The following is a 133,979-nucleotide window of genomic DNA, read 5'->3' on the forward strand; positions in this document are numbered from 1 at the left end:
TATCCTAAATAACGACAATAACTGGATAAACAATATCATTTAGCTCAATTCTTCAATTTCAATTTCTGATCAAATTATATTCTTTAGTAGCTGTAAGCAAGAGTTTTCTTAATTAAAATTTAAAAGGTCAAATTATTTTCATGTTGGGTAATCTTTGTAAAGCGAACACAATTATTTTACATTGTATGATTCATCAATTAAATATACATGAACGATGCCTGCTAACCTTTGACGTATTAATTACTAGAAATATTGTTAGTTGTTCCTAAATGCCTTGATTCATAGATTAATGGCTCGAATAGGATATTTTCTTAATTAATATCAAATATTATCCAAAATCTAAGAAGATACGGGTATTTATTTCTTTGGGGTAGCTACAGTACGTTTATCATCATAGTTATTATGTTTACATTTGTTAAGAAATTTATGGGGAGAAATATTGATAAAATCTATGGTAAACTATATTTAAAATATGATTTAATGCTCATGCAACCTTCTGCTTAAATATTCTATAATCGTAACCCTTAAAATATGAATACAGTAGCATTTATTTATCCGTTACTAATGAATTATAGATATTGTTAACTATATTTAAATTATTTGTTCTTACATACCAAAATCAGCTGTATTATTTTAGTTTCTCTGCAATTTTCTTATCCAGTTTAAATATTCAATACTATATAATTGTCCACCAGATTAACGCCAAACGTAATCTAAATCCATGAAATCAGCTATTTTCCTATTCATACAGGATCGGATGTTGCCAATAATTTGCACCAAGATTTTCGTAAATATTGAAATACTGTTTATAAAGATTTCCCCTCCTTATTTCATTCAGCAATCTCATTGAATAGTAAGTTAGTTTATCTGCTAAAACTTTTACCTTTTAATAACTGGTAAATTTCAAAATCTCAACATATCCAAACTTTTTAGTATTCTTAAGTTCAATAATATATTAAAAAGTTTATTTAAATATGCTAGCAAATTAATGTACTGTAGAAATTTTCGTTGATCTTATACTATTATAGATAAGACTCTATACTTTGTCAATTAATACCAGGTTTTTATGAATTAAATGTACTAACCAATGGCTGAAATAAATCACAAGGTTCGGGAGTAACCGTTTGCTAATCTAATCGCCTTATATAAATGTAAATTTGAAGTTTGAATAAATTTTTAAATCAAGTAGAATAATTTCTGGTATTATCTATCAGGATAAAAATTTACGAAATATGTCCTGATATATTTTCTATAAGCTTACTGTAAATCTTTCAGTAGAAAATATTATAATTATTAATTTTTTAATAAACTCGTAGTATTGCTATCGTGCGGCTTCGAGTCGGCACCAACACTAGTAGAATTTGAAAAGAAACTTTCAGAAAACTAATTTTGATAGTGATTCTGTACATCTTGACACTCACTAAAACATGTAAACAAAATCCAGAGCGTATATGAGTGATAATGAAAATTTTAATACATGGTATAGTTTAAGTTATATAACTGGATGTATAAATTTGAAAGATATCATCCTTAATTATCTTTATGAAATCTTAAGGTGAATAGCTGCGGCCTTTAAACGGATTGATCTTTGCTGGAAGCATTGCATACTATAAATGACTGTGTTTTAGTGCAGGAATTACTAGAATCTATTGTCGTCTTTAACACTAATTAATTTTCTCTCGTCAATTTAGTAAGTCTAATATAATTAAGATCTTAATTCATATTTTAATAATAGCTCAAACAATTGAAGTTTGCAGTTTGCAAGGGCAATGAATGATAATCATTAATTATCTAAATGGAAAATGGATTACAAAAATTACTAAGCATCAATCTTGATTCAAAATCAACTTGATGAGAAGGTTTACTCATTTAATCCTAAACTCTATCGTATTTAGTCCTTGTCTATCACTTCAAGAAGTTAATATAATAACATTCAAAATTCGAGTGATTGATTGTGACAGTGTTGTATGCTGTACTGAATTTGAGTAGAAATATCTATGTTAGAATAATTTTGTCAGAATATTTTTATTAAGTTAACTTCTAATTTGGATATGAAATACTGCGTTTAAATATAGTATTGGCTTTTTATGACAGTAGCATATATACAGTACATATACTGAAGTTAATAGTTATATTAGGGAAAGCGAATCATCTACTTACAGTTCAAATCATTGTGATTGTAACTTACTTATGATAGATTGTAAATATCGTAGAAATATCCCGTGATAGAACATATCGTAATCTAACTATTCTGTATTAGTTATCAGATATCTATGCTCATAAATACTATTCTCTGCATTGGAGAGCGGTAGCTAAAATGAATGTCTAATTCAGTGAATGATTCCAAAGTTAATCATTTTAAGTATGTCTCATGAACTATTGAGAAAGAGTATATAAACGCAATATATCGTGTAATAAATTTAATTCTAAAATTTAGTTTCCAACGTAAAATACGAGGCGTCTAAGTTTTTATGTAGTCTGCTAGTAGAGAAAAGTGTTCCTGATAGTGCAGATATCGTTCCTTGTTAGGTAGTCCAAGGAATTGACTTATTGATCGTGCTTTACGTTATCTTTTTGCACAACTGTTTTGTGACATTGAATATCAGTAACAAGGATTAATGAGAATAAGATACCCACATGCCTTCAAACTTACTGTAGTTAAGATAAGATAATACTAATAATTTACTGAAAATTTTTGACAACCGTTATTTATCATGCAGTCAGCTATCTTGACCAAAATTGAATTAATGCTATAATTATTATATCCTGTTTTCTACTTTTCGCTAAAGATTTAAACAAAGATTACAAAGCAGAAAATTGTGAGGAAACATTTATTATTAATTACATTATGTTATGATGTTGCACGTATATATTAATATTTGCAATGAAAGTGGGAGATACATTAGACGTTTAGGCTTCAAAGCTTGACTTTGCTAAAATAGATAGTATTTACTGCCATTGGGTACCGCATCCTTTCTTATAAGATCCATACATATCTGCTGTAATAGTATCTTCTTTAAGTAGCGTAAAGTATTTTAAGGTAGACGATGATAGAAGGTATAAAGGATTTTATTGAGATACAAGTTACAGGCTAACAATGATATGGTTGTTATAGATAACGTATTCGAGATAGCAGGAACGTAGGAACTGACTAACGAGTTAACGTACAAGGGTATTTATAGGTTTTAGATGGGATTGAGATAATGTCTTTATATGTATAGCATGTCGTCTATATGTGGTCATGATGTCGTACATTATGAATGTAATACAATACAGTACTTAAACGGTATATGATAAGTATTCGTATATTAGGATATTACTATACTAGGCATCTTCTATATAAGATCATAGTGTTACATCTGCCAAATCCCATTTTTATCGTAGATCAGTTGTCCGCTATAAAAAGCTGCGATATATTCTACCAGATTGTCATAATCCCGATTCCATTTGTCAGTCGTTTAGACAAACAAACAGTGTGTACTGGAAATTAAAAGGATTCCTGAAATTTTAATAATATTTATGATCTAATAAAATAGTGCATTGTGGTAATAAATCCAATCCACCATTTTAAACGAGCAGCGCAGGGGTATTTATACTACTGTTAGATGACTGTGACTATGGGTTCATTTCGATAGGTCAGTATAAGATTCTTACAGTACTTTTTACCTCAAGATTTCTTCATGTAAAACGAATAGCTCTAAGGTAGTAATTTCTGCAGAGTACTGATTATTAAAATAGTATTCGTTATATCGCTATGGGTATCCAATGGGCCTTTAAATTTTGATTTGATGTAATTCTCTGATGAAAATTGAATAAACATAGAATCTTTATAGAGTTTTCTACACAGCCATTATGACTGTTACATTTTCTTATAACGGTTGTTATCGACAGAGCAAGCTTTGCTTGCATATGCAAGTGATCCTTAGACACATTATAATGATTGGTATAGAATTGACCACTGTACTAAGGACATTGTACCGCACTGTAGATATCTTACAGTACCTGCTAATCTTAACTTGGTATGTTCATCACCGTATCTTAGTTATCATAATGTGCATTGGACCATTAACTAATCTTAATATAGCATTTCATAGCATAGCATTTCATCCGTGAATGAATTATTGAAAAGTAGTATTCTACAAGCATAGCTGTGAATATAGTAGTGCCTGGCTATTACTGGGATATATATAATGTCAAATGGTAATACTATCTGTTAATTATTAACAAATGGGTACATTATCGTAAACCGTCAGCAAAGCGACGTGACTTTGTACTAGTTTAATTTAAAATATTCTGTATAGTATAAAATAGCGGGTAGTAAATAAACGTAAAGAACTTGCGATATCAATTAATTAAATTACTTTAATAATGATCAGAAACTGTGATGGAGGGTTCGATATTTCGAAGGATTTAGGTTTAGTTGCCATTTACAATTAGTACACCAAAAGTTGTATAAAAGTTATACTTTATTTTAAGTAGTAAAGTACAGTGAGGTAGCTACAGTAGATCAGCGTGCAAGCTGTCGTGAGTAACGTGTGAAGATTAACCAGGAAACTAACGATTTCTGAGGTGGAAATCGGTGGCATTTATAGTTTTAAAGATAGAGCTCATGCCGAGAATAGGATTGTAGAATTAGATACAACATATACCATAACAGGCTACAACATAGCTGATGATTGTAGTAAACAGCGAGTACTGTAGTAACTAAATACAGTAGCCTATACATGAATGTGAAGTAAGCAGACTGTAGATATGTCTAAATATAAGAGCAGTACAACACGACTATATTTAAGAGTAGAGTATACTGTAAGTATATTCTACAGTATATTCTAAATATACTATAGAAACTATATAAACTAGACTCGTCTTTGCGATTTTTAAGCGTTTAATTTTCTTGTAGATGATTATCAAATGAGTTTAACTTGTTTGGTTATAAATAAATTTGAACAACCTTGACTTTTATAATGGTCTTGATATAAGCGTTAATACGAATGACACATATACAGTTTTGCAGTTATACAATTATAGACGGTAAAAGTATTAATAGAATTGTTTACGCTCTGACAGTTATAATTAACTTAATTATTAGCTTTAAATGCCATAGCTATACCATAAGTTTTTATATAATAAATATAGTTTTACATGAGTATTTTCTGGTATGTCTGTTGCCAATCAGTAAAGCCGCTAATACAAAACTGATATCTTCGTCGAATCTTTAATGATATATGTACATAATAAATTTGTTAAACTGTGGATATGTAATTGTTAGCAAGCATTGCTACATGTTAATAATTTGAAAGACTTCTATCATACCTTTAAGTATTAGTCGGTACTACTCACAGAAGTAGATACGGTTGGTGTTTAATATTAATTAATGGCGTTATCTTTTATTTTAATGTGTATTAGATTTAGCTCAAGACAATTACACACTTACACTAATATATTTCATAGTTCACTTATTACTTTTTCACAACGATAGAAATTAATATCTGCATAATAACAGTTCAAACCAGTGCCATCTATGAATGCATTTATACCTGCAGGAAAAAGCTAACAATTGTAGAACTAGCTATTATGAAATAAGTAAAAAATACGAAATATTCTCATTTTTTTCTCTGTTCACTTAGAAGTTGGCCTATATCTGCTTAATCTACAGTCATAAGTTATCCAGTAAAAATGTTTAGAATAAAAGGATAAAATATATCAACTCCACAAACACCCAGGAAATAGTGAGAGTATTATGTACTATATATTTCTGATTAGATGTCACTTCAATTGTAGAAACAACCTGTGTCTAACTTAGCGTTACCGATAGTTTAATGAATTTTACAATCAGCTTAAAATAATAAATTGGAGTAATTCTTTGGCTTCTTCCAACATATGGTAGTGTCGCGTTTTGATGATAGAGGAAGCTGCGCATCAAGAATAAGTGAACATCGACGATTACCACTTGATCGTTTCCACTGAATTGGTCTGGACACTGTGGATCGCAATATACATGTGCGATTTACTACACCACCTACGGTAATTAATGTAGATAAACGAATAGTGTGGGTTCCTAATTAGACACTGTCACAAAACAGCTTTGCAACAAGATAACGCAATATACGATCAATAAGTCAATTCCTTGAACCACGTATCAAGGAACGATATCTGCACTATCACAAACACTTTTGCTCTACTAGCAGACTACACAAAGACTTAAACGCCTCGTATTTTACGTTAAACACTAAGTTGGACAATTCCTCTTTATTTCACGATATACTGCATTTATATACTATTCCTCAATAGTTCATGAGTCATAGTTAATACAATTAACATTAGAATCATTTACTGAATTAGATATTAATTTTAGCTACTGCTCCCTTAATGCAGACAACAGTATTTACGAACATAGACATATAATGACTAATACAGAATAGTCAGATTATGATATGTCCTATCACGGAACATTTCCATGATAATTTACAGTCTACCATAAGTAAATTACAATCACAATGATTCGAACTGTAAGCAGATGATTTGCATTCCCTATTATAACTATTAATTTCAGTATGTGTATAAGTGTCACTGTCATAAAAAGTCAGTGCTATATTAAAATACAGTATATCCAAATTAGAAGTTAACTAAATAAGGATAGTCTAATAGAATTATCCTAACATTGATATTTCTACTGTAATACAGTATATAACACTGTAACAGACACCGATTGCCTAAAGGATAGCAAATTATGTGATAGGCAATACTTAATAGGAATATCTTTAACTTATAGATCATTTGCATCCGAGAACGAATATGGATCGATATGCCATTGACGAAAAAAATTAACTAGAAGTCGTAGGTATTATCAATTACTATTAAGTACCTGAATCTTAATCTATTTATGAGGAATTATAGCTATATTTATCGATGTATTGGATAAATTACTGATTCTATACTTAATCTGATACGTTAATAAAAAGGTTTTATACATTTTCATCCGAAAGTAAGAAGACATTTAACCATATAAAAAAACCTTAGTTTTGAAATAAATTATATCATTTTCTTATTTACAATAATTAGTGAGCTAATGGCTCATAAATTATCTAAATTCGTCTCATAATTCCAATATATAATTTTGCTCATGATAGAGCAGTAATAAAAGTAAGAACACTTCGGAATGCTTAGCTCGATGTATTATTTATAATCTATTATATAGTATTATTTTGATAAATTCGCTAAGAATATTATATTCGATTAACCTACACAATTATTTTATTTCATAACAATAACCTATATCATAACTGCTGTAACAATACTTTCATTAATTTCATTATGATATTATAAGCTAAATTGTCAAACATTCTTTCTAGCAAAGATAAATTCATTATTGAGATTATTCATGTTTTATTCAATAATAAACTACCTTTCAATTAATGCCCATATTGTCTACTGCATACGGAATGCATGTTATCGAATTTACAGCTTAGATAACACTAACCCATTATATCATAACATATCTATTATTGAACTTAAAAAGTGGTGATAATATCGCAGTCCTATAATATTCTTTAATACCCGAGATAAAGATGTCATTAACTAACCATATGTTTTCAAATGTAAATACTCTAACCTATTGGCTACTTTTAAATTACATCATTCACTATCTTAGGTAAGCAGTACGGTAATAATATTGCACTGGATATCAAGCCGAAAATTTCATCATCTGTGTTTTAGTCACAATAATACATACAACTCATAATTCTCTACATCTGATCTCACGTTTGCGATTAAGTTAGAAAATAATATTCGATAACTTTAACTCCTTCTTCGACATTAAATTGGTTACTATTATAATAGAGAAAATCGGTTATGCTAATGGCTGAGTCCAACTCAAAATTTAGTTCCTTTCTAATATTAATAATAGTGCTAGCTATCCAGTTTGTCTCTATCAACAGCCAAAGCAATATAACGGTCACTTCTAATCCTCATCGTAGAAGGCAGAATCAAATCAGGAAAGTGAATCGCCCAAACTCCAACAACATCACAATTAATGTTCATTTGGTCAATCCACCGGCTACACAAGGACCAACTCGACCTAACAACCCATGTACAAGTAATATTGCTCGAAGTTCTTGCGATCAATGTATTCATCGTAGTAGCCAATGTTATTGGTGCAATTATGATAATACATGTCGTAATTTGCCATCAGGCCAAAGCCAACCATTTCGGGGGGATTGTGGTAATGATGCCTGGCATACTGATCAATGCATCATCACAGGAAATGTCTTACCTATCGTCATACCTGTAACAGCTGGTGTTATAGCGATAGCTGGAACCTCTTTACTTTGTTGTATGTGTTGTAGATATCGATCCAAGCGCCACGTTGATCGTCAACTGAGAGAAATTCGTCAAAAACAAGAATCAGAACGAAAAAAGAAGAAAGATAAAGATAAAACAGTCGAACGTGCATTTAAACTGGAAGTAGTCAGACAGAAATACACAAGTAAAAATAGCAGCAATACTACAGCGTATTCATGGGAAAATACATCTAACAATCATTCAAAGCTTTTTTCCTTTAATCCATTTAAGTACAGACGTTTAGATGATGCAAATAGTAATACTATCACTGCCGTTTAAATTAATAGGTAATACTATATCGCGACGTAGATAATTATTTCAAAAATTTCAATTACGTACAAGATATGAGAGCATTCAATGCCTCAACCATTCAACTGTAGCTTGATCCAGATTTAAATAAAGCTCAGCACCTAGATGTAGAATAAAGAGTTTATTTCTAAAAGATTTACAGAAGCAACCACCTCATTTCTTTTTCTAAACTTTTTAAGCAGCGATCTTATTTTAATTTTTACGTTTAAATGCAGTTATAGTCATTCTCCTATTTGTGCCTAAAAGCAATTAATTACTTTGCATACTTGATTATATTTCATGAATTAATTCTGGATATTACTGGTACTTTAATTAAAAGGCAGTAAAAGGACTAAAAATCTAATTGTTAATGTTATATCGTCTGGTAAACCATTGCATCACGCAATATTGGGTAGTAATGCTATGCGATACAGTTTATAAACATTCATATCAGTTATATACAGTGATTACTTCACAAATTGCTCCTTTTAAAATATAATATGTCACGATAAAACTAATTGCAACAAAGTTAGCGAAAGAGCTAATTTTTTTGTCGAGTTACATTCGCATATTGTAAATATGAGGTGGCTAGCTAAGTGTGTAAACACCTGTAAGTAATTTCGCATTTCCGTTTATAATATAAGATTTCGTTACTCTATAGAAATCGCCAAGAAATTAATAGTACTTTGAATATAATGTGCCAATCTGCATTTTTCAATAACTAAGCCATTTCTCTTCCTTTTATATAATTTGATCTAGAAGTTGCTATATTACCATGCTGCAATGCTTTCTAGTGATTGTCTACTAAGGCTGTTATGACCGCTACACGATAGCTTGCTGGGTATTTTAATTAATATGAATTATATATCACTATTTCATTATCAAATTGTAAAGCCTTTTTGCGTGCTATATAGTACAGCATAATTTCAATATTTTAATCTTGCGTAAACTTACGAGGAGGAAGAGACAATATAAATTGAGAGCACTACTCAAATTGACGAACTCATACAAAAATGGTCCTTTTTTGCCTGGCTTAGACCAATTTTATAGTAGGGTACAGTATTAATACTCGAAATAGAAATTCTGTCAGAAAATAAAAGGAGTCTACTCTCGCTGAGGTAGTGTTCAAATTCGTAATAAGAGTTGATATTATTAAACTGAATTTCTTATCGAGTCAAGTATACTCTGGATTTCTTTCTATGATTCTTGATTTTATTCCTGTGTATAATCTTCGTATACTGCGAAGATTGTATGAATTTCTGTTGAAATGAACGATTTATCGTTAAGCGCTGTAAGAATTGAAAATTTTCGATACGACTAATACATTTACACTGTTATTAATAAAAATTGCAATGAAAATTAGTCAAGACCCTTGTTATCTCGATATTTAAGGAATACAGCATTAGCATTAATCACCATGATACTTACAAAGTAGTTTATTAGTGGTATTTGGAGTTTTTTTAGCAAAATCTATTTGAAATTATATTTTCAGGGCTACTGTTAGCAATTAAAATTACGCTTACAAGCTATTACATTATGCTATCTTTATTAATAGTGTAGAGTTTCTAAACATTATTTGCCATGTATGAGAATCAGAACACGTCATATTGTCAAATTCACAAATTTCAATATTTAAGTACTACATTATAAAAAGTTTGAACTGAATTAGCTACAATATACTGTAAATGTTTTGTAATAAAAGTATCAAATAATAATAAGTGCATTAAACATGCAATTTCAACTAGCAAAATATATTATTACAGTAAATATAGATCGCCTTTAGAAATGCAACTGTAAAAACAACTCGTGAAATAATTCCATGAAGACGTACACCTCATGAAAAGTAACAGGCATGACATCATTTTAGATAGGTATCTATTTTTAGTTGTTGGAAAGTTCATAATGACATAAGGTTAGATGTATTATGTGTTATTTGATGAACACTATAGTAAGTAATTGCTCTTAATTGAATCAGTTCTAAGTGATAATTGATTCAAGCTAAAGAAAGACGGTAGCAAGCAACATTGAAATATCTTAAATTAATCAGACATATCGTAGTTATTGGACCTGCAACATTTTAAGTACATTTGCATTCCATATCGTTGTCTGTCACAGCTCAGTAGTTGGAATAAGAAAAGCACAAGCTAACTTGAGACGCAAAGTCAAGTTTTGAACTAAAGTTGTTAACAAAAATTATCTTTATTTTAAGAGAAACTATAGTGATATAGAAAATGTCTATAGGTAAATATGTTGATATTGCTATCTCTTTCTCTTAATTTAGTGTTCATCAACCTAGTAAATATGTAAATAGATTTTCTTACATTATGCAACTTATTTTAAGACTCTTACCGGCCAATTACATCAAGAATTAAATACAATTTATCATGTCTATTGCAAGCTCGAAATAGAACTATTGTCACCTACAATAGCAATTGTATTACTTTGAATTCAACTAGTAAAGCGTACTGTATGAATACAAAATCTACCCAATTCACTTTGAACGGAACTCTAGGCAGAAAAGCAAACGTGAAATTATGGCATGCATTTTTCGTAATTAGATAGGGCGCACTGATTGTTGTTAGACGGCTTTTCATTATAGGATTTTGGTTTATTAAAGAAACAATACAATACGTTGAAATAAATAACCGATCGCTGTAAGTGTATTTATTTAAGTTCTTCCTTTCTTATTGCTTTGTGTTCTTTATGTTCTTTGCATTAAATATAATTTAATCATAAAGAGAAGCTAGAGAAGATAATGTAATACTAAATAACATCTATTCTTTTAATTTTACAAGAAAGATAATAAAAATAGTCACATGATGAATCGCATTCCAATCAGAATGATGAAACACATGCAATCTAATTGCATTAAGTCACTATGTCTTATATTGCTCCTAATTGCCTGAATCCTATCATTTACGAATCATCAAACTAGCGTGGAAGACCTACGGAACTGAACTTCATATGGCGGGACTTCGTGATATTATTCTGATTTTGGGAATATTTCTTCCCGCAATTTTAGCTAGCAATGAAGTCCATAATATTTTGGAAATCCTGAGAGTAAGAAGAATAAATATACTTGATCAATTTTATTTTTAAAATCTAATATTTTTCAGGTAGAATAATCATTTACTTATAGATTACTACGATCTATCTGCTTAGTTTCAGTAGATATATTCAACACGTATTCCAATTTATTAAATCCAAACACTTGTCAAATTTTAGTGTTTAATTGTTTGGTGATCAAGTAATTAGCCACATAATTCGCTGGTTATCTGTATTTGCTCCTAAACATAACATAATGAGTTCATGTTCATTAACCATCGTACCTCCTTTTCTAATTATGAAACTGATTGTGTTATCTCCTACCTAATCGATGGATTAAGGTATCAATTTAGTACATGTTCGCTGATTTATATCAACTAAATTACAGTTAAACATGCGGTTAAATTAGAATGTAATAATCTTATTAGTTCAAATCAGTAGGAAGTGAATCTATTCGTACACAAAGCTAGCATGCCATTTGATAAAACTTACATTTTAAAGTTTGGAATTAAGACAGAATCTAGCTACAAAAATAGCATGTATTTTAATTGTTCCTTTTTAGACAAGTTCGTTTCATAAAACTAAGCTCTGATGGAGTAGTGATCCATGCAATTGAACTCAGTTCATCATAAATTATTATACATAATCCTGACAAAAAATCTATCAAGTCTCACTGTTAGTTACCAACCTTTAATGCCGCATATACCTGTGTAATAGCTCAGGAAATATGCCCTAAGCCTGGAACATACTATTAATATCGCACCTTATAAATCCATTATGAGAGCTAAGGAAATACTGATGTGAGAAAATTTCTGATAGCTGTCTTAACAACTATCGGATTTTCATACCGACATCGAAGATTTAACACTAATTTCGGAAACACTATACTAAAATTACTAATCAAAAGTAACAATATTAAAAAGTTACCTTAATGTTAACAAGTTCATTTCTTGATTATTAATATCTAGACTCATATTTATTTAATTATCTGTTGCACAAATAATAATTAGTGCTAACATAGATACAATCATAAATGTTTTGATCTAATTTAACATTTTGTGTTTGCTAGTCTGAAAATCGTGCGCATCGTCGTAGTAAAAGAGCCGCTATGGTGAATGCCTTTTCATTAGGTCCACTAAATTTCTGTGGTGATGTTCTGGCAAGTGCTAAGTCAATATGCGGTATAAATTATAAAACCCCAGGAATGATAGCGAAATTTTCTAACCTATTAGCCAATGATGTACAAACATTCACTAATACTGCACTTAACCTGGCACCAGCATCACAAATAAAGACTTCATGTAGGGCAGACATTAAAAATTTCTATTGCCGATTATTTTTTCCTTCCTGTAACGCGGCTTCTGAGTTGATATCCTACAATCTTCCAAACTGTACTACGTACGGATTATCTTGTCCTAAAAAAGTCTATGATCGAGCCCATGCTTTAAATCTTTGCAAAGTTGTTCCTAATGGTTCATTCAGAACTGATGTATGTGTTAAGCCGTCGACTGAAGGTACTACGATATGTCCTAAACCACCCTCTAAGCTCTTAGTTCCTCAATGGTTAAAACATGAAGATAGACTTAATGATCGTTCTGCTCAAGGCATTACCTCGGCACTTAAATTTTATAACGCCTCCACCAGTTGCACAAAAAGGATGCAACAATTTGTATGCGGATCTCAACTATTTTGCTCACCAGACAAAACACAACTATTGACCACTGCTACTCAAAGGACATGCATGAACGCATTGAAATGGTAAGTTCTATCGCTCTATGAAATAGTTAATGAGATCAATACACTTCTCGTACTTTAAATAGATTATTTTAAATAGAGCATTTCTTAAAATTTAACAGTACCGTTAAATAAATGCCATGTAGTCTCCATGCCAACAACTAGCGTGCTGCTAATATTCAATTATGGAATTAACATGAGCAACTTACTCTAATGATGATGGTTTACTTTCTTTTGAAAATTTCATTAGTTTGCCTGTGAAAGCCAAATTAGCATTGGACAAATTCTTCGATTGCAGTCTTCTTCCACATGAAAATACATCAACTCCAATCCGTGTTCCTAATGATGCTGCCTTAATATCAGGAACAAGTCAATTATGTTACAGGCTGTCAACTATCTGGGTCCTTGTAACATACCTCTTTCTCAGATTTCTGTAATACTGTACTATTTTTGTATCATCTGTTAGCTAACTCATAATGCTAATGATTATAATATAGTACGGTAGCAGACAGATAATATTCTTAAAACTATGCACATCAATGTAACTGTTTGTTACAGTGTTAAATACTGTATTACAGTAGAAATAACTATGTTAGGATAATTCTGTTAGACTATCCTTATTTAGTTAACTTCTAATTTGGATATACTGTATTTTAATATAGCACTGACTTTTTATGACAGTGACACTTATACACATACTGAAATTATAATAGTTATAATAGGGAATGCAAATCATCTGCTTACAGTTCGAATCATTGTGATTGTAATTTACTTATGATAGACTGTAAATTATCATGGAAATGTTCCGTGATAGGACATATCGTAATCTGACTATTCTGTATTAGTCATTATATGTCTATGTTCGTAAATACTGTTGTCTGCATTAAGGGAGCAGTAGCTAAAATTAATATCTAATTCAGTAAATGATTCTAATGTTAATTGTATTAACTATGACTCATGAACTATTGAGGAATAGTATATAAATGCAGTATATCGTGAAATAAAGGAGAATTGTCCAACTTAGTGTTTAACGTAAAATACGAGGCGTTTAAGTCTTTGTGTAATCTGCTAGTAGAGCAAAAGTGTTTGTGATAGTGCAGATATCGTTCCTTGATACGTGGTTCAAGGAATTGACTTATTGATCGTATATTGCGTTATCTTGTTGCAAAGCTGTTTTGTGACACTGTTGTTAGCAAATTTTCATAGACTTATAGTATAGACTTATAGTTGATAAATACGTATGAAATGATAGAATTCTTTACTATATTTGTTTGTGCTTATCCTTAAAATTATTTTACTAAGTGCGAAGCACTACCACTAGATTATTTCAGTAATCTGCAATTCAATAAAATATTTCAACTACGAGTATATAGCCCTCTACTATATGACAATTAGTTTTTTAAAGTATCTAATACAAATTATAGGTTTTTAGGCAATCACATTACGGTATAGCTAGATAACAAAATCAACAATCATTTACCCCAAGTGAGTCAAGTTTGCTATTTACCAAATATAATAACTAAAACACTCTGCTGCATCTTACCTCAAATTATTTGGAAATAGTGTAAAATTACTAATAAGGTTATCAGACTTTAGCCGGAATCTTATAATGTATTATCAACACACAGTTGGACAGGCGGAGTTGACTAAGTGTTAAAGCACAGTATAACTTTGTTAATTTTTATTTGAGGGCAGAAAACTTGCCTACACTCCATTATTTTTATAAGATATACAGTAATTCATAATTCGAGCCATTGTGATAAAGTGATCTTCAACAATAAATCAAGAACTACAGTTTGTTGTAAATTTCACGATATTACATAAGTTAGGTTCATCTCACCTCTACCAAGGACTATCTGACTATCTGAATTATTACAGCAAAATTCAGGGTTTATATATACAATTTGTTACAGAATTCTTTTTCAGCTACACAATCATACAGTAACTCGCCAATTAAGACGCAAAAACACTTGATACAATGTTATACCCTAGCGTACAACTTAAACTATTCTCGTACAATCTTGGATGGTAATCTAAGCTATATTGGGCGCTGCACTACAGCTGCACTGGTTTGAGAGGGCATCCAAAAAAATATGATAAGAGCTACGATATCTAGTAAACCTTATTGACGAGCACAAGTTAGCCTTGTTATTGAAGAGGATCTGCAATCATTTCTTTCGTGATAATAGGTACTTGTACAATCAAACATCTAAAGTACAAGCGCGATTTATTTAGGGACTGAATTACAACTTCATTATAATGTCGATGTCATGGTCCTTAACTTTTCTACCCATCATCTACTGTACATCTACGCTTTTTTACTGATGGCTAGTACCAAAACAAAACTTTACTCCGTCTTAAATTGCATATGATTACCGTTCAATCGATAATATCTGTTGATAGATTGTTGTATATGTATATAATATATAAATATATAAAGATTGACGTTCTCGTTCGAAAATCTAGAACGTGTTCAAGGCACTTTTTTACTCTCAAGTGCAGTATCTACAATATCTCTGTTGGCGCAGTGGTTAGAAGATACTTTAAAAATATCTAAGTTAAGGATACTAAGTATTACTGGAGTGAAAACCCTTCAATTATAATTATCCTATCGTCAGTTCAAGAATAAGCTCGATTTCATTTCAGCTTTTTATGATTGCAGCCTAGGCTGTATTACAGCATAATAATAGCCAAGGGATTTCGAAACATCAGCGCATGTTCATTAGTGGAGCATTTAATAATAATTCATTGCTCCCTCTCTCAAGTTCTTGGTAAACTCATATCGATATTAGGACGACAAAGATACCCTTAACTTCCAAATGTAATGTATACGAACATAACCATATGGAGAATCGGTCATTTTGTAGGCTATCTCAGCTCATCCCTACCAGAATACTACTGGATCATTTTTAGCGGTAATTAGCACATTATTATGGTAACATTTGAAGTAAATTCATGATCATCACGTGAATTTGTTTGACATATGTCAAATATTGTAAAACAATTGTTCTCAGCATCATTTGAATATTAGTGCTATTGTGAAATAAAAGTCACGAGTAATGCACGATCATCTAGAGTGCTGGAAATATGTGATTGATGAAAAGCAAAGTGCTTACAGCATAAGAAGTATGCATAGTATGGTATATTACTATAGATATATCTGGCTAGCTATATTAGACTGGAGGTAAGGTTAAAAAATGATATCATTCTAGTTACAGTACTTAACCCTAATTATATTAATTAATTCGATGCCAAATTTTTGTATTGATATAGTGGTACTGTACGCCGGTGAGATATTGTTATGTTTTGAAGTATTTTACTTCGGATAGTAGGATTACATACGCATTATACCCTATAATAAGAATACAGTAACAAGGATACTGGTACTAGAGTTATTCATTATAATAATTGTAATTATCAACGTGCCGATAGTATTAATTGGAGATACACGGTAGTACTGTAGCCATAACGTATTAATAACCGTGTATTAACGTAACGGTCACCAGAAACCGACGATTTCGACTTGATTATTACCAAGATCAGAAGCATTCTCGATGGCTACTATTTCTCACAAATTTGTACTTTTTCTCACCGCTATCGCTAGTACATGTCTAGTATTGGGTAATGAGTCTGCCGACTTTCGTCATTTCAAAGAGGTAATTTATGGATAGAATAATAAAAAAAGAGCTAATTAGGTCTCCAATTATGTCTTTACTTGGTTTGTATTAATTCAATCATATAGTTTCTCGCCAAAAACAAGGTAGCAAACACGCTTAGTAAAACAAACCAAAATACGTAGTGTATAGTTTATCGACTTGAGACCATTCAGAAAAACTTCTAAACATCTAATTAATTACTCATCAAAAGTAATTTTTAGATCATCAGGAGTTTTAAAGATCACTTTGCTACAAAATTTGGTTATTATGCCAAGACTACTCGTCATTTAATATCTTTATAAAGTTTCATATTAAAGTTCAATTGAATTAATCATAACAATTTTCTATTTATATTCATTTTAACATTACTTTCTATTATATCTTATATTCAATATCCTAAAAAACAGAGAGAATCAGCTACAATATTAATTTAAAAACATATTCTATCTATATTTTACAGGAAATGTCCTTGAAAGAAAGATACAAAAGAGCATCACGTATGGTCACTGCTTATTCACTGGGAACGCTTGATGCTTGCCAAGATATCGGTTCCGCAGGTGTTTATTGTGGTTATACTTATAAAATTCCCGCCGTTATCGCTCGTTTTGCAGGACAGTTAGCAAAGGATGAAAAGATTATAATTAGCGCACTCACAAATAATCCAAAATTGCCTGTGAATCAACAGTGTAAAACAGATATTAAAAACTTTCTTTGCAATGCGTTTTATCCTGTATGTAATTCAGCGAATAAAACTGTAACCTACAACTTGCGCGATTGTGCTAAAACTGGTTTAACATGTCCCAAATCTATCTACGATGCCTTCCACAGAACGTCTTGCAAAAACATCCCTTCAGGGACATATGCTTCCAATAAGTGTGTAAAACCATTGACAACAGATACAAAAGTTTGTCGAAAACCGAATGCTAACGCTAAGGTACCACAATGGCTAATTCATGAAGATCAACTGAATGATAATTCAGCGCAAAACCTCCAGAAATCATTAAAGAAACAAAATGCTTCAGCATCGTGTATACAGAAAATGACCCAGTTTATTTGTGGAGTACAACCGTTTTGTTCAACGGATGAAAAGTATATCTTAACCACTGGCTATCAACAACAATGTTATGATGCGCTACATTGGTAAGAAGTATTCTAATTCACTAAATTTCTGTAGTACTTTAATTGAATTCCACTACGCCATTAGTTTGTTATGGTAAAGTAGGTATATGGGATTAAAATGGGTTACAATTTATATAGCCTACATACTTATACAATCTGATTCTCCTAATCTATAGGCCGTAGATAACCTGTTAGTATGTAAGATACAGTGAATAAAATGATCGCAAATATAGCTTGACATGTAAGCTAATTTACTTTAATTCTTTCAAATATAGCTTGCCTCCTAAAGCACAACTATCCTTGAAGAAATTAATTGACTGCACCCTTTTACCTAACGCAACAACAGCAAAGCGATTCCAAATACCTTTTGATTCAGCAATAGTATCAGGAGCGTATACCTTTTCTTATAATGCTGTGATACTTTGGTCATTAGTTGCATCGCTTGTCCTTCATTTGTTAAATTAACCAAGCTACTGTATAAATGGCAGTATATACTTAAACTATAGCAGTTTAAGGGTGCACAAAGTTAACGACAGTGTCTGCCCATCGAGAATGTATATTATATTTTTCGCTGGAAAAGTGTCACTATTACGTAGGCATTTAAACTTAAAGTTTTTCTAGTAAACTTAATTACACTATCTGTATACTTGCACGTTTTTAATACTATTTAAAAGTAGATTAGATATAAAGTATTACCATAGCCAAAGTTCTATTATAACATAAAAAACTGTATTATTTTATAGTCATCGTTTATTGTTATAAGAAATTGGAAGGAATAAGGAATGAAATCGTTTGCCACTCAGGGTGACAAAGAGAAATCTCTTTGATTTCATGAGGTGGATATTTTAGCCAAAAGAGCTTCTTAATCTCATTAATAAAGTTTTTCGATAGGGGCTACTCTGGATAAATGTTATTGTGTCTCGCTGAAGTCAATTGTAACATGTTTGTTGTTCTGTCAACTAGAAAAATAATAAACTTAGCAGATATAAACAATAACTTTGGAAAAGCTTGTGCTGCACTTTAATTAGAGTGATACCGGTATATTAGAAGAAAGAATCCTTTACTGCGGATTCTATATTTACAGTGCAACAGGAAGTATACAATAACGCGATATTTCTTTAAAATGTCTTGATAAAGGACATTTTTAGGAATAGTTGGCTTAATATAAAAGAATTTTTAAATATTAAACTTAAATTTAAAGTAATGAGTGACACCTTAATTAAGTAAACCAATTCAAGGTAAGAGTATAACCTAGTGTGGAATTTATGAATCGCATTACCTTTTAGTAAAGCATCAAATTAGCTCGATGTGAATATTATTAGTGCTCATAGTCCTTGCTCATCTCCAAGTATATTCTGTTCGAGTGTAAAACTATCAGCTCACTGACTAAAAATATTATACTTAGCCTGATAAATTAATCAATAAGTCTCATAGAATTTTAATCCTCGTGATGGCGTGGGAAAGAAATTTATCTGCTATTTGTAAACGCAAATACCGTTGTTATAATAACTTTTGCAGTTTGATATGATGCTGATTTAACTTAGCATCGGTTAACGGTATGAGCGTCATTTAGAATATGTCGCAAATTGATATACTAAACTAGTTCGCAATAATTGACGGTATCTTATGTCTTTACTATATCAACTGGAACTACACACATCCTGTATACAAAACCAAAAATTTCATAATGGATTGCATGAAAGACTGTATCATAAGGCTTTTACCTCGGAATGCTTGAATGACTGAATCACTTTCAAGTAAATTCACATTGAAAGTGGCCCTATAATTTGTTCCTATAGTAGCAGCTATCAACTAACATCATCAACAATAATTGTTTCTAATGGCTTTATTTACAAGTATTGATACTTTACTGCTACACATTCAGCCTTTAGCATAACTTGCACATTGAAAATTCCAGTAGTAATTTCATTGCGGAACAGGATAATATTTCGATCAGAAATGGCCTATATAAATAGTCTTTATAAAGCTGTGGATAATCACTGACCAAAGATATCTTATAAACTGTATTATTTGTACTTCAATATTGAAACTATTGTAAATAGAACTCAAAGAAGCTGCCCTAAGTAACTTTTTCAGGGGATACTTATAATCTCTATTTTACCAGAATCTATCAATAACACATGTTCATGCTCAATATTACCGTTCCTACATTCAAGATGAAGTATCTATTTCAAGGTCAATATCACATAGCACATTATATTGTAAACTTTCTAAGTAACCGCTTAAAGCAGCACTTAATATGCCGTATCACCATATCATCTTATAAATTGCCAGTCATAGAATGATTTAATTTTATTGCTGGCAAAGTTTGGCCAAAGCGTGAAAGCAGGATTAGCATTCGATTTTTTACTGGTTGTAACTTCTGTGAAACGATAATCATATTTCTCTTACCTTTGTCGTTGTTAATTTATTTATTTCTAGAAATAAGTATAAAATAACGTTACAATTTTACATAACAATTAACAATTATTACTACGTTAAGTAAAGCAAGTAAAAAGCGGTTGCATACCGTAAACATGTGCACTGGCTATTTCCGCATCCATGAATAATTGTAATTATTTGCTTTTAAATCGATAAACAGACAGCACTGATGCAAATAAAATGAATAGAAAATTTATAATCAGCTATACATGTAAACAAGTCTTTCACCGTATAATCGAGTTTATGGATGTAATGATGTTATGAAGCAAGGGATAGCAGCCGCCTTCTATATAAGATTGCAACTTGTACAATTTCTGATATAGGCATGTATGCTCACATTAGAATCCAATTACATAGATTTCAGAATTTGGATTATACCGTATTGACTCCAATATTCAGCACTAAAACGTTTTATACCATATAAATCCTTTCAGTAGTCTAAAAAAAATACTGTACATTTGCAATCACTCTTATAGCACTTCAGTAGCTTTATTGTACATGGTACCTTTTAAGATAGAAATTTTGTAATCAGTCAAAGTGATATTGTTGACGTATTTACCACTGTAATTTGCCTATCACTTTTCTGCGCTTTTTCTCATGCATAAATTCCTCCTTTAGATGGCCGATAATAGAGCGGATTGTTCCTGGCTTTTATGTAAAGGAGAAACATTTTATACCTAGATGCTACGACTGTCAATTTTACAAAAATGTATAGAACTTAACTTGATATCATCCCTTGCGGGGCATAAAATTCTGCTCACTTTCAGCAAGATGCAATATCCTATCGACTTAGGGTTTTATGCTTGTTTATTTTTTCTCAGTATTAGAAATTTAATGTTTACCTTACGATTGTAAACTATAAGATAATGGTAATCTTGAAAAGGACTGCACTCGTGTCTTGTCACTGTTGAAAAGTCATGTATTTCCTAAAATCCATAGACTGCTACAGCACTAATTTTAAAATTTGAATAAGTCGCTGAGCTCAAAAAACGAGGTAAACCATAACAAATTCAGTAATTATCATAGGTAAAGCTGTTCCTATACATGATCGGCTATAACTGAACAATATACTGTAGTTTATAGCTGAAACTTGCATGATGCTTTGATGGTAAGCTCCTAATCGTGATAGCATACCATGTAAACGTTGAATGCATAGAAAATGAAACGTTTACTATAGTTAAATTGGTAATACCCTAATGTACTACTGTATATGACAGCATAGATAAATTAAACAATCTAGAAATGATATTTCCTTATGTTACTTATGTTACGTTCGTAACATAAGTTACTATGTTTTAATGAGAACGTAGGAATGTGCAGTTCTATACTTAGCGATTAATACGCAATGGAGTATCGTATTGTAGTATGTTATGATGGTGTGGAACACAGTTGAGAAGTCCGTTCGATTAATTTTACCTACGCATTTTAGATTTTTTACGAGGTCTACAAACAAGTATACAGCATGTTTACTCGATCACTATTTATTCTTTATCCACAAATACCTTAAAAGTATATTATTCTTAGGTTTCTTAAATCAAATCACGGATCTCTCGCTCCAAAAGATATAAAATAATTACCGTATCTATCATATTGTTTTTGAAACCTTAAAGCTCTATTTAACTTCATATATACTCGTGAGTATGGATAAGTCAGATATGTACGTAATAAAGTTTGGTGCACTGTACATGACTAGATGCTTACGATGTGCAGTATCAATTTTGTAACCGATATTCATCAATTTTCTACTGTATAGCGTAATCCTAAGTAGAATACAGTCTTCTTTAACATATATCAAATCAAATTTAAAAGAGTCTATAAAGATACTAGCATCTACTCTCCTAGGAATATTAAATTCATTACTAGTATAAAAGAATTAACAATAAGCACTACTGTAGATGCAATAATGCTTATTATAGTATCTGCCCATTCGGCTTCATGTAAACGAAGCACACGCGTAATAGTCTTGATGATTTATTTACTAGATTCATTATAGATTCCATGTGCAACTAGCATTCAATGCAGGTTACACTAACGGCATAGCTTATCTTAATGTTATTAGGATTGCAGTCTCCATTCCTATAAAGACTGCTACGCATACTGTTGTGAGCTTACTGTTGCACAACTTTCGTTAAGTTAAGCGAAGCTAAACTTAATTACTGAAAGCAGCGCAGCACTGGATCTCTTTTTTTACTAGATATTTGCCACTTTTTCCATAATATAAGTGTGACAATCCAAGTTAATACGGTACACTCTATAATTTTCTCGAAAAGGGATATCCAATCCAGTATCTTTCCACAACCGTCTCACTTTTCGTTGACTTGCTAGACACACAGATCGTAATACCTCGTATACTTTCTTTGCATTAACGGTTCAAGAGAGGGTGGGACTGTAGGAGGGACTAGTGGATCCACAGATCGTAATACTTTGCATACTTGTTTACCGACAATGAGTAGAATGTTTCAGTATATGGTACTACCAGCATACAGTATACAGTACAGTACTGTATTAATACTATTATACAGTCGAAGAGCCAGATGTCACTTATCATCGTACGATAGCTTTATAGCTTTAAAGTATTTGCATAACTTCATGCATATGCGAATGTAGATATATATTTACATAAATTCCTGTATAAGCAAGGTTATTAATCAATTAGTAGCATATTTCAGTGTGTGGTACTACCAGCATAGAGTCTACTTATGCGAAAACATCTAGCAGATATACAGTAAAATAGCCAGATGTTACTTATCATCCTACGATACCTTTAATCCAACCACTTTCAGGTCTATTCCCGAGGCGGTTGATTAATTAGTTAATTAATTCATTGATTACCAACCGTAATTAGCGTTTTGTGCACGCAGATTGCAGAATCGCTTGCTGCTTATGGGGGCGTAATACCACCTGATAGCGTATAATACTGTGTAGCACAGTATGGTACCGTAAGTTGTACTCGTAACGATACGCAATCGTCATTTACGTCATCATCATATCACGAGTTGATGCTATAATTAATTAACTACAACTACGTTCAACTTGGCATTTAGCATAATCAAAGATTGGAGTTATAACTAACTACCCATTTATTAACGAAAATTTTCCTCCAATATCAACTAACTTGATACATAGCTGTTCCTGCTATTAGTGAAATTAAGCCAACGGACATAAATTGCAAGCAAGCAGTTCTTCAAGCCATCAGAGTTATTTATTTCTTTAACATCAACATCGCCGGATTGAAGAATAGGAGAAAATGCGATTAATACTTAGTCAATTCTATGCCTTCATCGCTATTTTAACCATTTTACGTAATATTAAGGTATAGTAAGGGTTAGCTAAATCACATTGATGGCCTTTTATTAATCAATTACTAGCTTACTGTGCAAGATTAAGTGATGACAACTTTAGATCAAGAATAGCATCATCTCATGTTGGAAGATGATGATAATACTGTAGCATGAAAATCTGGCACGATTTTAAAGTTCGTTATTCTAATCGTTTTATATCTAGGTCACTGCTTCATCTTCCTTTGAAAAATCAACATCTGGTTTAGTTTCCATTAATGCATATCCTTTTGGATCGATCGCGTCTTGCAAGCAGATTCCTCAAGCAGCTGTTAATTACTGTGGGCTTAATTATAAAACGGCGGCGAGTTCTGCCAATCTCGCTCCAGAATTAACCTTAGTTATATACCATATTCTGATGGTTATTACTAATCTTCCTAATATTCAAGCGTCGGATCAATGTGTTCAAAATGTTAAACATTTGTACTGTGGTTTAGTATTTCCGCGCTGCGATGCCAGTAAAAGTCAAATTACGTTTAATACAACCAACTGTTATGAGGCTACTGGAGCATGTTCATCGGTAGTTAACAGTGTTATTCGACGAATTAAACTATGTCAGTTTGCTCCACATGGCAATTTTGAATTGGACACCTGCGTGAAACCTCCTACTATCAGCTATCTTCACTGCCCTAGTAATCCAAATCTTGTTACTGTACCTAAATATCTAATACTGAATCGAATTTTAGTCGATGTAGCCACAACATATGATGTGGATCTCCTCAGGGATAAAGGAGCTACAGAGCAATGTATTCAAAATTATGTTAATTTATTATGTCAATCGATACCATTCTGCTCCCCAGATAAGAAATCATTAATGACAACAGTGACCAAAGAAATGTGCTATAATGCTGTAAACTGGTAAGTCTTTCATAGATTACTTTTTGATTCCACTGGTAAAGTTCCTGCTTATTCCTTTTCATCCGTATTGATTTTAATTCACTACGTATATACTTAGTTTTAAAGCTTGACAATTTTATTTTAAAATATCTCAATCAATTGCTAAGAAATTAACGATAGTTCTTAATAGTGACAAAATGTTGATAAGTATTTCACTTAGCTGACTTATTATATTTAGTTTATACACTTACACTATTTCAGCTTATCATTCTTAAAATAAAGTACTTTTATCTATATTAATTTTCACTGAAGAATTTCAATTTTTTATTAGCCTTCCAAAAAGTCTACAAACAGACCTCAAGAGCTTTTTCAAATGTAATCAATACCCGAATGCTTCCAGTCATCATATCCACATTTCTCACGATTATACATTCGTAGGAAGAGCTCAATTTCTACATTTGAATATAAATGCCTTGTTACTCCTTGCAATAACTTTACTGTGTTTCCATACCATTCTTCTGGAGTGATTAAGTTTATTGGAATGCTTAATATTGAATAGTCTACTATAGCTAGCTTAGAAATAGAACATTTGAAAGTCAAAATAACTATTAATTTATTCACGATTTTTTCCGATGAAACATTCGGCAACATTTAGGTTAAATAAATACGAAATCGGTTGCAACTTGATTGCCGAAGGCATCGACAATTTAAACAACTTTTAACTATCCAGATTAATTAACTTTTCGGATTGTAGTCTTTTACAGGATAATAGACTTTGAATTCATTCAAAACTGAGAACCAGTATGGTAATGTACAGCAACTTTTATCGAAAATACCGTAAATTGAATTTTAAGGTAGTACTTTTTGAGTCTTTAAGTTGATAATTCTTCGTCATGTATGATTATAAGCTGTATCACTGTGGGCTTAACAATTTAATTACTGTTACAACTATAACAATATTGCCAATTAGGTTACGACACAAAAGTGTTAATATGCTTAAACTTGTAAATTTTGTGATTTAGTAGCTTAATTTCACGTTTGTACATAGTTTATTTTGGTAGCTGTAATATGAGCATATAATATTTCTAATATCTAAAACTACCATCAGTTTTTTAAATTGTCAGATGTAACATCGAGTAATTTTGTACAAAGCTTGTTTTCATTTAACAATTAACTGTTTTTTATAAAGAGTCATCGTTTTCTATACAAAGCTAATAATTTGTAAAGATGCATCCTGTAATTGTACTTCCAATGAAAGATCATCAAGGTGAATGTCGTCATGACTATAAATTCAAACCTTACTGAAATAAATTTATTAGATATATAAATTGTTAAAATTTAAGTTCGCTTCTTATTTATTCTGAGACTGCAAACAAATTTATAATTACACCATTTAGAGCTGATATCTAAAATACCGTTATATCATTGTAAATGCATAAGCACACTGGAAACTACAATTTTAGACAAATTAACTACATTCCGTTTACTAATTTTCTAATATCAAGAGTCAACTATTAAAAATGATACCGGTAAAGTTTCTAGCGAAAAACATTTTATCTTATTCAAGCAGGTATTATTAAGTCCATATTAACCAAAAAAACTAATTGCTATATAAGCTACATCTATATATGTATTTAATACCAACTTTATACGTAAAGCCGGCTTCATTTCATTACTTTACGGCGACGGGAGTTTGTACTAATATATAATTAAACGTGTGCAGGCTAAGGCTAATCATCAGAACTATAATTTGCTTTAACTCCAAAAGAGAAGGTACTTCAACGGCAATTGTACTTACTGCAAGTTACTAGAAATACTTAACTAATCGCAATATGTGCTGAACACCGAGACTAAATAAATGTAAATATTCAAAACTTATACGGTAACACATAATTTAAAATGATTTTAAGGTCATAGTATCGTAGCAGAATATGAATGTTAAATATTGCCCGTATTATTTACTCTCAATCTCGTACCGACTAAAATTCTAAAAAAGACAGTAAAAATTACTGAAAATTTAAATTATGTCTTTATTGATGTACTGTATCTCTCCAGTTTGTCAATACGTAAATATAATATTACAGCGAATGAAATCTTAAACATTCAGATACAATTCGGTTATTGCTACAGTCATAAATAATTTATTCAATTACAGGCTTCAGGACATGATTAACTCGTGATTTCAGACTGCTCTTTGTAAAGAAATTTTTTTTCTATGAAATAGCAGCTATAGAGCACTTGTACCATATGATACATGCCAGTCACGATGTTTAAAAATATACTTAACCTATGACCTACAGTATATCTATTTTAGATAGCAATAGTAGCCAACTAAGCATGAAATTAGCTTTCATGAAGCAAATCTAGTCAAATGAATAAGATAATAAATATTGTTACTTGTAGTAAAGGAACTACTTCAAAATATGATGATATCATTATATTGCAGATGTCAATCATGTAGAGCTGATTTATTTTGCATTATAAAAACATCCATACTAGATTGCAAAGCACACATAATCTATTACCAATCTTAACATTTGACATGTTACAGTTGAAATCATTACATGCTAACAAACCTTAGCAAAGTTCTGTTAATACTATATAATCAATGATGATTTATACGACGCCATCGCATAGATGAATAATGTCCCAGCAACACCATTAAGGCATTTATGTTAGTGTAATAATCGGGTAGCTGCCAAAATTAAATTAACTTTTAGTACATTGTCGTTTTCTCGCATAATAAGTAGGCTACCTCATTATCATTTTAATATAATGACAGAAGAAAAGAACGTTACCCGCAATTGTACATCCGCCTACTTATCTAAGTAAAAATTACTTTCAATAACAAATAGTTCATGAATAAGGGTGCCGTAGTGCACAATGAAAAATGAATAAGGGTGCCATAGTGCATAATGAGATAACATATAAGCCTTCAGAGAAAAAATATATCTTTCAAATATTTCAGTTGGGGTACAACTTCAATTACGGAGATTAACATTATACTTTAAAAACCACAGAGTCCGAGTTCGATTTCTCTAATTATAACCATTGTTAGAAAAGATTAAAATGAAGTTTCAACTGCTTTGGATCACGATAATAATGGCTTTCTCGTCCTTAATCCAGGTATCGAAGACAAACTATTCCTTATACTGCTTTGAAAGGTTATACTTATATGTTTAGAAAGATTTCAAGGAGAGTTTTTTCGCTGTTTATATGATAGTACATTGGACTATTTAAATGATAGAATACGGTAGGTTTTGTATCAGTCTCGAAAGCAATCTAATTTTATAGTTTTGGCTTTCAATTTGTAGTAATTCGTCTAACGATTTTTCACATTTTCAGTAATAAATCCAAATGTCGAGGGTTAATGGTCAATTGTAATTTATTGCTACCATCTATGGGTCATAAAGTCTTTGATCTCATATTGACCTGTAGACTTTCAAATTTAATTTTTATGGTCTATGATAGTCCTGACACAAATTTGTTATACAAGCAAGTATTTTATTTAAAATTGAAGTCAAGTGTAGAACAAAATGCACGCTTGTTAGTTCATTTTAAGTACAAATTCAATAGAGATTACTAAAATCTTGTAACAAGATGTTGCTTGAACACACATAGTACTCATATATTTATAGTATCAAATCACTTTATACTATTGCAGTTTCTATCTTTCTATTTATTACTTGTCGTTACAAAACAGCTTTACAACAAGATAACTTAATGAACGATCAACCAGTCGATTCCCTGAACGACGTATCAGGGAGCAGTATCTACTCTATTAGAAACTATTTTCCTATACTAGTAGACTACAAAAAGACTTAGACGCCTCGTATCTTACGTTAAACACTAATCATAAGAAGTAACTATATTATACGATTTATCGCATTTATATACTCTTTTACAATAGCAAAGACATCCTAGTTAGTAATATTAATGTTGAAACCTGATAATGAATCAAAAGCTAATTGTATCTACTGCTACTTAATGAAGACAATAGCATTTACGAACATAGACATCGAATGGCTGATACAAAATTGTCAGATTATAATATGTCCTATCACGGAACATTTCTACGATAATCTACTATCTACCATAAGTAAATTACAATCACAGTGATTTGAATTGTAAGAAGATTATTCTCGATTCCCTAATTAAATTACTAATTTCAGTAGGCTGTATATATCATCATAAAAGCTGGTACTATATTTAAATATCACATATCTAAATTAGAAACTCTTCACATAAGGGTAAATTAACAAAATTATCCTAACATAGATGTTTGTATTATAATCTCGATATTACAGAGTACAGCACTGTAACACTTGCATATTTCATAATGTTTATAAATGTTACTGATGAAATTGAACACCGAGCAATCGCTAGCTAAATGCTATCCAAACTAAGATTGGCTAAAAATATGTGCGTTTACTAATTTCTTACGTTTTCTTTGTCGTAAAACATCAACTGGGTGGGTCATCGACCCTATTCTTGCAATAATTTGCATGTAACTATAATTTTCGAGTTATTCATATGTGTTTCGGCATTACACAAGGTTAATTTTATGTATGTGTTAAGGTCAATCCTTAACATATGCATTCATAGAATAGTTGTGATCGTAATGACTTTAATCTTCATCTGTTATTCTAGCTGACTGATTTTGTGTCATCTTTAATAAACTGATATTTTTTGTTGATTAATTTAGGATGTTAATACTTTATCACCGACTAAGAGGGGAAAAAGATCAACTGTTAAAGCTTACTCATATAATTCATTGACCTCCTGCGCCAATATTGGTAATATTGCTACATATTGTGGTGTGAATTATCCAGTCCCTAATGTTATTAAAACCGACGCCACTCGACTTGTAGTCGCAGCCAAGGCTTTAGTGAATTACATTAAAAATGGACCACAATTCAATGCTCCTGCTGCTTGTGTCAATGATATCAAAAACACATATTGCAGTATCCTTTTCCCACGTTGCGATTCTAAACGCAATGAAGTTAGCTTCAATACTAGCAATTGCATCAACTCTTATAATAATTGTCCCGACAGTGTGAAAAAAATCCTTCCGTCTTACATAAACTGCGACGTAATACCAAAAGGAGCATTCTACCTGAATGATTGCATTAAACCTCCTTCGTTCAATCTAAAAAACTGCCCTAACCCTCCAAGCAATGTTTTAATACCGAGATATTTAACTATGGATCCCCTCCTAGTAGATACCTCTATACCAAATTTACGATCATTTATGCAGACTCAAGGCAACAATAAGCTATGTATCCAAAGTTTTGTTGATTTCCTTTGCGCTGATATTCCATTCTGTTCGCAAGATAGAACTATGTTGTTAACCACAGCTACCACCGGAAAATGTCAATCCTCATTTTCATGGTAAGTAGAGTTGTAATAGCTTAATTATCAATTTGTAGTTAAGGTCCAATTTACTGAATTATCAATGCTTTGCCCGTATCAAAACGCTATCATAAATAGTTATAGTAAAAGGATAAACAATAAAGTTAATCTTTTATTTTACCGTGTGTTTTGTACCTTTAGAGCAAGAGCATATCCTTTAATTGCTAATGCAAAATATGTATAGTAAAATATGTATAGATATAGTCCACCATGTACAAGTAATTATAAGAATGTTGGGCACGGTACTAATTTGATATTATATCTCTTAGTTTACAGCCAATCACACAAGCTGCTATGAAATATAATTTGCAATGCAGCATCTTTCCAGATGCGAATGTCAGCAAGGCTTATAATGTGCCATCAGGCACAGCTTATACCAGCAAATCATACAATAATAGTCCAAGTCAAATCATTATAGCTACATTAATTACTACTTTTATGATTTTTGTCAATGTAGTAATCCTATCGTGATGGGTGAGTGACCTAAATTTCTATCTTTACGTTTTCCATCGCGAATACTATTCTATTTCTGAAATTTTCGGATAATACGTAACAATTATTATAGGTAAATCTTAAAATTTGCTATCTTTAAGAAAGTATGGCAGCTACTCATATTGCGAGTACTGTAATATTTGTTAGTTTGGTACTATAGTTTTGCTTTAGGTTATTAATTTCTAATACTTAAGTAGCAGATGTAGCTATCTAAGGAAGTTTACATGTTCTATTCACAAAACTGTAACCTTTAGCTATAGTAATATAAAAACGACCTGAATCTAACATATATTTCACATAAGTTATATACTAAATCAGCGTAGCTATTAGCAATACTTCATCAACCGATACCCATAGATTATTTTCTATGTCAGTTGCGAATTAAAAAAAACTCTTCTATTTCTTTAATTTTAAGTATGGTGATAATTTTGTACAGCATTTTTTTAACACTTATTACTTTAACATTATCTAAACAGAAAATTTATAATTTACTATGACTTGACCATTGACTTAAATTATCATTTGATACCATTACCAGATCATAAAAATATGCCTGTGACCTTTTAGTATTGGAGCTTGTATTTACTATTATTACAGATGATGAAATCAACATTTTAACTTCAGTTCTCATTTCTATTACATAAAATCCACTAATTTGTAATGTCAATATTACGGCCTGCAACTCTCCATTAATGCACGTAAATGTGGAAACTTTCCAATATGACTATTCAGTTTTATGTCAGTTAGTTGATTCTATTTCTAGCCCCAAAGCTCTCCGATCAACAGTTCTACATAAATTTGTGTCCTAAAAATGCAATCCTTTAGATTATTTCTGCATGAAATCTTGCTCCTTAAAATAACATCAACACTTGTTAGGCATCTACTCAAATGTTCCTATAAGCTAGCATTGGGCTATCGTATTTCTTTTACATCATTTCGAATTAACTTGATGCTTACATTGCGATGCTTTCCAATCAACAATTCTATTTTAAAATATGAGCTGGAAATCTTTAGTTCGGATTATGTTACATGGCTAAGCTTGTTGGTCTATTTACAACATTAACAATAACTAATCAAAAGCTCTTACAGAATGTTATTGCCTTGGCTGAAAACATAACTTTGCGATGACTAATTTCATTCTACAAGATGTGTATGCTTCAACTTTTTCATTACAGATGCTACCAGAATATTCCTTATTCAATATTTCGTTTGAAATATTGCAAACTAACTAAGCATTATGAAAATAGATACGTATACTAGTCTATCTACGTATATCGAAAGTCGAAAGAAAAATAACGCGTAAATCGATTAAGTTTACATAATTACTAAATTATAATTGTTAGTAAGTTGAAACTGGAATTAAATTACAAGCATGAAGTGTCGAAATCTAACAGTTCCATATATCTACTCTCAAAAGTGATGAATTTTCTTAATAGCCTGCAAAGCAAATTTCACTACCATTATCACGTTATTCAATAGCACAAAATCTAATGTGCTTTAATTAATACTAAATATCGAAAATTATATTGTGATAAAACCGATCACAAAATAACAAAATTTATAGAAAATCAGAACTTTACTAGATCTTTGTACAAGGATAAATCTACGTACAACTCTACTCTAACCGAATAAAACTACTAAAAAAGACTTCTAGATAGTACTGCTGCATAATCTAAAGTTGCCTGCTTAAATTTTTTTCGTAGCATTTGCAGCTACAATCCACATAGCAGTATCAATTATGTGCCGTAGTATCACAGTATTCCCTTACACAAAACTACTGTAATTAGCTGAAATCATTATATACCTTTTTTTACAATTATTCAGATTATTATTGGCAACAACATTTTACAACAGATCATCTAAAATTTAATAAGATAACTTCCACAGCATTGACGCCAACATTATTTCTACAGTCCAAAATACGATGAACTACCCATGACCTAATACATGAGTTACATAGCCATTTTTAACGATAGCTTTCAGTTTAGTATCAATAGTAACTCAACACCCTATCGTACATAGTCATCTGTATTCTAATGCAGAATCTTCCATTATAATTTATGGTTAAGAATTACTAAATAAGGCTTGTGATAAATACAGAAAGCTACTATACCGTATATTATACTAAACATTGCCGATAGTCTACAATACAATACTATGTTACGTTCCTCATGTAGAGTAGTGCTGTAGAATATCCCGTAATGCTTCGTGTGAGCTATATTTCATTATATGCATCGTAAACTTTTAATGCTACTTATGTGTAACATTACATATTGTGCATGCATACTGCTGATTTCTATAATTCTGAGGTTAAAGGTAATCATTATTTTGGCCATTAAATAATGCGAAAAATTCTATTACCTAGCAAAAGTTTTTGCCAGCAATCTAACAGGTTGTCACGAAACAAGTCTTCGAATATCATAAGCTAAAATTCAGCTGATAGTCATAAGACCTCAGAAGGCAATTCTATTAAGATTAACGTACTATTAAAGGTCGTAGTAGTTTATGCCTAAAACTTAGTAATAATTTGCCGCTATGTAATCACAAGACAGTTTTAATAGAACCTTTTATTCTCCCACTGCAAAGGATAATGTATAGTAGGCGGGACAACCAATAATACTTGAATAATATCAGATTACTTGAAGTTGGCATTCAGAGATAATTATTCTTAATGCTACGTTTGTTTTATTTAATTAATCATCCTCGTTTGCAATATAATTGGTGTAAAATTGGTTATCACGTCTACATCATGTGATCTATTTCCCTAATGAAGCTGAGCTAAAGAACGTTATAAATACTTGCGCTTTACTGATGACTTGCAGCAATTTTCTCTTACCAGTTTAAGCCTATTTTCATCAATTACCTCCACAACTAATCATTATGATGAGAGCTATTACTTCTTCCATATTAGCTGCCTTAATTATCGCGCAGGTAAGTTTCAATAGTGAAATAATTCATAATCAGGTCTAGCTAGTTTAGCAGAAAGAATAAAGAAAATTATTTAGAAAATGAGAATCATTTAGTTACCGAATAAAACTTCCACTTCTAACATCAAGTGTATAATAACAAAATTAAGTTAATGTATATCATATATCAATCTGATAAGGTTGCAGTACTATCGTCAGCTTCAGAGCTCGATCGCTTAACGAGGGCTGTGAACATGATTAAAGCTTATTCCGCTGGATCATTAACTACTTGTGCTGCAGTCGGTAATAATGCTCCTTTCTGTGATGTTTCTTATCCTGTACCTGAGTATGCCCAGCGCGACGCTAAAGCTCTTGATCGAGCCGCTCAAACAATCGTAAATGGGATCAAAAATAGCCCATCTGTGTCTGCTTCTCAGGCCTGCCTTCGAGATATTAAAGGTCTATATTGCAACATTATGTTTCCAAGATGTGATCGAGTGCGTAACGAAATTAGCTTTAACACTTCGAATTGCATCAATGCTGATGAAAAATGTCCTCAATCTATCCGTGATAATATTAAAAAAGGCCATTTATGTGACTATATACCCCGCGGGAAATTTTACCTCAACGATTGCATTAAACCTCCAAGTTACAGCTATAAAACATGCCCAAATGCACCTAATGCTGTTCTTATACCTAAATTTCTGGTAGCCGAACCCGTACTTCAAGATAATGGTGCGACGGCACTTAAAAAATACTTGAAATCTAAAAAAGTAAGTGATGCCTGCATTAATACAGCCATGCAGTTGGAATGTGGCGTAATACCATTTTGTTCACCTAATAAGACTTTACTCCTAACCACATTAACACAAAGCGTTTGTAAGAACTTCATAAATTGGTAAGTTTAATGGATATTTTTAATTTGTAAATTAATAAAATATAATAATAAAGGTGCAAAATATGTTTCTGTACTATAAATTATACTTGTAAGGCAAGTTTATTTCTTGCATCTAATTGTAATATATATGAAGTACGGCAGCATTAGGAATACAGCAGTTTATTTACAAGCGTCTATCTTACGTTATATAATTAAGGCAATGCAGTCATTAATCTTTCTTTCGAGTAATTTTTCGCATGTAACTGTTTGCTAAAAATGTTCATTTACTGTAATGACTGATTTCAGTTAATCATTATAGTCATTTGAATAACGTTGGATAACGATTAATTAGAGTAATTCATGCTGTAGCATCTCACGCCCTATAATTTTGGACTTTCAATATAATTATTATCCTCATTAATGATGTTAGGAATTTATTACTAATGGAAAAATGTTAAATTAAGGAGAATGATATACATGTTTCTCAGATATACTCAAATCGTGTTGTCGTATGACTAATAATTTGGAAGTACAGATTACACTAACAGAAGCATCATATAATATCTTACAATTTCAGGCTATCGATGCTATTCTCGTTCTCTCTAGTGACCATCTAGTTTCCATTATCATTTAACGTCATGACGATTCAACATTTCTCCTATTTTGCTCGTGCTCGTTTTTAATTCTTACTCACTATAGATTGCTAGTAGCGCAAAGTATCGTAGATGTTCAAGTATGTAACCCCGTATATCGCAGAATTCTATATTTCCATACGCTCATCATGGTTTCAAATGGCACACTGATGTTACTGTTCTTCGAAAAGTATAAAAAGTGTCAAGTATCTAAATGATGGATTAGTTATTGCTATTTATAGATGATACAGTAATCGGTTCTATATGATAAGATAATATTGTACTGTCATCTTTCTAAGTAAGGTTGTTGCTCTAGAAGAATATAACAGTTTTATACGCTGGATTCAGATTAACCAACATTACGATAACAAATAGCACTTCATCATAATTTGAAGCTATCCTTTTAATCTTAACTATAGTGCCGAATTGACGTAGTCTTCTAGATATTTCTGACCAAATTTACAGATAATTTAGACTGCTACTCTCCACAATGCTAGTATAGTTTAAAACTGGTATAGAAAGATAATGATTAAGCGTCTGCAGTTATCTTTATTCCAGTTCATTGTTATCAGATTCAATCTAAAGCTATTAATTTTAATTCTAGTTTAAAAGCTTTCGATATTTACTTGTTATATGAGTAGTAAAGTGTTTATTCTAATGGATAGTCATCGGTCTTTCTCTAAATATTAATTTTAATGTCAATATGTATCGCTCTTCCTCGACAGTTATTAACTTAATTTCGTTACGGTATAGAATAGAAAAGATCGACGCTGCACTCATGCATAGGCTTAGAAAGTTAGACATTTCACCATCGCAGTTTATTACATGCCGGCATGTTCATTCACATAAGAATGGAAATTTAATTTTTATCATTGCTATCACTACCAATTTGAGTGAAAGGTGTTGCTTCGATCATGCAACGTATGTATATTAGACATGAAGTCAAATTAATACTTTAAGAAATATCTAGATTCAGATCATTTCATCATTTTCCTTATTCTAAGCTAATTCGCATTCCAGTACGTCTGTGTATCAGTAATAAGTGCAGTGTAAATATAAGTTTTGACCGACCTACGGAATGAATTCGACTTATCATAGTGTAAGACAGTGTAATATTGTATTCTAAATTGAGGATATATTTAGTAATGTCCATCGTAGATATTGTGTTCAATATGTGATAGATATTCTCGTTAGCGGCTTAAGTATTAAATATAGCTAGCTTAGTAACTGTAATCCTTTTGAAGAGGAGCACTACAGAGCTCTCACTAGAGCTTCACATGAAAGGTGTAAACTATCCTGTATTTGAGATGCTAATACTGAAGTGTGTAGTAAGTAAGGTGCTAAGACTGTAAACGCGGAAAAGTATATAAGCAAATAGTTTAGTATAATAAGATAGTTCTTTATCGTTAGAGGTCCTCAGCTAATCGATTACGTTGTATCTTCGTAAACGAGGCTTTGTTCTATAAATCTTAATTTTCTAAAGTTTTGAAGATTCTTGATCTATCAACCTCACACGTAGCCTAAGATTTGAACATCATTTTTATTCATTATGCTATTAATTTAGTTTACCAGCGCAGGTGCAAGTGACTATTAAAGCATCATTGAACTGCAGTATCTACCCTAGTGAAAGTGCCGGTTCTTACGTCCTCTTACCACAGAATCAAGTTTATATTGCTGATGCTTATGCTAATCGTCCGAATACTGTCATCGTAGCATCTATTTTGGCATTAATGTTTCTTATTAACATTTTTATAACATTTTAATATAAATCTAATCGATGTAAAACCGAGTTACCTAGATAATAATCTAAGACATTTAACGATATAAGCTCAGATTTCTGATTACCCTAATCTTAATTTTGTCATGTGTTCATGGCTCTTACTTGTCAAGCGGCTTGCTTTAAGAAAATTTTGCTACCTTCAGCTAAAGCTACTTTTAATAGCATTATAACTACTGAAGTAATTGTCTTAACACCAGTGTTGAAAGCCTAGCCCAGCATGCAAGTGCTGAATCAAAATATTAGCCGATATATCCGTACTCCCTATAATAATAAACTTGCTCTTGTCAGTTTATCGGTATTCAGTTACAAAAGTTATAAAATTGAAATGTATGATTTTCGATTGTTATCATATATCGTATTTATTCTGAAGGTTTATACACATTATGTGAGACTAATAATTAGAGTATAATATTTTAAATAGTTGTCTTTACATCTTAAGACATACAACGCTTGCTCTATTGATATCTATGTAAAGGTTAAAAGATTACTTAAATTTTCAAGCGATCCAATACTACCTTAATTAAGGTTAAAAATATTATTATATGTTTCATAGTAGCTTTACTCTTTAGACGTAAAAGTAAACATATTGCATGAGAGTATAACAGTTTATGATCATAAAAAATGCAAAAAAATAAAAATCTCCATCATTTTATTACTCTTCAATATTGAAGTTAAGAATATTCATAGATGTTTAAAATGAATGATTCATTCTGTAAATCTATTATATACCTCTATGAGTTGATACAACATTGTTACTATTAAAGTACTATTAGAATTATTAAAATTATACCGTAGTCAATGAATGGCATTGTAACTATTTTGCTTAGTAATCGACCCGATATAGTCAAGTTTAAAACAGTGTGTGTGCGGAATGATTTCATCTCTCATAAATATTTTATGCTAGTACATTGTAACGAAGTCTCTTGGCATAAACGCGGTCTAGCTAGATAAAAATTTATTTAGAGTCTATGTTTTAGTAGAACTGTAACGGTAAACAATTTATACAGATCTAGAGATGCAAGAACTTACTAAGAGAAATAGCGAAGCTGCTTATATACTCTACTTGATGTAAACAAGTAGAGTATATAAGCAGCTTCGTTATTTCTCTTAGTCAATATTGCTTATTATCCACCAGGCTTTAGAATGAAAATAAAATGCTATGATTACTATAATTTTCTGCAAAACTGAGATTAGCATATTTATATCATAAAAACATAATACATTCTCATTATGATAATCTATGCTTGGCCACATCGCCATGCTAATTTTACATTGAATTTGATACTTTTCTCTTTTACAAACATTTAGAACTCTATGGCATAATTCCTTAATAATTTCTTATTGAAGCAAGAAACGATTAAAACAGTTAGAAAGGCTAATACTGATAAAAGTAAATAAAATTTTTTCCTAAAAAGTTCAATCTAGGAGTATAACGGATTCAATATTAGTAAGTCCTATCATTTATAAGCAACGGGGACTAATTGATCCTAATCTCTTTAATTTTCACTTTGGCAACATCAAGATCCTGATGATCATTCAAATTACGAATTTATGCAAGACAGATTACATTAATTAAAGTAAAGATTATTCTCTTTATATCAAGTCATCAAGAACTTTTCTGTTATTAAAATGCTCTTGCGGCAAGATCTTAAAACATGACAGTTGAATAGTTGCAATATTAATAGCTATTATTCAATGCTATAGCTCTCCTATGCAATTGGCAATGAAGGCCATCATGATCTACGCGGTAATCATGGCTGATTTTACAATTTTTATTATATCCAACTTGCTAGCCATAACAATTTAACTTTAAGCTCCCCGAGCACCTTAGCAATGTTACGGCCACAATTTATTGAAACTGGATTGCTTTTTAATTTCACAAAGTTCTCAATTACATATGTGCGATATAGCTGATGGTTTATGACCCAGATAGAGAAAAAATTTTGTTCAATAAGTATTACTCGTTGTGCTATAGTGTACAAACTCCTTGTTTTTAATGTAGAATAATAGTTGCTAGTCATAGTTTTAAATTTCCTTGTTAGAAACCTTGACCTGCAACGCAAGCTCCAAATAAATAGTATCAAAATTATTCATCCAGCCCTTGTGGATGATTGTAGGAATATAGTGGACAAAATTTTCTATGTAAGAAAGTGTATTTATTTAATATCTTTTAACAGATCTTTACTTTCATGACATTTTTGTTACAAATATTGTATTAATTTTAATCAATTTTTGTAGTATTGCAAAGCAGTAATGAAAATTAATAATAGCAAACTTAACTAAAGATTGATTGTAACGATTTAACCTACGAAACAATAGTAACCTATAGAAGAAATATTATTGACATCTAGGAAGGGAAATATTTGGATCAACAGCATCATCTGATAACTGTACTATCTTGCCATTTACTTCTACGTTTGCCATACAGCCAATGAAATTATCATTACTAGTATAGTCTATATTATTTTCTGGAACACCACCTGCAATATTTTAAAAAGTAAAGAATTAACACAAGTATTAGGTTAGTTATAACAGAGCGAAGTTATCAGTCTTAACCGATGTTTACAAATTTACATAGTATTTTCATTTCTTAAACAAATATTAGCCTAGTTTAATATAGAAGACGTTCAATATACTGTATACCTAGAATGTACAACAACTGAAATCTTTTGCTTCAGTTAACGATATGGAAAATTAATTACTTTACATTATCTATAAATATCTTAAGTTAAAATATTAGCCGGATTTCCAATCATATTTAACTAAATGGGTAAGACTTACTTAAATATTACGTATACACCTCACCTAGATAGAAATAGCTTGCGACATTCAATTCTTGTTGAAATTGAAGCGATATTGCAGATGTCTCCAAATGGTCGACATACAGAAGAGCATTTGTTAGATTTCGGTTAATGTAAACAGTATGCCATTGATTATCATCAACTCTTAAAGTTAATATTGTAGAGGAAGTCGCACCACCACCTAAATTATATCTAGAAATGGAACATGATCAAAATGCAATATCTACAATGCTACAATATTAATTGCAATTTCGAAAAATCTCCAACGTGTCGATATTAATCGTAATTTGCTAGAAAGTGGCTGTAGATTTAATTTCGACAAGAATGTATAGGCCATGCCGTAAATTAATTCTGTTAACACTGATAATGTAAATACCTGATTTTAAAATAGCCAGCTTCAACAGCTGCCGACATATAATCTGATCTCAATCGAGGATCCTACCGATTCGAACATAAAGCAGTTTAATATCGTAGCCTATATTTTAAATATGGTACCTATCGGTGAATTTTAGAAGATATCAGGGCTTACATTATCGTTTCCGAGCCAAAACAGGACTGCTGTTGATTTCCTTGTCTTGAAAGTTAAGCGCAAAGAATTTTGACGGAATGCACGTAATCTTAAAAATATACTAGATGTCACTATTTCATTTAATGCAGCACATTTCAGGTTTCAAACCCTACATACTAGATCTTTAGTTCTTCAAGATCATAAATACAGGCTGGAAACTTACAACTACGTACAGTTATACAAATTTGACAAGTAATCCTTAAAACTATTAATATAGAGCTTTATCACTGCAGCCTACACTTAAGTATCGATGAGTAATTGTTATCATAATTGAAAAATTTACCCACGATTGACATCCGATAAGTAACGAACTGCTTTTGATCCACTAAACGATACTGGTGGTTCATAGCCTATGAAAAAATTTAGTGATAAAGTATGCCACGAGATTTCATCGATCAGCTAATACTTTTGTAAATGCGTATATCTTATGCTAACCTGGACATGACTTGGTATTAACTGATTCAGTAGCCATAAGTTGCAAATTGACAACAAAACCATCAATTACGAAATTTTTTAGACAACCACGATAGTTTTCTAGATACTTATTGGATGTTGTAGTAGCTATGTTCGGTGTGCCCCCTATGAGTTAAATAGTTAATCATTTATATAAATTTTGTACTAGCACTTATTCCGATAGTTAAACTAACTATAGCAACACTATAATGTAGCTTCCTAGCGATACAATATGTCATAACACTAAGATTTCCATAGTGATCCATCATCAACACGATAATTTCGCTTAATTCTCTATTATAGATTTACCAATAAGAATATTGCCGTCTACATTGAGGACGGAAGCTCCCTCTCTTGGGTTCGATTTTTGTGATACACCATCGACAGTTAAAGTTCCTGAAGATCCATTTCGCTCAATCTTGACTTTATGCCAATAGCCATCGGTAACGATGACATCGACGACAATTTCGATTTTCCCAGAACCAACATTGAATCTGAAGAATGATGAGATAATAATTACTGCCACTAAAGGAGTAATACGAAATAGAACAGGATGAGAACTGAATCGAAGATTTATTGGGTAGATGTCTTACCTTAATTGCACTCTGTTATTAACAATGGCTACCCCAAGATAGTCTCTATTAGGGTTAGGCTGTCGGATGCGTTGCATTCGCATAAAATCAATTAATAAAATAAAACGAATATTGATAGTGAAGCTTACGTCGTGATAATATCAACTAAATCACGTTCATTACTAGCCCTCTTTGATATTACAAACGCTATGAACTTAAATTTCGTAATAGGGTAGAAACAACCATATACCGTGTGATTTACCTGAGATTGGCCTAACCATAACAGCAATCCGTTATGATATCCACGTACAAGAAATTCGTAACGGTTTGATGAAAACGAGTTTTTCCTATTGCCCGAAATCAGAAACATTATATCTTTAAAGATTTCAAATCTGCAATATTGTCTTTTGGAGTTACAGATTTGCTAATTCGTGAGAAATATCTAACACTTTAATAAATTTAAATTCTAAGGAATTTTCTAATATTAGCATATTAAATTATGAGGAAATGGGCATTCGTCCCCGAATCAACTATAAATCTAACTATGTTGCCTAACTTTTCAGTGACAGCGCTTAATAAGGTAATGTACGATGTTGGCGTAAACCAATAAGCTGGACCAAATTCGGCGTTTTCTATTATGTTCATTAAATAGTACACAAGTTAGCTACATAAAGCGTGTGAAAAGTTCTTCTACTGCTTAATGATATAGAGTAGATACTAACGTTGGCATGTATAAAGTCGCTGCCTGATTTGGATATCTCGTTGCATGTTAAGTGAAACTCCACTCAGTTTAACTTCTTTTACACAACCCTCATAGAATGAATAATACAAGTTTGATGTTTTGGCTGCTATATTTTCCACGCCGCCTGTAAAATTGTTGATACGATTTGCAATAATAAAAATAATATCAGTGTCTTACGGCAATTTCTTTAATATTATACGATCATGCAATGATTTCATTAGTCACAGAAATCATGAATCTCTCTAATTAGTAAAGAAAAGATTGAGCCAATTTAGCGAACAAGACTAGCATTAATGTAATTCCCTCAGCTACAAAAATTTTCTTAGCCATCCTATAGTCTGCTTTATCCTGAAATTATTTAAACAACAAAGTCTACCTAAATACAGATAATCTGCAGCATTGAGCTCCGTTGCTGATGGGTTTGCAAAACCAGTGATAGATCGTCCATCTACCGTTAAATTACCATATCGGCTCTGTCGGTCCACTAAAACCTTGTGCCATTTGTCATCATTAACCTGCTGCCAGCCACCAGTGAGAGTTTTTGTTCCACTTCCTAAGTTATAACTTGAATCGAAGATATTATATATGTTTAAGCTAATGTTGTATTGGTGCGAGTATTATAGTACTATTGCTGATAATAATATCAATTTCGCAGCACTTCAGAAAATCATTTCGTCATGATCTAGGTAGATCTCTATCTTACTTCAACTCCACGAATTTATTACGAATTCCGACGCTTATGAAATCGCCAGGCTTCTATATAAAAGCACAAAAATAAAAATCAGTTTTCATTCCAAGATGCGTTTAGCAGTTGTATTAACTACAATCTAAGCGTGCAATAAAGTGTCCTTTGACAACTTAATGTATATTTGCATATTGCCTATTCAAATTATTACGATACTAAATCTACTGTTTAAGAATAGAAAATGAAAGATGCATCATAGTCGTAGACGAACGCTAAATTCAAAGCAAGTTGAAGTAGAATTTTTGCATGACTTAGCCTTAGGTGTATATCGATAATTACTTGCAATGCATGATAGCTGCATACAATATAATTTTATATGGTAGAAGAAGGGAATTATAGCAATTGGATAAGAGTAATCAAGAATCCTCGCATGTTTGCTGTCGTATTCTTGTAATTTAACTGATTTTTGTAATCTTATCTATATTTTATCGTAATAAGGGATCAATGATCTACCTGATTTCCGTGCCATAAAATCAGACCATTTGAGGATAGTGTTTTAAAAGATAACTGGAATGATTGTATACTGGATACCGTCAATCTGGAAACAAGTAATCGGCGTTAGTATATTGTATGACATAGACATAATTTAAAAGCTGTTTGTAATGCATTGGCAATTTGGTAAGATAGAACTACGGAAATAAATATATGTCACTATACGACTATAATTGCTATTACCTGTTATCGACATTATTTAAATAGGGATAAGCAGATCTGCCATCAAATGCAAGGGAAGGACCTGTGACTTCAAATGCTTTGCGATAGTATAAAAAAATACGAAATCAGACATACTTCAGCAGATATGGTATCTTAAAACTTACAGCTACAAATTGAAAAAAATTTCGTCACATTCCATCGTTAGAAATAATAAGGTCTATTACCTTCGCATGTGGTGTGTTGTTGCGGAACTTTTAGGTCAGTAACAATATTGACTTTATGATGTTGTATCTGAATATTTCGAATGCAACCAACATAATTATAGCGGTAGAGATTCCAATTTTTCTTTGGAGTAGTATTTAGGCCACCTATTGACAATTTAATAATGGTAAACTGCTAAGGTATTTGAATCAAGTAATCAATTCGAGACCTTACTAATATTAGTTATGCATATTGTAGAAACATGTTCAATTATTTATATAATAATAGATTAAAATAAAATTCTTGTAGTACCTATTTTAAATTTAAGTATTTCAAGTCAACGTTAACTGGTCAAATTAAGTTCTTTAGATAAAGGATAGTATAGTATATCCGATATTGAATACAATAAATATCTACCTAAGAATAGATCGCCATCAACCGCTATTTGTGGACTTCCAGTTGATACCGTAGTCGAACGAAATTCTGTATCTACAGTTAAATTTGCCTGTCGACCGATTCGGTAAGCTTTAATAGTATGCCAGTTTCCATCGTTGATGCGGACCGTGCTGGTTATATGGTTATCTTGTGTGCCCAGGTTAAATCTAAAATAAAATAAAAGAGCATTGCCTAATGATGCAGAGATCTTGAGTTTGTATAGGATTATCTCCAACTATAAAATAGTAACTAGTCAACAGATGATATTAGTACGCAAGGAAAGAAATTTTATGGACTATTCTCTAATGACGAAAGTACTTTGTAGTAACAAATGTTAGTGTTTTAGTTAGAGGAAGTCGAGCTGATCAATACATGAATTATACGAGATACATAAATCTCGAAATACACATGGATGAAATGTTTATCGGTTTATATTCAACAGATCTATCCTTTCATAGATACTGGTACCTTAAATATCTGTTGGTGGTTACGTACTAGTAATTTATAGCCGAAAAGGCCACTAGTTTAGTGGATAGCCTCAATTTATCGTTATTATGCATAACTAAGAGAATTTTTAAAAATAGTCTTAGGGCAATCTATGGTTTTCAGATCAATTCAAGGCAGTAACTTCCGTACTAAAGTTTGGCATTATTTACGGGATTATGGCATAAGAAGCCGTTGATGTCTTTGGAATTGTGCTTTTAGTAAAATAATTTTCATTAACTGTGAATTTAATTTCTAAATATTAGCAACAAGCACAAAAATGATATTGGTTTGTTAAACACAATTTTATAGCTACTAAGATATCGTACATATTAAACTCTAAAATAAAAACTATATCCAAATCATTTTTTCTAATCTTGAATGTAGTATGGCTATCCATGTTGTCGAATTAATTACCTTAATTGGATATTTCCATTCGTAACGGCTAAAGCGATGAAAGGTCTCCGCTGATTTTGGGACTACATCGAGTCAATCGATAGTTTAATTAACCCGCATGAATTATTATAGAGCTTTACTCCCATAACAGGCAAAAGAAATGCCTACATTCGATTTTATGATATGAAATGTAGAAGTTTAATTCTTACGTAGTTCCTTGGGCCGCTCCAGAGAATAAGACCATGAAGATTGAATGTTTTAAGTTGTAATTCAATTGTGTTGAAATTAAATTCTTTTTCACTATTAGGAATAAATCAATTAAAGCCGTCACTATTATAGACACTTTGACTATTAGAAAAATTATATTATAGAATAAATAAATTAGGGTAAATCATAGTTATAGCTTTAAATATGCAGCGAATTTACTAGTTTAGGAGAGTAAAATTGATGGTACTACACTAACTCTGCCGAAATATTATTTCTTAGCGTGTAAACGTTGCCACCATCGAAGGCTACAGAGGGACCAAATACCTCTAAAAAGTAATTATACATCATTGATTTATTGAAGTATACTTGTAATATATGTACATCAGTTTACTGATATTTTTAAAAGGCGAGATGGAATTTCACGTTCAATTTACCAATATACAACTTCATTTATTGTATGCGCTAAAATAATATGATGGAGCCTATTAAAATCTGCCAAACCTATTGCTTGTGAACAATTTTCGCCAGTATAATATTGTGGGCAATTACATAAATATCCCTGAACACCAAGACTACACTGTGCACCATTTTGGCACGGCTTTCTTTGGCAATCATTACATGAACTAACGCCGGCACCATATATAGCATCTTTAACCAGTTGTTTCTCTTGTCCGTTAATAGTGACCTTCAATTGATTTTATTTCGAAAATTGAAAACGTAAGAGAAATTCATTTTCTTTAAATATTATTCAATAGATAAATTCTATTTGTAATTACCGACTCAATACAGCCTACTAAACCAGTCTTAATCTTTGTTTTGGAATTCATAGCAGCAAAATTCGGATGACCACCAAAGTAAAACGGTGCAAACAAACTTAACAAGACGAAGGAGCCCTACGAAAAAGTTATACTTGTTATGCTTATAAGGTGATCCAATAATGCTCAACGTTTAAAAATACTAAAGTATTTACTAGACCTAGTTTTTAAACTGCTAATCTCTCTGTAGCTAAGAGGCGTCAATAGCAATGTTGATTACAATAAATGTATAAAAAAATGATTCGTTCAAATAATGCATAATTGAGTTTATATTATATCATGAACATTAAACAATCTACCATTAATAGTTATCCTTTTGAAAAGTAGCTTAATTATCACGAATAGTTAACAAATAGGCTTTATTTTTTATTCACCAAATCTTAAGATTATGAAAATTTACGGAACATACATTAGTTTAATTCTTTATACAATTTAAATATTTGATAATAGCTGCATCTATTAAAAGCACTGAAATATTTTAATCTTCCGTGGTACTCAATGGTGGATGTTTACCTGATATACACTAAAAATTTACTAGTTATTTTAATTTTACTATAATTTGAAGTGCATTTAGACTCATGTATGAATAATATACAGCTCGATCAATTGATTAGAGAAACTAGCATTGCAGTTCAATCCTGTAAAGTATACTACATCTTTAGGGACTACATCAGCAGGGTCTGTTTATGTAATAAGAAATTCATAGCTCAATTTATAACGTTATGAAGATTAATTCTAGAAGCGCAGTTGCGATATAATACGCAAAAAGCTTCAAATTAGTATATAGCAATATATAGTTACCGAGGCAATTCCTCTAACTTCGGGCTGCTGGTCAATTCTCATAGTACCATAACGACCATTTCGTGTGATATTAATGTCATGACTATTATTCAGTGTAAGCGGACTAGCACTCCTAAAATTCAAATAAATCGTCTTTCTTTTCAAGTAAAACCAAGAATAAAATTCATACTAAAGATGAAACTTTCAAATTAATTTATAATCCTAAAGTAAGTTGTGTTGGAGTTCTTTTACTTTACCTAATAACTGCCGTTCCGGAACCCAAATCAAATCTAAATTCCAAATAACCTTCCACTAAGTTCAGCAATATAAAATCTCCTCTATTGTCTTCTCGTTGTGAGCCATAAAATATTAGCCCATTTGGCTTGAGAGGTTTAACTTTTAAATTAATTGTGACAGAAGATGCTGCAAAATAATCGCTTGTTTTATCCGTATATTCCAAATACGACTGGCCACCAAAGTAGGGACTAAATGGGCTAGATTGCAATACTAGGTCAAAGAGATGTCCCAAAGCAATGCATATGTATTAGTATTTGTAGAAGCTCAGAAATTTTATTAAAAACTTCATATTTAATTTAAATTTTGCTTCAATATATTTATAAACCTTGGTCGCAACGCTGTCCTATTTTCCCTAATGGACACAAGCATTTCCATGAATCAGATTTTCCAGCCTCATGAGTGCATGTTGAGTTAGCTGGACAAGGGTTAGAGGCACAAACTGAGACAGCAGAGCGACGTTCACACAGTAAACCAGCATAATCTGTTGGGCAAGCACACTGAAAATATCGATTGCCTGTAATGGTAATGAAATCCAGGGCTTTCTTTAGTTAAGAACAGTCTACAAGACGTAAATGTCAATCGATAGAATTGTTTTATAATTAATTACCACTCAGTGGACTACATCCACCCCCATTTTGACATGGGTTTGGGGAGCAAGGGTTTTTTGCAACACATCTTGTTAATTGATAATAAGATACAACATTGTCTGGCTTATTGGATGATGGAACATTTAAGTTATATTCAATATTATTAATATCTAATGATCGAATGCAACCCCCAAAGTTTTGATTCATTTGTATTCGACTTCGAAATTGGTTTGATCTGAAAACGATAAAGACTTGCATGAAGAAGTTATGATACAACATTAAAAAAATTAGTGGGATAAAAGGTTTCAGAAAAAATATAAACAGGATTAAAAATCCTGTTCAAGTTATGGTCTTATTGAAACCAATATTACCAATTAGGAGTGTTTGATTATATAATTACAAAGCGATATAAATGTCTTACGTTGATAAACCAGATGGTAAAGTGCCTAGATAAATATCAGTTAGTGAATTCAGCTCGGATAATGAACCTGGAACTTTACCCACCACCGGAGGTTCCTCATTTACTTGTATCGTAAAATCTCTCCCTGATCGTTTGACAGTTGCCCGATACCATCGATTAACTTCAACTGCTATTTTACTTGATGCAGTTCCTTTACCACTACCTAATTCGAAACTAATATAGAAGAAGGAAAGGAGCATTGACATTTACAAGTTAGTTTATTAGAGAAAACAAACATACTACTAATTTAAAGATAAATTTCCAAATTCAATTTTTTTGGTTTCTACGTAAATCGATCCTGAAATACCTTGCTTCGATATACCGCGAGCGAAGGGACAGGGCAAAATAGTCCCCATTAGATGAAACTAGATTACCTCCAATTAATATGAGACCATCAAATACTGATGGCATAAATTCGATTGTCAAATTAACTTCTCTATCCCAAGTTGACGTATTTTTAAATCGAATATAAGAACCATCATGAAATGACGGGATTGCATCTTGTTGATCTATAACAATTTATTGATACCAGGGTTATGACTAACTTAAATTTCATAATTTGATGTTAACTTGGATATTGAATAAGATTACGATATTTATTGTTACCAATATCTATGCTAACTTTATTGCTAAAAATGTTATTATTTTAGATATTTACCTTGGTGGCAGTAAGTACCGGTATAACCAAGGGGACATTGACAAGTGTAGTAGCCAAAAGTTCGGTTTAGACATTGACCATTTTGGAAACATCGGAATGTGCGGCAATCGGTTGCATCTGAGGCTGTTTATGAAAGTAGGTGAAAGTTAAATTTAGGTTAAATTTTCATATTTTATCTGCAATATCTATAGCTACTCCAGCATCCAACAAGATGCTTCATCGAAGCCATAAAGACATAGATTGAATCTTTTCTACTTTTCGTAATGTTAAGTGTAGTAGTAATTTTATGTATAAAGGAAAGGATTAATAAAATGAAAAGAACAAATTGATGAATAGCAGAATTAATGGATCAACATACCGCATTCTCCACCATAGCTTTTAATGACGGTGATATTATTTTGACAAGAATCTTGTATCATATGGCATTGCGTGTAGTAAGTCTTATTATTATTACCGCAAATGGGATTGTAATATAATGAGCACACATTCGTAGGGCATCGGCAAGTCGGATTATTATCGGTTATTCCATTACTTTCCAATCGACAGATTGAATAGTTCTCGCATGTAATATTATTGCAAGGATTAGCTGTATCTAAACAATAAATCATAATCAAGTTTAGATTACCTAAGCATTAATACTAACGTCATATACATATGTTCTACAAAGAAGGAATTGCTTACCACAATTATCTCGCGGTAAGATGTTTAGTTGGGTCCCTGTTAGGCACGACTGACGTTCTAATTGGCATGTATTTGAATAGACTTTCAAATCGCTCGCGCATACAGGCTCTGACTTGGTTAAATTATGACAATCTATACAAGAACATTGGCCCTCTTGAATTTCGTTACTACAGGTAGCACCCATGCGACAGACAATTTCTGAGCAGGTTCTGACTTTGGAATCTAGCTGATGATCTCCTGTTGGATCTAAAAATTTCAAAGATATCAAGATTTACTTCGTGTTGCTATCAAAGCCAGAACAGGCACTACTACCATAAATCGAAATTTATTAATATTAATCAATGAAATTGTTTTTCGAAAGACACTAGTTTTATCTGTCTACGCTGCATAATTAATTACAATTAGTACAGTATAATTGGCATGCAATGATTGTATACTGTAATAATGTAAGGTAGAGATGACCTACTTTGTCTAATTCTACTTTCCTTAAATCAATCCAGCATCATGCAGTAATTACTTTAAGTTACTCGAAGATACATTCTTATTTCAAGCCGTAAGAGGAACTGCTATCGTTTGGAGACTAGACAATTTTTATAAGTCAATCCTGTAAGTGTTGAATTCTTGAACCAAAACGATCATTGTATTTTACCGGATAGTAATATATAGCTAGTAACAGTGTTAAATTATAATTTATAACAATGATGATTCGAAAGGCGATAGGATGAAATTCTAAATTGAATTTTAACGATCTCTAGACTGATTCATATTTGATGTTTATAATTGGCTGTAAAGGACATTGCTACGGTAGCTTATATTTGACCTTTGATATGTATTTCGAAATAAGATTTCGATCAAATTTCTAAATTTTTTTCTACTAAGAGAGGTTTTAAGGAATAGCTGCGAAATTTATCATGCAATGATTTACAATCACGGTCTTTAATGAATAGTATGTAATATTGGTGTCCGAGTTTTAACGACAACTTTTGATTGACTTTAATGAACGTGTAGGGCCCAATCTTCATATGTAGCATGCTGCGTTAGCATACCCGTAATATACGCGCAATATACAAAATCCAATATCGTATTGTACTATATACAGCAGTAAATTTACCTTGAACGGCAGTTCGTATTAATTTTAATCGTTCCTCAGTAACATATTCGAACGATGTGGAAAGGACATATTTTTGGCTACTGCCATTAAATAATAGTATCCTGGTGTCATTAGTGTTAACATTTGAACGGCATATTCTGGTATTGCCAAAGTTATCAATAGTTATTGATAGCGGTAGAGACAAACGTGGCGGCTTAAATACTTCAATCACCTCAACATTGCTGGAATAAGTTGGCTGTTGTTGATTTCGATTGATATTGAGAACTTTGGCAGTGATAACATAGTCCGCATTGCTAATTCGTTGCTGTAACGGTGAAGGTGAACACCTTTGACTGCTGCTAGAGATTGCTATCGTAGCTAAGTAGATGAAAATAAATTCTTTAAACAGCATCTTATGCTGTTTAAGTTAATATCAATGAAGACGGTAAATGATCTTGTACTGTTTCCTGTAATGCTATTATTCCTTTAAATATTTCAAAGAATACTTTGATCTTCAGAAAATTGTTCACGTGGTCAAATCAGTAGGAGATCATGTTTATTTTATGCCATCGCAACACAAATTTTACATACTTTAACTAAAGAAAAATAATCGTGTACGCGCATAGCACCATTAGCACTCTGAATTTGCGTTCATTTCCAATACTCCTATAATTCAAATTCAGGGGTAATTCGCTTTTCTTCAAATGATTTATACAGTTTTATTCAAGTTGCAATACCTTGCTTTATTTATTACAGGTACATCAGCTTGATTCATAATAACAGATATTAGATGTTAATAATATTGATTGTCCGTAACTTGGGGTCCAGTTTTATATTACTGATTAATATCAAAATGCATCTGCTACTCAATATGATCAAGCCACCTTGTAAAACGTTGGTAAATTGTCACATTAGAACGAACCTGGTAAAAGACCTGAAATCACCCATGTTTTAGGGGCTTGATCTTATTGCTACTATTTCGTAGAGCTCCTGCATGGTACAATAAACCAATGCATTGCAACATTAATTTTATAGTTCACGCTAAATATTCTCTGCTTTACATCGCTGTAGGTGTTTATACGTCACTGCATACTGATACGCTCGTATCGTGCGGTCATTAAATATGTACTGAGAGCTAGAACTTGAGTATGCTATTTAACTGTAACTAGTTTCAATTCCTGCCACTTCGCTGTCAATTGACTGCCGTTGCATGCCTAGTATCCTATTTAGTTTTCGACTACAGCATCCATACTGCGGCAATATGTACGACTGCTGACATTGGCAGTGCAGAACTGCAGCTTACTTTCAACATTATTTAATTAGTAATTATATAATTAATTTCACTACATTCCATATTGTCGTACGAGTGTTGTCGAGAAGCTAAATATAGGAGAGTCACCTTTCTTGGCGTCTACGTTCCATGACACTAAGCATGCTATCGCAGTAGCATAGTACTGTACTGTACAGTATGCTAGGGACCTTCATTTGTAGTTTTTCGCACGCGGTCAGTAAATTATTTGGGTCAACTTTGATCCAACTATTTCACAGGCAATGCGGCTTCTATGGTTGTGGAATAGCTCCGTAAAATCTTTCTATACTCGTATGGTATGGATGCTGCAGGCTATAAAAATGTGAACAGATGAATGCTAGTTGTGTCAATCTCATCGTTTTGCATTTCTCTGCGGTGTTGCCATCGAAGTCAGCTCTGTATTCTACAGTACAAATGCATTGAAGATGTACTGTACTGAAATTCCGGTGAAACGGTATTTCTGGATACAGTACAGTACAGTATGTGATGGGGAAATGACTGGATCTACAGTATTGCACTGTACAGTACTGTACTGTACAGTACTGTACAGTACAGCCTGGTTACTAGCAGGGGCTGTACAGTGTACTGTACACTCTCAGTGTACAGTACTGTACGATAGCCATTAAAACGAAGTGGATAGTACTGTACAGTACAGAAATTCTTTCAAATCTATCAGTACCATAGAGGTTTTTACCTCCATGATTCGATATGTCAAGTCGCAACGGTCATGATCGTGAAATAGATTTGTTGATCGTTTGTTGTACTGTACATAGTCAAAGGAAAAGAGATTGCACGCGGTTAGGCTTTGTCTTTGTTACTGGACCACATAACTTTTATGCAAAGTATGGATATGGATTAGGGATCTTCTAAATCGTTTCTTTTATTTTCATAAGAGAAATCATACATTGTATCATATATTCGTATTAGTACATAATGGACGTGCCATACAGGTTTAAATTCGCCTTTTCTTTGACCTACAGTACATACTACATACTGTACTGTACTATATTGTAGCTTTAGAACTTTTCTCCGCAAGCTGACGCTGACACCTATGGCTTGAACTTCGTGATGAAAGCACGCGGTATCAAACACAGAAAAGACAATTTACTGTACAATGTTGCGACTTTTATGACGTTGAATTACGCTGCAGAAAAGCAAATTGATCTGCGTGAGTTTTTGAAGTCGGGATCATATGTAATATTGTCCTTAAATAGAGCTTTCAAATGAATTGACTGTCAATCAAAACTCATCGAAACAATAATAATTTAAAATATGGAATTAAATTCTCTTCCTTGAGTAGCGGGATATAGTTAGAAATAAGGCAGTACACACGTAGCGTGGCTTTTAAAAATTCATTGCTAATGCTATCGTAGTTGAGAGGTCCCTTCTCCTAGCACAAATGTACAGCACAGCATGGGCGTATGTTACGAGGAAGGCCACTTACAGTAGTGCAATTAGTGCTATACACTGTACGTGGTTGTGATGATACAGTAATTACAATGATAAATAAATGACACGGGTTACTAGGCGATTATCGCAATTGCTGGCACGAAATGGTATGCTTTCAATGAAAACACTGCTACTCATCGGGGCTAATAAAATTTAATTTATAACTGTTAAAGCCAAGGTTCATTTACATTTATTTATTTATTATTTTATTATTTACAGTAAACTTTATAAACCCCTTAATTAGTTTTAGAATGTTTCTATTGACGGTTTTCAATATCTATATCTACCTTATTTACTCTACAGTACAAATGGTAGTGTTCGACACATTGGCATCACTTTTTACGGTACATCATACGGTGAGGCAGTTGCGGGAAAATGAACACATGTTTCTGGTATTTCTTTGTTCTCCTTCACACACTGCACTGTACTGTACTGTGCAGTATCTCGGACACTACTAAATACTGTACTGTACAGTACATGATATTGTACACTGTACTGTACACTGTACACTGTACAGTACAGTACATGATACAGTAGCGAAACTTCTTTCTTTTATGTACTGTACAGTGTATTTATCAATCTATGATTTCAACAATGGACGTCATTTGAATTGTCACGAACGTCACGGTCTTGCGTAAAAGATTAAAGTGGAAGGGCCCGGGCTGGCTCGGCTAATGTTTGTTTCTTTCATCTGGAACGCAGTCATTCACCCGCCATTCACAGTCACAGACGACTGACAGTAAATCAATACAGCAAGGTTGGACTCTGGCCACTTCATTCGCGCTCTTGCCTCTTGTCTGCTCCTTGATCCATTCACGCACGCTCGTAATAATTGACTGCATTGTTGACAGGCGATGCTTGCATGGACTTATCTTCTTGTTGTATTGTACCCAAACGCAACGCTAGGCATCCCCTTTCTTAAAAGCTGTTGCATTGTTTCAAATTCTTTCCTCATTTGCACCCAGCAGCTGCAGCCAACAGAAAGCAAAAAACAAGAACTCGCTCGACGGTAATCATGGCGGATTCAACTGAAACACTTCGACGAGACAATACAATGGTTGCAACAGCAAAGGTTAGAAAATAGACTGGATCATTGAACGCAGTAATATCTTAAAATTATGGTCACACATCTTAACAAAAATCATCATTAACGCCTGTGTTCATAAATGACATTGCAAATGCTCACGCTTTTTTTTGTTTGCGTATAACCTAATGTATAGTATATCAATGCAGTTATTGAGTTATCGAGTTTATATATAGTTATATACAGTACTGTACAGTACTGTATGGTGAGACTAATAATACATCAATAAGCAAGCGTTCTTTATGCATATTCAGTACTTTCGTTGTAACCGTAGCAGTACTGTACTAACCTATCCTGCTTTGAGATTCTTTGTGTTTTACGATTTTATTCGACGGTACTGTAGTACAATGCTGCGTGAAAGTTAGTATAAATGCTTTGTGTATAGCAGCAAAGATGCGAATTTTGTGCTAAAGATACTTAAGTAAAGACACCGGGAATATTTTTAATTTAGTAAGTGCAAGTACTATTCAGGTTAAGCAAAAATCATCAACTGTAATCTAGGTTTTGAAGTTTATGCTCAATATACTGTATACGCATTGGATCAAAATACGTATTTACAGTAATTTAATCATTACTCAGAACGGTATATTTAACTTTTTCACTGTAATCACAAGTTATTGAGAGCATTGAATTTGGTAAAATTAACAATTTGTATTAATATTCCTAGGAAGGTAAAGAATTCCTAGGTGATCAGATCGAATTGAACGCAAAGACCCGTGGTCAGCAGAAAGACTTGGAAAGTGTTAGTCAGGATATTGATTCTCCTAGTAAATTATTGCGAAAGAGTACAATGGCTGCTACCGTTGAGGTATGACGCTGCAGTATTTTGATGATTTGATTATCGAAAAATACAATATTTGATGACACTTATACGAGAATAATCAACCGTTCTCAAAGCCTTGGTAGAAGCTATTGAACGACTGAACACTCCGTATAATTTAATGCGTACCTCGTTCATATTTCTTAAGTTGGTGAAATATTGCTTTTATCGTTTGTACTGTAGCGTACTTTTCGTACACCGTAGTACAGCACTGCTGGTGTCAATTCGGTACAGTGCATGCTATTTAATACAGTGATATAGTACACTCAGATATAAAGTTGATTGTTATAACTAAAAATAATAACGGGAGACATTCAATTCTTAAAATAAATTCTTTTCATTAGAATTTTCGTTATGCACGCAATAAAAATATCATAACATTCATGGTACGGTTACATTTGTGCATGCACACTCCATACCGTAGCATAGTTATTTATTATTTTATTTACAGCGCTGTTGTAGTTTGCTTATTCAAAAGCTCCTTAATTAAGTATATAATATACAAAATATCGTATTTTAGGAGACCGTAACTTATTTATTTTTAATCGGTTGCTAGAAGAAATTTGGAATAAATGGATATGGATAACGCTGCCGATACTTACCAATTCGTTTTTATCTGTCATCATAAACAGTTTTAGACTCCTAAATCTAGGCAGGCGCGACGTACTTAACAGTTTACAGCGCTATGCGTGTGTTGGCGTGTAAAACCAAACTTGAAGTAACAAATTCTTTTTATCTTTCTTTCGGTTCTACAATAAATTGTTAATTACACTACTGTAAATGATAGTGTAAAATATCCGGGTATAGTACTAGTAGTCCATGACAGTACCGGACCGTGCCGTACTCTACGTATAACCGTATAGTTACGCAAACAGCAATACCGTACAATGTATGCAAACTTAAAAAGAAAGCGTTTTTTTACCTCCACGAGTATTACTGTACAGTACTGTAGTTGAAAAATATTATGTAGACACTGACTTGACTTTCGAATTTGTCTTGAGTGGCTGTTAATCAATCACAAAATGAACAGAAAATCTAATTGCGAGTTGTTTTTCTTATCTCATGATAGGAAGGTGCAAAATTAATAGGTGAAGAGAGACTTAGCCGAACTAGGGCTCAGACTGCGGGTGAGACTGGTGAAGAAGATGAAAAAGAATCTACCCCTGCGCTGAAGCGGGATTCGACTATGGCAGTGACTGCTAAGGTGCAACAAAAATTGATTTCACGTTTTAAAGTCCTGTACTGTATTATACTGTACAGCTGTATGTCAAAGCTTTCAAGTTTTGATTCGATTTATTTTATTCATTATGTGTTGATGCCAAGTTTCGTCGTATATAGTCCTACTAATTATGAATGATTTACAACAATGCACCCGACTGTGCAATACCAAAGCGTTACACTACGTGTGTGTTGTTAACAATGTATTGTTGTCTTTTAACCTGTCAAAAACGCAAGTTAATAGTGCCTAAGATTCTGTTGCAATAATACTGCTCATAAACTCGTATCAGTTCTTATAAATGGAGGGTCTTGCAAAAATGAAATCGTATTACTGTACCATGCACTACAGTACTACGTATTATATAAGTGTTTATATAGTTAATGCAGCAGTTTTGTATCCTAGCGATAAGATGACCTTGACGAAATCATGTCTCGTTAGTTGCATCCGTCAAGTACTGGAATTCTAGTTCGTATAATATTGATCCTTAATCAAATTAGTAATTTGTCTGCAATGTCGTCTAAATTTCATTATTTTTATTCGTTGTACAATATGTCATATTTCAGATATGTTTTGTATTTCGCTGTGCTCAGTATCGTTTGCATGATAATCTAGTTAGCGCTGCAGCTACTGAGCACTGAATATGGTACATTCGTTGTAAGATTGCTTACTTTATTAGCTTTAAAACTGCGATGTCTTATATTAATATGGACGTAAATAAATGCAGGAAGGTAAAGAATTTCTTGAGCGAGAGAATTATACTGAGACCGAGCCTAATAATGACGAAGCGGCAAATGATGATGAGAAGGAAGAAGAAAATGGTCATTCCTTGAAAAGAAAAACGACAATGGAAGCAACAATTGCCGTAAGTACTCAGCATTTCTTAGTAGTAAACATTTGGCACACAGTAAACAAAGGATGCCATTGTTGGTCGTCTATCATACAGTACTGTACTGTACCATTCAGTACTGTATAAGTAGTAGTCTCTACTGTTTGCTCCAGTCTTGCGAGTACATTCTCGTGAATAGTGAGTGCGTGACTAGGAGCAGATCTCGTGACTATTTATTATTTTCAGTCAGTAAAAGAGTCTACAGTATGTCACGGTTTTATGTGTACTGTATGGTATTGCCATACTGTAGTGATTGACTGATTGATGATTAATTTTGTTAAGTTGATAGCGTAGTACTGTATTTATTTAAGGAAATTGTGGTCGCTATAAATATTTCTAGTTTTAATGGAGCTACAATATTCGAGCTCTACACGGGCATATTACTAGAGGAAAAATATTACAATAGTATCGTACCGTACAGTGGTAGATCTTGTTCTAATGCAAATGTTGTTAAATATTGATATATATATGTGACATTAAGAGCACATAATTGCTTACAACACTTTCAGGATGCAGAATCGTTCATGAAGCGCGCGAAGGGCAGTGAAACTGATACAATAAAGGAAGAGGAAGAAGTAAAGGCTGATAATGGAAATGATAATGGAGACGATCAAAGTTAAAAAGACCACTCTGAGCTAATTAACATGGCGTTATAAGTTGTAGTAGTAGACCTTTAGCAACGATTCCATTTGTTTTACCTTATAGCGTTCGAGCTTCGCCAGTATTGGTTAATAACTTGTCTTTAGTAACTTGTATAAACATTCAACCATAAATATTATTAACATGTAAACGGTAAACTGTATCAAAGCGCAGTATCTACATTGTTTCTAGGTTTAGAGCGCATATTAATAAATTGTTTTCGATCTCATTATGCTACAGTACATCATTCTTTTCTCGTCACAAACATAGCGACACCTTGCAAGAAATTTATAAATAAGCGTATAAATCATCGTGTAAGATTGGAGTAAACTCCACTCATTATAAATCAGTGAAATATTTTATCAACTGCAAATCTAATCAAAGTATCATCAGGTAGATTTCTCTTCAGTGAATTTACTATTTCTTTTTTCTGCCGACTGAGTAATGAGTCATAGGTATGAGTGCGTGCTTTGTGCTGAGTACTGTACAATACCAAGTAATACAGTATTATAATGATCAGAAAATCCTGTTCTTACGGAATGGCGTGCTGGTTAAGCCAGTGACCAATAACTATATTTCGAGTTATCTTGGGATTTGAGCATGTGTACTAGACCGATTTACTTAACTAGCTCCAATCCGTCTGATATTGATACTGTTGCATAGTGTTGAAGGATGAAAGGTCTGCAAAATGAGTAAAGACAGATATCGAATAAAATCCTTACGCGATACTACAAACAAAGTGTTCTAAACGTTGAGCAGTTTTCATTCACGACAACTGTTTTACACATTCAACTACTGTATATTCGTACTCATGGCAGTGGTTTCAGTTCTTCAGCGCGTACAGTATACGGTACAGTACACAGGGACAGTGTCCATGGTACTGTACTGTACACTACAGTATCGTCAAATCACTGAATGTACAGTACAGTACTGTATATTGTATACAGTATTGTGTACTGTACAGTACTGTACTGTGCTTTCTATTTAAAGTAATGTACTGTACGTGTAGACTGACCACCAAGAGACCATAGCAGTAATTTGCGGAGGACATATTTTTCAAGATGTTTTCCGCTATATCAAGGGTTAAAGGTAGGCATTTAGGAAGCTGCGTTCGCAATCATAAAGTAATGATCTAAGCATTTCATTGAATACGACGTTAACTCTGGTACTGTATTTCTTTCTTGTTTATCAGGAACTCTGCAGTTATTAAACGATGCCACACTTTCCTTTGCTCGTGGTAACATATTAAGAAATTTTTCCTCCAGCTCAATGATGTGTAATAAATGGATGCGACGTGATAAGAAGAGACGAGCCCTATTCGATAAGTTTGAAGGTGAAAGATTAAGATGGAAAACTATCGCAAAATCTGCTATTTTACCAAAGGAAATTACTAACTATGCCAAAGAAGTATTACATAACAAGTTTCCTCGGGACTCTAGCATTACCAGGATTCGCAACAGATGCAACCTTACTGGAAGACCTCGCGGACTTGTTAGACAGTACGGTATTTCGAGGATTAAGTTTCGCGAGCTTGCAGATTCTGGCAAATTAGCCGGTGTGACCAGATCGTCGTGGTGAATTCTTAATGGTCTGTCTACTGGAGGCTAAATTAGAATTTCTTACTAAATGTAAATTGTATCTATGATTGCATACTGACGATAGAACTATGAAATTATAATTGATCCAAATGACGAACACATACTATATAGTTTAGGATGGTTAAGGGTGAGCAACACATGATGTACATACAGTACAGTATGGAGTTAATATCCGACTTATTTTAGTGCTAGTTATTTATTTCGTAATGTCGTATAACACAAAGCTATTTTGAAGCATTTATTTCTGTTCTTCCGCGAGTAATTTCAGTTGCTTTATATCAAGCTGATTATTCGTTTCAGTATTTTAGATGAGCTCATGTGATGGTGAAAAACGTAGATTTACCGTTTTTTTAAATTTTTATGAATGTAATGTTACCTAGGCAAACAATATGATTGTACGATGGTGCATCTTTGCCTCTGCATTAGTTTTTGATTGTTGCTACCAAATTTTAAAAACTATTAATGTTTATAATTTGGCGGCAATTACTAATAAAAGCGCTTTTCGCCCTTTATACGTATGTTGAATTGTAATATTTTTCATACACATTATGTTCTACTAGAAATGGTCCACGATTGGACGTAGTCGTATACAGTATGTTATATTGCTGTAAGTATATCCAGTGCAAGAATTTCGTATTTGATGGAACGCAAATCCGCTATAACGTAGGTATTACGGTAATTTCCTAATACTGTTGCAGCGAAATTGACCGTTTATTCAGCTCATCATGTATTACATTCGGAAATTTTAATTTCCATAATCGACTAAAAGAAAAGTTTAATTGAAGACTACGACTATTAATCTTTCCTGCAGCAGCCTTAACAATCGTCATACTGCTTTAAATTAAAGCGAACGATTAGTGTAGACGTAGTCTATCAATTACATGCTGAATATCACTAATAACTCTATCTATATCGGAAATGCTGGTTTCACGTCCCACGCTGAGTCTTAGGGCGTTATATGCAATTTCTTTCGGTATACCGATGGAAAGAAGGATCTCGGAGGGACTAAAAATGGAAAGTCAATAACAATATTACTTTCTGCTATGATTTCATGAAAATACTAGCTCAACATGGCTAGTGCATAGGTGAATCACCCTTTTCTAATTTGAATTAAATCTCATGCTATAAATTCGCCCCTGGTATGGCGTGTTATCATATTATTATAGTAAATTACCGATCTTGCGCGTGACAGGCTGCTCCTATACTCGCTACTAAGATCTTTGCATTTGCTAGGATATCCCAACCTGGTAATGCAAAGGCGTCAAATGAGTTCATAGTTACTGCCGCTTAGCAATTTATTTAATTAAATAATAGGAGGCAACCTTTCAATTCTTTTCCGATGAACGAAACATTACAGGTATTGGGTATACGCTGGCTAGTCGGAAATTGGCCGTTAAAATGTACCATTTCGCCGAATTTTTCCTAAATTACGTTGATAAAGGAGACGTTAATATATACGTACAGTACATAAGTGCAGAAGCTACCTAACTTAGAGGAGGACTTGAATCAATATGAATCAACATTACTCATTATAAATACGTGATTGCCTTAAGCAATTAAATTAGCAAACCTTCAATCTATCTTCAAGATAGTCCCTTATTTTTGCCATATGAGTAGAGTATAATTCCACATTCTGTGCAACCAAGCTAGCGGCCTTTAAGGCAATATCAAGGGTACAGTAAATACAAAAGCGGTATTAATGGAATAAATGATTTACAAGATTTGCTAGTTGTTTCACTGGATTACCTTACCAAGGCCCGCAATCATGCCAGTATTTTCAGTTCTAAATAATAATAATGTATAGGAAACCTTAAGAGTCAGCGTTCAATGCATATTCTCAAACCTTTGTCTTTAAAAGCTTTCATTCTGCATAATGAATACCCTGATCTCATATTACGCTCTTGACCTCCGCCAAATATCATCGGATAAAGTGGAGTTTCTTTGGCATCGAGATTTTTGACATATAAAGCACCAATTCTTGGTCCATAAAACTATATAAAAATGTCACTTATATATTTTGCAATGATAGGGAATTTATGCATAGTTTTAGAAGTTCTAAGTAATAAGTATCAACTATAGATCACCTTATGCCCAACTATTGTTAAGTAATCGACTCCTAAATCCTTAACTTTTACTGGAATTTTACCTAAAGCCTAAGAAAAACGTAAACATATCATCAGCAGGTCGTAAATGAAATTGTATAAATTTACAGCTTGCAAATTTGTATGCGAAGACATTTTATTTTGTACCTGAGCTGCATCAGTATGGAAATATATTCGATTATGAAGTTCTCTCACGCAGTTCAGAGCCTTAACAGCTTTAGCTATTTCTGCTATAGGCTAATTAACCATAAAGTAGTCATTGAAATATTTGTAAATGTTGGTACATTAATAAGCGAGAATTATATGTGATCATTATAGATTTTAATTTCATCGAAATTAAATATTAACTAAAGCATTAATATTTAGGAATTACTTGGATTATTCCAGTTTCATTGTTTGCAAGCATAATTGAAATCAAACAAGTATTTGGCCTGTGAGTGAAAATTCATAATTCAATTGATTCTGGTTTTTACGGATAGTGATAATAATAAATCACGCTGCTAATGAATTCAATTGAAAGTAAGCAATCGTGTTACATTCGATTTCTGAAAATCAATAAGGCAAATCTAACGTATGAAAATGTGCATTACCTAACTAACTGAGTAATGCCATCACATTTTACAGTTCCCCCTGAAGCTTGAGTAGCATTTACAACTGTGTATTCTATGAGATCAAGAGTAGATATGCCAGTAAAATAACTAAAGAACAGCAAATTTTAATTGCATAAAGCGAATCTATGATTTCGCTCTAGAACCTTGGAGTAGTAAAAAAGTAGACGGTTATTTTGAAAAAAAGAATCTGCAATCACGCATTTCTGACTGGACTTTGTGTAAATATAGAAGAAATGATTATATATTAAATAATTAGTTAATTTCTATTGGCATTATACCGAGGATATTTTCATTTGCTAGTTTTTCCAGTACTAATTTGACAGAGTCATGTTCCATATTAGAGGTAATTATATGCGGTAGATCACCAGATTCTTTGCAAAGTCTGGAATAATGTGTAGTAACAGATCTTATAACCATGTTATTGGCCTAGAATATTGAAAAATAAATTTGCAAGATAATCACTAACATTTACTAAAAAAGAAAGCTATACGTCGATTTGCAGAAACAGTAGCTTACCTCTGTTCCGCCTGATGTAAAAAGGATATCTAATTTGATCAATATCATAATAATACATAATTTGGTTAGTAAAAATTCTGACACTCGCTTCCATTGGCAAGTTTTAATTCCTGTAACATTATTATTACATTTAATTTTGTTTATTATCCTGTACCAGATGCATCGTCCAAATTAATCATTCTTGCTACGTTAGTTCTGGCTTCGTCAATAACCTTCTTTGCTTTGATGCCTATTTATTTATTAATGAATCGTACCTTAATTATATTTCAGTAAGAATTAATTAACTCAAAGGAAAAGTCTCGTAATTTGGAGTAAGCAGTGTAGTTCTCAGCAAAGCGACGGGAGTTTGCACTAGTAACTATTATTTGATGTAGGGTGATAATTAATTATACAGTGCATGATTCACAGTACTGTATCCAGTACGACAGATCAAAGCTGTAAATTAGGAGATCAGGTCTCTCTTCAAGCTTAGCACTGAAAGTTATATTATTTTAGAGTAGGCGCTAGCACCCCATTTATGGGCAAAATTTTATATGATTACCGTAATGATGGGAACTACTTGGATTCCCCCAACAATCTTTAAGGGCATGATGAATAGCCTCTAATACCTCTGGAGCTACAGGTGTTGTTGCGTTGAAGTCAAGGTACACAGTTTGAGGATCTCCAGCAGCACTAAATGATCAACATCAAGACAAAACATTTGCATTGAAATTACAGAGTATTGTAGAGTACTGTACATATGCAGCGCTGTTAAAATAGATGCTACTCGTGCTACGTGAGGGCAAACTATAAAAATAATAAGTTGTAAAGTTTGAATGTATTAATTAAATATTAGTGAAAATCGCATCAATCATCCTAAACAAGTCAAAAATATATTTTGTGCTGTACCCTATGGCGTTCTCCATGAGCAATCCACTAATCTAGCAGAGTGTACGAGTATCTCGTTGTTTACATCGTCTGTCATTGCTGAACTACAGTACTGTACAGGCAGTCACAGAGTCCTTGTACTGTAATCATCCTTACTGTACGTACAGTACTGTACAGTACAGTACAGTACAGTACAAGGCAAGACCTCTCTGTGCACTGTACACGCCGTACTGAAGTGTGTACTGTAAGTACAATACAGACAGACATACAGACTACTAAAGTATTTTACAGTATTACCCCTTTGGTTCATACAGTACTGCTACATGCACACTGCAAACTGTGTTTGGTTCGTAGAAGTTTGCTTACGGTTCATAATAAAGCCTGCATCATTATTAACGAGCTCAGAGGGCGCGGAATATCCGCCGAAAACAGAATATGGCCTCCGTGCTTTACTTGGAGCACTACTTAGATAGTAAGGATGACTAATATATGTTCTATTGACGTATTATTAATGATGCAGTTCCTTCATGACATCGTCATTCTCTAGAGATATAAAGTGCAGCATGTAGGCTGCACATCATACACATTAGACACTCAATTTTACTGCCACTGTAAACATGATCGGTCGATATGTAGTTATTTTTACTCTGATAAAGTTTAATTTATTATTTATTAATTAACTATTATAGATGCGTGTAGATTTGACATCTCTGTTTAGGGACTTTAATGTGAAACTTCGTGATCATTTGATGATAATAGTAAAGTATATCTCTCTCGGTTGTAAGGGGTTATATTGAGTCATAAAACACCTTATTTTCGCTATTCGATGAGGCAGGAACGGTACAGTTACTGTACACCGCACTGGACAGAACGTAGCATCATGGTAGCATACTATACTCTATGAACTATAGTATTACAGTACATTATTATTTATGGGAAAATTAATTAATAGCGTAGAATGGTATCGTAGTGTGCGGTATTTATAACATTTATATCGACATTTTTCTGAACCGCCATAGTTGTTATTACGTTACAATGAGGTTACATTGATTAAAAAAGGGGGCCAGATTGATCTAAAAACCCAATATAAAGTCGTCACATCAGTAAAGTTCCATAGAATTTCTCAAAAAGGTATCTTCCAAACAGTACCTTATTTGATTGAACTATAGTATCTATCAGGCTTTACTGTCGATTTACTACACAAGTGTACACTGTATGGAGAGTCCGAGAGTCAGCAGGTCTCAGTTTATGGCAGATAGCCCAGTGCTCTGAAAATGTGCACTTTTAGTGAGTAGTAATTATATATTTTCCCTAAAATTATGATTATATGTAAATGACTGACTTTCAGGGTCTCGAATTCGCTCAGCAATCAGTGATGACATCACTGATTGCATTCTATACTAAGCACTGTACCGTATTCGTGTATTTAGTCATAGTACAGATTAATTAATTATTGTATATAATTATATATGCAATTATCTGTCCAATCAATACTGTAGTTTGGTTACTATAATTAGCTGGAACTTGAAGCAATTTAGGACCCAACCCTTTGCTACATTGCTACTTCAATAGCAGAGATTACTATCTCGATCATCGATCATAACCATCAAGCCATAAACGGATATTTTTGAGAGTGACTAGCTTTTTTTGTACTATTCGATATTGAATGCGTGATGTACTGTAAGTACAATGTACGTATACTGTATGATTAGAGAATTGTAAAATCATACTTCGTATGTGGTAGTAAAAAATACTGTGAAAATTGAGTAATCAATGTAGGTCATCCTATAATTATTATAGTAATCTTTGACGCGTTGTTGTTTGCTAAATTAATTTTTGTAAGCTTATGATAGTAATCTTTGACGCGTTGTTGTTTGCTAAATTAATTTTTGTAAGCTTATGTTACGTTATTTGGATATTAGGTGTTCTCTGCGTTAGTACTGTAAATAAAGCTCAATAAACTCGTGAGGCTTGAGATCAGTAAAATAGAATAATAACACTGTGGTCTACAAGATTCAACAATTGACAGTGCGAAACGTTAATTCACTAAAATTTATCTTAATCTACACAGGTTTATGCCTGTACAATGACATGCAAGTCATAAATCCTTAATTGCTCTACGTAGTTTAGATCCTTTTATCATGTTCCCTTATGCCGATACTGTCTATGTATCTAGGAATTATTCGTAGTAACAACAGTATTATAATGTATTACCGTCATGTCAGCTGTTGCTTTAAGTATAAAAACTGCATTTTCTGAATGCGTTTCACCATCCAATTAGCAACCGATATAACTATGAGGTACAGTAGCGTTATTTCGATGTGTAAAAGGTACTACCTTTGAATAGATATTTTCTCGGCTATATCCTTCTTGATCAAAGACCAATATCAATATTTAAGTTGCCAGTCTAGGCTAACGTTTGGTATTGGAGTACAAGAATAAATGATATTTGAGAAACTTTTAACGCTATTATTTAAGCTATATTTAGTTCTGTGGGTATATTTCGGAACAAGAATCCTAATTATTGCGTATACGTGATTTTTTTCTTTTCGTTAGGTATAGAAAGTCTGCCTTCTGAATTACAAAGGAATTTCACGTTAATGAAAGAGTTGGATCAAAAAAATCAAGGTAGAGTATTTATGCGGTGTTATTACCTCGAGATTTTGGTTAGGATAGTTACAGTAGTTAGTAAGCTCTTTGTAACTACTATTCATTATTTCTAAATTTTCGCTTATATCCAAGATATAAAAGGAGAAATCGATAAATTAACACAGCAATATGTACAAGAAGTATCTAATTTAAAGAGCGATGAAAGGCAGCAACGATTGGATGATATAAATTGTACCTACAAGAAAAGTCATATGATCTGTGATAATAAAGTTCAACTTGCAACTCAGACATATGAAATGGTAGGTTATACTAGTAACCACGGATTCATTTGTACGCTATTGCAGTATGATGAACAATATTAACTTCAAACTTACCGTGAAAAGTAAATTGATTGTGATGAATTTGTTGAAATACGCTTAAATAGTAGCTCGTTTACATTGTACAGGTACAGTATGTAGCAGATTTATTTCAACTTGTGGTATCATGGTTGACTTTAATCTTTCAGTTTTTGTTACTGATTTCGTAATTGCTAAATAATGAACGATTTTTCTGATAACTCTTCTCGTAAATTATAGGTTGATAAACATATTCGAAGATTAGATTACGAACTAGCCCGATTTGAAGCTGACTTGAAAGAAAAAGAACAGGAAATTACAGGTATTAGTGTATAACTAATGGATAGGCGTTTTGATGTACGTTCCTTTTGCTATCTTTTTAATTACTTGTACATACTTCTCTGATGAATGATAAAACGACTTAGATTCTCATACAATGGTGGAAAATCAAGACATAAAAAGTAAGTATCATTAATGATAACTCTAGAAGTCTAGGAGTTGTTTAGATACAGAAATTTTCATTCCTTATAGAAAACCGAAGCCGCTCTACAGGACGGAAAAAGACGAGCAGAAAAAAGTTGAAAACATCAACGTTAGTAATGCGGCCAAATACTACTACTTGCGAATATGTAAAGTTAGATTGATTTAGTAATTATAGATGTTGGATGCAATAGGCTTGAAACTATCTCCAGTGCTGCATCTGTGATTGCACAATCGCAATCTATATTTAATGCAAGAGCTGTAGATATGCCAGTGGATCCCAATGAACCTACTTATTGTTTATGTCATCAGGTGACTTAAAACATTAGAATAGAAACTTTTAGGGTTACGTTAATTATGCTGCGTCTTTCAGTAGTCTTGTTACTAAATCCGAGGATTATGCTCTAGGTTTCTTATGGCGAAATGATTGGATGTGATAACACTGAAGTAAGACACTATTTGTTATGCGTCGATGCTCATAAATCTGACATAACGCTTATTGATCATGCAAATAATTTGTTTTTTCTAATGACATGTAGTGCCCTATAGAATGGTTTCACTTTCAATGTGTTGGATTAACTACAAAGCCGAAAGGAAAATGGTTTGTTACTTTAGCACATATACCCTTTCTTTACATTTATTGATTACCCAGCTTCAAAATCGTACATCTTTACAAACTTGATTGTTAAATCAAATATGCTTTTACAGGTATTGTCCCAAATGCACACAATCAAGAAAGAAGAAATGATATGCTTCAGTTATCTAGCCAATGAATGTCTTGTATGGATCAATCCATGTAAAATTTTGATTTCTGCATGTATTAAATGAAATTCATTTACTTTGTCAGTTTAATCGGCTTGATGATAATACCACTTAAGTCTAATCTGAACCTCAACTACTAGTTCGCCCGAGAACGCTAATCATAAATTTGTGAAATTGTAAATAACTAGTTTCCAGTTTTCACAATCTACTGAGAAAGTAAACCATAGAGGGTTTCCTTCGCCTCTATAGAGAACGCTACCACTACGTTATGTTGGTAATAAGGCGATACTTATTTATGCAGTGTTATTTATAAACCTAGATGCAAATTGAATGTTGCGATTGACCAGATCTTTTTTCTTGATTTCTCTTATCCTGAGTAATAAAATTACGCCTTGTAATATAACTGAGCTCTTGACGTATGTAATTAATCAATCAATATACTTTCGTTTAATTAAGAAATAATTGTTAGTGATCTATGCTCATTAGAGTTCGATTATTGAATGGACCACCTGTTAATGAGGTTAGGTCTATTACTACTTAGAATATTCATGTATTACATTTATTTTGATCAGTGACTGCATGTTAAATTGATCACCCAATCAATTTATAAGGATTGTACAATACTACTGAACCATGATGGAATGCTTTCATAAATTTAGCTGTCTAAGTAAAAGAAATTTGATTTTTTTCTTTGTTTGCCACGATTTATAACGTTGTATTATAGTACGGATTAACCTTTGAATTAATCGTTGTTTGTAATTGCATGACAACACAATTTGTGTCTAGTAGAGTAGGTACATAGCGTTATACACGCATGGTGGGTAAATTATTGTAGCTTGCTCTCATTTTTAGCAATTTTACTGATTGGACAATAACGCCGTACTTTGTAAGGTCTTGTACACGTATATGTTTTGCAATCACCTGAGGGGTATAATTGTATAAATTTCCCATCCCTTGTATACTTGAATAAAATAAACCGTTTGTACGTTCTAAAAGAATGCGTTATCCATTTTTGAAGTATGTACTTTCATTCCGTTCATATACAGAATGTGAGCAATTAACTCCAGGACTATAATTAATATCCTGTAAAACGTGTTATTAGAATTCATCATAGCTTATTTGAAAGCTTTAAATAATTGATCTTTCAAAGGTCATGAATGTAATTTTATCTAACTTCTAGTTTATAATTTATACAATACATATACTTTATTGCAAAACAGTACCATAGCCAGATTGATTAGTAGTTCTTGTTTAACGCGCTTGCCGTTAGCGGTACATATGTTAAGAACAATTTATCAAATAAAGTTTTAGTGCCATCATGAAGTTTAATTACATTCTCCGATGAACAAACCGAGCACGAAACTGAATTTACTGATCACGGTAAGATTCAATAAGATGGATAAGAAATACATATGCAGTAGTGTTTGTATTAATTAATCAATTATCGAAATGACGGGATCTTCAAGCTTGATAGGTACGAGTATAGCACAATAACCTGATTAATTCAAAGGACTTTAGAGCGATTGATTATACGTACAATAATTATGTGTACAATGCTACGTACGCATTTGCATAATACATATACACACATAGTGATGCAAATTCTTCATAAGATAAAATTTTTTTTAGTAAGTTAGCTAGAATGTTTTCAGCGAATAAAAAATTCTTGCGTATACTGACATTTGAGCCAGTAAATAAAGACAACACTAATACGTGTATATCCAGAACTGATACAGTGCTGTAGTATCATTTGTTTACTTATCCCATCTAAATTTTAGTAACATGGTAACCACAAATACGCGTATGATCGATCTTTATTGAGTTCTCTAATACTATTATTCATTCAGTTTTTAATGGTTAAGTTACCCAAAAATGACGTTTCAGATTTCAATGTGAGTACTTTTGTAGATACAAATATACTCGTGCTCTGAGATGAACGCATACGCATATGAAGAGAAAGCACACTGACGCATACAACGGAATTCGTTATTCAAGGTTAAAGGAAGATGGCTCTGTAAATATTGTAAATAACAATTATTTCAAGTTATAATCCGTCAGACTTGTTTGATGCCACTGTTAGGAAAACCAGGTTTAGAATTTAAAGTGTAACAATAAACCTGTTTTATCTTCAATTGAAAATGTACAAACATCGTCGATTAGTCGACACAAATTTAGACTACGAAATGCACCATGATTTTACGCTTTACTGATGACTAATACCACTGTCACGTGCAACCCATTAAGAAACTTTTAATTTCTCTTTTATTTTTTATCTGATGTTAATAATTAATTCTTATTTAATCATCCGAATGATAGATTGAAAGATTGTTGATTCAAATGATATGATAATACACAGTATTAGAACACTACTGTTTTGAAAATTCACAATGGAGTTGCATCGACGATTGGCATAGCATCTATTGTATAATTCACAGTCCCACGGTAAAAATAACCTTATTCTTATTAGTGCATGTGAGACATTAATTAATACTGAGTTCGAAGGTTTCATCTAGGTTTTATCTCCATCGCTAGTAAATAATTTATCAAATGAGTACCGAAGCAACTCCGAATAAAATGTGTATGACGTTGATAGAACTTGTGATAAGTACTATTTCAGCAGGCATCATACCACTTCTATCCTATACTAGTAGCGCAGAAAGCAGACAATCAACTGTAAGTAGAATAAAAAATTATTTTTAATTTTTATTTATTTATTTATTTTAACACCTGTCAGTCTAACTCAGACGGGTCCAGTAGTAGTGAGATAGTACAGTACTGTGCACTGCCAACTACAGTACAATGTACTGTACTTGATAGTATAGCCGTTACTAAGTACTGTACTGCATACGATACACTTTCTAGAAAGGGTACTCGGTATACTTCAGTATAGCACAAAGACGCAGTTTGAAGCATACGGTGCAGTTTAGTATGGAAAAAAATGGACAAGTGAAACAGGTAAGCCATTGTTCTAATGCTGCTAAAGAAATCATTTATAATTTTCTAACTTTAATAAGGCAAACAGAATAGATTCATAACTGAAAGCCTCGGCATCGTTAACGTTATAATTTTTTTCATATTAACACTCCACCATCTCTAGTTGATACACGGCTACTATTAAAGAATATTAAAGTATTACAGCGGCAACACAAATTACATACAACTGTTCTCTTGCATTGACAATTTGGCATATCGCCTTGTTAGATCTATAGTCTACAGCAAGCCTGACGTGAATAGCAACATGGCAGCAACAGCCTCTACTTCCAATCAAGTTCGAAATAAGCCATCACAAGCTAAATGGCTCGGATATGTCTTAGCTTTACGCCCTTGGTCATTTGCTGCTTCATTTATACCAGTATTACTTGGTTCTGTCCTCTCTTATAATTATAATTACAACTCGACCCAATCTTTTAGTTGGCCAATATTTCTATTGACTGTTATAGTGACGTTGTCGGTACATGGAGCTGGCAATTTAGTCAATACATATTATGATTTTCATCGTGGTGTTGATTACGATGGTGCAGATGATCGGACATTAATCGATCATTTATTGACCGCTGATGAAGTTGTTCGATTTGGTGCCATCTTGTACACAATAGCCTGTTTTGCATTCGCTGTTATTGTTTGCTTTTCACAGGCCAGAATGGAAGTTTTAGCTTTCGTTTTCTTCGGAGGGCTCTCGGGCTCATTTCAGTATACTGGAGGTTTCGGTTTCAAATATTATGCATTGGGCGATATCATGATCTTTATCAGCTTTGGTCCAATTGCCGTTTTATTCGCTTTCATTGCCCAAGCTGGTGTTTGTGTTGTTAGAGTTGTATACTATGCTATTCCTTTAGTGCTAATAACAGAAGCTATCTTGCATAGCAATAACGCTCGTGATCTTGAGTCTGACAAGCGTGCAGGTATAATTACACTTGCTATCATCCTAGGTTACAAACGCTCATACATATTGTACGTTATACTACTATTTACACCTTATCTTATCTTCGCTTGTATGGCTATCATTTCGTCGCCATTCTATGCGTTGCCATTAATAACGCTCTACGGCGGATTAAACTTGGAAAAGCAATTCCGACAAGGAAACCTCAGAAAGTTGCCTGTTGAAACAGCTCGTTTAAATTTGCTATTAGGGATCATGTATGTGCTCAGTTGCTTTCTAACTGGAGATATTTAACTTAATTTGAAATATGCTTATCTTACGGTAGCTTATTATTCGTACAATAAGTCGATCACGATAATTAATGATTGTGAAAAATGATTTGCTGCAATAGATCATGCTGAATTGCGTATTTATCTTTAATATCTTGACCGAGCAACTATCTTGTATAGATCTTAGGAGTTCTTTCGCGAGCCGCAAGACTGTATATATGTAAATTCATTACGCGGTTCTTCTCATCATCCATACAAATGCTTTCCATAATTATACGATATCAAGAATCTGACATATGTGAAATTTAAAAATACTACAGCATAAAGTGAATTTATTGCACCGGAGTAATAGATACTGATTATTCAGACGACTATCTTCCTATACGCTTTGAAATGGTTTCCATCTGAAATAGATGTCTGCTAGCATTAAACGCTTTATTGTAGTAGAAATACAAAATGAAAAATTTGCATTATTAAAATTGCATTGCGTAAAAGCACTTGATCGCTTTGGCTTTGGTTTGTGTTATAGTTAAGTATACACAAGTATAAGATTGTAACAGTCATTAATTTAAAATTTATTCCTCGTATTATTTTCGTGAAAATATTTTACTATATGCAATAAATAAATAATGTCCTGTAATGACTATGGATAAGATTTGAATTCCTAAGGTGTCTCTGTCCTTGCTTACGCAGTCACCATCATTTTTACCGAACCGAAAAGCTGCTTTAACAAATCCTTTCTCTAGGGCTGCAATATTTTTTACTTGTATGCTATCCTTCTGGTACAGTACAGCAATAGTAATACTTTACCTTGAGCATAGTTGTTCGCCGCATTATATACAATATGCGATTAGGTTGAAAGTAAGCTGCGCTGCAGTGATAATGAATATAAGCAATTACTGTAATAGAAGTATTATGATCGTAGGATTTTTATGTAGTGCTGATTTATATTGCTATAACATAAAGAGTTAATGCACAGTGAATACGACAAAAATTTGACTATAGCGACACGTGCTAAATCTACGATAATTAATATAACATACATTATGTATACTATACATCAAGAGACTTTTTAAGAGCTTTTTAATAAGCAGTGTTATTTGCGCTATTCAAAAGAAAAATTGAGCCTGTTTATTAGTTGACGATGTTTAATATTGATAGTACTATTTTTCATGAACTTTGAAGAACTAAGAGAATAATTATGTGTTTTTATGATGGAGATAATACAAGCATTGCTGTACTATATAATTGCAAGCATGGATAGTATGACAGTAATCATAGTATCTATCATGGTGTTTATCCATGTCGATCTAATCAAGCATTTTTATGAGCTAAATTTAATTCTTGATGGTAACGTTAGGCATGTTTAGCTATTGATGCTTACGTGACGTTACTTATTATCTCTACTTGGTTAACCATACGTATTTGTATGAGCCACTTTTTTTAAGATTTACAACCACTTCTTGCAGTCAAATGATACCCGTGTGATCTAATGTTGATGCGCAATGAAGGAAACTATATTTATGCAAGTATATTTCATAAGATTTACATTATTTAATAATATAATTACATCTAATTAAACTTTACATAGCCTTCTAGAATGCTAACTCGTTCGTTCATTTTTACTAACAATTCACCGCAATACTTAAACATATAAAGTATATTATTTTTGTTTGTTGTAAATTTAAAATAAGCATTAAAATTTAATTCATCAAAGTCAGAAAATGAACCGCTTATTATATCGTGCAAATTTATACTATACATGATAACTAAGGAAAATAAACGATTATACTGTAGTGGCCTGCTTTAAAATTTTCTTAAAGCAGTAGCTCATAGTATATGAAATAGCGGAGTAAAATCCTCATTAAGGTAGTAATAACAGATCCTGTTTAATATAAAGGCTTTGAGTTTCTTCATAAATTGGATTAATAACTGCTACAATGTTTGCCAACAACTGTAGAGTATCAGCCTCAGTCGTTGTAGCCTGATCGTTGATTTTAGTTAAAAGGCAAGCTCTGTTAGGTAAAGCGTACATAGCCAAGGCGGTGCCTTTCCTAACCAACCATGGATGAAAGTTAGCTAAAGTTTGGTTATAACAGTCGGACGCAATTGATGAGACTTTATCGTGTTCTTGACTTTCGGACAATTTCTCAAAAAATAATCGAATAAAATCTAACGCACGATGCAAGCGTAACAAGGTACGAGATGCGGAAGGTATTGGGCCTTTGACAATTGTAATATTACGATTGACCTCATATTCAAGCATTGATCGCACACTTAAATAATTTTGGCCTAAGAAAATTGGAATTAGTTAGTAAAAGGTTAAAGGCAAATTTGTATACCAATGAATCTAGCAGATTAGAAAGACCTGCAGCTATTTGCATCCAAGAAGATTGTAATAGCTAGATTACCGGTACAAGATAATTGTTGCTACTGTATACTGTGAATCTAGCAAAGCACATGTGTATATAAATTGAGCATTCTACTGGAATGGTTTCAGCCAGCAGTTGACCTATCATTAATTAATTTACTCTAATTTTACTAGTAAGATCAGCAGTAGTGGCCTAGAGACTGTCTTTAAAGTACACTAAATTTGTAACAGTGCAAGTTTTAATTGTCTAAAATAGGGTTAGCAATCGTTAATGAATTCATTAGTCAAGCAACAGAATACTTACTGTCGATAAGTAGTTTACACGTAAAGTCCAGTAACTATGATCACTACTTATAAATAAATACCCACAATGTAGACCCACAGCTTGAGATACGCGCAGTATTTGGCATATTTTGTTTACTGACAGTGAGCAATTGTAATTACTGGTGATTATCGATCTGTTATTGATTAAGGTTTGCAAGATGTACATTGTAAAGTAATTACAGATAGGATAAATACTCGTTCAAGCATAGAAATGTAATTGTTGATCTACTAGCCACAGAGCCGAAATACTACAATATACCGTGTCTTGACAAAACGTAGATTACTGGGATCAAGTGATTGTTTATCCGATTTGATCCGATTGTTGGGTATCTCATCGAAGTGGAATTTCAGTGGTGTGCAAACCAGATCAAGAGTAAATATGAAAGTTACTATTTCGATAACATTGCACAGCTTCCAGTTTACCTGCATCTCCTTTTCGATGTTTCCTAAGAATTTCAATTTTACTTTTAACGTCTGCAGTGATAAACGAAAACAGCCGGCCAAAATAGTCGAAAAAAACAATTATAGCTTCGTATGCATTGACATACTCATCAACGAGAATGGCACCATCTTCCTTTCGTACCTTACTGAATTGATCAAGAACAACTTCCAAAAAGGCTTTTGGTTCGTTCTTCGCCATTGAACTCCGACAATTAATCAATCCATGAACTACTGTAATAAATAAATATATATATCTGTATATATAATTGATATAAAGTCAGAGCATAGCGTTGACCACCTTGCGCATCAACAACACTGCATCAACTGCTCTAAACTCTGCTGCAGTTTATTTATGCCCTTGCAGGACTTAATAACCTTATACTGTTACGTTTGTATATTGAGCAAATTTAAAATGTTGTGTTTCTATACCGTAAACCTTGTCAGAGAATAAATCCACCTTAGTGTTTCCCCTTGCAGCTTGTCTGCATCCCCTGCAAAATGCTCTTGCTAATAGTTAGTCCGAAGCAGATTGGTAACATACTCAGGTAAGGACGCCAAAACTATGAAATAGTAATACAAAACAGTATAGTAATTATTATTATTATAGCGTAGCACTAGTCAAGCAGTCTGCCGTCTTTACTACTTTAGTACTGCACTGTACACCAGCGTGCTGTGAGAGCGTTGAGTACCAGTACAGTTCGGTACTATACTGTACTGTACTGTATATTGTACAATAAAAGTTGGAGAACTCTTTAACTTGAGGCAATCAGAAAATCAACAGTTGCTGAGCCTCTTGTTCTCTACTTTGCGATTTTGTGAACTCTACTATCACGGACAACTCGAGAATATTTGTTGAATCCATCTTTAAAAGCTAATCGAACATGCCTGAAATAAAAGTGGTTCCGTTAGGTAGAGGATAAGTAGACTTGTGCGATGTTATGCTAGATATTATTTTGCAGTATTGGCTCAAATTGGATATGATGGATGGGACTTATTAAAATACGCATTTGCATCTATTTTTTACATTTTAGGCGCTGGACAAGGTTTGTCAAATTTTACTTCACTTTGATCATTGATTACTTGAACTACCAACAAAATGGTCAAGAACTAAAAGCTGCAAAATCTTAATCATACCTTAAATGATACGTCTAGTGGACTTAATAATTTCTCTTTACTGACAGAGAATAACACGAGTATTTTCATTTTGTATCAAGAGTTGTAACGTGTATCAGAAATCTGCAGAGTGTGCAAATAGTACCTTTAACTCATATTTACCCTGATAATAGAAATGAGTACACCAAGTAGATCATTATTATGTTTAAGAATCGATAAAATTTTGTTACAGCACGTATAAAATATTTATTTTGTTCCACACTGTCTTACTCTACTGATTATAATTGTTGCACCTTTACAACCAAAGCTTGATTGAAGTAAATACTTGTAAATTACAGGTAGATCTAGTAGTCCATGCAACAATACTCTACACTAGTTCCCAGCCGAGTTTCAAAAAAATTTTTTGTACTGTATGTAGTACTATGATAGTACTATGGTCATTAGTAAGTTCCTTGAAATCTTCTATATGTATATATCAGCAGTATAGTCTCTACGTTATTGATACTATTAGAATTTGCAGTATAGAAGTAGTATTGAGATGGAATTGCTATATTTCTGTTGCTAACAATTGATGTTAGCCCTATGATTTAAGCAGTTGTGGTACAAGTACTGTATAATGTACATATCGTTGAGATTTTTCTTGTTTAAAGTAAACGTATGTGTATACAAATAGAGTATACAAATAGCTAGGTATATTCTAGGTATTTCTGTAGTAGGATACCGTTGGTTATTCTTTATCACATATCATTCATAAATATCAATTACTATTTCTTATGTTCTAAAGACGTCGGACGCAGTTGTATTCTTGTCACGATTGGATGCAAGAATATCATGTTCGACTGTGGGATGCACATGGGATACAATGACGATGTAAGTTTGAAAACAGGCATGGCTTAGGGAATTGTACAATAATTATAATTATGCATCACTCTGTATACTATCTTTATATTATTATTATACATGATCGAAAGGCGACCTAACTTATCGGGCTTACTCGTTGTTTGATAATAACCAAATAGAGAGTAAAATATTGTTCGATGTAAACTCATCGTATTTATTGTACCTTGAGTAGAGACGTTTCCCGGATTTTACGTATATCACACGTTCAGGAAGTTTAACTCAATTTCTAGATTGTGTTATAATCAGGTCTGTCTACATTCATATCTATTGATGTAAAGTAATTGTAACATGTACAGTATATAACTTATTCTTGGATACCTTAAACTATGTTGGAAACTAGAACTTATTCAGTTTGTCTAGCTATGGTATCGGACTTGGATGTAATACAATTTATGATCAATTTTAGAAAGATAACACTACAGCATGAAATGAAATTTTAGTATGCTATAGGATTGACTTTACTAACTCTTTCTGCATATTTTAAATTTAGCCATTTTCACTTAGATCATTGCGGAGCTCTACCGTATTTCTCTGAAATGTGTAAATATGATGGTCCAATATACATGACACACCCTACTAAAGCAATATGTCCAATTCTACTGGTAAGTTAAGATTGGAATTAAACTTAAAATAGTACCATTGTAACATAGCATTGTAGATTCAAAGAAAATTATTACTAGTAAAACGGATTGTTAATTCATATGATGACAATTAAATCGCACTTCAATTAATACAGGAAGACTACCGAAAAATTACTGTTGATAGGAAAGGAGAAAAAAATTTCTTTACTTCGCAAGTATGTTGTTAGCAGGTGTCGCATTTATTGTCTATTCATAGCTTTGTGCAAACTCGATATGGAAATATTTTCCACACAGATGATTAAGGACTGCATGAAGAAAGTTAAAGCAATTAACTTACATCAGACTGTAAAGGTAATTATTGCATTATTACTATCTAAGTATTTTTATTTACCAATGTAAGTTGCCATGATTGTTCTCACTGACCTTGGTGTATTCATTAACTTAATAGAGTAATATTAGTGAATATGCGATATACCAGTAATCTTAGCAACATCATCGTTAAGGTAAATTTTTCTAATAACCACAGGTTGACGACGATTTAGAAATTAAGGCTTATTATGCTGGGCATGTTTTGGGAGCTGCTATGTTCCTGGTTAAGGTCGGATGTGAATCTGTTCTGTATACGGTTAGCGGTTCACAAATTTTGCATTAAATTGCTGTAAAAGCAATAAATCTAATTTCGTGCAAATGGACGTAGAATAACTAGAAATTTCTTGAACTTTCTTAGGGTGATTACAATATGACCCCAGATCGCCACTTAGGGTAGGTCTATTCCTTTTCTGCATTAGGAAATTTTTAGCTAAAATACTTCCGCTTTGAAATTTATTGTATTGTGTTATAGAGCCGCATGGATAGACAAATGTAGGCCAAATTTATTAATAACGGAATCAACATACGCTACCACAATTCGCGATTCTAAGAGGTTTGTTTAATAGTAAAGTATAATATTTACGTAATCAATCACTACAGAATGACTTGAATTGATCATAGTTGATATTAATTACTTTTACCTCGATATTAGATGTCGTGAAAGAGATTTTCTAACAAAAGTCCATGAATGTGTTGAACGAGGCGGCAAGGTGAGAACTTCAAATTAGGTGCTATTTGTTATGCAATTACGTATATTTTCCAACAACCATTAAACTGTTATATTCACTTAACTTAGGTTCTGATTCCCGTTTTTGCCCTTGGAAGGGCACAGGAGTTATGCATTTTATTGGAAACTTATTGGTAATAATTTAATTTTATATATAATGACAGCACTTATTTTATAGTCAGGATACTTATTCGTAAGTTACTTTAATATCTTAGGGATAGAATGAACTTAAAAGTCCCTATCTATTTCTCGACTGGTTTAACAGAGAAGGTGTATATTTATTTATTAAATTATCAAATGGAAAGCAGAAAATTATGTAACCTGAATTCTGATGTGTTATAGGCAAATCATTATTATAAATTATTCATTACTTGGACAAATCAGAAAATTCGACGAACATTCGTACAACATAATATGTTCGAATTTAAGCATATAAAGGTATTGTTGATTATCCATCGAAAAGTTTATCAAATAATTGTCTTACATACTATTTTTGCGTCTTGTTGTTAGCCTTTCGATCGCGCCCTGATTGATAATCCTAATCCTATGGTAGGCCGTTTAGACTGTTGATACTCTCAGAAATACTTGATAATTTTAATCCTTAAGATTTTTTACAGGTTGTATTTGCTACGCCAGGCATGCTTCATGGCGGTCTCTCACTTCAAATATTTAAAAAATGGGCACCAGATGATAAAAATATGGTATTGTCGCTCTTCTCTTGTTAAATTACGTCTATACTGTATATTGTATCAATTATTAATTATCAGATAAATAGCAGTCTTAACCTTGTAAATCCTATAAAATTTTGCACGATTAGGTCATTTTACCAGGCTACTGCGTTGCTGGTACAGTAGGAAATAAAATTTTATCTGGTCAAAGAACCGTAGAATTAGAGAATAAACAAATAGTGAGTATTATTGAGAAAATGATACTTCACTGGTCCTATGAATACGGTCTGTGAATACGGAATTAACTATATTATTTTGTGCATTGTAATCTATAGATTGATGTGAAATTAGCCGTGGAGTATATGTCATTTAGGTAGATAACATTTGTTTGCAATAAACTAATAATTGTTGAACTAATCTAAAATTTCGGATTAAATCACTTTGCAGTGCTCACGCTGATGCTAAAGGAATCATGCAATTAATTAAACATGTAAGCAGATATATTAAACCGTCATCTTTTTCCATTGTAAATGACTTGAAACAACTAAGTATTAATTATAAAAAGTAAGCGATATGCTGCAGTTGATACAGTCTAAAGAACTGAATTATGTGTATTCTCGTCAATATTTAGGCCGAACCTGAAAATGTGATGCTTGTTCACGGAGAGGCGAGCAAAATGAATTTTTTAATGCAAAAAATAGAACAAGAAATTGGTAAGTCATTAGGTCGTCAATGCAGTAAATTTCTTGGTGTTGAACTATAGCATTGGTTATATAAAGAAGTATCATTCTAAATCAAAGGTACCCCGTGCTATATGCCAAAAAATGGCGAAACTGTGAAAATCAGGGCTTCGCCCAAAATAGCTGTAGATATGTCGTTCGAGCTATATAAGCAAAACCAGCCACAGATTTCTTTGAAGTCTCATATCCATGAAAATAAGAAGCCTCGATTAGATGTAGATCCTCGCATAATTGAAGGAGTTATTATCATGGATGACAACGTAATTTTTTAGTTTCTCGTTCGTTTAACATGTGTGTTTACGTTGAATTCGCACTATTTGTATGACATTTGTTTAACTTGGAAATAAATTCAATTTTGGCAGTCAACAAGATTGGTCGACTCTAAGCAAGCTCTCCACGAACTTGGAATGAAAAGCCATAATTTAAATTTTTGCAGTACTATAAGCGTACCGGATAAAGTAGTTCGCAATGAACTACTACGTGAACTGTACTTACATGTTAAGAGGTAACTTTACTTTTCACCAACTCACTTGTTCATTTACGAGATAATTCATTATATCGAATGAATCGATTAATCTACTATGGCAATATTTTAGTGATTTCCCTAAAGAAGAAGTATCCCAGTCATCAGATGGCTCTATTAAATTGCATTCTGTTGTTATTGAGGTAAAAATTTACAGTACAGGAATAGGTACTGAATAACAATAACAGTAAAATGGCAATGCTAATATCTCGCATCTTCTACTATTTCCTAACCTATTTTAGTATCAAGTAAATGATGATAGTGAGGCAGTCATTGCAATTTCGTGGGATTACAAGGTAAAGTTTTGTTTATTTTACAAGCAAAAATGTCGAATCCTGCTGAAGATTTAAGCATTTTACTTTTAGGATGAAAATTTTGGTTCTTCAGTTGTCTCTATAATTCAACAGAGGCTAACAGGAAAAGCATGAAGTAATACTATTACAGAATTGCGAAGAATTCTCTTCAGGGAAACGCTGTATTTATAATACGCTTTACAAAACTATACAGTATATTACTTTAATATCTGTAGTAGCCCAAATAATGTATATTAGATCCTCAGTCATTACTTATTATGTTGCAAGTGAGATGTTTACGGAGAAAATGAGTTGATATCTTTAATTTGCAGCCAATGTGTACTCTTGTGGATACTGCATAAACTATAATAACTGTTGAAATGCGATGCATGACTATTGACGAGAAAATAGTTATAAAAAACCCTATATCCACGGATAGCATACTGTATGGTATGTAAATCCGCTTGATGGTTTACTACTTGCTATCTATTTCAATTTGAAAGATGCATAGATTTGATACAACGTCCTTTCGCATCAAATATAGAAAATATTCATGAAGGATAGATAGCACATTATACAAAACTACAGCTTCTCTCTTGACCAAAGTAGATCAAATATAAATTAACGATTTTTTTTACTCGTATAATGCCTAAAAAAGAAATGACAAAGGAATAAACATAATTTAATGATTCCCTATCATGGATGATAATAGTATATTAACCTTAAGGAAAAGATAAATCCTTAATTGTAATATCGACAAGCTAACCTTTCTTGCAAATTCTGGTAAGACAAAAGAAGCACGATGAACGTCCACGTTGTAATAACGCAAATTAAATTTCTTTACTTCAGCAGGAGAAAACTTGTATAGTGGCTCTCGAAAATTAGTTTTCTACATGTAGATGTACACAAAAAGTAAAGGTTACTATAGTACTGATATAGCGAGACTACTACCATATAACGTGTTGCATGATTAAAAATTTATCCATACACGTACTCAGTACGAATAAGATACTTAGTAGATATGCATAGATAATTATAATTGAATATTTTTTCTATAATTGATTTAAAATCAAGATACCTCGTCGAGGCTACATAACAGCAAGCCAATTTGTCCAGATGGATACGTTGGAATTGTGGTGTAAGCATAATCAACAACAGGATAGACAGTCTTACAAAAATTTTGCATGGTCTTAATTAACGATAAGTGTAGCCATTGGCATTCACCTGTAAAGCAACAAATAGACAATAATTTTAATCATAATACTAACAGAGCATACAGCTATTTAGCAAAAGAATAACTTTAAATTAGAAAAGCAGACCCTGAGCACAGACGATCCCACCAGGAGCTAAAGCTGTTTTCATCAATTCATAATACTCCTTTTCAAATAATGATGAAGCGGGTCCTTGGATATTAATAGCACAAGATATATTATCAATATTACTGTAACTGACTAAACTCAGTGAGCAAATTTTTTACGGCATGCAGAATACGAATATGCGAAAGTGATTTTATGGCAATTTCGCAATCCACTTACCAATGGGATCAGATGAATCAGTAATGATAACATCAAATTCGGATTTATGGTTCTTCATAAATGCAAGTCCATCGCCAATATGAACGGTTACTTTCTCACTTTGAAAGCCCACGCTAGTGCTTGGAAGATATTTCTTGCTAACGTTGATAACATCCTTTGCAAATTATGATAACATTGGTTAGCCAATTATTAATAAGTATTCAATTAGATTTGAAAGACATGGATAACTACTGTGTCGGGTTATCAACTGGTTTTCTAGAAGTTTTAGTAATCTTTAATAAAATGGGCAATGAAAGTGAATGGATGGCCCAAATTAATTACTACCTCATCGATTTCACACTGGGTCACCTTCTTGACGGCTGGATGTTTCACTACCTCTCTAAGAACTCCACCATCACCGCCGCCTATGATTAAAACCTTGTAACAGCAGTAAAGAACTATTTGATTAGACAGCCATTTTATTGAAGCAATTTGAAGCAGTATATCTACTTTAGCTGGATAGGTACTGTATTTATTAGATCAAAGTTATCCACTCCTAGCGAGTACACATAATGTCCTATCCCATAAATCAACGATTGTACGCATACGGTAGCATACAAGAAATGGAACAGAAATGACAAGGTCAATCGATCTACATACATTGCTAGGATTTGGATGGGAATTTAATGGCAAAAATGAGATCATTTCTTGATAGGAAAATTCGTCGCGCTCAGTCAGTTGTATAACACCGTCCAAGACTAGTACATTTCCATAAGTTTTGCTATTATGTTTTATTTGATGGATGGAGAGAATAATTAGGTTAGGGTAATACAATTTGCCATTGCGATTGATTGATGGTATGCTTTGTATGGAGAATATGGAGAGCAAGCAAATTATTATGTACCGCATCAATACGATTGGTTGTACCTTTTAAAAACGGCAATATCTTGATATTTCGATCGACCTTGATATAAAATTTCATCTACTTGTAAGGTAAAAGCTTGACCAGGCCACAAAGAGCTAAATTCTCGAAACCATCCATCACAAAATGGAGCAGGCAATTGTGTACTTTCTGTCTTTTGGCTCATTTTAATTGCACTGTCAAAAATGAATAATAATGGAAATGATGAATTATGAACAACACCCTTGAACGAGACATGCACATCCAATAAATCTTGTAATCTAATGATAGCATGGATACATTCTAGTCCTAACCCAACTTGGTTATGGCTGAAGTTGACTGAGCAAGATGAAGAGGAGCCTGTAGGAGGTGCAGGTGGCGATAGATTGAATTTTCTGCAGTCGTGGAGTCGAGCACGTCCTGGAATGGACTGCCAGAAGGAAGGAATTCTGAAGAATCCCGGGCTTCTATACAGTACAATATACTATAAACTGTACACTGTACACGGTACATAGTCCAGTACAGTACCACGGTGCTACAGTACGCCGTACTGTAAGGTACAGTATAAATTTGGTTAGTCGCATTAGCCATTCTACTGTACTGTACTGTACACTCTACCATTCTACAGTACTGTACACTGTACAGTACAGTATTTCATTCTTTTTGGTACTGTACACTGTAGACTGAACAGTGAACACGTGTACTGTACAGTATAGTACTGTATTGTACTGTATGGTATGCTGAATTAATTAATCTAATTAAATCTTTCTTTCGATTTGAAGATGGCAACGAATATATCGAAATTCTTGTCATGTGCTGGGACAATTCTTTGCATGTTGGTAGAAAGGACGCTAGTTGTACATGAGTTGAAACCGTATGTTTTCTTTTTCTCTATAGTTAAAGATAAAATAAGTACCGTAGAGTACACTGCACAGTGGACTGATTCAGCATGCACAAAGTCGCGAATTGTCCAGCTTACACACTTTCATTTCATGTCATACTAGACCTTTATATTTAGTGGGAGTCGTCATCGCATTTTTGGGAATACCATATTTAATGTGGGTAGCACTAATTAGGAACCCACACTATTCGTTTGTCCACACTAATTGCCGTAGGTAGTACTGTATAGTAGTCTATGGTAATGCACAATACACTCAGCCACTTGAGAATTGATTTTCCGTACACTTCGCTGAAACTGCTCTGCCGACACATTCTACGCTAGTGAATAGACAGTACAGTATATCCATGTTGATCCCTCTGATGTCCCTGTGTGATAATAGATTTTGAAAATATTGTAATTTAAGGCCACATTGCAACACTATACTGTAGTGACTCATGGTTTCCTTCTGTACAAGCAGTACATGCCTTACTAAAGTTACCACAAATAGCTTAGGCAAATAGGAAAGTGCGGAGGAGAGATTTAGACGACAATATTTTGCAAAGCACTACCATTAGAGTCAGATCAGCAAACACTGTACTATATACTATACTGTACAATGGACATATTGACTTAGGAACTTAGTAAAAGGATGTATTGACCATATGCTAAATACTCTCTCTCTCTACTCCCTGGTACGCCCGGTAGGGCACTAATGGAAAAGCATCCACGGTAAGATGTCAACGCACATTGTAGTCCATACTTTCACTAATCGACAGTAATGTAGTATTTAATGAGCAATAATTGGGGTTAAGTACCGGTCAGTTCCTAGTCACTTTCTAGGAAGGTATCGGTTAAAAATAAACTACTGACAGTAGTGTAGCGTAAAAAATCTCAGCTCGACTACGTCATAGGATAATTAATCTTAAAATAGACGTAACTAGACATAACCTTATAACAATATGCAAAACGATCTACTACCCGACCTAGCGGGTATGCTACATTAAATAGAGGAAATCACACAATATTTTTGCACAATTGGATTTCGATAGATAAATCCTAAACTATTATGTGTTATTCGATGCTTATGCAACTTTACTTCCATATAGATTGTTTGATCCAGTAGATAAAGACTCGACGAGAAAGCATACGAAGTTGCAAAGTCTAGGATAGAATCAAATTCAAGTGATCACATATCTATAGTACTACTGTACCGTTGTGGTTTATCTACACTGTAACGTATTTCATTTCCGTTATTTTACTATACGAAGATATCTCGTAAATACCCTCATTTAAATACGTGCATTAAATTAACTCATTTGGTCATAATGAATCAATTCACTAATCAATAATAGCATTAAATGGACCACTGGTTGTGGCATCGTTGAAGTGTTGTTATTTTTAATTGTACATAGGTTCCGGTATAAATACAATGGTGTCGGAGCCCTCGCAAATTCCTCTGCTCGATTAATATCACAATATAATCATTATAATAGAAAGAAGAAAAAAAGACAGAAATTATACGGCTATAATACAATATACCTTACTACCGATATAATATAAAAATGGCTTTACCAAATGCGCTGTCATAGGATATGTTTCCACCTAAAGGTACTTCCAATACTGTACAATATGGAGCTAAATGCAGTAGAAATTTTCAAACGTTCAAAGAAATAGAGTTGCGCACATATATGTACATTGTACACAACACTAATTCGTACTGTTATATTCATATACTCGTATCACCATTGGTATCTACATGATAAAAATGGCTCATCTAAAAATAATAACTTATCATTGTATATTATAAATTGCAATTTATCAATGGAATAACGGTTGCTTTAATGCCAAGTTGTCATCTTCTATGGTATACTTCTCATTTTGCCAATCTAGTCGAAAAATTTACATATATTTAACTTTAACGCAAAATGTTTCTTCATTCTTATCATCTTCATCGTTAATAAAAATAAAGATTTCCACAATATTTCGATCATCGCTAGGCAAGAATTTTAACCCAATCATGTGTGATCCGCCACCTTCAACCTGGTAAAATTAGATAAACTTGTTTTTTAATCTAATTTAAGCAATACATTTAGCCGATATCATCGAATTTGGTAACTCTGTACTAATTCCTTATGGTATTATAATTAAGAAGTGATTACTATTACGACCAACCTCAATGAGGCCTTCGCGAAATTGTAACAAATCTTCACGATTGCATTTTAAACGAAATCTCTTTCGCATCGGATAAGGATTTGTAAAAGATATTCTCTATAAGTAATAAACATGTCCAAGGCAATTACAATAAGTCAATAGTGTCGGTGTCTTTCGGCTACATCCTCCTTCATAATTATGTAGCTCATCTATATTTAACGGGCTAGAAATAATTTATATTCAAATGCAATTCGAATGGGACCAACCTTATTGGAGCTTTTACCAGCAACGATATTAATCTCAAACGCTTTAGAAATTATTGGTAATTTAACGGCTACGCAAACCAGCCAAGAGTGGACAAGTTGATGATACTCCGTATCTGTTATAGTGTTAAAATTGCAATAACGTTTAACACAACCTCAGCCAAACTAATTTCCTAATTAGTACTATTTGGTAGGTCAAGATGCCTGTCTGTCTCCGTTATAAACTAATCAACATTAAATTATAGTAGTGAAACTTACCAACGACGTTAATATACATAATTCTTTGACCTGATGATTTCGGTATTACTGTTACTATTAATTCGTGGACTGAATTGGCCATCAACATAAATTCATTCGTTGGAGCGATCTAAAACGAAGACATATAGATAAAGTAGGTCATAACTGATTGGTTTCAGTGAATGGTTTTCTCCTATTAGAATATACTATATAGTATGGTATGGAATACAAATGATATAGGTTTCTATGGTTAACAATTATATCTTTAAATCAAATTAATTTTATCATTATCGATAAACCTTACCATTAATTCTGCCGGATGAGAAGAATAACATTGAATTAATCTTGACACCGGAGTCCCTCGTAATATCAACGACTGCTTTAATGTCTGCCCTTCTGTTGCACAAATATCGACCCTAAATGAAGATGGATAAAAAAGACAAAATTACCATTAATGATATTAGCTGCAACTGCTTAACTTAATAATGATTTCGATAGTTTCAAGAATAAACACCATCCTCATTATTCATGTGTTATTAAATTTTATAATTTCTATTCTTGCTACCTTTGCTGCGCGTGGATGAAGAATTGCCATGTCTGTATCGGTCTCGATAAATAATTATCCCTATTATTTAAGAATCAAATTTCTTATTGCAAATAAATCGATTTTCGAAGTAATACTATTATAAACTTCAAATAATCTGAATATTAATATCATATATGAAATGAAATAGTAATTATTAATAAGATCATAAAATGCATGCTGTAATTTGTACGCATTTACTTCGTTTATATTACCAAACGTAGAACTAGGTTACTGGACTAAATCAATGAGCTTAGCATTGCTATAATCATAGCATGAACAATTAATATATAATGTTTGTCTATACCATGTACGCTACTCAATGTAGGTTATAACAATTGATCAGGTTTACGAATATTATAAATATTGTTTACCACAATCGTATATTCGTATCATCTTCAGAAAGTACGTGCTTGTATATAGTTTTATTCACGTATATCACTTAGTATGCACCACGTTATTAGACTAATACAATTGCAGACGTATCAATACTAAATTAATGAAACTCAATTCAAAGATTGTCAAGGGTATTTAGATCTATTATTGGTGTATATAGTATGTGATTAGAACTATTGCAATTTATCCAATTTCTCAGTGATAATGGGTTAGCAAAATTTTACCACAGTATCATTCTGTTAGCCATTATAAAAGTTTAGTGACTTACGAGAATAAAAGCAGATAGAATCGCTTAACACTTGGTGACTGACTGCATGCTACTTTCAGAAAAATGTCTTGTGGCTCTCCGGGAAACTACATATAATCACGACATACCCAAGATATTTCAAGTTGATAATCAGTAACATGGTACATCATGAGAAAAATGGAATGAGTCAGTAAAATTACATATATGGCAAAGAGATACCGAACATCAAAAAAATAAAAAAAAAAGACTTACTGTAGGTTTACTGTCACAAACAACATTTGGATCGCTGCACTTGACATATAATTGCTTTTGATCATCGACATCAGTCATAAAAGAACCACCTGATAGCCATTGGAACAAGGTATCATTAAAAATAACATTCAGGCAGAGAAATATTTCATAAGTTATCTATTTCTTTGCTAGGCTATTTCAGTTTGGTTGATCGTAGATTTGCTATGCTTTATTAATTATTTTAAGCAGATTTCTTAAATTTTTTTTAACCTGTATTAGAACGCCATGGTGGTAAACGAATAGAACGTTTAAAGAAAGAATTTTCAGGATGATAAAATCGAAATGTTTGATCAATAATGTGCGGCTGAGGTTCCACATGTAAGGCTAAGATAGCTACCGGATTCTCGTTCGATTTCGTAACAAAACTGACCTAGATGTCCAAAGATTAGTTTTATTGTAGACAATTTATTCAAATAAGTCAATTAAAGCGTTTCTTAGCTAATTCATAGTTAATCGAGAAAATAATTTTATTTTAATACCTTAATTGTACGTGGTTGTATGCACGTAATTTTGCCTAATTGCTGTTTAAATTCTACTACCGACTGTGATGGTGGTTTGATCGATGCTACACTTTCCTACACATAGATTAAATTCAGTTAATGATAAAATTAAATACATAATCCATAATAAATTTAGCTCTATTATCGTAATAAGTTAAAATTTGTAGTTTTAATTGCTAAAATTTCCTCCGGAAATTACTCGGACCAACTATACTAAGCTTAACCTGATCACGTGCTAAATGGTCAGCCCGAAAACTTTGAAACTTAAAAGGAATATTGACCACTTCTGATGGCTTCATAAATATTTCTGGATGTTGCCCTTGACTATCTTGATTGAACATGTTTTCTTCTAATGGTGTATGAACTTCATGGAGCTTCTTATAATGTCGCCATTCTCTCGAACTAGTTAAAATCCTACAGAGATTATTTAGTCATAGCGATCAAAATAACAATTTTAGCTCCATCAAACACATAAACATAGTACGAAGTTCAGCAACAGTACAAATTGCGCGAACAACTCATAGACTGAGTATTAGTACGTTCTATAATTAATAAAACTCCCTATCTACGTACCTTAAATCGGGATCATCACATTTAATAATAATATTTTGTTCTTGATTGTATGGATTTTTAAATGAAAATTCGAAGAACTCTGCGCTACCAAAGGATGGATGAATAACATGGCGAGATGTGATAGCATCATATAATATATTGGTGATGCCTTCATGTTTAGACATTTCCCTATTCAAATTTCCAAGATAGAATAGTAAAAGAGTATTAATTTGCGATTGTTAATCATAAATATGGTACAATTTATTTATATCAGCCACTTTAGAATATAAATTTAAAGTAGAAGTTTCTAGTGAACCTAAATTTTTCAACAGTTCTCATATCACGTAATCGATTAACTTTCTCTTCATTTTGCACCTAGTCGTGACAGTAATCAATTCAATTTTGATATTAGTCAGGTGAGACAATAAAAAATGTCCAAGATAACATTAATGAGTTACAGAATCTAGTTTGTTAACATACCAGACGAATATTTGTACTTTCACCCATGCTTGCCATATTTCTTCGAACTGCTTCCATTCTAGCCATTTTTCTAATGAAAAATAAAGTATACAGATTTGAAAAAGATATTTATACTCGTACTGTCGTACACGTACACATTTTAACGAAAAGGTCCAATATCGCAAATGTATTGAGATATGTATAATACATTGCACTACTCAAATTTTTATTCAGAAATTGAGGTTGTTGCCAAAGATATCGAGAGGTATCAAAATGATGCATTTATATCTCAATGTTTAAAATGTTAGTGCAAGGGTGCAATACATATTTCTATTACTTCAAATATAGTATCTGTATATATTTGGCTAGGTCTCTCTCTTCATTATATAAGTATAATATAAAGAGGCGCCTATAAACAAGCTTACATTCAATGCTGTATTTAACTAGTTTTGACTAATTCTATGACAACAATTACTATTAAGATATCGTTGGAGCAATATTTTACTAATTTTTTTTTTCTGCGAAAAAAATAAACGTTGGTACCTTAATCGTGCTGCATCATTTTCTTTACCGGCTTCAGTTGGATCATGAAGAGTTTTGGCTTTCCGCGTTAGCAGAGCAGACGCAAGTTCAGTACTACTTTCCGACAGCAGCTTTGCAGTTTTAATTAAACGTTGCTTAGATCCTAGATCAACATATACGAGTTTAAGCAACTTTAGAAACCGAACTAGATAACTCTGAAGATACGCTTTCGTTTAAATGGAATACATTTGCTTACCAGCCGTCTCATTTCTAATCTCTCCGCCTTTAGCAGTCACCGATGGAATAATTTTAGCTTTAGGAATGGGTTCCATGCCTAGATAATTATCGTTTTAAATAGAGAAATGCTTACAAATGTATTTGAATAGCAAAATTTTTCCTTCAGAGAATTTGTATAGAGCAAAGAAATGGGCTGCTAAAGATTTCTGTAACGTCTTACGATTTTATGATAACGCGGGAATAGCACTTTAAATATTTATTTAATATATCAGCCATACGTAATCATTATAATTATTTACCTCTTTTAGCTTTGTTAACGTCACTAACATTGCCTATATTAGCTACTTTCATATGTAATTTGCCACGTAATCTTAACTTTGTCCCAACAGGTCTAATACTTCCTGTCCTACTCTGTTAATATTTAACGGCAGCATAAGAAATCTCGTTATATTGCTAATTTCATTGAATTACTATCATAATAGTTTTCATTTTAGCCAGGATTATCCTGGTATTCCTTGAAGAAATAAATACTGAAATAGTAATACCGATAACTGTTATCTTTATTCTACCGTCATTAACTGTCTCGATTTTGAGTTTTGTAGTTATGGATTTACTATACAGTAATAATTAATGATTACAGCCAACAACAATTTTGCTTTAATATAGTAGATAATTTTTAAACGTCAATTTGACAGTAGTACAAATAGACTTACTAAGTCTCCTGTTAAAATAGGAGCATCGCGATCATACTCAGTGGAAATAATATCTAGTTCAACGGCCATTTGAACAGCTTCTCGACCCTGCCGAACTAGATTCTATGATAATAAAAAGGAATCATTACGATTGAAAAGGTGCTATTTTTATTTAGTGCCCGTACTATCATCTCGCACCTTCAGACTTAATGACGTTGAACCAATTAATAGCAATGAATCAGCATCCCATATATCGATATGAAGTGTATGAGCTCGTAGATATTGCGTAAATGTGAGATATTCATCGGGTTGCATAAAGGCTGGATCGATATTGAATGATAGCTATATATTTATTAAACAATAATGCACTTTTATTACGAGAATAAAAGACAAATAATAATCTTGATCTAATGCTTAAATTTTTGTTTGCTTGCTTTATGTACTGTTTACCTGGTAGCCAGGTGGTTCATCAGCAATACTTCCATCTTTATTTAGCCTTCGAAATATGCAAGGGACAGACAATGGATCTGTTATGCTACTACCTCTACTTTCTTCTACTACTTTCAGCCTTGAAAGATGGCAATAAAATGCATAATCAGCAATACTTGCTAACAAATCTCATAAATAATTTATTTAAAAATCAGATATCAGTCGTTCATGAAGTAATACAATCCAAGCAATATTTTAATCATAAGGATATTAATGTAATGATTACAAAAAAAATTTCGTTATATGACTTCTCCACGAAAGATTAGAAAAGATGATATAAGTAACTACAAAATTCAAATCGCTTACCTTTCAGAGATAATTTCAGGAAATCGATAAAATTGAAACGAGAAGAACGTATGGCTGTGTGTCGACCTAGCAATAGTAAAAATATCGTCGAGTAAGAAATTTTACGGGTATGATTAGATAATGTTTAAAATTATTCAGTCTGTAATTGATAGATATATGCGTACTGCGCAACTATTACTATATACCGAAGGCTAGCATAAACTAGCTACATATGTTGACGTGGTTAGATTGAATAATTTTAAAACTTGGAAGTATGATATAAACGTATAACCATGCTTGAAAGTAAAGGGAAGCATTTCTATTTGCTTATAGTAGATTATAGCAACTAGCATGGGCCTCATAATATAGATTGACAAGATTTAGGTTAGTGTATGCATAGTCCAGGGACGTATTTAAGCGATAGATGCTTGTAGATTATCATATACTGTAGCGGACTCTAATGAACCAGTAATTACCAGCTCCACTTGATCTGTTCTTACGATATGTATACCTTGCTCTAGTAGACTGGGTGAACTATTTACTACGTTACTACAATCAGCCTTTCGTAACTTGAAATTCACTTGATATTTACGGTTGTACGCGTATTATGATACGGGCTCGTAATAAAAGCTAGATTATAGATAATTTACGTATAACATTGATATATTCTCTATACTACAACCAAAAGATGAAACAATGTTTCAATATCACATTTAAATGAAAATCTAAGGGTGACAGATATTAAACTGAAACTTGAATGGTTATTCTTATTTTTAAAATAACTGAGGCTACGAGGTCGCGGTAAAATCTTAAGTTATACAAAATAAGATAAAGGGATACAAAGATTTAGTAATAGGTAAAATAATCATGCATACTTTGTAAGGGCAAGAAATTGAAAAACAATTTCGTTACACTTTAATTGATCATGTTCTTCCAGGGCTGAATCGAATTGAATTTGATCATTCACTCCAACTGGGGTAGGTGGCTGATCTAAGCGATCTTTAATGTCGGGAAATCCAGCCGCATATAATCGAGCATAAGCGGCTCTTGATAGAGTTACTTGATGTCTAATACAAGATAGTATTTAATCTTTAAGCCATGTGTAGAAAATCAGCATAAATGAAACACACGAATATTTAAAAGATCCATTAATTAATTAACAAAAGTAGTTATAGACTTACGTTCTTGACACAGATCCCGTTGCTAAGATCGGATAATCATGGCTTGGAGTATCTGGTACTTGCACTAACTCAGGGCTATGTGCTACTATTCTAGGTGATTGTTTCTGTAAATTAAGTAGCAAATATCAATTGCTATACCCTCACCTGTAAATGCAACATTAATCTATAAAACCAACTTGCTAGAAACGATCTCGTGAGTATCTTACCTCATGGTACTCTTCATCAGCTAAATTGCCTACTCGCGAAATATTTTCATCAGGCTGATGTTGCGATACATTCCGTGGTCGCTGAAATAGTATGATTGATTGCAAAATTAACTTTTGATATCTTTAATTAATTCTAATTAATAACTGCAAAATGAAAATATAGATGAACGAGCTTCTGCATGTTGACTTACCTGTTGCACTTGTGCTTGTTGATGTGATAAGTTCGGCGATGATTTAGAGTTTCGACTTCTATAATATAAAAATGAAAATTCATATTGATTTTATCTTAGTCAAAATTCCACGCGATCAGAAAATCTGTTTCGAATCATATCTGATCTTCCCTAACAACATGTACAAATCCATGACAGAATTAGGTCGAAAACAAGATTCTTTAGGCTGACATTATATTTTACGATAATCAAAATTTAAAAGGTATAAATAATACAAATGATTATAAGTAGCTAAGGAGTTGTGGATACCAGGCGAAATTCATGAAAACTTCACGTCAGCGACGTTTCATATATCTTAGATATTTGAAGAATAGACTCTAAACTACGGTAGACTATTCTTTAGTAACTGAATTTTTGGGATTATAAGCTGCTTTTAGCCAAAATAATATACATTCTAGATACTCAAAAGAACACCATTTTACTAGCAACTCTATTTTACACTCTATATATTCAAACTTACTTTGGTCCCTTCGGTAACGGAGGCTTACTACCAGGAGAACTTTTGCCATGAAAATGTAAGGCTGGATGTGATAGATAGTGATCATCGTCATTACGATCTGGCGTTGAAACTTGACTATCATTACGAGACTGAAAGAATTGCGAATAAAGTCAGTTTATTTGCATTTATTTAATTTCATTATAATAGATAGATATTCTTTTACCACTTTGTAGTAGTACCTGATTCGATTGAGAACGACGAAGGATTGGTGTAGCAGTAACAGTTCGAACTTCGCTTGAACGCTAGTTGTAAGATAGGTTACAGGTAAATTATATGTAAATGCTCAAGGTAACTCAATAGCAATCCAAATAGAACGTATTAACCCACCTTTGAATCATCTATGTAGGTAAAACTTAATTTTCCAATACCGATGTCGGTAATCTATTGATCAGGAAAAAAATCGACCATTTAAATTTAGTGTTTACGAAATTAATTAATTACGCTACTAAAGTTTAAAGCAAGCTCTATATTAGTACTGATATTATTCATTCTTGTTACTTGGAAATACTCGTTTCGCATTAAAAAAATTTTCGGTTGTTTTAAGTAGCTTTAACTAAAGTCTTACGATGGAGCTAACATCCTTGATACTGTTATATCGTATAATACATACACATATTCTATCCGATGTCTATGAAAGACTAACAATTTACGGTGCTTAAGTTCGTTATTTACAATTATAAGTTAACTACAGCCGCTGATTTATTATCAATATCCTTTCTTCTATCGTAAGAACTATTCCATCCTTACATCTGCATGCTCATTTGCCACATTTGTAAAGACTAATGTATTGTTTGGATTTGGACTTTTGCCGCCGATCATTTTTATTGATATACGATCGCCATTTCTTTTACTTGGACACCAGGCACACCATCTTATCGCCACAGCATAAGGCTGCTGATATTGTGTGTTCTATAATTGTTTTATTAAGTTGGGGATGAGCCAATTAGAATCAACACTTAATATTTCTATCCCCATCACGAATTGAAGTTTTAACTCTATGTCATCTCCGAATATTACCTCTTTTGCAGACTGAGCAGGAGCTGGCTCTACAATAGTATATTCTAACTGGAAGACGATTGCATACATTTCGCTGTCTGCCATTTCTGTTAACTTTAACCGACTGCGTGCTACTAACGAATTACTACCTCCACCAACTGATAGTCCTGAACTTGAAAATGAATGACGGCGTCCAGCTCGACTAGCTGGTGCCTGCTGACTATTATCTGGTTGGAGGTAAACAATCTGAGGTTCAGCTACATAACTCCAGCCGTTATGAATGCCAACCTAATAATTAAGGATAATGACAATGCAATTAATTCATCTCAGTTGAATTAAAATTTTCTATAACTCAGTGCATGGATCATAAATTCTAAAATAAAAACAGCTTACGAGTAATTTTCTATCTTGAACGGACACATTCCTTCCATCGTGTGAAATCTTCAGCTATATTGAACATTACAGATTGACATAAAAAGACAATTTTAAATTCATTCAGATTAGAAGCGCTTTTAACCTTGAATGCACTATTAAATCATCTTATTGTAAGTCTTGCTGTGTTCTTTACCTTTCTTAATCGATCTTCATTCAATTTATTACATAAAAAATTTTCAAATTTCTCGATCGATGGATGAACCAGTATAGAAAGCTGATATAATTAAATTAAGTTAGCATATATGCCAATTGCAAATCATGTCTGTCTATAATTTTAATACTATCGAACATTGATTGCGTGCTAAAATAAAACATCAAAATATTTGTGCATCAAAATATTTGTGAGGTACCTTGTCAACAGCACATTGAATTGTTTTACATAATTTCGGTTTCTTTAGCAAGTCTGGAACTGAACAATGATTAAAGATCATTTAAAGATTATATTCATACGTCGGACCGAATGAATTAATATATGAATGCATAATGAACATATTCTTTCCTACTTTCATTGGATTTACTGGGTAGCAATTGTAACCCAGGTATAAGGTCATCACCACAAAACATTACATTTTCGGGTAATAAATGTAATATTTTTCGCATTGCAGAATGTGTACGTAATGATAATGTGATTGTGCATCCATCAATTACTTTCAGGAAATTGTTTTCTAAATTAATGAGTATTTTCATATGCATTATTAACGAGTTGACAATATTTTTTTCTAAATTTGCTACTATTTCGATTCTAGTATTAGTTGCTAGCATTCGTAGCAAATTGATACATTTCATAATTAAATTCAACCTTCTAACGGCTCAGACATGTAACAAAGAGCTCGTGGTGTTCCATGATAGACTTTTAACCTATGTCAGCAAGGTAAATATTTTAAAGTTATATCGTCCTTGATGAAATTGTTATATTTTATAAATGAATAAATCTATTTGAACCTTGTATCTTGACTGAAAGAACAAATGTTAGTACATATACATACCTTCTAAATTGTTCTGCTGCATTCGATTTTGTATCATCTAATTCTTGAGCTAAGTCAAATATTCGAATAATAGCCCAGCCACGATTTACTGCCTGTTGTCCTCTTTTGCCATGAAAGTCAACTATAATACACAGTTAAATAGTATCAATGTAATATCTAATTTATTACGTATGACGCCATGGCACTTGGACTTTTTATTTACTTGAATATGACACGTTGCTATAGTATCTTTAAAATATTGTTTAAACTGACAAATCAATAACATAAAAAGTTGTATAGTCAATTTTCTAAATTATCGTATAGTATGTACGGGAGGACGCCAGTAGATTACTTTTATTTCAATGCTAGTCGTTATTGTCACTAAGGATATCTGCAAAATGTACATAATATATGTCTAAATGTAATTAAACCTTAGCGTTTACATGCCTTTGAGGTATACTGTAGGGAATACATTCAATCAAGTCATGATCATAAAACCAACAGAATTACTTACTTTATGATAATTTACTAAAATCTAGTATCGCAAAGATTGTTATCGCATAGTGCAAAATGAACATATTGAATCACCATTTTTAAGGCGTAGCAAAAGAAAGAATTTAAAACCGTATTTTGTATAACATCTTTTATTTTAGCAACGAAACAACGTATAGTAATTGATTTTTCGACATTTAGCATACTAATTAATCAGATATACTCTTCGTCTAAATATTCATTTATGATTTGTAATTAATACTAGAAATCAAACACGACTTTAATACTTCCAATACAATAGGTGAAAAGATTTACGTACGTCAAATAGTAACAAACACGATACAGTTATACTGAATAAAACATAGGCATACCTATAGCTACGATTTCAAAAACGCCAATAAGGCTTGGATCATTAATTGATGAATGAAAATATATTAGCTGGAATAAAAAATTACAAAATTTGTATTACAACTATCTTAATCAAGCATTGACGTTAATTAGTTGCATCACAAATTGAGGAGTCATCAAATACAGGCCGCTACGTAGTTAAAATACTGTAAATAAATGTACTGTATACTGGCAAAGAGATTACGTTATTAAATCAATGATACCGTCAGCATATCTGCAGTATAATGTATGAGTATATTAATGTCTCTGATATAACAACTACAAAGCTAAAACTTCAATTTTAATTACATGAATCATGCTACATTTAATTCCATACATGGTTAATATCAATGAGTATGAATACAAATAAGGCCTATTTGGTGCCTTCATTCTGGCTCTATATCTACACTTTACTTACTTGATTATAGCTAAGTCGCGCATGAGATTCATCGAACTTAATACCGATAACATCAGGTCCATGCCATGTGCTACCAATGAATTGCTTGAAAGTGGAATCGTAGAAACTACCTCTTAAGTGGTATTGTATAGAATTATACTCACCCTAAACCAAGTAGAAATATTAAGAAATTTCTTAAGTAATATAATATAAACATAACTTTACAATTATTTATCAATCTATCAAAAAATAGATCTAATGTATACAAATATAAAGTCGCAGAAATGTAGGTTACAAATTCAAATTCATTACATTTTCAAAATTATCTCATCGAAGTCAGAAATCTAGCAACATTTACGTAACAAGATAATTCATATAATGAATCTTAAGAAACACTATCCACTTATAGTTCATAACTTTTGTTTTCTGTCATATCATAATTTGACATCAACATCATTGGTCACTATTAATACAACTAATCTAGCGAATTTTATCCAAATTTGACATCAATATCATTTGTCACTAGTAATACAACTAATCTAGCGAATTTTATCCAAATTTGATATCAATATCATTTGTCACTAGTAATACAACTAATCTAGCAAATTTTATTTCAAGGGATCGGATTAAGCAATTCCATATGAAGATTTCTCGTAAACTGTTTTTATCACTGCAGGTCTAGATCAAGCTATTTTGCCGTTTTTAAAGACATCAAGGACAACGTATGGATTTTAATCAATTTAATGATATTATACTCGTAGTTTAATTTTTGAACTACGTATGTTGACATTAATTGATCAATTTCATTTGAAATTAATGCGTAAACACACGTCGTGATCCTAGTACAATACAGTATATTGAAGTCTATCCATTAAGGTGATATTTCTTAGACACAATCACCAAGGCTGTACAGCATATCGAACCTCAGTAAATGCTTTAAATCTACGACAAGTAAAAATAACTTGGAGATAGAAGCACTATTTAATGAATGTCAAATTTTATTTTGTAAATACGTACTGTACATATATCAACTAATTGAAGACGCATCATCGATTGAGAAGTCGATACTGTATTAAGTTAGACTTGTATACCTCAATCGGTGGTACCAATATATTGTCGACTAATTTAATATGAAAGCAGAAAGGAGTATTTGGATTGTGTTGATTGTTGATATATCGATTATCATGAGCTGGCAGTTGACGATTTTGTGCGAAAAATTCTTGCCAATTAAATTCTTCGCCCATGTTTGCAGTTGGCGCCTTTAGCATCAAACCAACCAGGCCGAATATATATGGACAGGAATGCGCTATCCCAGACGCTAGCGTTTTCTGGAGGAGATCGGAACTGTTTCTAAGCAATACAGTGAATGTTGACACGGTACAGTCCAATTCTTACAGTCTAATATACTGTACGGTACTGTACCGTGTCGGACAGTACTGTACAGTACAGTACAGTACAGTACTGTACAGTATATTGTACTTTGTACACTGTGTACTGTACATTGTAGAGACATCATTGATACTTTTACAGTAGCGAGATGCTTACTCTGCTGTACTGTACTCAGTTATCATTCACCAGTGTAGGCAGGGTGATACGCCACAACTGGAAGACCAGGGTCCGGACCGGACCAGACCAGACCATGAAGACCTCTGCATTTTATAATTAATTAATCTATCTACTGTACAGACTACAGTACAGTACTGTACAGTACTAAATCATTCTTCTACCGTACCTAGTATCGTACACAGTCTGTGCTTACTGTACTGTAGTCGACGTAACAGTACTGTACAGACTGTACAGTACAGTACAACTCTCCGGTACTACTGTGACTGTAAATCAGTCAGCTTTAGTATCAACCCGTTCAGGTATACGAAACCCTATACTGTACTATACTGTAGAGTAGATGGCTATTACATCTCTATGGAAATGTCAAGAAAAATTGATTTCCCGACGTCCAGCACAACTAGTGCTGATGATTGATTGATTAATCCATTGGTCATTTCAATTCCAGCTCGAGATCATTCCTTTTACATGAATGTTCCAGCCAAGTTAGACATTATAAAATAAAGCTTTGATCTTACTCTACCAAATCGTGGTGGATTGCTAATACCTGAAGCCTATTGGATTGGATCATTTCATTATCCTGTAAATACGTAAGGTAGTAAAATTATACAATGGATGAAGATTTAGAAGAAATGGCTGCTTTAAGAGGTCAGGAATATATTAAATTAGCTTTGATTTGATGCCAATTTCTTGTATTCTTACCATAGCGATAATCTTAGCAATAGATTGTGAATGATTCGATCAGGTTGGAAAAGTGATTTCATTCGCCTTGCTACTGTCTGTAATAATAAACTTGTGGTTATCATTGATGGACGTAGATTGCATCTTGTTATCATATCTTTCTCAATACCATTAAAATCCATTAGCTCTTAAGAAAGGTCATGGAAAAATTCCCATGCAAAATCAATTCAGGAAACCCAGTAGTAAATCTGTTGGTGAAGATAACAACGAAGACAATCAACTTATGAAAGTAATGGGAATTTCAGGATTTGGTAGGTTGTTCTGCGCCCTACAGCATGCATACATTTATTATTTCTACTACATGTATTGAGAACATAAATGGAGTTAGCTTTACTTAGCAGCTTATTTGTACAGCAATAAAGTGCTAAATGACAACTTTGCGTATATATATTTGTATGCAATGCACTATAGAATTATGACTAGAAATGGCACTCGTATCAATGTGAGCTGTGCTAGATCTGTGCAATTATAACTAATAATTGCATGTAATATAATTAATTAACTAATAATATTGAATTATCATGGACTGCATAAATTCCAAAACTTATATCTTAACTGATGTCTTTTTTATGCTCAGGTAAGAAAACTGCTAAAGTATTTGATATCGAAGAAATGGTCAAACAAAGTATAGGCAACACCAGTAGCTATAAAGAAGGTACACTTGATTGATCAAACGATATTCATTAGTGGTCATTCAAATTTCTATCCATGACTTTTCCACTGCTGCCCTTTCCTCATAGCTAATTTCGAACGTAAAGAAAGCAACTACGATGATGATAGATCCGATGCACCAGCTGTAAACTTGCTAATATTCTTATTATATCACCTCTACTTATCTACTTACTTATGAATAATTACCTCTCCAGCATCATGACGAAATATTTGGTCATTAATACTCCTCATTTTTCATATTATTAGGAAAATAAGACGGCGGAATCAGATGATAGTGACATGGACGATGAATTCGATAGAAATGAAGCTAATATCGAGGTAATACTTTTAAATGATGTCGCATGTTATCGTTTCAATAAAATGCGCATATTAATAGCTGTCGTAAATTATCAGTAGTATTAAGAATTAAAAGCACAGTACCTGAATAAAAATGGATTTATCAAATAATGATCGAATTTCCAAATACAAATACTATCTGCAGTGAGATTAGTCGTTTATTTTATATACTTTCAAACAGTTTTCTCTGTTACAGGTCCATTGTAGCAGCAAGTTTATCAGTGTAGTATAATATAACTATACTACAATTAATAGCACTACATAAAAATAGCGACGAAATTACTTGCAAAGTTTCGTTAAAAACAAGTGAATTTTTCCTCAAATTTATTCCTTCTTATTAGTCTCAAGATCTAGAATCAAAGATACCTACTACTCGTCATATAACATTAAATCATGGACGAAAAACGGTATGAAGAAACAAACTGCAATTTGCTACGTTTGAGTGGAGAATCAGATATATTTCTTTTGCATTAATAACATACTACAAATACGTGCTAAGGCTTGAATACTTTGCCCCTGTAAAACTTCTAACCGTTGTATGAATAGGTCTCTGCTGTTGCTATTGACCGCGGTGGTGGACGAATTGCGACTGGAGGCGTTGATTATGATGTATATAGTTTATTATACAATATTGAGCTAAACTACCATTGATATATATATGGTCATTAACGCCTATTTCTACCCTATTTGATGCTAAAAAGGTGAAACTGTGGGATTTTGGAGGTATGGCTGCGGCTCTGCAATCGTTTCGAACCGTTACACCGTGTGAAAGGTATTAGAATAGTAATTTGAGTAATTTCTGTGTTATTTTCTTAATGTAAACATAATCATCACTTATTTTATAATAGTCATCAAATTAAGTCACTTCAGTTCAGCTCTACTGGTGATAAGATTCTGGTTGCATCTGGCAGTGCTCAAGTACAAACCATTAATTATGTCCTCCTTATTAAATAATTGCAAATTTCTTTTTCAAAACTAAACATTTTTGCTCTTATTTTTAATTTTATAAATTTCGTATTAAGGCAAAAGTTCTCGATCGAGATGGCATGGAAATTATGGAATGTGTCAAAGGCGATCAGTACTTATCTGACATGGCTTCTACTAAGGTAATATACAAGCACTTTCATATACGTCTGTAATTATGATAATATCTGTATCAAATATACACCTGACAATAGTTGCTGAAAATTTTTAATACTTTCAAGGGACATGTTGCAATGCTTCATCGTGCTTGTTGGGATCCTTTCGCTAATGAAGAATTTATGACTTGTTCTGACGATGGGTAAGTCGTATACTTGCATCATTGGTGTACTTTCTGTAGGTACTAAATTTACCTTAATCTCTAAAACTTATCTATGATTAATTACTATAACCAATATCATTTTTCATCGATTATCGTAGAACGTTACGATTATGGGACGTCAATAATTCTAAAAAACATAAAACAATAATAAAAACGAAGGGCTCAGACGGTAAGTTTACGTAAGCACTGTAACATCTACTACTGTCTTTAGTATTTCGTAAAAAGTAAGTTATATACAATTAATATTACAGGCAGGAGAACTATACCGACGACATGTACGTACAGCAAAGGACGTAGGCTGGTGGCAGGTGGTTGTCAGGTTAGCAGCACTTAGATTTTGAATTTTTGTGTTAATTTTAATTCACAAAGAATTTATACCATAAAACTAGGACGGTTCACTGCAGCTATGGGATCCCAAAAAACCATTGGTACATTAATACTGAATTTCATCAGGAATTTCCATCTCTCTTGGTTTAAAATGTTAAGCTTATTAATGCTGAAAGAGTTTTAACTTCACTGTTAATTATCTAACTTAGGTCCGACCTGCCGTCTTGATTAAAGGAGCCCATGCCAATGGCAGCGATATTTCTAGCATATCTTTTCGCGCTAGTGGTCAAGTTTTGGCATCTCGTGCATGTAGGAACAATTACAATTTGATTAATATGTTATTAATAATGTAGAAACAATAACTCTTCTACCACTTCAGATCATATTTATTCCTTGATTGCACAATACAAATAGGTTTCTAATCCGCGTGAAAAGTACTGAAATTAATGTAATTTTATAGGCGATGACACGTTAAAAGTGTGGGATGTTCGTTCAACCAAGAAACCTTTGTTTGTAGCGAATGACCTAGTTAATCTTTATTCTATGTAAGACCAAAATTTAATCATAGTTAACAAAATATCATCAATTTAAGAATGACTAGTTTCAATTTAAAAAAACAATTTTAATTTTGCTCTGTTAGGACTTCGTGCTTGTTTAGCCCAGATGAAACATTTCTTGCAACTGGGACATCAGTTAGGAAGGGCAAAGTATGCTGTTACTGTTGTGATTAGTCTTAAACTATGAGATGTTAACAATCGATCGATTATATACGATAACGTAGGGGAATGCTTCATTAGTATTTTATGATACTACACATTTTAACAAAATTCAAGAAATAAATATACCTGATGCAGTAAGTGAATTGGATATTTTTTACCTCCTTGGCTACTGTATGCAGTATCTATTAACTATATTTACACTTGTACAAATAACAGAGCGTGGTTGCTTGTTTATGGCACGATAAAATTAATCAAATCATGATTGGTTGCTCCAATGGAGATATTCGATTATATTTCGATCCGTTAAGGAGCACTAAGTACGCAATAGTTGTGGCTGCATTAAATTCTATTGCATGCGTTATATTAAAGAAATCTACAGTAAACAAAACGATCTCTTTTAAATTAATGTAGGGGTGCGAAATTGTGTGCCAGCAAATCTACTCGAAAAACTGATGGTATCGTAATGAATGTCAGGCCAATAGTAATTACTCGTAAGTCATCTGATATTTTACGACTACAACAACTTGTCTAATAAAGCTTCACTACTTGAATTAAACTAGAATGTTCTTTTGGTTACTATTGATAAAATATTTGCTGTCCTTATTTTATTTTAGCTCATGCATTACCAATGTTCCGAGAGAGTAAACCGAAAAACGCAAAAAAGGCAGAAGACAAAAATCGCCAAGATCCCATTGCGTCACATAAACCCGAGTTGCCTGTAACAGGACCTGGTAAGAATCTTTTACAATACCTACTCATGATATAATTTACCCTGGCTGCTGATAAAATTACACTCCTAGATTTCTTGTGTGTAAATCAATGTTGCGATCTACCTACTATCACTCTATATAATTATAATTATTTTCAAGTCACGTATGCATCGGCAATTTCAGTAATACTGTGTACCTGTGATACATGTACCGTTTCCCTTAGGTAAAGGCGGCCGTGTTAGGTCTGGCGGTTCGCTATCAGCCTATATCGTAAAAAATTTAGCAACTGATCACATAAAGAATTTTCAAGAAGAGGATGCTAGAGCAGCAATTCTTAAACATGCCGAGGTAAATAGGTTTTTAGATGGACCGTTCTGTTTTCCTCCATGTGATTTACCTATTGATGTTACTCCTTGATATAATGTCATGTTAGACTGCCAAAGAAGATCCTTACTGGATAGCCCCTGCTTATGCTATGTATGTAAATCAACAAATTGCTTAAAATTTATTTGTGAGCAGGCAATTGTAATAACCTATTGATATTTAATCATCAAAATATCGGTACAACTTAGAACACAACCTAAAACAATTTTTGCTGAACCCGAAGAAGATGAAAGTGAACAACCTGAAAATAAAAAATTTAAACCGTCGTAGTTGATAAGAGTCAACGAGTCATACAATCGGTCTGTTCAGGATCGGTGAAAACATGTGATCTGGGCTGTTACAATGTTGCAAAAATTATAACTAGTTCACCCTTCAAGTCAAGTTCAACTTTCAGTTCTACGAATATTAAAAGGACGACACTCTTTGATACAAGAAATCCTTTCCAATTTTGTTCATATTTTTTAGCCACATTTTTCTGTAACTTCTCATGCTGTCGTTAACGTCGTATGTTTCTGTCAAATAAGGAAGACAATATTTGTATCTACTACTCTTAACTTATTTTAGAAGTTAACCAGCATACGATTTTTACAAGCTGCGTTATCAAGACCCATATAATACTTTTTATTATCTGGCCTGAGTAATATTGAATGCTAATCATAGTATTTTCATAGTCAATTTTAAGATTCGATATTAATGCGATTTATTAATATCTGAAATGAATGCTTGAGTTTTACTTAGCTATTTCTTGTGTATTACATCAGGGCATGGACTTCTACTTCTAGAGGTCCATGATTAGGAGTGGCTCTTTTTCTACGACGTTTTTAAAATTCTGCAACTGCAATATATTGTAAACCTTCACATATTACTGAAAACTAGTTCAACCAACAGCGACTGCAAGGTGATACTCTAAGTTAATCGTTGCGTTAAATGATTCAACAGCTGTAAAATTTTTCTTGAATAATTTCCACAATTAAACTATCGCATATCCTTTATTTATTTCGAATATCATTTGCTAGTACGAAATTAGACCACATCGAAATGACAAGATATTAGTTCAAAAACTGCTTTCTCAATCATGAGCAGCTGTAGCTGTAGTGTACTTTCGAAGCTCATAACAAACAGACTAGAGTCGTATGTAGCACCTTTGAGGTAATACGACTACTATAGCACGCAGCTATAAAAGCAATTGCGTTGACCAACAGCAATGTTAATTAGCAAAATTGCCTATTTGCTCTGGCAATATTGAAATAGCATTATTTTCGGATAATCAATAATACATCCGTTTTGCGGCATGAAATTAAATTGTATTAAATTTAAGTGGGAGTAGTTATAGGAGAACAATTTAGGTTTCAGTATTTTTTCTTTGGTATACTAAAATCTGTGTTGTACATCAAGTAGCTACAGTACAATATTTACATTAGTTCCGTAGTATATTAAAAAGTTGAAATAAAGAGAAGGCGATGCACATTTCTTCTTAAATTGAAATTTAATTAAAGTAATTATGTGAGTTACATATAAGGCTTATGCCATTCGCTCTATATTTAATCTAAATTATAAGCGAAAATAAACCTCTGCTTATTATATTAATTAGTTTTATGTCACACAGAATCAAAATAAATAATACTATTTAACAAACGAGACCGAATTAATATTATTTCAATCCATCAAGGATTTTATTAACTTAATTTATCGTGGAATCGAATCTTTGTCATCCTATATGTACGTTTTTTCGAACGATAAACAAACCAAATAGTTAGTATTAAGGCCACTTCGATCAGTTTAATATAGAGGTAATCCATCATTTAAATGTCTACAACCTAAGACACCACCGAATTGATCATACTCGAGCAAAATCTATTGAAATTCTTTCTTTATGCAGCCTAACAATACACCGATGTATACTGAAATTAGAGTTTCAAATAATTTTGAACAAATTAATTCCATGTCATCAATGTGTATCATCATTAGACGAAAGCTAATTCTATCGATTCCATACAGTATACAATTTAAAGTTAAAATATCAAGCACTTTAATTAAGATTAACATCTTCTTTATAATTGGACTATTTATAAAGCAATCCCTAAGATGAGAAATTACTATGATCAATTAGCTAATAATTCTATTAATCATATTCAAAAAACGATTAAGAACGTCATTCAATGCAACTTTAGTAAGTATGGCTGCATCTTCCTTATTATTTACATTTGCAAGTTTGCTGCCATCCACGTTGGTCCGTTTATCAGTTTTCTCTTATCCGTTTTTTATTTCGGTTTCTTACCCATTGGCGATGCTATGGCCTCTATATTAAATCTCCATGTCACATTGGTTTTTATGTTACGTTATTTCTTCGTCGCGAGCCCTTTTGCATATCGACATTATGTTACCAAAAAGACAATTAGTATAGCTTTAGCAACGATTTGGATTGTCGTATTTGCCTTCGTGTACGTCATTCAGATGAAAGCTAGTGGATACTTAACGTGTTATTATAGCGCAACCATTACTTCTCGGCAGAGTAAAACAACTGTAAGAATAATTTATTACATTTTATACGTAGGAATAGTGGCTATATTGCCCATTTTTGTTATCATTATTGCTAGTCTTCAGCTGTATTACATTATTTTGCGCCATATTCATCACATCAATAGTCCAAAGAAAGAGTCGAAAAAATACCATTGCCAGTGAGTCTTGCTGTCAATACAGCAAAGATAAAGCAGTAAAACAATGATTTGCTTATTAATAAATTTTTACATTTCTTCGATTCCGCATTTTACAACTGGAATATCATTAACGCTTATACAGCAGGTATAGCGTTAAGGACGACTAATTATATATTTGGGCTACTTGTCTACATGTACATATTTTCGTCTGTCCACTACAGTACGCTTACTTGACACCTGATGTTGGGAAAAAATTTCGCCAATGGTTCCAAAATTTATCCAATAATATACCAAAAGGAATTAAAGTCATTTCCTTCTTCTAGATTGAATTCTCTCTTCTTTATTGTTTTTAATTTAATATCATATAATGTACTTTTAAAGCTATATTGAAATAATGAACGAGGAATATCTATCTGTAGTATGGATAAATGCTCCTGTCACAACGTCGTTTGCAACAATCGAATTCCCGTTCCACACTTATCCTACTCTCCTCTGTCCTATAGTAAAACTGCCACCAGGCGTCACTACTCGCTCCACTTCAGCGAAGGACCTCGGTCAACAGTAAAGGTGGACTAGAAGCGTCTGGATAAATTTACTAAACTAACTTTATTAGGTCTCCGTATTTTCCTCCTCTCTAGCGAGGTAAATTACAACCTCTTATATACTTGTATCAAATCTACACCTTTTCCACCTATTAATTATTCTTATACATAACTTAGTCTTTTCTATAACTTTGTAATCCTATTAATTACTATCGAACAAATATGTGATAATTGATATTATTATGCGCTAATAATATTATAGCGCCAATTAACAATTTAAGATCTAACAGATTCCCTACAAGTGTGACAACCGCCATTTTGGTTATTACACGTCATTGGCATATTAAATACCTTACTTCTACACATTCGTTAATGGAAGTCCATTAACGATTGAACCTCACAATATTAACAGATCATAATATTTATGATTATCTAATCGTAATCGTCTACTTCTACTTCAATAACATTATCACATAATATCTTAAACCGTAACAGCTCCTAAAATGATTATTTTGAAATTGGAATGTATTCTTTGATCGAAAATGTCAATAAATTTGTCTTTGAGCTACTAGCCTGATCACAAATTGAGTTCCATTCAGCAGTATCCTACCACCATAGTAAAATAAATCGGTGTAAGCATTCGATTAGAGAATTTAGTTTCCGTTCTGGACGAAGCTATTTCATAATATTGACATAGCAAACATTTTCAATTTCGAACTGTAAAGTACTATACCAAACTGTCTTAAATTATTACAAATCTATTGCAGAAATCTCTCTATAAAATAGTATTTCATATCGCTTTTGTTCCATATATCAGATTCGTACAAATTCTTGATATTGTATCAGGTACCAAACGAGTGTATGTAGTAATAGCGCTAATGTATTAACCTTATTATTTTACTGTAGTGCTAAGAAAAATAATCATGGATAGCTCATTTGAAAATTATTAATAAACGATCTTAGTTTCATAAAAAACACTATAATATTTCATTTTGTTGACATTACTTGATTTTCAGCTGCTATAATGTGGTAACTGAATTAAACTGATGCAATAATTCCTGCGAATGCAGTTTAGTCTTTGATATTTTAATTAAATATTTGTCGGCTAATTAATCTCGTTAATAATGTATACCCCCAAAATGAATTTGATAGTAGAAAGTAAAATATGTTTAGTAATCTGTTTCAAATCCTTAGAGATAACAAAAGTCAAACAATAAAAAAGGAACGGTGTCCATGAATAAGGAATTGTGAGTTAAGAGAAGTCTCGACTGGGTACAACACATTATATAGACAATTAATAATGTATCAAGTTATAGAGTAACAAAGCTCCATTTGATAATTTAAACTTCAACAGAGGTCATCTAGTTCCTTCCAATCCATGGATAGAGTAAATTCTTATATTTTGGCGTGATTGTTACCATATTAATGGAATTGTATCATGTTTCTATATAATGGAACATTGCTTATTTACTGTAGGATGCTATGGCAACTATAAAGAAATTATTTGACCTTTATACTTTACAGTCGGAACTTGCAACCTAAGAGTACGCCTAACAGTAATATAGCTGTATCAACATAATTCGACATTTCATTAATTGCTTTCCATAGCTTATAGACGAAAATACACGGTATCTAGACTCTAGATAATTATTTTCATTCCAACCAGTTGTTGGTTCTTTAGTCTAAATTATTGTCAAATTATTAGCAACGATTCCATCATCAAAAATTATGAACAATTCAGCTCTAAGGAATTCTACGATTATGACCATCCATACCCTATATAAGATTGCCAAAATCACCGAACAATGCTTAGCATTTATAACTGTAGTTGCCAACGTTCAAATCCTTACACTTATTTTATCAAAGAAACAATTAAGAACACCCTTCAATGCTGCATTAGGAAGCATGGCCATGGCTTGCTTGGTATTTACTTGCACTTATTACTTTTTGGCTACGATAATTGACTTTACGCAAGCTACATTTCCTATTTTTAGTTTAGCTCTCTATCCTATTAGTAATTCTACTATCTCCATATTGAACCTTCATGTTACCTTAATTTGTATCTTACGTTATTTTTTCGTCGCCAGTCCTTTTGCTTATCAAAAGTTCATCACTAAAAAATCGATTAGTATTATTTTAGTATCGATTTGGATCTGCATGCTTTCATTTATTTATGGCATGAGAGCAGCTTGTGGTTACCTAATTCGCTCGTATAATACAACTACGGATCATTACGAAAACTATACGGTAGCAAGACAAATTTATTGCTTCTTGTATATCGGAATTGTTGCTATATTACCAGTATTTGCCATTTTTATAACTTACTTTCAACTGCATCATATTATTAAACGCCATATCAACAATATCGATGATCAACGAAAAAGTCGAAGCAAGTCCTTAACCAGTCTACCAGACAAGGAATACAGTAAAGATAAGGCACTTAAACAAATGCTCTGTTTATTAATGATGTTTCTTATTTCGTGGATTCCATTCTTTATGATAAGAATATTTATTAAGCATAGGATTCCTAACCTTACTCTAATCTTACTGTATCACGGTTCCTCCTTACTTGTTCATGTATACATATTTTTTTGCCCTCTACATCATGCTTATTATACACCTGATATTCGGAAAGAATTTCAACAATGGTTTAAAAATTTACCTGGTATTGTTGCTAAAGGAATTAAAAAGCTATTCTGTTTTTAGAATTGATTTTATCGTTATTGCCATTAGTAGTGTAAATTAAGATTTTAAGTTTACTGCTCAAGGGCTGTATTTGAACAGCTTGTGACTAAAGTACATCTAGCTAAGGATCATTAACATCATTTCTCTATACTGTTTAGTAAAAAACTGCGATATATTAATAAGAATTTCTAATGCTTGTTTCTGTACTAATATTATTAGTACTAGTCTACCTTTTATCCTACAAACAGCTTTTTGATCAATGTGTATAATTTTACTACTATTAAGTATTATAGTTCAATTTCATACCACTTTCATGGTCAATCACAAAAGTACTTTTTACTTGCGAGTAAACTCTTATAACAGAAGTCGTAAATTCTGTCATTTCGTGTAGCCAATATCGAATTTGATATGATACTGATTCTTAATGTGTAATTTATGCGATCTAATATACTACATAATGATAAGATTTTAACTGGAATCAACTACTATAGTTATTTCTTACTTCTATCGCGATTTAAATCAGGTGATAGTTAATTCTCTTTTCTTTAAAGATTATAACATAATCTGATAAAAATTAGCAATAAGTTATTATCGATTGTCATTAAATAACTGTATGACAAGTCATAGTAACGTGAAGGTCTTCAAGTTTAATTTCTTTAATACATACTTGTAACAAATTATTTAACTTCCTCATCGCTATTTTACTACAAAAATACTACCAAGTACCATAAAAATAACATTTTATAGAACTTGTTATTACACAAATTGCATGCATTTATATATAAATTATTTTCCCTTTAAATAACTTTAGGTTCTTCACTGTCGTTTACTGGAGAATATGTCAATAGCTTGACTACTCCTAATAGAACTGTTCCATAGGTAATCATTGGCTAATGATTCACGCAGAATCTTGATTTAAGTAAAATTCCTGTCTGATTTAAGGCTTCAAACTAACATTTAATCACCTTACTACTTCTTATATTCAATAATATTCTATATTAAATACTATACAGTTGCAACGACCTATCCTAAATACATGTAATAGTGGTAATATGGCAGTTCTAATTATAGACTTTATAACATTAGTTACTGTTACCGTTCAGTATTTTTAACGTATTGTAGAGAAGTATTTCATCCGCAGATACTGGAAATTCTCGAGGTACTCCGACTAATATTCTAATTGGACTACTTCTACACAAATCATCAACACCTGACCGATATCTATTAACCCTAGGTTACTCTTTATTTGAGACTAAGTAATGATCCAAAACGACATTGAATATTATTTGACCTTAAGGTCTAACTGAGACAATATAGATCACGATGGATCTCACTACTGAACGTAACTGAATCAAACAGCGCACACGATGGTGCTTAGACTTCTCATGCAATTATGATTACTTATGATTGCCGGTAACTGGCAACTACTAACTGCAACTCTGATGAATTTACTGAGTAGAATCGAATGAGTACTATCAAGTGACTTTTAGCTGATTATTTTCTATCTTATATTGATAGATAGAATAGTTTAGTGTTTGCTAATAATATCGCACTATAAATTACCTACTTTTCTATAAAGTTTGGTACGTTGAATAGAAAAAGTACTACTTTTTCTAGGGATTCATTTATAGACTAAGATAGACGAATAGTTTGCTTTGACCTATGGGCAATAGGAGATCGCCAGTATTTGGGTCTCACTGAATGTAAAAATTGAGGAGCACAGGCATCATGAGACATAATAGTAATCTCATAGCCTATAATTTCCCTGTTAAAGTTGTATTATTTCGTTAGAATTATTGTCATGTATTCATATTATTACTTTATATATTAGCTTCTCCAAGAGTACCTTGCGAATTAAATCTTTTAACTACGCAACTTGCGCTTATAGACTCCCACTAATATCTCAAAACGACGTCGTTATGATACGCAAATTTTACAAGCTACATTTAGAGCTATGATCCAGGCTATGTATTTGAGATAGTAAAATCTTAAACATCCATATTAAGAGTTATAGAATGATAACATTAATATTGAATATGATGTGCTCATCTAATTTTACCTCACAATTATATTATGATTACTTATTCCACAATACTGTACATATAAATTACGATTTATAATAGCGCTGCACCCGTTATTTATTTATTTATTAAACGATATTTTTTGTAGCTACTCTCTTACATTCCTATTATTATTAAAAATAGATTATAAAGAAGTAGATTCTATTCATTTCTAGCATGGCACGTTTCTATTTATTAAATAAATATGATTCTACTCATGTATTAGTTTCATTACTTAAACAAAAAGTATAGTTTTAGAAAAAAATCTTAACCATTACTCCGTTGCTAAATTCTTTTCATTGGGCTTGTTTACTGCTATATAAGCTCTGCATCTATTAATGGCTAATTTAATATTAAAGAATTATGGCAATATCTCCAAAGAGGTGGCAACGTTTATTTATTCACAAAATTGATAGTGTTTAATTTCGTTGCAATTAACTTCTATTTTCACTCTTAAGTATTAACATAATCGGACCTCCACGTCTTAAAATCCTGGTAGAATATTTATAACCGGTAATTAACTATTTAAATTATTGATGGTATCATTAGTAAAGTAAACCTATCCACAATATTCGCCTTTCTGAAATTGGTGATTGAATATTCTTCCATTTGAGGATTCTTTTTTCAATTTCTATACTTCAGAATATGATATTAGCAATTGTTTATTACAGTAGTTCGATAAATATAAAAGAATTTACAACGATTTGTTCTTTATAATAAATTGAAAGCTGACGAACTTATAGTAAATCAAGAGTAAGAAATTTCCAATTTCTATTCCCTGATGTAATTTTAACAGCCAGTCCCGTATATAGCGATAATAGGAAGACTTAACACTTTTAGTACTTAAATGATAAATTTAAACTTTATACTAACTTGTTTAATTGCAATCGCTCGAAAATTATGATTATTTACTGGTTTTAATGTTTAATAATATGTCATAGTTTAAGAATTAAAATACCGTCTAATTAGTGAAATACTGACGTTCAATAAGCAACTGATGGCAGTTATAAATTCGAATTATGCCGGATAATTTTCATAGACCAGGGATCCGCGAGGGTGTCTGGACAAACAATAAAACCTTGATATGGTCGGAGTAATCGGAAGATGAAATTTTGCCGCTTTTAAAGTGTAGTTAGCATAAATTATGCTGATAAAGTAGATTAAATCTATTGACGTTGTAGCCTATATTCTAAATTAAGTTAACAAACGATTACGGTGAACTCATTAGCATGATGAAATCAAAGGAACTTAGAATGCTGTTATGATTAGGGAATGAATTGTAGCAAGAAGTGGATTAACTGAATCGATGGTGTCTATTCTATATTAAACTAAGTCAGTAAATGAATCGAATTTTTGGTAAGATAAGATTAAGAGTTACTTGAAAATTATCTCTTTATTTGAAAAATAAATAAGACCAAATATACTATTAGAATGAATCGACTAACTTTACTTATCTAAAATTGAGATACTATTAATTATCCTTAAAAATTGCGCTTATGATGAAAATAAGAGAAAAGCTTGAAAATCTTACCATGTCTAAAGAATAGTTTCCTCCTGTTAGTAGATTAAATCCTGTTAACACTTCGTGAAGTTTTAAAGTATGCTGGCTTTACTCATATATATATATACACATAAATGTCATGATGAGGTTAGAAGAGATCAAAATTATTTAATTTTAAGAATGAAGTACAAAATAGTTTACTTTGTCGAAAGTATAGAAATTATAAAATGTTAATAATTGGTGATAAATGTATGAATCGGTAAAGGACTATCATAACGGTGCTATAACTTAATAAGTAAATCATCTCAACAAATTAGTAAGAGAATTTTTTCCGATTGTAATATCATTCTACATTATTAGTATGCAATCGTGTGATTATCACCAAATTTTAGAAAAGTGCAGTATCTGATAAATTTACCATATAATTTCGAGAGTTTCGTGTATGTGCTAAGGTCTAAAGCGGCAATCACCGTTTAGGACGTGATATATGCTTAAATAAATAGATTTCTTCACCTATTGCCCGCCTGCACTATTTAAGTATGCTGTGTGAAGGATGTACATTCAAATGTTATCCCAGCAGTAAGTACTTTATTATATCTGATGGTATGGTAGCTTGAGTAAAAATAATTAATGTATAAATTTGCCAGCTTAACCGTGGTGTTTTATTATTAAATTAGAACTAATAAATGCAAACAATTTATTATCAGCTCGAGGGTAACTATCTAATAGCTCATATCTTAAAAATTTATTGAATCACGTACTGGTAGCAAAGTTAAAACTAATGTATTGATTTTGTAACGCAAGATTGCTAAAATGGATAAACTTTAAAATTATCAATACTCGTGATCGTCTTAAATATTTTAAAAATCAAAAATAGCCTGATATTATTCGTCTATCTAAGACGTGGCCCTTATATTCCTTCCTTTTAGAATAATTATAAGATGAACATAAAAACATTCATGCTTTTATAATAGTAATACCGCTATGATTCCTGCCAATGTGGCAGCGCAATTGTTGATATTAACAAATGCATTTCTGTGTTGCTTCTCAATATTTAAATAGCAAGAACAAAAATAATAATATTGAACGAGTGTTACAGTGTTAAATACTGTATTACAGTAGAAATAACTATGTTAGGATAATTCTGTTAGACTATCCTTATTTAGTTAACTTCTAATTTGGATATAGTGTATTTTAATATAGCACTGACTTTTTATGACAGTGACACTTATACACATACTGAAATTATAATAGTTATAATAGGGAATGCAAATCATCTGCTTACAGTTCGAATCATTGTGATTGTAATTTACTTATGATAGACTGTAAATTATCATGGAAATGTTCCGTGATAGGACATATCGTAATCTGACTATTCTGTATTAGTTATAACATGTCTATGTTCGTAAATACTGTTGTCTGCATTAAGAGAGCAGTAGCTAAAATTAATATCTAATTCAGTAAATGATTCTAATGTTAATTGTATTAACTATGACTCATGAACTATTGAGGAATAGTATATAAATGCAGTATATCGTGAAATAAAGAAGAATTGTCCAACTTAGTGTTTAACGTAAAATACGAGGCGTTTAAGTCTTTGTGTAGTCTGCTAGTAGAGGAAAAGTGCTCGTGATAGTGCAGATATCGTTCCTTGATACGTAGTTCAAGGAATTGACTTATTTGATCGTAGATTACGTTATCTTGTTGCAAAGCTGTTTTGTGACAACGAGTAATTGATTTTGTTTTAGTTACGAAAAATACGTACTCTTCATAATATATTTAAAAGGGTAGTTTAATCATTTATCTTTTAATTTTAAATGGGACTTTTGAAGGACTATTAAAAAAAAAATAAGTCGTCGTCAAGAAGGCATTTAGTTGCACGATAATTGCCGGTAATTCTGACGAAGATAATATTCATATTAACATCCCCTTATGTTTTCTTGATATATCATCATATCAATCTTAATATGGTACAATATTACATCTTTTGTACTGTGAAAGGAATCCCATTTCTTTAATACTTACTATCGATATACTTTGATTTATTATACAACGAGCTATAATTACTTGTTATTGCATCGATAACAGATGATAGCTTAAAATACAGTTAAGAAAATGGTGTGGTTTGTCTTTTAATTAGCAAACATTTATTAGCAGCAATTGTCTTTAATATTAAATGTCGATATTGGCACACTGATATAAATATGTTATTTAAAATTTTTAAAGTAAAATATTGAACTTAACTGCTGTATTTGTCGCTGTAGCCTAGTATTTTGCTTATTATACTGTAATTTCACTGGAGATTATTCTGGGCTAAAGGATTAAAAGGAATTAAATGACTTGATTTGTTTACATACAAATATAAATAAGATTAATTCATGCAGGTTATTGTTTTTTTAATTTTGACACTTACTTATATCTTGCCAAAGTAATGATTAAATCTGAAGCGTTTATAAAATAATCACTGCAGCCGGCTAATGATAAAATTAAAATCTGAGAATAAATACTATAAATAAAAAGTGTTTTAAAGTATGATATAATTCATCCAGTCCTGAATAAGTTTTTCTATCAATAAATCTAAAATTTGCCAATAGTTTTTAACGTAACCCCGATAATCAGTCTCGATGGTAACGGTTGGATGAACATACAAAATTATTTCATATTATGTACAAAGTAAATTATTTACTATTTATAACTTGATGCGAGTTATTGAAAACTATAAACGAGGCTATCGCAGCTGTTAAGTATGAAAATTTCCTTTAACTTACCTTTAGAAATCAAAGTGTTATTACTATAGCCTTTAAAGAATCATCAATTAAATGTAAAACTTGTGATAGTAAACACAAAAGATAAAATCCGTCTATAGTCGATTATGTAAAATCACCCAGTATAAAATTGGGCTCCTGATAGGTCGATTGCTTGATCTTACATTTAAGATAACTATAACGCTAGTTTAAAATTGTCCCTGAATTTAGACCTAGAAAATTATAGAAGACAAATAATTTAGAATTGACTATTACAGCCTGTTTATACATAATCTAAATATAGATCATCAAATAAAACCTTTTATCTATGATCTTAATGAATTTTTATCACAAATAAAATGTCTAGAAGGGCTAATTAATCAAATTGGTGAAGCGAAATTTTATAATAATTGCTGTTAACTTATTAATTCTTTATTTAAGGAGTATGAAATCGTTGAGAGAACTCACAAACTTAAGTACGTTTATTGAAATAAAAATTTCAAAATTTAATTCCTTATTTAACTGTTCATAATGTACACAACGTTTCGCCATGATGTACGTATGGGCATAATAACATGTTTAATGCTTTACATAGAATCTGTTTAATTACTTTATAATAATTCATTAATTGTAAACACATACGACCAAAATAGCTCTAGAAATTATAAAGTACGCTGATTATTGCATGCAATAGAAGATAAACTTAACGAAATTTTTCCTGAATCATCCCTAAATATAATAAGTTCAAAGTTTTAGCAATATCTTAGTACTTGTATAGCTACGTGTATTGATATAAAATAAAATGATAAGGGATATTAATTATACAATATCGATAGGGGTAAAAGGAAACAAACAGTTTATTCCTAGACCAATCTTGCTGGGCTAGTCTATCAATATATGAACCCAGTAAATAGATAATACTAACTTTCTGTAGCAATTAGTTTAATTGAAAAAAGTTATCGATTGCGAGTGTTACGATCGAAGTATATAATGCAGGGTATGACTTTTAAAGCTATCAATATTGAATTACAGCCTAAATAACAATCATTGATCATAAAAGCAGACATTAGAAATATAAACCTTAACAGCATTGATTTATTAAACTAATGAACAGAATATTTTAAATTTCAATCAAGAAATTAGGTACTGTAATAATAAAAAGGGATTATGTAATCCATAACCATAACAATAAAAAAATGGAGGGAATAATATCCCGAGAGTATCTAAATAATGGTAATATAATAGTACTTCTATTATGCGAATATTAGTGCAATCGTAATAAAGTATATTAAATGATTTGTACTCAGAACTACTCCTGAAGTTCTGGTACTATAATAATCTACCGTCTGACATTTTTATTTTCAAGATCTAACTTACTTTAAGCTGGCTATCTGAGCTTTAATTAGGCAGACAGCAATTTTTTTAATGCAATTCAAAACATATTGATTAATTTTATTAATTAATCATCTGAGCTATATTACAAATATAAATCTGCCAATAAGTATTATTTATATCTGCATTTGATATTAAGTTACCATGGTGATCATAAAATGCCTGTAACATCGTAAACATTGAGCAACAACATTTCTTCTTAAATAAGCAAATCTGACTCTAGCAAGAGCAGATTATTAAATATAGTAGACTTATAGAAAATTAGCATCCATGTCAATACTTGGTAAATTTTCATTCTCGTCTTAAAGATCGGCTATTATGAATTCATATACTGTCAGATGATAAAGGATATTAAATATTAGAATAAAGTAATAAAGAAATCAGATATACCGAAGGGTAAGCCGCTATCATATTCATTCATTTATTACTGAGATTGTTCTCTTTTGGTAAAGATGGAAGTATTTCCTTTGTTAGCGCTATTTATTCTTAAATCGAATAGGACTATTACACCGTTATTAAATCACATGGACTAAAAATTCCTTGGAATTCATAAATACGAATATAATAGTGAGTTGCAAAACAAGCATTAAATAGACTGCTGAAGCTAATAGAACGAGAATTTCTATCAGAAAGGCTCATCCATATTTGGAATATCAGTTGATATTTCCGGTAGGCTTATATAACAGTAAGTACAAAAATAACGATTAAGGTAGCGTAATACAATCGCTGCGAATAAGAATAGAATAAACAACTCTAGATTTAGCCAAAGTTTATAAATAACCCGATCCAAATCCATTTGGCAAGATACTAATTTTTACGATTGCAGTTCTCTTATGTTTATCGTATTACAATGGAAAATGGAAACTCCAGAAATTCAACTAATAATTCGACATTTTTCGTTCACTTGTTAATCGCTTTCCGTGTATCGACGATTATCATTAGTATATTAATCGTTGCTATTAATCTCTTTTTCTTTCTCTTTATTATGTTTTGTAAAACGTTGAGAACACCGTCTAATGTTCTTATTCTGTCTATGAATTTATCTTGCATTATTGCTGCTTTCACATTTATTTTACCTATTGCCATCGTTAGAGGTGTCAACATACCTTTAGTATGCATCATATTTTTGCCTCTTGGTGACTCATCAGCACTCATGGTTAATATCCATGCATGCTTAATATGTCTAGAACATTATTTTTACTTGACACACCCGTTCCATTATCAACGCTATATATCGAACAAAGTAGTTATTGGTTGTTGTATCATATTATGGATTTTGGTTCTCGGATTAGTTACAGCTTTGTACGTCATGTTAGACAACTTGCAATGCCCAGATTGGACTGCTAATTTAGCCCAGGATAGAAAAAGATTAATTATCTATACAGTTGTAGCATCGGTGATGACTGGTTTACCTTTAATAACTATGCTATATACTTATCTGAAATTACATTATTTTATATTACAACATTTAATACGAATTGATAGTGAAATCAGCCATTTTAACCGTGAAACCATCATTACTAGGAAGCATAAGGTTTTAAGAAGAATGCTATTCTTGCTAATCAACTTTTCTGTATGCTGGCTACCCATCTTAATAACTACATTAATTATCTTTAGATTTGGCTATAAATCCCAGATCTTAATTGCTATACGTAACATTAGTTTCGCTGTAACTTATCTATATTCATTAGCTGGCCCTTTAGGATACATTTTTTGCTGTCCAGATATCGCGAAAAAGTTGCGTCGATGGTGGGTAGCGATATGGTCTCATCGGGCTTGGCCTTCTTCAGCGAAGGTTGGTAATGTCGCTCGCTGAGTTACTGATGTAAATTCATTGTGTTAATCGACTTGTATTCTGGTAAATCTTTGCCTCGTAGTCGATAATCCATTACTATATTGTATAAGGATATCACGGACCAATTTTAACTACAGTTCTAACTTTAAGCGGCCTTTACAATTTTTTAAATAAAATGCAATCAATTTTTTTTGGAGGTTTTATCATGTTATAAAGCGTGTTTAAGGTATACATATAGCATTTTACTAAGTAGGAAAAATGTATTCATGATCGCTCATTTACTCAAAAGTATAGTGAGCATCTTTGTAAGATTTGTCTTAAATATGCAGTAGTTATTTTTACAACCTCAGGTCTTTTTCTTCAATCGATTATTTCTTTGTGTGATCATTTTCAATTATAGACATGAACTGTTCGTTAATTATTTATTTTGGACATTTACTATGGTAAACTTATTACATGTGGTAACTTTACTTTACAACTCGAAAGGATTGCTAAACAGGAATTTTTAGTATATAAACCTTAAGCTATCTTTACATAGTCGGTGGGTCACTGCTACAAGTGATGCCTTTTCTGTACAAAACCTGTAACTGAACGACCAGCGGCATTTGATAGCTAGATGCTGGCGACGAGCTACTGAAAATATCTAATTTTATATTTTTGGCCGTTCGTAGCTTAGACAATTATGATTATAAACCGTATGTAACATCCTATACATTAAGCGACAACACTTCTCCTTGTTTAAGCTAAATTCGCATCGTAATAATTAGCAAATGCTAAAAATCAAACTTTATTTTTCGTAGTCCTTAATATCTAGAAATTATGCTATTGACAACTGGTATTAATCGAACAGACTATTAATTGCATATGCTGAACTGAAGCACTTGTGATATTAAGAAAAGGAAATTGCTCATGGAAGTGGAAATAATTTGTTGTGGCTTTAACTAAAAATACGAAGCTAATATGCAGCATCTATTAAATATGCTTGGTTGTTTGCCATTAGTTAATTGTCTTAGGAAATTAAAGAATATTCAGTCAACTTTGACGAAAGTTATTCTACAGTTTACTTTTTAAATTTGACGTTTGAAACAATTATAAATTATGCAAATATTGCTATTGTCCAATATATATTATGCGGTCAGCATTAATGATTATTGTCGAACATGACATGGTGGAAATTGATAAACATGTATGCAGCGAAAATTATACTCATTTGTCACACACCACTAGTGACAAAGTAGACTACACACGCCAGTCCTTGCGGAGAACGCCACTTACTGACTTAAAGAGGCGAGATTAGCTATATCACTGTGATATATACCAATCACGAAATTCCAAATTTTAGAAAAATAAGGGCTTTATTGAATCTTATACAAAGATTAATTACACAGCTCTACTCTAGCCGAATACTACTACTAAAGACTTCTACAACGAACTAACAGAATAATCTAAAGTTGCATGCTTTTATACCTTCCATAGCATTCGCAGCTACAATCCGCATGGCAACCTTTTACCTTATTTTACACATAGTTAAATTATTCTTAGTAAGACTATTCTACTGCGGACCATCATTAACCCAATATGGATACGACTACAGTACTTACGTAGACATTATTCACACCAGCCAAAGTACAATGAATTAACCATATCCTAATATATGATTTACAGTTCTATTTTTACCTATAGCCATATTAGTAACTCAACAGCTTACTGTATATAGTCATCTGTACTCTAGCATAGAGTCTCTACCACTACAGTCTATAGTTGCAGCTACCAAATATCTCTTAGGATAAATATCTACCGTACATTATACTACACATGGCTAACAGTCTACAATCACAATACTAAGTTACATTACAATCACCAAATAATTCAGTTCCGATGACCGAATGCTATAGTGTATTTATAGTGTCACTGATAGTGTAGATAAGGTAGTCAGAGATTTACTACTATTTATTACTGAAGAAATCTTGGCACCCAAGATTATAGTCTTTACAATTCAATAGCAATTGATAAACTAGTTGGCTATCTAACGGACTAACTAACTAAAAAGGGGTCTTCAGGCACCAGCCTTTTATAGTCTCGTCAGAAACTCCTAGTGCACATAAAGTAAAACTATCCTTCTAAAGTTATATGAAACTTATTCAAAATTTTTACGCAGCAATTGTTAGCGGTAACGATAGCGTCTGTTTTTTGTATGCTCTCAGTCAACTGAAGCGAGATCGGCAGCTAAGCTTCCACGTGAATATCTACCTTTATTCTGATTTCTCACCTCCTTATATACTGCACAATACAGTACCTATACTGATCTAGTACGGAACAGAACTAGTGCCGTTAAGCTCTGTCACGTTCTGTAATAGTTACATAATTAGTATGTTACCTTCTTTCTATATATGGTTAAATATCACGATGTTATTATCACGTCATGTGTATATAGATGTAGTTATGGTACTATATTAAGCTTATCTATGTATGTATTCCCATGTTGCCATACTCGGTATGATATCCTATTTGTAATGTCTAAACTAGGGAAATCTTTCTCTTAGTGATGATCTTGTGATCTACGCCAGTAGATCAAAGGTCACAATAAAGAAAGTATATAAACTCATTATTTTAACAATAAAGTTAGTTCTTCAACTTAATTACTGGGTCTCCTCGCTGAGTGCAGATCTAGTACTTGTTACAAAATTTGGAAGTTGTAACAAGCTCTGATAAGTTTGCAACACAACCGGTATGAATACAATACAAGAAATCATATAATTAGATACAGAGACGCTAGTAAATCCGTAACAGCAATATTTAGGCATAATCTGATATGCGATATAATCGTGAAATGGATTACGGTTTATATAGTCAGTCTAGACGGATATAGGAAAATTAATCTTATATTCAGATAGAAACCACAAGAGTAAATAGTAGGATGGTGACACCGGTCGGGACAGGATCAGTGATGTCCAGGATAGTATATGAAGGCGATAGGATAATGGAATGCTATTAGTGGACAAAAATAAAGTATATGAAATATACTCATATATGGAGTTGTTAGTAATAGCCTTCAGTGAGAAGATGAAATGCTCAGGTAGTGTGATACCACAAGGTCTCATTAATGAAGGATTGACTAAGAAGAGCAGTTGACAAACATATTAATCAATATGTATAGTAAGTATATAAAAGACTTATTTATTTCTTAAGAAAACCAGTCTGAGTTCTAGCGGTGTACTCAATTACGTTGTCTAATTGCTACTACCGTTATTTCAGCAATAAAAATTTAACTGATAAACTGTTTTTATCCACTGGGATTGGAGGGCACTTCTTATGAGATTTGTCATTAGTGTAGGAAAAGGATAAGGTAGTTTAATAAACAAACTTTTGTGTAGAAGACCAGAAATGTCCAACATGACTAGCTTCCGATAAAATCAGAGTATATTACAGATTGTCTATTTAAGTATCGATGTAATATGATTATTATTTATTTATCTAACATTAAAAAATGACTGATTTCGCGTCCAGCCTCTTTCATATATATGTTTGCATAAATAATTATGGCAAAAATCTAAGATATTTACTATTATGACCTTACAGTTATAAACAAATGGAATATCTAAATTAAGAAAATATTTTAGCAACGACATTGTTTAACGTTGAAGACAATATTTACAAATGTCCGTTCGTGAAATAAAATAAAAGACATCAATTAATATGCCTTCCTCATTCTCTTATTAAAATTTAAGATGCAGCTATAACTTTAATAGCTAGAAAATGAAATGAACTTTTCGTTATTATGTAACACTAAATACGTTTTTGTTACGTTTTCGAAACTCTTCTACTTTGTAACAGCGAAGATTTGCTAAATATCTTCAGACGAGTCTAGTAGAGCTAGAATATTGAGCTAAATTTTATTTTCCCTACTATAGCGTTATACCGTCGAACAAATCTAACGGTTTACTAACCACATATTGCAAATACCAACGAGGGTGATAACATTCTTACAAATAAGATAACAGCCGATAATCAATTTTATAACAAATGATAACATATCAGAAACGTATTCAGGCAACTATTTCATCTACAACCTCTTTTATGAACTTACATACCGCAAGTTTTATGCGTAAGTGATTCTGCTACTATAGTCAGACAGAGTAAGTTAAATTTGTAGAAAGCTTATACTATTGAGACAGTATCAACATAACTAATGAAAATCGCATTTCGTAACAGTTTGTTAACAATCCTTTTATCATATCTCATTTATTGTGAATCGGTACATATAAACTGCAAACTAAATTGAAAGGTTAAACTATTGTCTAAGATACCATATTCTAATTGAAGAAACTTCATATCAAATATTTTCTCCATAATTGTACGCCGATAATTTTAATCTGTTTACACGAGGTACTTACAATAGCTATAGCCTAAATCATTCTAGATGAAGTGATAGTATCTGACTTACGCAATCAGTAAAACGTATGAAGTACAATTTTTATATGCATGTGATATATACCAATCACGAGATTCCAAATTTTAGAAAAATAAGGGCTTTTATTGAATCTTATACAAAGATTAACTACACAGCTCTACTCTAGCCGAATACTACTACTAAAGACTTCTACAACGAACTAACAGAATAATCTAAAGTTGCATGCTTTTATACTTTCCGTAGCATTCGCAGCTACAATCCGCATGGCAACCTTTTACCTTATTTTACACATAGTTAAATTATTCTTAGTAAGACTATTCTACTGCGGACCATCATTAATCCAATATGGATACGACTACAGTACTTACGTAGACATTATTCACACCAGCCAAAGTACAATGAATTAACCATATCCTAATATATGATTTACAGTTCTATTTTTACCTATAGCCATATTAGTAACTCAACAGCTTACTGTATATAGTCATCTGTACTCTAGCATAGAAGTCTCTACCACTACAGTCTATAGTTACAGCTACCAAATATCTCTTAGGATAAATATCTACCGTACATTATACTAAAGATGGCTAACAGTCTACAATCACAAACGTATGAAGTACAATTTTTATATGCAGCTCATAGGATTAGTTAAATTCTATTTCATACAAGGCTACTAAAAGCACTAAAAGATAAAGTAATCTATTCATTCACCAAATCTTATTAAATTGAAGGGATAATTTCTGTTTGCAACATAATAAAATTGCGGTAAATATACGGAATATTCTCGCGTAATTCCATACTTTACGATTAACATATTGGCGGTAAAGATTTTCTTAATTCATTAATCTGTTATATACGAAAATAGTCATTGGGTTATGCTTCTTTTCCTTATATAACAGCGATTTTATCGATATAAATTTTAAATTTTAGCCAGTTTTTAAACGTCAAGTAATAAAATGTAGATAACAGTATTGGACTATCCCTAACAGCCAAAACGCTGGCAAACTTAAACAATTATGCACAGTATTCCTAATCAAAAATTGCTGCATAACGGATAGTTTAGATTTAAATCAGTTTCGATAGCCTTTATTTACAGATATTAGCGAATTTTCAGTGCACATAAAGAAATAGTTTAAAGATATATACTGTATTTAAGGTGCAATAATATTTATATATCAAGCAGCTTCCCTACTTGATTGTAATCTCATGTAACTGTCTAAAATTAATCATAATTCTTTATGCAAGAAAATCAAAAACGTGGACATTGATAAAGTAATGTAGCAAAGAGTATCCGTTTTGTCTTTTATGATCTAAGCTTTCTTGTGGCACGTCTTTCAGTTATAGATTTTTCTTAATCCTCCAAATAGTCTGTATATAATAGTAATGTGTATACAATGCTAAAATATTGTACTTGCTAATGCTAAAGCATTTATTGCCCTATTTTATCAGTTATGTACACTAATTATAAAGTCTATAACTTGCTAGTATAATTAATTAAGTAAAGTAGGTTTTGCATACTTTGTTTTTATATAAATTCTATTAGTTGAGCAATGCAGTATTGCTGCTTTCAAAACTATCCAATTTTCCGGGCAATATAGGGTTCGATGTTAAATTTTTATGTTTAGCATAATAGATGTTTTAATGTTTAATTTCAATATTTAATACTATTATTGCATTATTTACTTCGTGCAACACATCAATTGGCAAACTAATTCCCATATTAAATTATTCTAGACTACAGAATGAGAAACGCCAATAAGGATCAAGATGGATCTTATTCATAAGAAATCAATATTGTAATTTTGTCACTTTAATATATCCAATTATCATCAGCCCATTTAAATATGCGACAATATAGAAAGATATAGACTCTACGCTTGATATAGGATATATAAATTATGGTCTAATATATATCTTACATTCATCCGGCATTTTCTTTGTAAATCTTTTTCAGTATCAGCTGGCATGTAAAAGAATTTTATTGTGGCGATTCCGATAAAAATCTATTATCTACAAAAGTAAAACCTTCTTGTAAAGAATTCGGTTAACCATTATATTGTCAACAAAGATATTTCTCCTTTAGATCTCGTGAACTAACTGCTACAAAAATGAATAACGTAACAGTTTCAGTTGAAACTTACGATGCGCTATCGGTCGTATTTCGGATATTTACTATATCTGTAGGTTCTGCAATACTGGTGAGTGATGCATTTTTATTCGTATTTATTTTGTCGTACAAGAGTTTAAGAACTCCGTCGAATTTGGTGGTAGTCTCTATGGTTGTAGCTTCAATAATGATGGCAATCACCTTTGTTCTACCAATGGCTATATTTATAGATACGACAGGAGAAATATCCAACGATATGATATGTGCTATATTAATGCCTCAAGGTGAATGTTCGTGCCTTATTGTCAATATTCATAACTGCTTACTATGCATCGAACGCTATCTCTATCTCATTCATCCTTTCTTCCATCAACGATTTATTAGTAGTAAATTCGTAGTAATAACTATTGCAGCCATTTGGATCTTGAGTACTTCTTTGATCTATCTGATCCGTGGTGTTACTAAAGAATTAAATTACCCTGATTGGAGAATTGATTCCGAAAAATCTCATCAACATCTCACTACTTTAAGTATTTTCGGGGCCCTGATGATTGGCCTTCCGCTGTTAACAATGATTACAACCTACAGCAGATTGCTTTACTTCATATCGCAACACGTTAAACGTATAGATAGTGAAGTAAGTCAATTTAATGGAGAAGTTGTTCCTAGTAATAGACGCCGATCTATGGCAAAAATGATTTTCTTAATTGGTATATTTACGCTGTGTTGGCTACCATTCTTCATATATATTGTATTGAATTTCATTTTAGGTGTCTATTCCGAGATATTAAATGTTATACGTAGTCTCAGCATAGCTATAGTTTCTCTGTATGCATTAATAGGGCCTCTATGCTATGTTTCTTGCTGTCCTGATATCACAAGTAAGTTAAGAGCTTGGAGAAAGAAACATTACTCTACCAGCTGCAAACTTTAAATTACCTTTATTCAAATATACGCTTCCTGGTTGGTAGTGATTAACAAATAACAATATTTAGCGGATTTAGGTATTTTTAGTATTATGCTACATTACGTAAAATGATTGTAGTAATATGGCTAAGTAATAGATTGTTTAAGCAAAAATTCTACACAATTGTAAATCTTTTTACTCTTACTTAAAGAAATAAATCGATGATCAATCTCTACAAAGCCTACATATTGTTGCATCAAATTTTCATATAATGATGAGTTTTTCACCTTACTTATAAATTACGACCTATACTACCTGAGGATGTAAACGTCTTAGCGGTATCTATAAAATAATAATTATATTCTTTACCGGAAAATAGTTTTTCAATACTAATAGAAATATTCGGCTAGATACCATTTATAATTTAGTACATTATTAACGGCGCGGCGCTAAGCTATTTTTATATCTGAAAGTATTACTATGACAGTAGGATTCGAAGTTAGACGAAACCTATAATCACGATTCCTGATTGCCGAAATAGGTATCGCAGTCTAATGTGTTAGGTCAAATTAAATCGTAAACAAATAATAGTACACATCTTACTAGTAATCTATACCTAGAGCTAATTCTAATTTATTAATTAAACGACTAATTATTTGCTATAAAATGTTAACAGTATACGAAAATAGTTATATAATCTATCATCAAAGTGATGAGTTATCTAGTGTTAGGAACGAAGTCTCCAGCTGATCATGATGGATGATGCAATCTTAAAACTATTATACGCTTTAGTAAGAACACTTAAATATTATATAATCGGAACAAAAGCGACTATTTCAACAATATTTACAGGCACTGTAGTGAAATGGCTGTAATTAAATGCCTGCATTATCATACCTGTATAATCGTACAGCTTCTATTAATTATCCTTGCCCTTGTCTTAAAACTTGCGTCCATTTCAAACAAAACAGAAACGATTACCCGTACTATCGAGAAAATTTATCTAATTTTAGGATTGAATAAGCATATATCTCCTGATAGTTATTTACGTGGATTTATTGGCCATTTGAATAGTCACAAGCATTATATGAACTATTTTAATTGGCCCATTAAAGTATTATTCTAGTCACCGTTGGTTCAACAACTTTCTGTAGAAAAATTTTTTATGAATCCATAATTAAAGAGGTGTAGTTTACATTGCCTCTCTATTTGAATTCTTTGCTAACAAGCAGTACTATAATTCTCATAAACATTTAAAATTTCGCAAGGCATAAATATTATCATCAAAACGCCAATAAAAGTATAGTTTATAAACTGTTCTAGATTACCTCGAATAAGTAATTCATATCTTCACTAAATAACATCCAAATGCAGAACCATACGCTGATATGATAATGTTTACTAGGTTTAAATACAGCTAATAGGTTGCTTCTAACGGAAAAAATTGATTTTAGGCTGTGCATATTATGACATAGAATTGTATATCAATTACTGGCTTTAAAGTGTATCAATCAATGCACATGATGACATTTATGACCTTTAATTTACAGTTTACGGGAATTAAAGTCTATTTCATCCGGTCCCTAAGTCATTTGGATGTCAATTGCTGACATTAAAATGTATCGATACACATAATGACCTTGATGACCGTTAATATGCAATTTACGGGAATTAACGTCAATTTCATTTAATGTTCCTACATCATGAATAAACTTATCTGACGTATTTAATGCATGACTTAATAATTGCACAGATAAACTTTTATATTGGTCTTATTTGATTTAATTTGTAGTATCAAAATCTAAATTAAATAATTGGTACTGCATAATAAATAGCAAATTTCTTCTTAGAAATCTATGACAATAATTATTAAAATTTTATCAACATTAGTATTTTACTTCATTTTCGAAAACTCTATTTTCTCTGCAGTTTTCTCAGCTGCACGTGCGATATTTATGACCTATTATATGCTCAAATAAACATTGTCATTAGTAGTAGACATTATGGTACAGCATTCAACACTTTGAAGTTTTTATATTTTATAATTATAAAATCGTTTTCGGAGTTGGTATTTTTGATTAGCTTAATTCGCTAATATTATTCCTTTTCACAGTACAGAAATAGTAATTAATAAGCAGATACTTAAAAACAAATTTCATTCATAGATAGCCTATATCGATAGCTACTTTTCATATAATGTAGGAGGATTAATCGCTTTATCACTAACCATTTATTAATATCGATCCTACCGATTTAATTTACGGAATGCAGCAGCTATTGTTTCAAATGGATAATTATTGGTATTATTGACCGCAAACTGTCTTGGTAAAGATGCACGAGCATAACAGTTCATTGGCCTGATTTAATGAAAATCATCCATATCCGCTGCCTGGACTTACTAATCGGTACGGTAGGATTCCCATGATTATTCATTCTTGGTAGTCTGCTTTCCTGATAAATTACACGTATTTTAATATTCTCACGGATAACTCATATTCGTCATAAGTGATCTTAATACGGACAGTTTAAATAATTTATAGGACTAACTAAGAACAAATCAATATTTATCCTTCCCGCTCAATGAAATAAGTTGAATGATTTTTCACCCTTATTTACTTCACATTATTTATAGCAAAGCTGCTATTAGCTAGGACATATAAAGATAATCTTCTGGTTATTAATGACCGATTCTATAAAGCACTGCAATTAGATGGTTATTATCGATCATAATCTGCGAATGCTAAATCTTATTAGAATATCGAAATGTAAAGACCTTCAAGCATTTTGTGGTAGATCTACGTATATACTTGTTATTCTATCGATGATGCTGCACTATCAACGAATTAAAGAGTAGAGTTTGTAGAATAAATAAATATTAATTACGGTATATCAAAGATGTCATTTATTACGAAAAATAGAGGCTCAAATATTTAATCTTAATTGGCATCAACGATGGTATACATTATGCCACTATCAGAACCTTGAAACTGTCATCAACTAGAAGCTCCAAAGCTACTTATAATATAATAGATTATATTTTACGAATGTTCGTTGTTAACTGAGAATTACTTTAATGTTTTTGTACTGCTGATCATTTGAAATCTTTATTTAAAACCTGCAGCTTATGATCATGCTTTATGCCTGACTTGTTATGCATTGCAATGACTATAAGTACATGTCATTACTACTGTCATCCTATTTATTTGGTTTGGGCAGTTAAATTTTATCATCTAGTCGATTATTTGCAGTTTCTACTACTACAGTACATGCTATAAGGTAAGTTTTACGCCAGTGTGACAAAGATGCTTCAAAATATTAAAACAAGAACTAGTATTTCTTTTGAAACATTACTTTATTACGTAAATTTGACTCGTATATTAATACCAAAGACTATCTGCCTTCAATCATACCTTGCTAATGAAGTCGCAACATCAAGCTAAATCGACTATCACACGATCTCTAATTATTTATTTTTTATTACAATTATTAACCATCACTTCTAAGTAAAGTGTCGCAGGTAATTAATTCGTCATAGTGGAAATTTATTGGCACGAAATTTTAATATCTAAAAAACTTTAATATATTCGCCACCGAAAGAAGCTACAACAACAGTCTTCAAAATCATTTACTGTAGGAATAGCTAGTCAGAATCTTATAATCCAACGTTCGACTTGACTATTTTCGCATGGTCTTATAATTTTTGTTGTAAGCTAATTTTTGGGGTTACTCTGCAGCTGGTCTGATTGAAGATAAATAAGTATATAAATTTTACCCCATGTCGTCTCTACTATCATGACCTTTATTTTATGACAAGCAGGTTATCTTATCTTACTATTTTATTATATACGTACGCTATATAATTATTTACAGCGTCAAAGTTATAGTCTATTACCAGAGGTAAATTACTATTGCACATGAATCCTACTCTTGTTGGTGCTGTTATCGTGACATTGATTTCATTAAAGCTTAGTTCAAAAAGTTACAAATTCCTTATAGTTTTTAAATTCTATTCCATGCTGCTGATTATTATATTAGCATATAAATTATTTACGGCGTCAAAGTTATAATCTACGATTAGCTGTAAATTTTGTGCTTGCCTCACTACGAAACTAAGGTTAATAAGTGTCGTACGTGAATTTTCTACCCTTGTTGGCTCTATGGTCGCGACATTTATATTATTATAAATACCTTAGTTTGACGTGTTACTAATTCCTCTAGTCTTTGAGTTCTATTCTACGTTGGCGATTATTATTTACTAATGAGATTATTTGCGGCGTCAAGTTATAACTGGCGATCAGCGGTAAATTTTGTGCTTGCCTCATTACAAGTGAATAAGTATCGTATATAAATTTTCTACCCTTGTTGGCACTGTCAACGTGAATTTATTTTATGATAAATAGCTTAGTTCAGCGTATCACTGATTTCTTATGTTCTTTGATTTCTATTCTACGCTCCTGATTATTATGCACCCACATAATTATTTAAAGCATCAAAGTTATAAGGTCATCTACGACCAGAGGTATATTTGTGCTTGCCTCATTACAAGTGAATAAAAACTATAGCATATATGAATTTTCTACCCTACTTGGCACTGTTCTTTTGAGATTTATTTCATTATAGATAGCTTAGTTCAACATATTACTGATTTCTTGTAGTTTTGAGTTCTATTCCATACTGGTGATCATTATAAATGTGTATAGTTATTTACATTGAGGATATAGAGTATCATACATAAATTCTACTGCTGTTGGCAGCGTCACCGTGACATTTATTTCATGATGGATATCTTAGTTCAACGTGTTATTGATTCTTTGTAGTCTTTGAGTTCTATTCTATGACGAATTAGGGCAAACTATATGCTTATCTTACAGTAAGTAAACAACTACATGAATTCTCCCCTTGTCGTCTTTACGATCGTGACGTTGTTGGTCTTAAGTGTGACCAAATCTTGACTCCTAATAAGGGCGATTGCGGTACCAGTCGCCACTGAAAAAATAGCTAGAAAAGGTAATACTCCCCCATTAATAAGTCGATTAACTTGATTAGTGATATTCATGGAAAAAATTCCTTTCTGTCGTTGAATAATCTTAACTTGAGCTCCAAACTTAGTCCATAGTAGTTCTATTAAGAAGAACAGTTTTATCAATAGAATAGAATTTTTCATTATCGTTTGAAGGCTAATTTGTTTATTATTACTTATTTGTATGCAGCATAGATTAGAGACCTTTCCTACCTAGTGTTTACTGTTGTTTACGTAGATTATTCGAGTAAATCGTATTTAAAGCTAATAATACAGTCAAAGTGCATAGTCCTACAAGGCAATATCATCAAACTTTCATATGACTACGAGTAAATTTACTAAATCAGTCAGGCGACCTTCTTCTTACACTAGGCCAAAAACGTCAATTATGATTAATTGCCGAAATCCACTCATTAACTCATAAAAAATTTGCTAAGGTATGCTACATGAAGCTGAAAGATTTACATTAATAATTGTAGTTTTATTGCATAAGTATCATCTAGTAGCTTAGGAGACTCATAACTAATCGACTTACCGATCGAACTGGCATCATGCTTATATGAATTCGTGAATAAATTAAAGATATTATTAACTGATGAATAATAATTATTATTATTAAGCTAAAAGTTTTCATTTATTATATTTTAGTATGAGTAATCAATGATTGGATATGAGTCTCCCAATACTAGTATATCCTCTGAATCTTATTAATGGTATGCATTTTATGCACCATTAGTATGAACTAGTATAGCCGCTTTCACCCTACTGAAATTTAATACTTCGATTTACTAAAGATGACAATGAAGAAATGGTCAATGATAACACCTTTAATTTTATTAATCACATTAGGTAAGATTTCATCATTAGAAAATTATATAACCTTGCATAGTTAGCGTAGTTTTATAAAGAAGGTTCATTCAATTTAGGATCGGACTACGGTAACTTCTTTGCCGATAGAGTTAAATATTTCACATGTTTGGATCAATGCCGATATCATTAAGACCAAAAGCAAATCTTGGCAGTTGCAAATCCAAAATTAGTATTAAAAAGCTTCATTTTTGAGTAATGTACTTGCCGGTACCCCGTTAAATCTCATACGATAGACATAAGGCGAAATGTAATCCGTCTTATTCGTTTACATTAGAGTTTCGTTAATGTCTCATACTTGTTACATTTCAACTATCGTCTATCAATCCATAAAAGTATATAATTATATTTTTAAAATATTGGAAATAAGAATGCTACCCTCAATCAAATATTCCATGAGTGCATATGATTGTTTAATCCAATCTATTACGATCAAGCTATATGTTTTACGTAAATGATCCAGAAATTATTCATCTCTTACAAAGAATGACTATTTACTTTTTTCAGTACTCGTACTAACAGTTTAATGCTTCACGAATA

General features: G+C 32.2%; 17 protein-coding genes across 17 annotated transcripts; 12 read left to right on the forward strand and 5 right to left on the reverse strand.

The window, feature by feature from the left end:
- Positions 1 to 7,857: 7,857 nt before the first annotated feature.
- TRIADDRAFT_57629 (uncharacterized protein) lies at positions 7,858 to 8,619 on the forward strand (the record flags this gene model as incomplete). The annotated part of the gene is made up of 1 exon (XM_002113406.1): positions 7,858 to 8,619. One exon carries the CDS (start codon positions 7,858 to 7,860, stop codon positions 8,617 to 8,619), a length of 762 nt encoding a protein of 253 aa, XP_002113442.1.
- A 4,162-nt stretch (positions 8,620 to 12,781) lies between these two features.
- TRIADDRAFT_57630 (uncharacterized protein) lies at positions 12,782 to 13,844 on the forward strand (the record flags this gene model as incomplete). The annotated part of the gene is made up of 2 exons (XM_002113407.1): positions 12,782 to 13,431; positions 13,658 to 13,844. The coding sequence occupies 2 exons, from the start codon at positions 12,782 to 12,784 to the stop codon at positions 13,842 to 13,844; spliced, it is 837 nt and encodes a 278-aa protein (XP_002113443.1).
- A 3,117-nt stretch (positions 13,845 to 16,961) lies between these two features.
- On the forward strand, positions 16,962 to 18,647 carry TRIADDRAFT_57631 (uncharacterized protein; the record flags this gene model as incomplete). Its single annotated transcript, XM_002113408.1, has 3 exons — positions 16,962 to 17,063; positions 17,524 to 18,203; positions 18,458 to 18,647. 3 exons carry the CDS (start codon positions 16,962 to 16,964, stop codon positions 18,645 to 18,647), a joined length of 972 nt encoding a protein of 323 aa, XP_002113444.1.
- A 5,224-nt stretch (positions 18,648 to 23,871) lies between these two features.
- TRIADDRAFT_57632 (uncharacterized protein) lies at positions 23,872 to 25,358 on the forward strand (the record flags this gene model as incomplete). Its single annotated transcript, XM_002113409.1, has 3 exons — positions 23,872 to 23,937; positions 24,129 to 24,820; positions 25,238 to 25,358. 3 exons carry the CDS (start codon positions 23,872 to 23,874, stop codon positions 25,356 to 25,358), a joined length of 879 nt encoding a protein of 292 aa, XP_002113445.1.
- Positions 25,359 to 27,901: 2,543 nt separating this feature from the next.
- TRIADDRAFT_57633 (uncharacterized protein) lies at positions 27,902 to 30,194 on the forward strand (the record flags this gene model as incomplete). The annotated part of the gene is made up of 2 exons (XM_002113410.1): positions 27,902 to 27,925; positions 29,505 to 30,194. 2 exons carry the CDS (start codon positions 27,902 to 27,904, stop codon positions 30,192 to 30,194), a joined length of 714 nt encoding a protein of 237 aa, XP_002113446.1.
- A 3,389-nt stretch (positions 30,195 to 33,583) lies between these two features.
- Positions 33,584 to 34,511, forward strand: TRIADDRAFT_57634 (uncharacterized protein; the record flags this gene model as incomplete). Its single annotated transcript, XM_002113411.1, has 2 exons — positions 33,584 to 33,634; positions 33,810 to 34,511. 2 exons carry the CDS (start codon positions 33,584 to 33,586, stop codon positions 34,509 to 34,511), a joined length of 753 nt encoding a protein of 250 aa, XP_002113447.1.
- Positions 34,512 to 39,235: 4,724 nt separating this feature from the next.
- TRIADDRAFT_57635 (uncharacterized protein) lies at positions 39,236 to 50,935 on the reverse strand (the record flags this gene model as incomplete). The annotated part of the gene is made up of 32 exons (XM_002113794.1): positions 39,236 to 39,378; positions 39,704 to 39,891; positions 40,076 to 40,137; positions 40,229 to 40,316; positions 40,551 to 40,617; positions 40,703 to 40,846; positions 41,030 to 41,214; positions 41,314 to 41,372; positions 41,555 to 41,639; positions 41,849 to 41,924; positions 42,015 to 42,158; positions 42,411 to 42,598; positions 42,738 to 42,790; positions 43,233 to 43,317; positions 43,455 to 43,530; positions 43,658 to 43,801; positions 44,052 to 44,236; positions 44,970 to 45,031; positions 45,158 to 45,248; positions 45,412 to 45,481; positions 45,657 to 45,840; positions 45,932 to 46,048; positions 46,772 to 46,883; positions 47,008 to 47,257; positions 47,373 to 47,561; positions 47,655 to 47,869; positions 48,056 to 48,268; positions 48,402 to 48,603; positions 48,753 to 48,875; positions 49,111 to 49,344; positions 49,434 to 49,679; positions 50,545 to 50,935. 32 exons carry the CDS (start codon positions 50,933 to 50,935, stop codon positions 39,236 to 39,238), a joined length of 4,671 nt encoding a protein of 1,556 aa, XP_002113830.1.
- Positions 50,936 to 54,296: 3,361 nt separating this feature from the next.
- On the forward strand, positions 54,297 to 58,149 carry TRIADDRAFT_64030 (expressed hypothetical protein; the record flags this gene model as incomplete). The annotated part of the gene is made up of 5 exons (XM_002113412.1): positions 54,297 to 54,353; positions 55,033 to 55,173; positions 56,255 to 56,389; positions 57,129 to 57,266; positions 57,800 to 58,149. 5 exons carry the CDS (start codon positions 54,297 to 54,299, stop codon positions 57,908 to 57,910), a joined length of 582 nt encoding a protein of 193 aa, XP_002113448.1. The 3' UTR covers positions 57,911 to 58,149.
- Positions 58,150 to 59,216: 1,067 nt separating this feature from the next.
- TRIADDRAFT_26263 (uncharacterized protein) lies at positions 59,217 to 59,507 on the forward strand (the record flags this gene model as incomplete). The annotated part of the gene is made up of 1 exon (XM_002113413.1): positions 59,217 to 59,507. The coding sequence occupies one exon, from the start codon at positions 59,217 to 59,219 to the stop codon at positions 59,505 to 59,507; it is 291 nt and encodes a 96-aa protein (XP_002113449.1).
- Positions 59,508 to 60,381: 874 nt separating this feature from the next.
- On the reverse strand, positions 60,382 to 63,661 carry TRIADDRAFT_57638 (uncharacterized protein; the record flags this gene model as incomplete). Its single annotated transcript, XM_002113795.1, has 15 exons — positions 60,382 to 60,532; positions 60,702 to 60,771; positions 60,850 to 60,949; positions 61,098 to 61,181; positions 61,274 to 61,310; positions 61,409 to 61,518; positions 61,612 to 61,680; positions 61,777 to 61,866; positions 62,003 to 62,060; positions 62,220 to 62,292; positions 62,519 to 62,666; positions 62,757 to 62,866; positions 62,911 to 62,985; positions 63,298 to 63,428; positions 63,645 to 63,661. The coding sequence occupies 15 exons, from the start codon at positions 63,659 to 63,661 to the stop codon at positions 60,382 to 60,384; spliced, it is 1,323 nt and encodes a 440-aa protein (XP_002113831.1).
- Positions 63,662 to 64,058: 397 nt separating this feature from the next.
- Positions 64,059 to 67,796, forward strand: TRIADDRAFT_50425 (uncharacterized protein; the record flags this gene model as incomplete). The annotated part of the gene is made up of 9 exons (XM_002113414.1): positions 64,059 to 64,095; positions 66,180 to 66,251; positions 66,366 to 66,532; positions 66,809 to 66,890; positions 67,100 to 67,164; positions 67,208 to 67,360; positions 67,457 to 67,495; positions 67,588 to 67,649; positions 67,757 to 67,796. The coding sequence occupies 9 exons, from the start codon at positions 64,059 to 64,061 to the stop codon at positions 67,794 to 67,796; spliced, it is 717 nt and encodes a 238-aa protein (XP_002113450.1).
- A 3,252-nt stretch (positions 67,797 to 71,048) lies between these two features.
- On the forward strand, positions 71,049 to 71,984 carry TRIADDRAFT_26333 (uncharacterized protein; the record flags this gene model as incomplete). The annotated part of the gene is made up of 1 exon (XM_002113415.1): positions 71,049 to 71,984. One exon carries the CDS (start codon positions 71,049 to 71,051, stop codon positions 71,982 to 71,984), a length of 936 nt encoding a protein of 311 aa, XP_002113451.1.
- Positions 71,985 to 73,823: 1,839 nt separating this feature from the next.
- TRIADDRAFT_26326 (uncharacterized protein) lies at positions 73,824 to 75,294 on the reverse strand (the record flags this gene model as incomplete). The annotated part of the gene is made up of 2 exons (XM_002113796.1): positions 73,824 to 74,251; positions 75,078 to 75,294. 2 exons carry the CDS (start codon positions 75,292 to 75,294, stop codon positions 73,824 to 73,826), a joined length of 645 nt encoding a protein of 214 aa, XP_002113832.1.
- Positions 75,295 to 75,976: 682 nt separating this feature from the next.
- TRIADDRAFT_57642 (uncharacterized protein) lies at positions 75,977 to 81,371 on the forward strand (the record flags this gene model as incomplete). The annotated part of the gene is made up of 25 exons (XM_002113416.1): positions 75,977 to 76,004; positions 76,127 to 76,138; positions 76,993 to 77,078; positions 77,281 to 77,354; positions 77,599 to 77,710; positions 77,845 to 77,904; positions 77,984 to 78,040; positions 78,216 to 78,314; positions 78,417 to 78,451; positions 78,531 to 78,611; positions 78,711 to 78,768; positions 78,855 to 78,919; positions 79,001 to 79,055; positions 79,128 to 79,223; positions 79,296 to 79,334; positions 79,403 to 79,486; positions 79,603 to 79,692; positions 79,789 to 79,826; positions 79,901 to 79,943; positions 80,085 to 80,166; positions 80,254 to 80,453; positions 80,556 to 80,698; positions 80,790 to 80,859; positions 80,959 to 81,012; positions 81,342 to 81,371. The coding sequence occupies 25 exons, from the start codon at positions 75,977 to 75,979 to the stop codon at positions 81,369 to 81,371; spliced, it is 1,791 nt and encodes a 596-aa protein (XP_002113452.1).
- A 272-nt stretch (positions 81,372 to 81,643) lies between these two features.
- Positions 81,644 to 83,611, reverse strand: TRIADDRAFT_57643 (uncharacterized protein; the record flags this gene model as incomplete). The annotated part of the gene is made up of 8 exons (XM_002113797.1): positions 81,644 to 81,658; positions 81,776 to 81,898; positions 82,088 to 82,233; positions 82,350 to 82,412; positions 82,545 to 82,698; positions 82,869 to 82,961; positions 83,184 to 83,304; positions 83,451 to 83,611. 8 exons carry the CDS (start codon positions 83,609 to 83,611, stop codon positions 81,644 to 81,646), a joined length of 876 nt encoding a protein of 291 aa, XP_002113833.1.
- Positions 83,612 to 86,203: 2,592 nt separating this feature from the next.
- TRIADDRAFT_26181 (uncharacterized protein) lies at positions 86,204 to 89,715 on the reverse strand (the record flags this gene model as incomplete). The annotated part of the gene is made up of 12 exons (XM_002113798.1): positions 86,204 to 86,344; positions 86,477 to 86,572; positions 86,722 to 86,834; positions 86,977 to 87,085; positions 87,260 to 87,371; positions 87,521 to 87,580; positions 88,203 to 88,288; positions 88,434 to 88,522; positions 88,683 to 88,842; positions 88,952 to 89,007; positions 89,178 to 89,386; positions 89,546 to 89,715. Coding segments are annotated over 12 exons (1,401 nt in total), but the record flags the coding sequence as incomplete, so codon positions are not given.
- Positions 89,716 to 100,170: 10,455 nt separating this feature from the next.
- Positions 100,171 to 105,021, forward strand: TRIADDRAFT_57645 (uncharacterized protein; the record flags this gene model as incomplete). The annotated part of the gene is made up of 24 exons (XM_002113417.1): positions 100,171 to 100,207; positions 100,426 to 100,551; positions 100,878 to 100,955; positions 101,041 to 101,096; positions 101,219 to 101,290; positions 101,650 to 101,715; positions 101,855 to 101,917; positions 102,010 to 102,080; positions 102,157 to 102,226; positions 102,331 to 102,414; positions 102,514 to 102,590; positions 102,710 to 102,780; positions 102,863 to 102,930; positions 103,001 to 103,039; positions 103,148 to 103,247; positions 103,399 to 103,483; positions 103,579 to 103,645; positions 103,720 to 103,791; positions 103,874 to 103,974; positions 104,069 to 104,148; positions 104,272 to 104,388; positions 104,591 to 104,715; positions 104,801 to 104,844; positions 104,940 to 105,021. The coding sequence occupies 24 exons, from the start codon at positions 100,171 to 100,173 to the stop codon at positions 105,019 to 105,021; spliced, it is 1,851 nt and encodes a 616-aa protein (XP_002113453.1).
- Between the last annotated feature and the right edge of the window lie 28,958 nt (positions 105,022 to 133,979).

The sequence above is a fragment of the Trichoplax adhaerens genome, genomic scaffold (assembly GCF_000150275.1).
Source record: "Trichoplax adhaerens TRIADscaffold_6 genomic scaffold, whole genome shotgun sequence".
Lineage (NCBI taxonomy): Eukaryota > Metazoa > Placozoa > Uniplacotomia > Trichoplacea > Trichoplacidae > Trichoplax > Trichoplax adhaerens.